The sequence below is a fragment of the Pristiophorus japonicus genome, chromosome 26 (genome assembly GCF_044704955.1).
Source record: "Pristiophorus japonicus isolate sPriJap1 chromosome 26, sPriJap1.hap1, whole genome shotgun sequence".
Lineage (NCBI taxonomy): Eukaryota > Metazoa > Chordata > Chondrichthyes > Pristiophoridae > Pristiophorus > Pristiophorus japonicus.
In genome coordinates this window covers 7,097-149,052 of record NC_092002.1, presented here as the reverse complement: position 1 = coordinate 149,052, position 141,956 = coordinate 7,097, and the positions used below count along the sequence as shown (strand labels likewise).

General features: G+C 53.0%; 1 long non-coding RNA gene across 2 annotated transcripts; it reads left to right on the top strand.

The window, feature by feature from the left end:
• Positions 1-53,218: 53,218 nt before the first annotated feature.
• Positions 53,219-140,277, top strand: LOC139239050 (uncharacterized). 2 transcript variants are annotated; one of them, XR_011588597.1, is made up of 6 exons: positions 53,219-53,390; positions 60,090-60,185; positions 60,434-60,529; positions 127,280-127,329; positions 134,759-134,850; positions 139,922-140,277. It is a non-coding gene; the product is annotated as an uncharacterized lncRNA (long non-coding RNA). The 2 variants fall into 2 exon arrangements; XR_011588596.1 differs by lacking the exons at positions 134,759-134,850; positions 139,922-140,277 and adding an exon at positions 127,563-127,718 and having other exon boundaries at positions 53,229-53,390.
• The last annotated feature ends 1,679 nt before the right edge of the window (positions 140,278-141,956 follow it).

Below are 141,956 nucleotides of genomic sequence, written 5' to 3'. Positions count from 1 at the left end.
AACAGGAGGCCATTCAGCCCCTCGAGCCTGTTACATTAGGAACAGGAGGAGGCCGTTCAGCCCCTGGAGCCTGTTACATTAGGAACAGGAGGAGGCCATTCAGCCCCTCGAGCCTGTTACATTAGGAACAGGAGGCCATTCAGCCCCTCGAGCCTGTTACATTAGGAACAGGAGGAGGCCGTTCAGCCCCTGGAGCCTGTTACATTGGGAACAGGAGGCCATTCAGCCCCTCGAGCCTGTTACATTAGGAACAGGAGGAGGCCGTTCAGCCCCTCGAGCCTGTTACATTAGGAACAGGAGGAGGACATTCAGCCCCTCGAGCCTGTTACATTAGGAACAGGAGGCCATTCAGCCCCTCGAGCCTGTTACATTAGGAACAGGAGGAGGCCGTTCAGCCCCTCGAGCCTGTTACATTAGGAACAGGAGGAGGCCATTCTGCCCCTTGAGCCTGTTGCATTAGGAACAGGAGGCCATTCAGCCCCTCGAGCCTGTTACATTAGGAACAGGAGGAGGCCGTTCAGCCCCTCGAGCCTGTTACATTAGGAACAGGAGGAGGCCATTCAGCCCCTTGAGCCTGTTACATTAGGAACAGGAGGCCATTCAGCCCCTCGAGCCTGTTACATTAGGAACAGGAGGAGGCCGTTCAGCCCCTGGAGCCTGTTACATTAGGAACAGGAGGAGGCCGTTCAGCCCCTCGAGCCTGTTACATTAGGAACAGGAGGAGGCCATTCTGCCCCTTGAGCCTGTTGCATTAGGAACAGGAGACCATTCAGCCCCTCGAGCCTGTTACATTAGGAACAGGAGGAGGCCGTTCAGCCCCTCGAGCCTGTTACACAGGAACAGGAGGAAGCCATTCAGCCCCTCGGGCCTGTTACATTAGGGACAGGAGGAGGCCATTCAGCCCCTCGAGCCTGTTACATTAGGAACAGGAGGCCATTAAGCCTCTCGAGCCTGTTACATTAGGGACTGGAGGAGGCCATTCAGCCCCTCGAGCCTGTTACATTAGGAACAGGAGGAGGCCATTCAGCCCCTCGAGCCTGTTACATTAGGGACAGGAGGAGGCCGTTCAGCCCCTCGAGCCTGTTGCATTAGGAACAGGAGGAGGCCATTCTGCCACTCGAGCCTGTTACATTAGGAACAGGAGGCCATTCAGCCCCTCGAGCCTGTTACATTAGGAACAGGAGGAGGCCGTTCAGCCCCTGGAGCCTGTTACATTAGGAACAGGAGGAGGCCGTTCAGCCCCTCGAGCCTGTTACATTAGGAACAGGAGGAGGCCGTTCAGCCCCTCGAGCCTGTTACATTAGTAACAGGAGGAGGCCATTCAGCCCCTCGAGCCTGTTACATTAGGAACAGGAGGCCATTCAGCCCCTCGAGCCTGTTACATTAGGAACAGGAGGAGGCCGTTCAGCCCCTGGAGCCTGTTACATTAGGAACAGGAGGAGGCCGTTCAGCCCCTCGAGCCTGTTACATTAGGAACAGGAGGAAGCCATTCTGCCCCTTGAGCCTGTTGCATTAGGAACAGGAGACCATTCAGCCCCTCGAGCCTGTTACATTAGGAACAGGAGGAGGCCGTTCAGCCCCTCGAGCCTGTTACACAGGAACAGGAGGAAGCCATTCAGCCCCTCGAGCCTGTTACATTAGGGACAGGAGGAGGCCATTCAGCCCCTCGAGCCTGTTACATTAGGAACAGGAGGCCATTAAGCCTCTCGAGCCTGTTACATTAGGGACTGGAGGAGGCCATTCAGCCCCTCGAGCCTGTTACATTAGGAACAGGAGGAGGCCATTCAGCCCCTGGAGCCTGTTACATTAGGAACAGGAGGAGGCCGTTCAGCCCCTCGAGCCTGTTACATTAGGAACAGGAGGAGGCCATTCTGCCCCTTGAGCCTGTTGCATTAGGAACAGGAGACCATTCAGCCCCTCGAGCCTGTTACATTAGGAACAGGAGGAGGCCGTTCAGCCCCTCGAGCCTGTTACACAGGAACAGGAGGAAGCCATTCAGCCCCTCGAGCCTGTTACATTAGGGACAGGAGGAGGCCATTCAGCCCCTCGAGCCTGTTACATTAGGAACAGGAGGCCATTAAGCCTCTCGAGCCTGTTACATTAGGGACTGGAGGAGGCCATTCAGCCCCTCGAGCCTGTTACATTAGGAACAGGAGGAGGCCATTCAGCCCCTCGAGCCTGTTACATTAGGAACAGGAGGAGGCCTTTCAGCCCCTCGAGCCTGTTACATTTGGAACAGGAGGAGGCCATTCAGCCTCTCGAGCCTGTTACATTAGGAACAGGAGACCATTCAACCCCTCGAGCCTGTTACATTAGGAACAGAAGGAGGCCGTTCAGCCCCTCGAGCCTGTTACACAGGAACAGGAGGAAGCCATTCAGCCCCTCGAGCCTGTTACATTTGGGACAGGAGGAGGCCTTTCAGCCCCTCGAGCCTGTTACACAGGAACAGGAGACCATTCAGTCCTTCGAGCCTGTTACATTAGGAACAGGAGGCGGCATTCAGCCCCTCGAGCCTGTTACACAGGAACAGGAGACCATTCAGCCCCTCGAGCCTGTTACATTAGGAACAGGAGGAGGCCGTTCAGCCCCTCGAGCCTGTTACATTAGGAACAGGAGGCCATTCAGCCCCTCGAGCCTGTTACATTAGGAACATGAGGAGGCCGTTCAGCCCCTCGAGCCTGTTACATTAGGAACAGGAGGAGGCCATTCAGCCCCTCGAGCCTGTTACATTAGGAACAGGAGGCCATTCAGCCCCTCGAGCCTGTTATATTAGGAACAGGAGGAGGCCGTTCAGCCCCTGGAGCCTGTTACATTAGGAACAGGAGGAGGCCGTTCAGCCCCTCGAGCCTGTTACATTAGGAACAGGAGGAGGCCATTCTGCCCCTTGAGCCTGTTGCATTCGGAACAGGAGACCATTCAGCCCCTCGAGCCTGTTACATTAGGAACAGGAGGAGGCCGTTCAGCCCCTCGAGCCTGTTACATTAGGAACAGGAGGAGGCCATTCAGCCCCTCGAGCCTGTTACATTAGGAACAGGAGGCCATTCAGCCCCTCGAGCCTGTTACATTAGGAACAGGAGGAGGCCGTTCAGCCCCTGGAGCCTGTTACATTAGGAACAGGAGGAGGCCGTTCAGCCCCTCGAGCCTGTTACATTAGGAACAGGAGGAGGCCATTCTGCCCCTTGAGCCTGTTGCATTAGGAACAGGAGACCATTCAGCCCCTGGAGCCTGTTACATTAGGAACAGGAGGAGGCCGTTCAGCCCCTCGAGCCTGTTACATTAGGAACAGGAGGAGGCCATTCTGCCCCTTGAGCCTGTTGCATTAGGAACAGGAGGCCATTCAGCCCCTCGAGCCTGTTACATTAGGAACAGGAGGAGGCCGTTCAGCCCCTCGAGCCTGTTACATTAGGAACAGGAAGAGGCCATTCAGCCCCTCGAGCCTGTTACATTAGGAACAGGAGGCCATTCAGCCCCTCGAGCCTGTTACATTAGGAACAGGAGGAGGCCGTTCAGCCCCTGGAGCCTGTTACATTAGGAACAGGAGGCCATTCAGCCCCTCGAGCCTGTTACATTAGGAACAGGAGGAGGCCGTTCAGCCCCTCGAGCCTGTTACATTAGGAACAGGAGGAGGCCATTCAGCCCCTCGAGCCTGTTACATTAGGAACAGGAGGCCATTCAGCCCCTCGAGCCTGTTACATTAGGAACAGGAGGAGGCCGTTCAGCCCCTCGAGCCTGTTACATTAGGAACAGGAGGAGGCCATTCTGCCCCTTGAGCCTGTTGCATTAGGAACAGGAGGCCATTCAGCCCCTCGAGCCTGTTACATTAGGAACAGGAGGAGGCCGTTCAGCCCCTCGAGCCTGTTACATTAGGAACAGGAAGAGGCCATTCAGCCCCTCGAGCCTGTTACATTAGGAACAGGAGGCGGCATTCAGCCCCTCGAGCCTGTTACACAGGAACAGGAGACCATTCAGCCCCTCGAGCCTGTTACATTAGGAACAGGAGGAGGCCGTTCAGCCCCTCGAGCCTGTTACATTAGGAACAGGAGGCCATTCAGCCCCTCGAGCCTGTTACATTAGGAACAGGAGGAGGCCGTTCAGCCCCTCGAGCCTGTTACATTAGGAACAGGAGGAGGCCATTCAGCCCCTCGAGCCTGTTACATTAGGAACAGGAGGCCATTCAGCCCCTCGAGCCTGTTATATTAGGAACAGGAGGAGGCCGTTCAGCCCCTGGAGCCTGTTACATTAGGAACAGGAGGAGGCCGTTCAGCCCCTCGAGCCTGTTACATTAGGAACAGGAGGAGGCCATTCTGCCCCTTGAGCCTGTTGCATTAGGAACAGGAGACCATTCAGCCCCTCGAGCCTGTTACATTAGGAACAGGAGGAGGCCGTTCAGCCCCTCGAGCCTGTTACACTAGGAACAGGAGGAGGCCATTCAGCCCCTCGAGCCTGTTACATTAGGAACAGGAGGCCATTCAGCCCCTCGAGCCTGTTACATTAGGAACAGGAGGAGGCCGTTCAGCCCCTGGAGCCTGTTACATTAGGAACAGGAGGAGGCCGTTCAGCCCCTCGAGCCTGTTACATTAGGAACAGGAGGAGGCCATTCTGCCCCTTGAGCCTGTTGCATTAGGAACAGGAGACCATTCAGCCCCTCGAGCCTGTTACATTAGGAACAGGAGGAGGCCGTTCAGCCCCTCGAGCCTGTTACACAGGAACAGGAGGAGGCCATTCAGCCCCTCGAGCCTGTTACATTAGGAACAGGAGGAGGCCTTTCAGCCCCTCGAGCCTGTTACATTTGGAACAGGAGGAGGCCATTCAGCCTCTCGAGCCTGTTACATTTGGGACAGGAGCAGGCCTTTCAGCCCCTCGAGCCTGTTACACAGGAACAGGAGGCCATTCAGCCCCTCGAGCCTGTTACTTTAGGAACAGGAGGAGGCCATTCAGCCCCTCGAGCCTGTTACATTAGGAACAGGAGGAGGCCATTCAGCCCCTCGAGCCTGTTACATTAGGAACAGGAGGCCATTCAGCCCCTCGAGCCTGTTACATTAGGAACAGGAGGAGGCCGTTCAGCCCCTCGAGCCTGTTACATTAGGAACAGGAGGAGGCCATTCAGCCCCTCGAGCCTGTTACGTTAGGAACAGGAGGCCATTCAGCCCCTCGAGCCTGTTATATTAGGAACAGGAGGAGGCCGTTCAGCCCCTGGAGCCTGTTACATTAGGAACAGGAGGAGGCCGTTCAGCCCCTCGAGCCTGTTACATTAGGAACAGGAGGAGGCCATTCTGCCCCTTGAGCCTGTTGCATTAGGAACAGGAGACCATTCAGCCCCTCGAGCCTGTTACATTAGGAACAGGAGGAGGCCGTTCAGCCCCTCGAGCCTGTTACATTAGGAACAGGAGGAGGCCATTCAGCCCCTCGAGCCTGTTACATTAGGAACAGGAGGCCATTCAGCCCCTCGAGCCTGTTACATTAGGAACAGGAGGAGGCCGTTCAGCCCCTGGAGCCTGTTACATTAGGAACAGGAGGAGGCCGTTCAGCCCCTCGAGCCTGTTACATTAGGAACAGGAGGAGGCCATTCTGCCCCTTGAGCCTGTTGCATTAGGAACAGGAGACCATTCAGCCCCTGGAGCCTGTTACATTAGGAACAGGAGGAGGCCGTTCAGCCCCTCGAGCCTGTTACATTAGGAACAGGAGGAGGCCATTCTGCCCCTTGAGCCTGTTGCATTAGGAACAGGAGGCCATTCAGCCCCTCGAGCCTGTTACATTAGGAACAGGAGGAGGCCGTTCAGCCCCTCGAGCCTGTTACATTAGGAACAGGAGGAGGCCATTCAGCCCCTCGAGCCTGTTACATTAGGAACAGGAGGCCATTCAGCCCCTCGAGCCTGTTACATTAGGAACAGGAGGAGGCCGTTCAGCCCCTGGAGCCTGTTACATTAGGAACAGGAGGCCATTCAGCCCCTCGAGCCTGTTACATTAGGAACAGGAGGAGGCCGTTCAGCCCCTCGAGCCTGTTACATTAGGAACAGGAGGAGGCCATTCAGCCCCTCGAGCCTGTTACATTAGGAACAGGAGGCCATTCAGCCCCTCGAGCCTGTTACATTAGGAACAGGAGGAGGCCGTTCAGCCCCTCGAGCCTGTTACATTAGGAACAGGAGGAGGCCATTCTGCCCCTTGAGCCTGTTGCATTAGGAACAGGAGGCCATTCAGCCCCTCGAGCCTGTTACATTAGGAACAGGAGGAGGCCGTTCAGCCCCTCGAGCCTGTTACATTAGGAACAGGAAGAGGCCATTCAGCCCCTCGAGCCTGTTACATTAGGAACAGGAGGCCATTCAGCCCCTCGAGCCTGTTACATTAGGAACAGGAGGAGGCCGTTCAGCCCCTGGAGCCTGTTGCATTAGGAACAGGAGGAGGCCGTTCAGCCCCTCGAGCCTGTTACATTAGGAACAGGAGGAGGCCGTTCAGCCCCTCGAGCCTGTTACACAGGAACAGGAGGAAGCCATTCAGCCCCTCGAGCCTGTTACATTAGGGACAGGAGGAGGCCATTCAGCCCCTCGAGCCTGTTACATTAGGAACAGGAGGCCATTAAGCCTCTCGAGCCTGTTACATTAGGGACTGGAGGAGGCCATTCAGCCCCTCGAGCCTGTTACATTAGGAACAGGAGGAGGCCATTCAGCCCCTCGAGCCTGTTACATTAGGAACAGGAGGAGGCCTTTCAGCCCCTCGAGCCTGTTACATTTGGAACAGGAGGAGGCCATTCAGCCTCTCGAGCCTGTTACATTAGGAACAGGAGACCATTCAACCCCTCGAGCCTGTTACATTAGGAACAGAAGGAGGCCGTTCAGACCCTCGAGCCTGTTACACAGGAACAGGAGACCATTCAGCCCCTCGAGCCTGTTACATTAGGAACAGGAGGAGGCCATTCAGCCCCTCGAGCCTGTTACATTAGGAACAGGAGGCGGCCGTTCAGCTCCTCGAGCCTGTTACATTAGGAACAGGAGGAGGCCGTTCAGCCCCTGGAGCCTGTTACATTAGGAACAGGAGGAGGCCGTTCAGCCCCTCGAGCCTGTTACATTAGGAACAGGAGGAGGCCATTCTGCCCCTTGAGCCTGTTGCATTAGGAACAGGAGACCATTCAGCCCCTCGAGCCTGTTACATTAGGAACAGGAGGAGGCCGTTCAGCCCCTCGAGCCTGTTACATTAGGAACAGGAGGAGGCCATTCAGCCCTTCGAGCCTGTTACATTAGGAACAGGAGGCCATTCAGCCCCTCGAGTCTGTTACATTAGGAACAGGAGGAGGCCGTTCAGCCCCTCGAGCCTGTTACATTAGGAACAGGAGGAGGCCGTTCAGCCCCTCGAGCCTGTTACATTAGGAACAGGAGGAGGCCATTCTGCCCCTTGAGCCTGTTGCATTAGGAACAGGAGACCATTCAGCCCCTGGAGCCTGTTACATTAGGAACAGGAGGAGGCCGTTCAGCCCCTCGAGCCTGTTACATTAGGAACAGGAGGAGGCCATTCTGCCCCTTGAGCCTGTTGCATTAGGAACAGGAGGCCATTCAGCCCCTCGAGCCTGTTACATTAGGAACAGGAGGAGGCCGTTCAGCCCCTGGAGCCTGTTACATTAGGAACAGGAGGAGGCCATTCAGCCCCTCGAGCCTGTTACATTAGGAACAGGAGGCCATTCAGCCCCTCGAGCCTGTTACATTAGGAACAGGAGGAGGCCGTTCAGCCCCTGGAGCCTGTTACATTGGGAACAGGAGGCCATTCAGCCCCTCGAGCCTGTTACATTAGGAACAGGAGGAGGCCGTTCAGCCCCTCGAGCCTGTTACATTAGGAACAGGAGGAGGACATTCAGCCCCTCGAGCCTGTTACATTAGGAACAGGAGGCCATTCAGCCCCTCGAGCCTGTTACATTAGGAACAGGAGGAGGCCGTTCAGCCCCTCGAGCCTGTTACATTAGGAACAGGAGGAGGCCATTCTGCCCCTTGAGCCTGTTGCATTAGGAACAGGAGGCCATTCAGCCCCTCGAGCCTGTTACATTAGGAACAGGAGGAGGCCGTTCAGCCCCTCGAGCCTGTTACATTAGGAACAGGAGGAGGCCATTCAGCCCCTTGAGCCTGTTACATTAGGAACAGGAGGCCATTCAGCCCCTCGAGCCTGTTACATTAGGAACAGGAGGAGGCCGTTCAGCCCCTGGAGCCTGTTACATTAGGAACAGGAGGAGGCCGTTCAGCCCCTCGAGCCTGTTACATTAGGAACAGGAGGAGGCCATTCTGCCCCTTGAGCCTGTTGCATTAGGAACAGGAGACCATTCAGCCCCTCGAGCCTGTTACATTAGGAACAGGAGGAGGCCGTTCAGCCCCTCGAGCCTGTTACACAGGAACAGGAGGAAGCCATTCAGCCCCTCGGGCCTGTTACATTAGGGACAGGAGGAGGCCATTCAGCCCCTCGAGCCTGTTACATTAGGAACAGGAGGCCATTAAGCCTCTCGAGCCTGTTACATTAGGGACTGGAGGAGGCCATTCAGCCCCTCGAGCCTGTTACATTAGGAACAGGAGGAGGCCATTCAGCCCCTCGAGCCTGTTACATTAGGGACAGGAGGAGGCCGTTCAGCCCCTCGAGCCTGTTGCATTAGGAACAGGAGGAGGCCATTCTGCCACTCGAGCCTGTTACATTAGGAACAGGAGGCCATTCAGCCCCTCGAGCCTGTTACATTAGGAACAGGAGGAGGCCGTTCAGCCCCTGGAGCCTGTTACATTAGGAACAGGAGGAGGCCGTTCAGCCCCTCGAGCCTGTTACATTAGGAACAGGAGGAGGCCGTTCAGCCCCTCGAGCCTGTTACATTAGTAACAGGAGGAGGCCATTCAGCCCCTCGAGCCTGTTACATTAGGAACAGGAGGCCATTCAGCCCCTCGAGCCTGTTACATTAGGAACAGGAGGAGGCCGTTCAGCCCCTGGAGCCTGTTACATTAGGAACAGGAGGAGGCCGTTCAGCCCCTCGAGCCTGTTACATTAGGAACAGGAGGAAGCCATTCTGCCCCTTGAGCCTGTTGCATTAGGAACAGGAGACCATTCAGCCCCTCGAGCCTGTTACATTAGGAACAGGAGGAGGCCGTTCAGCCCCTCGAGCCTGTTACACAGGAACAGGAGGAAGCCATTCAGCCCCTCGAGCCTGTTACATTAGGGACAGGAGGAGGCCATTCAGCCCCTCGAGCCTGTTACATTAGGAACAGGAGGCCATTAAGCCTCTCGAGCCTGTTACATTAGGGACTGGAGGAGGCCATTCAGCCCCTCGAGCCTGTTACATTAGGAACAGGAGGAGGCCATTCAGCCCCTGGAGCCTGTTACATTAGGAACAGGAGGAGGCCGTTCAGCCCCTCGAGCCTGTTACATTAGGAACAGGAGGAGGCCATTCTGCCCCTTGAGCCTGTTGCATTAGGAACAGGAGACCATTCAGCCCCTCGAGCCTGTTACATTAGGAACAGGAGGAGGCCGTTCAGCCCCTCGAGCCTGTTACACAGGAACAGGAGGAAGCCATTCAGCCCCTCGAGCCTGTTACATTAGGGACAGGAGGAGGCCATTCAGCCCCTCGAGCCTGTTACATTAGGAACAGGAGGCCATTAAGCCTCTCGAGCCTGTTACATTAGGGACTGGAGGAGGCCATTCAGCCCCTCGAGCCTGTTACATTAGGAACAGGAGGAGGCCATTCAGCCCCTCGAGCCTGTTACATTAGGAACAGGAGGAGGCCTTTCAGCCCCTCGAGCCTGTTACATTTGGAACAGGAGGAGGCCATTCAGCCTCTCGAGCCTGTTACATTAGGAACAGGAGACCATTCAACCCCTCGAGCCTGTTACATTAGGAACAGAAGGAGGCCGTTCAGCCCCTCGAGCCTGTTACACAGGAACAGGAGGAAGCCATTCAGCCCCTCGAGCCTGTTACATTTGGGACAGGAGGAGGCCTTTCAGCCCCTCGAGCCTGTTACACAGGAACAGGAGACCATTCAGTCCTTCGAGCCTGTTACATTAGGAACAGGAGGCGGCATTCAGCCCCTCGAGCCTGTTACACAGGAACAGGAGACCATTCAGCCCCTCGAGCCTGTTACATTAGGAACAGGAGGAGGCCGTTCAGCCCCTCGAGCCTGTTACATTAGGAACAGGAGGCCATTCAGCCCCTCGAGCCTGTTACATTAGGAACATGAGGAGGCCGTTCAGCCCCTCGAGCCTGTTACATTAGGAACAGGAGGAGGCCATTCAGCCCCTCGAGCCTGTTACATTAGGAACAGGAGGCCATTCAGCCCCTCGAGCCTGTTATATTAGGAACAGGAGGAGGCCGTTCAGCCCCTGGAGCCTGTTACATTAGGAACAGGAGGAGGCCGTTCAGCCCCTCGAGCCTGTTACATTAGGAACAGGAGGAGGCCATTCTGCCCCTTGAGCCTGTTGCATTCGGAACAGGAGACCATTCAGCCCCTCGAGCCTGTTACATTAGGAACAGGAGGAGGCCGTTCAGCCCCTCGAGCCTGTTACATTAGGAACAGGAGGAGGCCATTCAGCCCCTCGAGCCTGTTACATTAGGAACAGGAGGCCATTCAGCCCCTCGAGCCTGTTACATTAGGAACAGGAGGAGGCCGTTCAGCCCCTGGAGCCTGTTACATTAGGAACAGGAGGAGGCCGTTCAGCCCCTCGAGCCTGTTACATTAGGAACAGGAGGAGGCCATTCTGCCCCTTGAGCCTGTTGCATTAGGAACAGGAGACCATTCAGCCCCTGGAGCCTGTTACATTAGGAACAGGAGGAGGCCGTTCAGCCCCTCGAGCCTGTTACATTAGGAACAGGAGGAGGCCATTCTGCCCCTTGAGCCTGTTGCATTAGGAACAGGAGGCCATTCAGCCCCTCGAGCCTGTTACATTAGGAACAGGAGGAGGCCGTTCAGCCCCTCGAGCCTGTTACATTAGGAACAGGAAGAGGCCATTCAGCCCCTCGAGCCTGTTACATTAGGAACAGGAGGCCATTCAGCCCCTCGAGCCTGTTACATTAGGAACAGGAGGAGGCCGTTCAGCCCCTGGAGCCTGTTACATTAGGAACAGGAGGCCATTCAGCCCCTCGAGCCTGTTACATTAGGAACAGGAGGAGGCCGTTCAGCCCCTCGAGCCTGTTACATTAGGAACAGGAGGAGGCCATTCAGCCCCTCGAGCCTGTTACATTAGGAACAGGAGGCCATTCAGCCCCTCGAGCCTGTTACATTAGGAACAGGAGGAGGCCGTTCAGCCCCTCGAGCCTGTTACATTAGGAACAGGAGGAGGCCATTCTGCCCCTTGAGCCTGTTGCATTAGGAACAGGAGGCCATTCAGCCCCTCGAGCCTGTTACATTAGGAACAGGAGGAGGCCGTTCAGCCCCTCGAGCCTGTTACATTAGGAACAGGAAGAGGCCATTCAGCCCCTCGAGCCTGTTACATTAGGAACAGGAGGCGGCATTCAGCCCCTCGAGCCTGTTACACAGGAACAGGAGACCATTCAGCCCCTCGAGCCTGTTACATTAGGAACAGGAGGAGGCCGTTCAGCCCCTCGAGCCTGTTACATTAGGAACAGGAGGCCATTCAGCCCCTCGAGCCTGTTACATTAGGAACAGGAGGAGGCCGTTCAGCCCCTCGAGCCTGTTACATTAGGAACAGGAGGAGGCCATTCAGCCCCTCGAGCCTGTTACATTAGGAACAGGAGGCCATTCAGCCCCTCGAGCCTGTTATATTAGGAACAGGAGGAGGCCGTTCAGCCCCTGGAGCCTGTTACATTAGGAACAGGAGGAGGCCGTTCAGCCCCTCGAGCCTGTTACATTAGGAACAGGAGGAGGCCATTCTGCCCCTTGAGCCTGTTGCATTAGGAACAGGAGACCATTCAGCCCCTCGAGCCTGTTACATTAGGAACAGGAGGAGGCCGTTCAGCCCCTCGAGCCTGTTACACTAGGAACAGGAGGAGGCCATTCAGCCCCTCGAGCCTGTTACATTAGGAACAGGAGGCCATTCAGCCCCTCGAGCCTGTTACATTAGGAACAGGAGGAGGCCGTTCAGCCCCTGGAGCCTGTTACATTAGGAACAGGAGGAGGCCGTTCAGCCCCTCGAGCCTGTTACATTAGGAACAGGAGGAGGCCATTCTGCCCCTTGAGCCTGTTGCATTAGGAACAGGAGACCATTCAGCCCCTGGAGCCTGTTACATTAGGAACAGGAGGAGGCCGTTCAGCCCCTCGAGCCTGTTACATTAGGAACAGGAGGAGGCCATTCTGCCCCTTGAGCCTGTTGCATTAAGAACAGGAGGCCATTCAGCCCCTCGAGCCTGTTACATTAGGAACAGGAGGAGGCGGTTCAGCCCCTCGAGCCTGTTACATTAGGAACAGGAGGAGGCCATTCAGCCACTCGAGCCTGTTACATTAGGAACAGGAGGCCATTCAGCCCCTCGAGCCTGTTACATTAGGAACAGGAGGAGGCCGTTCAGCCCCTGGAGCCTGTTACATTAGGAACAGGAGGCCATTCAGCCCCTCGAGCCTGTTACATTCTGAACAGGAGGAGGCCGTTCAGCCCCTCGAGCCTGTTACATTAGGAACAGGAGGAGGCCATTCAGCCCCTCGAGCCTGTTACATTAGGAACAGGAGGCCATTCAGCCCCTCGAGCCTGTTACATTAGGAACAGGAGGAGGCCGTTCAGCCCCTCGAGCCTGTTACATTAGGAACAGGAGGAGGCCATTCTGCCCCTTGAGCCTGTTGCATTAGGAACAGGAGGCCATTCAGCCCCTCGAGCCTGTTACATTAGGAACAGGAGGAGGCCGTTCAGCCCCTCGAGCCTGTTACATTAGGAACAGGAAGAGGCCATTCAGCCCCTCGAGCCTGTTACATTAGGAACAGGAGGCCATTCAGCCCCTCGAGCCTGTTACATTAGGAACAGGAGGAGGCCGTTCAGCCACTGGAGCCTGTTACATTAGGAACAGGAGGAGGCCGTTCAGCCCCTCGAGCCTGTTACATTAGGAACAGGAGGAGGCCATTCTGCCCCTTGAGCCTGTTGCATTAGGAACAGGAGACCATTCAGCCCCTCGAGCCTGTTACATTAGGAACAGGAGGAGGCCGTTCAGCCCCTCGAGCCTGTTACACAGGAACAGGAGGAGGCCATTCAGCCCCTCGAGCCTGTTACATTAGGAACAGGAGGCCATTAAGCCTCTCGAGCCTGTTACATTAGGGACTGGAGGAGGCCATTCAGCCCCTCGAGCCTGTTACATTAGGAACAGGAGGAGGCCATTCAGCCCCTCGAGCCTGTTACATTAGGAACAGGAGGAGGCCTTTCAGCCCCTCGAGCCTGTTACATTTGGAACAGGAGGAGGCCATTCAGCCTCTCGAGCCTGTTACATTAGGAACAGGAGACCATTCAACCCCTCGAGCCTGTTACATTAGGAACAGAAGGAGGCCGTTCAGACCCTCGAGCCTGTTACACAGGAACAGGAGGAAGCCATTCAGCCCCTCGAGCCTGTTACATTTGGGACAGGAGGAGGCCTTTCCGCCCCTCGAGCCTGTTACACAGGAACAGGAGACCATTCAGCCCCTCGAGCATGTTACATTCGGAACAGGAGGAAGCCATTCAGCCCCTCGAGCCTGTTACATTAGGAACAGGAGGCGGCCGTTCAGCTCCTCGAGCCTGTTACACAGGAACAGGAGGAAGCCATTCAGCCCCTCGAGCCTGTTACATTTGGGACAGGAGGAGGCCTTTCAGCCCCTCGAGCCTGTTACACAGGAACAGGAGACCATTCAGCCCCTCGAGCCTGTTACATTAGGAACAGGAGGAGGCCGTTCAGCCCCTCGAGCCTGTTACATTAGGAACAGGAGGAGGCCATTCAGCCCCTCGAGCCTGTTACATTAGGAACAGGAGGCCATTCAGCCCCTCGAGCCTGTTACATTAGGAACAGGAGGAGGCCGTTCAGCCCCTGGAGCCTGTTACATTAGGAACAGGAGGAGGCCGTTCAGCCCCTCGAGCCTGTTACATTAGGAACAGGAGGAGGCCATTCTGCCCCTTGAGCCTGTTACATTAGGAACAGGAGGAGGCCGTTCAGCCCCTCGAGCCTGTTACATTAGGAACAGGAGGAGGCCGTTCAGCCCCTCGAGCCTGTTACATTAGGAACAGGAGGAGGCCATTCTGCCCCTTGAGCCTGTTGCATTAGGAACAGGAGACCATTCAGCCCCTGGAGCCTGTTACATTAGGAACAGGAGGAGGCCGTTCAGCCCCTCGAGCCTGTTACATTAGGAACAGGAGGAGGCCATTCTGCCCCTTGAGCCTGTTGCATTAGGAACAGGAGGCCATTCAGCCCCTCGAGCCTGTTACATTAGGAACAGGAGGAGGCCGTTCAGCCCCTCGAGCCTGTTACATTAGGAACAGGAGGAGGCCGTTCAGCCCCTCGAGCCTGTTACATTAGGAACAGGAGGAGGCCATTCTGCCCCTTGAGCCTGTTGCATTAGGAACAGGAGGCCATTCAGCCCCTCGAGCCTGTTACATTAGGAACAGGAGGAGGCCGTTCAGCCCCTCGAGCCTGTTACATTAGGAACAGGAGGAGGCCATTCAGCCCCTTGAGCCTGTTACATTAGGAACAGGAGGCCATTCAGCCCCTCGAGCCTGTTACATTAGGAACAGGAGGAGGCCGTTCAGCCCCTGGAGCCTGTTACATTAGGAACAGGAGGAGGCCGTTCAGCCCCTCGAGCCTGTTACATTAGGAACAGGAGGAGGCCATTCTGCCCCTTGAGCCTGTTGCATTAGGAACAGGAGACCATTCAGCCCCTCGAGCCTGTTACATTAGGAACAGGAGGAGGCCGTTCAGCCCCTCGAGCCTGTTACACAGGAACAGGAGGAAGCCATTCAGCCCCTCGGGCCTGTTACATTAGGGACAGGAGGAGGCCATTCAGCCCCTCGAGCCTGTTACATTAGGAACAGGAGGCCATTAAGCCTCTCGAGCCTGTTACATTAGGGACTGGAGGAGGCCATTCAGCCCCTCGAGCCTGTTACATTAGGAACAGGAGGAGGCCATTCAGCCCCTCGAGCCTGTTACATTAGGGACAGGAGGAGGCCGTTCAGCCCCTCGAGCCTGTTACATTAGGAACAGGAGGAGGCCATTCTGCCACTCGAGCCTGTTACATTAGGAACAGGAGGCCATTCAGCCCCTCGAGCCTGTTACATTAGGAACAGGAGGAGGCCGTTCAGCCCCTGGAGCCTGTTACATTAGGAACAGGAGGAGGCCGTTCAGCCCCTCGAGCCTGTTACTTTAGGAACAGGAGGAGGCCGTTCAGTCCCTCGAGCCTGTTACATTAGTAACAGGAGGAGGCCATTCAGCCCCTCGAGCCTGTTACATTAGGAACAGGAGGCCATTCAGCCCCTGGAGCCTGTTACATTAGGAACAGGAGGAGGCCGTTCAGCCCCTGGAGCCTGTTACATTAGGAACAGGAGGAGGCCGTTCAGCCCCTCGAGCCTGTTACATTAGGAACAGGAGGAGGCCATTCTGCCCCTTGAGCCTGTTGCATTAGGAACAGGAGACCATTCAGCCCCTCGAGCCTGTTACACTAGGAACAGGAGGAGGCCGTTCAGCCCCTCGAGCCTGTTACACAGGAACAGGAGGAAGCCATTCAGCCCCTCGAGCCTGTTACATTAGGGACAGGAGGAGGCCGTTCAGCCCCTCGAGCCTGTTACATTAGGAACAGGAGGCCATTAAGCCTCTCGAGCCTGTTACATTAGGGACTGGAGGAGGCCATTCAGCCCCTCGAGCCTGTTACATTAGGAACAGGAGGAGGCCATTCAGCCCCTGGAGCCTGTTACATTAGGAACAGGAGGAGGCCGTTCAGCCCCTCGAGCCTGTTACATTAGGAACAGGAGGAGGCCATTCTGCCCCTTGAGCCTGTTGCATTAGGAACAGGAGACTATTCAGCCCCTCGAGCCTGTTACATTAGGAACAGGAGGAGGCCGTTCAGCCCCTCGAGCCTGTTACACAGGAACAGGAGGAAGCCATTCAGCCCCTTGAGCCTGTTACATTAGGGACAGGAGGAGGCCATTCAGCCCCTCGAGCCTGTTACATTAGGAACAGGAGGCCATTAAGCCTCTCGAGCCTGTTACATTAGGGACTGGAGGAGGCCATTCAGCCCCTCGAGCCTGTTACATTAGGAACAGGAGGAGGCCATTCAGCCCCTCGAGCCTGTTACATTAGGAACAGGAGGAGGCCTTTCAGCCCCTCGAGCCTGTTACATTTGGAACAGGAGGAGGCCATTCAGCCTCTCGAGCCTGTTACATTAGGAACAGGAGACCATTCAACCCCTCGAGCCTGTTACATTAGGAACAGAAGGAGGCCGTTCAGCCCCTCGAGCCTGTTACACAGGAACAGGAGGAAGCCATTCAGCCTCTCGAGCCTGTTACATTTGGGACAGGAGGAGGCCTTTCAGCCCCTCGAGCCTGTTACACAGGAACAGGAGACCATTCAGTCCCTCGAGCCTGTTACATTAGGAACAGGAGGAGGCCTTTCAGCCCCTCGAGCCTGTTACATTAGGAACAGGAGGCCATTCAGCCCCTCGAGCCTGTTACATTAGGAACAGGAGGAGGCCGTTCAGCCCCTGGAGCCTGTTACATTCGGAACAGGAGGAGGCCGTTCAGCCCCTCGAGCCTGTTACATTCGGAACAGGAGGAGGCCGTTCAGCCCCTCGAGCCTGTTACATTAGGAACAGGAGGAGGCCATTCAGCCCCTCGAGCCTGTTACATTAGGAACAGGAGGCCATTCAGCCCCTCGAGCCTGTTACATTAGGAACAGGAGGAGGCCGTTCAGCCCCTCGAGCCTGTTACATTAGGAACAGGAGGAGGCCGTTCAGCCCCTCGAGCCTGTTACATTAGGAACAGGAGGAGGCCATTCTGCCCCTTGAGCCTGTTGCATTAGGAACAGGAGACCATTCAGCCCCTCGAGCCTGTTACATTAGGAACAGGAGGAGGCCGTTCAGCCCCTCGAGCCTGTTACACAGGAACAGGAGGAAGCCATTCAGCCCCTCGAGCCTGTTACATTAGGGACAGGAGGAGGCCATTCAGCCCCTCGAGCCTGTTACATTAGGAACAGGAGGCCATTAAGCCACTCGAGCCTGTTACATTAGGGACTGGAGGAGGCCATTCAGCCCCTCGAGCCTGTTACATTAGGAACAGGAGGAGGCCATTCAGCCCCTCGAGCCTGTTACATTAGGAACAGGAGGAGGCCTTTCAGCCCCTCGAGCCTGTTACATTTGGAACAGGAGGAGGCCATTCAGCCTCTCGAGCCTGTTACATTTGGGACAGGAGGAGGCCTTTCAGCCCCTCGAGCCTGTTACACAGGAACAGGAGACCATTCAGCCCCTCGAGCCTGTTACATTAGGAACAGGAGGAGGCCATTCAGCCCCTCGAGCCTGTTACATTAGGAACAGGAGGAGGCGTTCAGCCCCTCGAGCCTGTTACATTAGGAACAGGAGGAGGCCATTCTGCCCCTAGAGCCTGTTGCATTAGGAACAGGAGACCATTCAGCCCCTCGAGCCTGTTACATTAGGAACAGGAGGAGGCCGTTCAGCCCCTCGAGCCTGTTACATTAGGAACAGGAGGAGGCCATTCAGCCCCTCGAGCCTGTTACATTAGGAACAGGAGGCCATTCAGCCCCTCGAGCCTGTTACATTAGGAACAGGAGGAGGTCATTCAGCCCCTCGAGCATGTTACATTAGGAACAGGAGGAGGCCATTCTGCCCCTTGAGCCTGTTGCATTAGGAACAGGAGACCATTCAGCCCCTGGAGCCTGTTACATTAGGAACAGGAGGAGGCCGTTCAGCCCCTCGAGCCTGTTACATTAGGAACAGGAGGAGGCCATTCTGCCCCTTGAGCCTGTTGCATTAGGAACAGGAGGCCATTCAGCCCCTGGAGCCTGTTACATTAGGAACAGGAGGAGGCGTTCAGCCCCTCGAGCCTGTTACATTAGGAACAGGAGGAGGCCATTCTGCCCCTTGAGCCTGTTGCATTAGGAACAGGAGACCATTCAGCCCCTCGAGCCTGTTACATTAGGAACAGGAGGAGGCCGTTCAGCCCCTCGAGCCTGTTACATTAGGAACAGGAGGCCATTCAGCCCCTCGAGCCTGTTACATTAGGAACAGGAGGAGGCCGTTCAGCCCCTGGAGCCTGTTACATTAGGAACAGGAGGAGGCCGTTCAGCCCCTCGAGCATGTTACATTAGGAACAGGAGGAGGCCATTCTGCCCCTTGAGCCTGTTGCATTAGGAACAGGAGACCATTCAGCCCCTGGAGCCTGTTACATTAGGAACAGGAGGAGGCCGTTCAGCCCCTCGAGCCTGTTACATTAGGAACAGGAGGAGGCCATTCTGCCCCTTGAGCCTGTTGCATTAGGAACAGGAGGCCATTCAGCCCCTCGAGCCTGTTACATTAGGAACAGGAGGAGGCCGTTCAGCCCCTCGAGCCTGTTACATTAGGAACAGGAGGAGGCCATTCAGCCCCTCGAGCCTGTTACATTAGCAACAGGAGGCCATTCAGCCCCTCGAGCCTGTTACATTAGGAACAGGAGGAGGCCGTTCAGCCCCTGGAGCCTGTTACATTAGGAACAGGAGGCCATTCTGCCCCTCGAGCCTGTTACATTAGGAACAGGAGGAGGCCGTTCAGCCCCTCGAGCCTGTTACATTAGGAACAGGAGGAGGCCATTCAGCCCCTCGAGCCTGTTACATTAGGAACAGGAGGCCATTCAGCCCCTGGAGCCTGTTACATTAGGAACAGGAGGAGGCCGTTCAGCCCCTCGAGCCTGTTACATTAGGAACAGGAGGAGGCCATTCTGCCCCTTGAGCCTGTTGCATTAGGAACAGGAGGCCATTCAGCCCCTCGAGCCTGTTACATTAGGAACAGGAGGAGGCCGTTCAGCCCCTCGAGCCTGTTACATTAGGAACAGGAAGAGGCCATTCCGCCCCTGGAGCCTGTTACATTAGGAACAGGAGGCCATTCAACCCCTCGAGCCTGTTACATTAGGAACAGGAGGAGGCCGTTCAGCCCCTGGAGCCTGTTACATTAGGAACAGGAGGAGGCCGTTCAGCCCCTCGAGCCTGTTACATTAGGAACAGGAGGAGGCCATTCTGCCCCTTGAGCCTGTTGCATTAGGAACAGGAGACCATTCAGCCCCTCGAGCCTGTTACATTAGGAACAGGAGGAGGCCATTCTGCCCCTTGAGCCTGTTGCATTAGGAACAGGAGGAGGCCATTCAGCCCCTCGAGCCTGTTACATTAGGAACAGGAGGTGGCCGTTCAGCTCCTCGAGCCTGTTACACAGGAACAGGAGACCATTCAGCCCCTCGTGCCTGTTACTTTAGGAACAGGAGGCCATTCAGCCCCTCGGGCCTGTTACATTAGGAACAGGAGGAGGCCGTTCAGCCCCTCGAGCCTGTTACATTAGGAACAGGAGGAGGCCATTCAGCCCCTCGAGCCTGTTACATTAGGAACAGGAGGCCATTCAGCCCCTCGAGCCTGTTACATTAGGAACAGGAGGAGGCCATTCTGCCCCTTGAGCCTGTTGCATTAGGAACAGGAGGAGGCCATTCAGCCCCTCGAGCCTGTTACATTAGGAACAGGAGGTGGCCGTTCAGCTCCTCGAGCCTGTTACACAGGAACAGGAGACCATTCAGCCCCTCGTGCCTGTTACTTTAGGAACAGGAGGCCATTCAGCCCCTCGGGCCTGTTACATTAGGAACAGGAGGAGGCCGTTCAGCCCCTCGAGCCTGTTACATTAGGAACAGGAGGAGGCCATTCAGCCCCTCGAGCCTGTTACATTAGGAACAGGAGGCCATTCAGCCCCTCGAGCCTGTTACATTAGGAACAGGAGGCCATTCAGCCCCTCGAGCCTGTTACATTAGGAACAGGAGGAGGCCATTCAGCCCCTCGAGCCTGTTACATTAGGAACAGGAGGAGGCCATTCTGCCCCTTGAGCCTGTTGCATTAGGAACAGGAGGCCATTCAGCCCCTCGAGCCTGTTACATTAGGAACAGGAGGAGGCCGTTCAGCCCCTCGAGCCTGTTACATTAGGAACAGGAAGAGGCCATTCAGCCCCTCGAGCCTGTTACATTAGGAACAGGAGGCCATTCAGCCCCTCGAGCCTGTTACATTAGGAACAGGAGGAGGCCGTTCAGCCCCTGGAGCCTGTTACATTAGGAACAGGAGGAGGCCGTTCAGCCCCTGGAGCCTGTTACATTAGGAACAGGAGGAGGCCATTCTGCCCCTTGAGCCTGTTGCATTAGGAACAGGAGACCATTCAGCCCCTCGAGCCTGTTACATTAGGAACAGGAGGAGGCCGTTCAGCCCCTCGAGCCTGTTACACAGGAACAGGAGGAAGCCATTCAGCCCCTCGAGCCTGTTACATTCGGGACAGGAGGAGGCCATTCAGCCCCTCGAGCCTGTTACATTAGGAACAGGAGGCCATTAAGCCTCTCGAGCCTGTTACATTAGGGACTGGAGGAGGCCATTCAGCCCCTCGAGCCTGTTACATTAGGAACAGGAGGAGGCCATTCAGCCCCTCGAGCCTGTTACATTAGGAACAGGAGGAGGCCTTTCAGCCCCTCGAGCCTGTTACATTTGGAACAGTAGGAGGCCATTCAGCCTCTCGAGCCTGTTACATTAGGAACAGGAGACCATTCAACCCCTCGAGCCTGTTACATTAGGAACAGAAGGAGGCCGTTCAGCCCCTCGAGCCTGTTACACAGGAACAGGAGGAAGCCATTCAGCCCCTCGAGCCTGTTACATTTGGGACAGGAGGAGGCCTTTCAGCCCCTCGAGCATGTTATACAGGAACAGGAGACCATTCAGCCCCTCGAGCCTGTTACTTTAGGAACAGGAGGAGGCCATTCAGCCCCTCGAGCCTGTTACATTAGGAACAGGAGGCCATTAAGCCTCTCGAGCCTGTTACATTAGGGACAGGAGGAGGCCATTCAGCCTCTCGAGCCTGTTACATTAGGAACAGGAGGACGCCATTCAGCCCCTTGAGCCTGCTACATTAGGAACAGGAGACCATTCAGCCCCTTGAGCCTGTTACTTTAGGAACAGGAGGAGGCCGTTCAGCCCCTCGGGCCTGTTACACAGGAACAGAAGGAAGCCATTCAGCCCCTCGAGCCTGATACATTAGGGACAGGAGGAGGCCTTTCAGCCCCTCGAGCCTGTTACCTTAGGAACAGGAGGAGGCCATTAAGCCTCTCGAGCCTGTTACATTAGGGACAGGAGGAGGCCGTTCAGCCTCTCGATCCTGTTACCTTAGGAACAGGAGGAGGCCATTCAGCCTCTCGAGCCTGTTACATTAGGAACAGGAGGACGCCATTCAGCCCCTTGAGCCTGCTACATTAGGAACAGGAGATCATTCAGCCCCTTGAGCCTGTTACTTTAGGAACAGGAGGAGGCCGTTCAGCCCCTCGAGCCTGTTACACAGGAACAGAAGGAAGCCATTCAGCCCCTCGAGCCTGTTACATTAGGAACAGGAGGAGGCCATTCAGCCCCTCGAGTCTGTTACATTAGGAACAGGAGGAGGCCATTCAGCCACTCGAGGTTGTTACATTAGGAACAGGAGGCGGCCATTCAGCCCCTCGAGCCTGTTACACAGGAACAGGAGACCATTCAGCCCCTCGAGCCTGTTACATTAGGAACAGGAGGAGGCCGTTCAGCCCCTCGAGCCTGTTACATTAGGAACAGGAGGAGGCCATTCTGCCACTCGAGCCTGTTACATTAGGAACAGGAGGCCATTCAGCCCCTCGAGCCTGTTACATTAGGAACAGGAGGAGGCCATATAGCCCCTCGAGCCTGTTACATTAGGAACAGGAGGAGGCCTTTCAGCTCCTCGAGCCTGTTACATTTGGAACAGGAGGAGGCCATTCAGCCTCTCGAGCCTGTTACATTAGGAACAGGAGACCATTCAACCCCTCGAGCCTGTTACATTAGGAACAGAAGGAGGCCATTCAGCCCCTCGAGCCTGTTACACAGAAACAGGAGGAAGGCATTCAGCCCCTCGAGCCTGTTACATTTGGGACAGGAGGAGGCCTTTCAGCCCCTCGAGCCTGTTACACAGGAACAGGAGACCATTCAGCCCCTCGAGCCTGTTACATTAGGAACAGGAGGAGGCCGTTCAGCTCCTCGAGCCTGTTGCACAGGAACAGGAGACCATTCAGCCCCTCGTGCCTGTTACTTTAGGAACAGGAGGCCATTCAGCCCCTCGGGCCTGTTACATTAGGAACAGGAGGAGGCCGTTCAGCCCCTCGAGCCTGTTACATTAGGAACAGGAGGAGGCCATTCAGCCCCTCGAGCCTGTTACATTAGGAACAGGAGGCCATTCAGCCCCTCGAGCCTGTTACATTAGGAACAGGAGGAGGACGTTCAGCCCCTGGAGCCTGTTACATTAGGAACAGGAGGAGGCCGTTCAGCCCCTCGAGCCTGTTACATTAGGAACAGGAGGAGGCCATTCTGCCCCTTGAGCCTGTTGCATTAGGAACAGGAGACCATTCAGCCCCTCGAGCCTGTTACATTAGGAACAGGAGGAGGCCGTTCAGCCCCTCGAGCCTGTTACATTAGGAACAGGAGGAGGCCATTCAGCCCCTCGAGCCTGTTACATTAGGAACAGGAGGCCATTCAGCCCCTCGAGCCTGTTACATTAGGAACAGGAGGAGGCCGTTTAGCCCTTGGAGCCTGTTACATTAGGAACAGGAGGAGGCCGTTCAGCCCCTCGAGCCTGTTACATTAGGAACAGGAGGAGGCCATTCTGCCCCTTGAGCCTGTTGCATTAGGAACAGGAGACCATTCAGCCCCTGGAGCCTGTTACATTAGGAACAGGAGGAGGCCATTCAGCTCCTCGAGCCTGTTACATTAGGAACAGGAGGAGGCCGTTCAGCCCCTCGAGCCTGTTACATTAGGAACAGGAGGAGGCCATTCAGCCCCTCGAGCCTGTTACATTAGGAACAGGAGGCCATTCAGCCCCTCGAGCCTGTTACATTAGGAACAGGAGGAGGCCGTTCAGCCCCTGGAGCCTGTTACATTAGGAACAGGAGGCCATTCAGCCCCTCGAGCCTGTTACATTAGGAACAGGAGGAGGCCGTTCAGCCCCTCGAGCCTGTTACATTAGGAACAGGAGGAGGCCATTCAGCCCCTCGAGCCTGTTACATTAGGAACAGGAGGCCATTCAGCCCCTCGAGCCTGTTACATTAGGAACAGGAGGAGGCCGTTCAGCCCCTAGAGCCTGTTACATTAGGAACAGGAGGAGGCCATTCTGCCCCTTGAGCCTGTTGCATTAGGAACAGGAGGCCATTCAGCCCCTCGAGCCTGTTACATTAGGAACAGGAGGAGGCCGTTCAGCCCCTCGAGCCTGTTACATTAGGAACAGGAGGAGGCCATTCAGCCCCTCGAGCCTGTTACATTAGGAACAGGAGGCCATTCAGCCCCTCGAGCCTGTTACATTAGGAACAGGAGGAGGCCGTTCAGCCCCTGGAGCCTGTTACATTAGGAACAGGAGGCCATTAAGCCTCTCGAGCCTGTTACATTAGGGACTGGAGGAGGCCATTCAGCCCCTCGAGCCTGTTACATTAGGAACAGGAGGAGGCCATTCAGCCCCTCGAGCCTGTTACATTAGGAACAGGAGGAGGCCTTTCAGCCCCTCGAGCCTGTTACATTTGGAACAGGAGGAGGCCATTCAGCCCCTCGAGCCTGTTGCATTAGGAACAGGAGACCATTCAGCCCCTCGAGCCTGTTACATTAGGAACAGGAGGCCATTCAGCCCCTCGAGCCTGTTACATTAGGAACAGGAGGAGGCCGTTCAGCCCTTGGAGCCTGTTACATTAGGAACAGGAGGAGGCCATTCAGCCCCTCGAGCCTGTTACATTAGGAACAGGAGGAGGCCGTTCAGCCCCTGGAGCCTGTTACATTAGGAACAGGAGACCATTCAACCCCTCGAGCCTGTTACATTCGGAACAGGAGGAGGCCGTTCAGCCCCTCGAGCCTGTTACATTAGGAACAGGAGGAGGCCATTCAGCCCCTCGAGCCTGTTGCATTAGGAACAGGAGACCATTCAGCCCCTCGAGCCTGTTACATTAGGAACAGGAGGAGGCCGTTCAGCCCCTCGAGCCTGTTACATTAGGAACAGGAGGAGGCCATTCAGCCCCTCGAGCCTGTTACATTAGGAACAGGAGGCCATTCAGCCCCTCGAGCCTGTTACATTAGGAACAGGAGGAGGCCGTTCAGCCCTTGGAGCCTGTTACATTAGGAACAGGAGGAGGCCGTTCAGCCCCTCGAGCCTGTTACATTAGGAACAGGAGGAGGCCATTCTGCCCCTTGAGCCTGTTGCATTAGGAACAGGAGACCATTCAGCCCCTGGAGCCTGTTACATTAGGAACAGGAGGAGGCCGTTCAGCCCCTCGAGCCTGTTACATTAGGAACAGGAGGAGGCCATTCTGCCCCTTGAGCCTGTTGCATTAGGAACAGGAGGAGGCCATGCAGCCCCTCGAGCCTGTTACATTAGGAACAGGAGGCCATTCAGCCCCTCGAGCCTGTTACATTAGGAACAGGAGGAGGACGTTCAGCCCCTGGAGCCTGTTACATTAGGAACAGGAGGAGGCCGTTCAGCCCCTCGAGCCTGTTACATTAGGAACAGGAGGAGGCCATTCTGCCCCTTGAGCCTGTTGCATTAGGAACAGGAGACCATTCAGCCCCTCGAGCCTGTTACATTAGGAACAGGAGGAGGCCGTTCAGCCCCTCGAGCCTGTTACATTAGGAACAGGAGGAGGCCATTCAGCCCCTCGAGCCTGTTACATTAGGAACAGGAGGCCATTCAGCCCCTCGAGCCTGTTACATTAGGAACAGGAGGAGGCCGTTCAGCCCTTGGAGCCTGTTACATTAGGAACAGGAGGAGGCCGTTCAGCCCCTCGAGCCTGTTACATTAGGAACAGGAGGAGGCCATTCTGCCCCTTGAGCCTGTTGCATTAGGAACAGGAGACCATTCAGCCCCTGGAGCCTGTTACATTAGGAACAGGAGGAGGCCGTTCAGCCCCTCGAGCCTGTTACATTAGGAACAGGAGGAGGCCATTCTGCCCCTTGAGCCTGTTGCATTAGGAACAGGAGTCCATTCAGCCCCTCGAGCCTGTTACATTAGGAACAGGAGGAGGCCGTTCAGCCGCTCGAGCCTGTTACATTAGGAACAGGAGGAGGCCATTCAGCCCCTCGAGCCTGTTACATTAGGAACAGGAGGCCATTCAGCCCCTCGAGCCTGTTACATTAGGAACAGGAGGAGGCCGTTCAGCCCCTGGAGCCTGTTACATTAGGAACAGGAGGCCATTCAGCCCCTCGAGCCTGTTACATTAGGAACAGGAGGAGGCCGTTCAGCCCCTCGAGCCTGTTACATTAGGAACAGGAGGAGGCCTTTCAGCCCCTCGAGCCTGTTACATTAGGAACAGGAGGCCATTCAGCCCCTCGAGCCTGTTACATTAGGAACAGGAGGATGCCGTTCAGCCCCTGGAGCCTGTTACATTAGGAACAGGAGGCCATTAAGCCTCTCGAGCCTGTTACATTTGGGACTGGAGGAGGCCATTCAGCCCCTCGAGCCTGTTACATTAGGAACAGGAGGAGGCCATTCAGCCCCTCGAGCCTGTTACATTAGGAACAGGAGGAGGCCTTTCAGCCCCTCGAGCCTGTTACATTTGGAACAGGAGGAGGCCATTCAGCCTCTCGAGCCTGTTACATTAGGAACATGAGACCATTCAACCCCTCGAGCCTGTTACATTAGGAACAGGAGGAAGCCATTCAGCCCCTCGAGCCTGTTACATTTGGGACAGGAGGAGGCCTTTCAGCCCCTCGAGCCTGTTACACAGGAACAGGAGACCATTCAGCCCCTCGAGCCTGTTACATTAGGAACAGGAGGAGGCCATTCAGCCCCTCGAGCCTGTTACATTAGGAACAGGAGGCGGCCGTTCAGCTCCTCGAGCCTGTTACACAGGAACAGGAGGCCATTCAGCCCCTCGAGCCTGTTACATTAGGAACAGGAGGAGACCATTCAGCCCCTCGAGCCTGTTACATTAGGAACAGGAGGCCATTCAGCCCCTCGAGCCTGTTACATTAGGAACAGGAGGAGGCCTCTCAGCCCCTCGAGCCTGTTACACAGGAACAGGAGACCATTCAGCCCCTCGAGCCTGTTACATTAGGAACAGGAGGAGGCCATTCAGCCCCTCGAGCCTGTTACATCAGGAACAGGAGGAGGCCCATTCAGCCCCTCGAGCCTGTTACATTAGGAACAGGAGGCGGCCGTTCAGCTCCTCGAGCCTGTTACACAGGAACAGGAGACCATTCAGCCCCTCGAGCCTGTTACATTTGGAACAGGAGGAGGCCATTCAGCCTCTCGAGCCTGTTACATTAGGAACAGGAGACCATTCAACCCCTCGAGCCTGTTACATTAGGAACAGAAGGAGGCCGTTCAGCCCCTCGAGCCTGTTACACAGGAACAGGAGGAAGCCATTCAGCCCCTCGAGCCTGTTACATTTGGGACAGGAGGAGGCCTTTCAGCCCCTCAAGCCTGTTACACAGGAACAGGAGACCATTCAGCCCCTCGAGCCTGTTACATTAGGAACAGGAGGAGGCCATTCAGCCCCTCGAGCCTGTTACATTAGGAACAGGAGGCGGCCGTTCAGCTCCTCGAGCCTGTTACATTAGGAACAGGAGGCCATTCAGCCCCTCGAGCCTGTTACATTAGGAACAGGAGGAGGCCGTTCAGCCCCTCGAGCCTGTTACATTAGGAACAGGAGGAGGCCATTCAGCCCCTCGAGCCTGTTACATTAGGAACAGGAGGCCATTCAGCCCCTCGAGCCTGTTACATTAGGAACAGGAGGAGGCCGTTCAGCCCCTGGAGTCTGTTACATCAGGAACAGGAGGAGGCCGTTCAGCCCCTCGAGCCTGTTACATTAGGAACAGGAGGAGGCCATTCTGCCCCTTGAGCCTGTTGCATTAGGAACAGGAGGAGGCCATTCAGCCCCTTGAGCCTGTTGCATTAGGAACAGGAGGAGGCCATTCAGCCCCTGGAGCCTGTTACATTAGGAACAGGAGGAGGCCGTTCAGCCCCTCGAGCCTGTTACATTAGGAACAGGAGGAGGCCATTCTGCCCCTTGAGCCTGTTGCATTAGGAACAGGAGGCCATTCAGCCCCTCGAGCCTGTTACATTAGGAACAGGAGGAGGCCGTTCAGCCCCTCGAGCCTGTTACATTAGGAACAGGAGGAGGCCATTCAGCCCCTCGAGCCTGTTACATTAGGAACAGGAGGCCATTCAGCCCCTCGAGCCTGTTACATTAGGAACAGGAGGAGGCCGTTCAGCCCCTGGAGCCTGTTACATTAGGAACAGGAGGCCATTCAGCCCCTGGAGCCTGTTACATTAGGAACAGGAGGAGGCCGTTCAGCCCCTCGAGCCTGTTACATTAGGAACAGGAGGAGGCCATTCAGCCCCTCGAGCCTGTTACATTAGGAACAGGAGGCCATTCAGCCCCTGGAGCCTGTTACATTAGGAACAGGAGGAGGCCGTTCAGCCCCTCGAGCCTGTTACATTAGGAACAGGAGGAGGCCATTCTGCCCCTTGAGCCTGTTACTTTAGGAACAGGAGGCCATTCAGCCCCTCGAGCCTGTTACATTAGGAACAGGAGGAGGCCGTTCAGCCCCTCGAGCCTGTTACATTAGGAACAGGAGGAGGCCATTCTGCCCCTCGAGCCTGTTACATTAGGAACAGGAGGCCATTCAGCCCCTCGAGCCTGTTACATTAGGAACAGGAGGAGGCCGTTCAGCCCCTGGAGCCTGTTACATTAGGAACAGGAGGAGGCCGTTCAGCCCCTCGAGCCTGTTACATTAGGAACAGGAGGAGGCCATTCTGCCCCTTGAGCCTGTTACATTAGGAACAGGAGACCATTCAGCCCCTCGAGCCTGTTACATTAGGAACAGGAGGAGGCCGTTCAGCCCCTCGAGCCTGTTACACAGGAACAGGAGGAAGCCATTCAGCCCCTCGAGCCTGTTACATTAGGGACAGGAGGAGGCCATTCAGCCCCTCGAGCCTGTTACATTAGGAACAGGACGCCATTAAGCCTCTCGAGCCTGTTACATTAGGGACTGGAGGAGGCCATTCAGCCCCTCGAGCCTGTTACATTAGGAACAGGAGGATGCCATTCAGCCCCTCGAGCCTGTTACATTAGGAACAGGAGGAGGCCTTTCAGCCCCTCGAGCCTGTTACATTTGGAACAGGAGGAGGCCATTCAGCCTCTCGAGCCTGTTACATTAGGAACAGGAGACCATTCAACCCCTCGAGCCTGTTACATTAGGAACAGAAGGAGGCCGTTCAGCCCCTCGAGCCTGTTACACAGGAACAGGAGGAAGCCATTCAGCCCCTCGAGCCTGTTACATTTGGGACAGGAGGAGGCCTCTCAGCCCCTCGAGCCTGTTACACAGGAACAGGAGACCATTCAGCCCCTCGAGCCTGTTACATTAGGAACAGGAGGAGGCCATTCAGCCCCTCGAGCCTGTTACATCAGGAACAGGAGGAGGCCCATTCAGCCCCTCGAGCCTGTTACATTAGGAACAGGAGGCGGCCGTTCAGCTCCTCGAGCCTGTTACACAGGAACAGGAGACCATTCAGCCCCTCGAGCCTGTTACTTTAGGAACAGGAGGAGGCCATTCAGCCCCTCGAGCCTGTTACATTAGGAACAGGAGGAGGCCATTCAGCCCCTCGAGCCTGTTACATTAGGAACAGGAGGCCATTCAGCCCCTCGAGCCTGTTACATTAGGAACAGGAGGAGGCCGTTCAGCCCCTCGAGCCTGTTACATTAGGAACAGGAGGAGGCCATTCTGCCCCTTGAGCCTGTTACATTAGGAACAGGAGACCATTCAGCCCCTCGAGCCTGTTACATTAGGAACAGGAGGAGGCCGTTCAGCCCCTCGAGCCTGTTACACAGGAACAGGAGGAAGCCATTCAGCCCCTCGAGCCTGTTACATTTGGGACAGGAGGAAGCCTTTCAGCCCCTCGAGCCTGTTACATTTGGGACAGGAGGAGGCCTTTCAGCCCCTCGAGCCTGTTACACAGGAACAGGAGACCATTCAGCCCCTCGAGCCTGTTACATTAGGAACAGGAGGAGGCCATTCAGCCCCTCGAGCCTGTTACACAGGAACAGGAGGAAGCCATTCTGCCCCTCGAGCCTGTTACATTAGGAACAGGAGGCCATTAAGCCTCTCGAGCCTGTTACATTCGGGACAGGAGGAGGCCATTCAGCCCCTCGAACCTGTTACATTAGGAACAGGAGGAGGCCATTCAGCCCCTCGAGCCTGTTACATTAGGAACAGGAGGAGGCCTTTCAGCCCCTCGAGCCTGTTACATTTGGAACAGGAGGAGGCCATTCAGCCTCTCGAGCCTGTTACATTAGGAACAGGAGACCATTCAACCCCTCGAGCCTGTTACATTAGGAACAGAAGGAGGCCGTTCAGCCCCTCGAGCCTGTTACACAGGAACAGGAGGAAGCCATTCAGCCCCTCGAGCCTGTTACATTTGGGACAGGAGGAGGCCTTTCAGCCCCTCGAGCCTGTTACATTAGTAACAGGAGGAGGCCATTAAGCTTCTCGAGCCTGTTACATTAGGAACAGGAGGAGGCTGTTCAGCCCCTCGAGCCTGTTACATTAGGAACAGGAGGAGGCCATTAAGCCTCTCGAGGCTGTTACATTAGGAACAGGAGGAGGCCTTTCAGCCCCTCGAGCCTGTTACATTAGGAACAGGAGGAGGCCATTCAGCCCCTCGAGCCTGTTACATTAGGAACAGGAGGAGGCCTGTCAGCTTCTCGAGCCTGTTACATTTGGAACAGGAGGAGGCCATTCAGCCTCTCGAGCCTGTTACATTAGGAACAGGAGGAGGCCATTCAGCCCCTCGAGCCTGTTACATTAGGAACAGGAGGAGGCCGTTCAGCCCCTCGAGCCTGTTACATTAGGAACAGATGGGGCCGTTCAGCCCCTCGAGCCTGTTACATAAGGGACAGGAGGAGGCCTTTCAGCCCCTCGAGCCTGTTACATTAGGAACAGGAGGAGGCCATTCAGCCTCTCGAGCCTGTTACATTAGGAACAGGAGGAGGCCATTCAGCCCCTCGAGCCTGTTACATTAGGAACAGGAGGAGGCCTTTCAGCCCCTCGAGCCTGTTACATTTGGAACAGGAGGAGGCCATTCAGCCTCTCGAGCCTGTTACATTAGGAACAGGAGACCATTCAACCCCTCGAGCCTGTTACATTAGGAACAGAAGGAGGCCGTTCAGCCCCTCGAGCCTGTTACACAGGAACAGGAGGAAGCCATTCAGCCCCTCGAGCCTGTTACATTTGGGACAGGAGGAGGCCTCTCAGCCCCTCGAGCCTGTTACACAGGAACAGGAGACCATTCAGCCCCTCGAGCCTGTTACATTAGGAACAGGAGGAGGCCATTCAGCCCCTCGAGCCTGTTACATCAGGAACAGGAGGAGGCCCATTCAGCCCCTCGAGCCTGTTACATTAGGAACAGGAGGCGGCCGTTCAGCTCCTCGAGCCTGTTACACAGGAACAGGAGACCATTCAGCCCCTCGAGCCTGTTACTTTAGGAACAGGAGGAGGCCATTCAGCCCCTCGAGCCTGTTACATTAGGAACAGGAGGAGGCCATTCAGCCCCTCGAGCCTGTTACATTAGGAACAGGAGGCCATTCAGCCCCTCGAGCCTGTTACATTAGGAACAGGAGGAGGCCGTTCAGCCCCTCGAGCCTGTTACATTAGGAACAGGAGGAGGCCATTCTGCCCCTTGAGCCTGTTACATTAGGAACAGGAGACCATTCAGCCCCTCGAGCCTGTTACATTAGGAACAGGAGGAGGCCGTTCAGCCCCTCGAGCCTGTTACACAGGAACAGGAGGAAGCCATTCAGCCCCTCGAGCCTGTTACATTTGGGACAGGAGGAAGCCTTTCAGCCCCTCGAGCCTGTTACATTTGGGACAGGAGGAGGCCTTTCAGCCCCTCGAGCCTGTTACACAGGAACAGGAGACCATTCAGCCCCTCGAGCCTGTTACATTAGGAACAGGAGGAGGCCATTCAGCCCCTCGAGCCTGTTACACAGGAACAGGAGGAAGCCATTCTGCCCCTCGAGCCTGTTACATTAGGAACAGGAGGCCATTAAGCCTCTCGAGCCTGTTACATTCGGGACAGGAGGAGGCCATTCAGCCCCTCGAACCTGTTACATTAGGAACAGGAGGAGGCCATTCAGCCCCTCGAGCCTGTTACATTAGGAACAGGAGGAGGCCTTTCAGCCCCTCGAGCCTGTTACATTTGGAACAGGAGGAGGCCATTCAGCCTCTCGAGCCTGTTACATTAGGAACAGGAGACCATTCAACCCCTCGAGCCTGTTACATTAGGAACAGAAGGAGGCCGTTCAGCCCCTCGAGCCTGTTACACAGGAACAGGAGGAAGCCATTCAGCCCCTCGAGCCTGTTACATTTGGGACAGGAGGAGGCCTTTCAGCCCCTCGAGCCTGTTACATTAGTAACAGGAGGAGGCCATTAAGCTTCTCGAGCCTGTTACATTAGGAACAGGAGGAGGCTGTTCAGCCCCTCGAGCCTGTTACATTAGGAACAGGAGGAGGCCATTAAGCCTCTCGAGGCTGTTACATTAGGAACAGGAGGAGGCCTTTCAGCCCCTCGAGCCTGTTACATTAGGAACAGGAGGAGGCCATTCAGCCCCTCGAGCCTGTTACATTAGGAACAGGAGGAGGCCTGTCAGCTTCTCGAGCCTGTTACATTTGGAACAGGAGGAGGCCATTCAGCCTCTCGAGCCTGTTACATTAGGAACAGGAGGAGGCCATTCAGCCCCTCGAGCCTGTTACATTAGGAACAGGAGGAGGCCGTTCAGCCCCTCGAGCCTGTTACATTAGGAACAGATGGGGCCGTTCAGCCCCTCGAGCCTGTTACATAAGGGACAGGAGGAGGCCTTTCAGCCCCTCGAGCCTGTTACATTAGGAACAGGAGGAGGCCATTCAGCCTCTCGAGCCTGTTACATTAGGAACAGGAGGAGGCCATTCAGCCCCTCGAGCCTGTTACATTAGGAACAGGAGGAGGCCGTTCAGCCCCTCGAGACTGTTAGCTTAGGAACAGGAGGAGGCCATTAAGCCTCTCGAGCCTGTTACATTAGGAACAGGAGGAGGCTGTTCAGCCTCTCGAGCCTGTTACATTAGGAACAGGAGGAGGCCGTTCAGCCCCTCGAGCCTGTTACATTAGGAACAGATGGGGCCGTTCAGCCCCTCGAGCCTGTTACATGAGGGACAGGAGGAGGCCATTCAGCCCCCTCGAGCCTGTTACATTAGGAACAGGAGGAGGCTATTCAGCCCCTCGAGCCTGTTACATTTGGGACAGGAGGAGGCCTTTCAGCCCCTCGAGCCTGTTACACAGGAACAGGAGACCATTCAGCCCCTCGAGCCTGTTACATTAGGAACAGGAGGAGGCCATTCAGCCTCTCGAGCTTATTGCACAGGAACAGGAGGAGGCCGTTCAGCCCCTCGAGCCTGTTACATTAGGAACAGGAGGAGGCCATTCAGCCTCTCGAGCCTGTTACATTAGGGACAGGAGGAGGCCATTCAGCCCCTCGAGCCTGTTACCTTAGGGACAGGAGGAGGCCATTCAGCCCCTCGAGCCTGTTACATTAGGAACAGGAGGGGGCTGTTCAGCCCCTCGAGCCTGTTACATTAGGGACAGGAGGAGGCCATTCAGCCCCTCGAGCCTGTTACATTAGGAACAGGAGGGGGCCGTTCAGCCCCTCGAGCCTGTTACATTAGGGACAGGAGGAGGCCATTCAGCCCCTCGAGCCTGTTACATTAGGATAGGAGGAGGCCGTTCAGCCTCTCGAGCCTTTTCCGCCTTTCAATCCCACCATGGATGATCTGTGACCTCAGATTCCCTGCAGTCGAGGGACATTTTTGAGGCTGCACTTCAATGTGAGTTTGTTAAAGGAGAAGTGACGAGGATATTTCTCCCCCTGACAGCCCAAATTCACCCCCTCTTCCCCCCCGTCCCCCCCGCAAACCCCACCGCTCTTCCACCTTCCATCACGAAGTTGTCCAACAAATGTAGCTGAATTTAGCAGCTTTCTCCGAGGGACAGGGGAAGCTAATGTTGCCCCTCCCTGGGGTAAAGATTGGAGGGGGGGGACGTGGAGGTGGGGTTGGAGGAGGGAGAAATCAGTCAAGGTATTCCACTCCGAACCGCCTACTCGTGCCGCAATGTGCACATTAGGGTGGGGCAGGTGTCCGAGGGAGGGTCTCCGGTGATCAGTGAGGCCTCGCACAGTCAAATAGTGCAAAGCTTTCCCCCCTATGCCTTGAGCTTGCGGGCCGGGGGGGAGGTGGGGTCTATCGAGGGGCAGAGGGGGAGAATGTCTGGTGAAGGGTTAGTCCCCGCACCGTAGGGCCCCGGGCCGTTCCCTGGTGTCCTGTGCCAAGCGGTTTATCCGGGTTTGGGGGGTTGTGTGAGTGTGTCAGCAATGGCTCAGTGGGCAGCACCTCACAGTCGGAGGGGCGGTACTGAGGGAGCGCCTCACTGTCGGAGTGGCAGTACTGAGGGAGTGCCGCAGTGTCAGAGGGGCAGTACTGAGGGAGCGCCTCACTGTCGGAGGGGCAGCACCTCACAGGGAGCCCCTCACTGTCGGAGGGGCGGTACTGAGGGAGCGCCTCACTGTCGGAGGAGCAGTACTGAGGGAGCCCCTCACTGTCGGACGGTCAGTACTGAGGGAGCGCCTCACTGTCGGAGGGGCAGTACTGAGGGAGTGCCGCAGTGTCAGAGGGGCAGTACTGAGGGAGTGCCGCACTGTCGGAGGGGCAGTACTGAGGGAGCACCTCACTGTCGGAGGGGCAGTACTGAGGGAGCGCCTCACTATCGGAGGGGCAGTACTGAGGGAGTGCCGCACTGTCGGAGGGGCAGTACTGAGGGAGTGCCGCAGTGTCAGAGGGGCAGTACTGAGGGAGTGCCGCACTGTCGGAGGGGCAGTACTGAGGAAGCGCCTCACTGTTGGAGGGGCAGTACTGAGGGAGCGCCTCACTGTCGGAGGGGCAGTACTGAGGGAGCGCCTCACTGTCGGAGGGGCAATACTAAGGGAGCACCTCACTGTCGGAGGGGCAGTACTGAGGGAGCGCCTCACTGTCAGAGGGGCAGTACTGAGGGAGCGCCTCACTGTCGGAGGGGCAGTACTGAGGGAGCGCCTCACTGTCGGAGGGGCAGTACTGAGGGAGCGCCTCACTGTCGGAGGGGCAGTACTGAGGGAGAGCCGCACTGTCGGAGGGGTAGTACTGAGGGAGTGCCGCACTGTCGGAGGGGCAGTACTGAGGGAGAGCCTCACTGTCGGAGGGGCAGTACTGAGGGAGAGCCGCACTGTCGGAGGGGCCGTCTTTCAGATGAGGTGTTAAACCGAGGCCCCGTCCTGGATCAATCTGAAACTAATCCCACTGCCCCGCTCTCTCGCCATAGCTCTTCCAACAGTGCGGCGCTTCCTCAGTACTGCTCCTCTGACAGCACGGTGCAGCGCTGGGGAAGTCTAGAACCAGGGGTACAGTCTAAGGATAAGGGGTAACCCATTTAGGACCGAGATGAGGAGAAACCTCTTCACTCAGAGAGTTGTTATTCTGTGGAATTCCCTGCCGCAGAGAGTTGTTGATGCCAGTTCATTGGATATATTCAAGAGGGAGTTAGATGTGGCCCTTACGGCAAAGGGAATGGAGAGAAAGCAGGACTGAGGTGAATGATCAGCCATGATCTTATTGAATGGTGGTGCAGGCTCGAAGGGCAGAATGTACACTCCTGCACCTATTTTCTATGTTCCTATGCTCCCTCAGTACTGCCCCTCCGACAGTGAGGCACTCCCTCAGTACTGCCCCTCCAACAATGAGGCGCTCCCTCAGTACAGCCCCTCCAACAGTGCGGCGCTCCCTCAGTATTGCCCCTCCGACAGTGCGGCGCTCCCTCAGTATTGCCCCTCCAACAGTGCGGCGCTCTCTCCGTACTGCCCCTCCGACAGTGCGGCTCTCCCTCAGTACTGCCCCTCCGACAGTGCGGCTCTCCCTCAGTACCGTCCCTCCGACAGTGCGGCTCTCCCTCAGTACTGCCCCTCCGACAGTGCGGCGTTCCCTCAGTACCGCCCCTCCGACAGTGCGGCGCTCTCTCAGTACTGCCCCTCCGACAGTGCGGCACTCTCTCAGTATTGCCCCTCCAACAGTGCGTCGCGCCCTCAGTACTGCCCTCAAACAGTACGCTGCTCCTCTGACCGTGCGGCGCTCCCTCAGTACTGCCCCTCCGACAGTGCGGCACTCCCTCAGTACTGCCCCTCCGACAGTGCAGCGCTCCCTCAGTACTGCGCTCTCTCAGTACTGCCCCTGTGACAGTGCGGCGCTCCCTCAGTATTGTCCCTCTGACAGTGCGCCGCTCCCTCAGTACTGCCCCTCCGACAGTGCAGCACTCCCTTAGTACTGCCCCTCCGACACTCTCTCAGTACCGCCCCTCCGACAGTGCGGGGCTCCCTCAGTACTGCCCCTCCGACAGTGCGGCGCTTCCTCAGTACTGCCCCTCCGACACTGCAGCGCTCTCTCAGTACTGCCCCTCCGACAGTGCGGCGCTCTTTCAGTACTGCCCCTCTGACAGTGCGGTGCTCTCTCAGTACTGCCCCTCCGACAGTGCGGCTCTCCCTCAGTACTGCACAGGGAGTGTCAGCCGAGATTTTTGTGCTCGAGTCCCTGGAGTGGGATTTGAACCCACAACCTTCTGACTCAGAGGCGAGTGTGCTGCCCACTGAGCCACGGCTGACAGTTGTAGGTGGTAATTAGCAGGAGGTTTCCTTGCCCATGCTTGACCTGAAGCCATGAGACTTCGTGGGGTCTGGAGTCAATGTTGGGGACTCCCAGGACCACTCCCTCCCGACTGTGCCGACTGTATACCACTGTGCCCCACCCCTGGTGGGTCTGTCCTGCCGGTGGGACAGGACGTATCCAGGGATGGTGATGGAGGAGTCTGGGACATTGGTGGAAAGATCTGATTCTGTGAGTATGACTGTGTCAGGCTGTGGTTTGACTTGTCTGTGGGACAGCTCTCCCAATTTTGACACAAGTCCCCAGAACTCCCATTCTCTGGACCAATAGTGCAGTGACATGAGCACTGTGCTACCCTCCCTCAATGGTCTCAGTCCCTCTGTAACACCTGCTTGCTCAGTGTTACAGTGTGTGTGTGAAAAGGCCCAGCCCCCAATAAACTCCACAACCTCCTTTCTCCCCAGATTGCCGAAGCTGGCAATCCCCGTGCGTGAGCACCAGTGTACAAGGAAGTTACTTGAAGCGACTATGGACCCATTGTCTATTCTGTGTCGGGCTGATCTTTGCATCCCTGTGGCTAACGGATTTGAATGTTGCGTGCTGTGTTGCAGGTAGGACAATGCCTGGCTTCAAAAAGGTGGGAGCTTGTTGTTTGTCAGAGGATGCTGAGAGACTGAGAACAATGTACTGTTCAAGTCAGAAGCACGGATATGTTCTGCTAATGGCCACAGGAGCACATTTCACAACTAATGCAAAGTAGAGTGTAGAGAGAGAATTCTGAGAGTCATAGCAACACGGAAACAAGGGAACAGGAAGGGACAACTTAACCCTTCCAGCTTACTCCAGCATTCAATTCGACCATGGCCCATCTGTACCTTTTACCCATCGACCCGCCTCATTCCATAACCTTTGATTTCCTTACCCAACAAAAAGCTATCAATCCCACATTTGACTATTTTCCATTGAACCCCAGCCTCAGCAGCATGGCGAGGGATAGAGAGGTCCAGATTCCCACTTTGTGTGAAGAAGTGCTTCCTGACATCACCCCTGAACAGCCGGGCTCGAATTCTGAGCTCCTGCTCCCTTGTCCTGGTCTCCCTCACGAGAGGAAACAGTTTCTCTCTGCCTACCCCCAACTCATTTAATCATCTTACACACCTCAATTCGTTAATCCTTTAATCTTCTAGAGACTACAAGGTCAGTCTATGGAACCTACCAAAAGCAAAATATCTTTTGTAAATGTTGGTATTCAGAGGAACCTGGGGGTCCTTGCACACGAATCATAGAAACTTAACATGCAGGTACAGCAAGTAATTGGGAAGGCAAGTGGTATGTTGGGTTTTATTGCAAAGGGGTTGGAGTGTAATAGTAAGCAAATCCTGCTCCAATTATACAGGGCTTTCGTGAGACCACACTGGAGCACTGTTCGATCTCCTTACTAAGGAAGGATATACTTCCCTTGGAAGGAGTGCAATGAAGGTTTGCTAGATTGATCCCTGGGTTGAGAAATTGAGTAGATTGGGCCAATATTCTTTGGAGTTTAGAAGAATGAAATTTGATCTCGTTGAAACATATAAACTTCTTCGAGGACTTGACAGGGTTAATGCTGAGAGGTTGTTTCCTCTGGCTGAGGAGTCCAGAACTAGGTGTTGGACAATTAGGACTGAGATGAGGAGAAATTTCTTCACAGGGGGTGGTGAATCTTTGGAATGTTCTACCCCAGAGGGCTGTGGATCTTCAGTCGTTGAGTATATTCAAGGCTGATATTGATTGATCTTTGGGCACGAACGGACCCAACATATTAGGGGATGGTGCGGGAAGGTGGAGTTGAGGTAGAAGATCAGCCAAGATCTTACTGAAGGGCGGAGCAGGCTCAGGGGCCCTGTTTTTTAAAATTCGTTCCAGAATGTGGGTATCTCTGGCAAGGCCGGCATTTATTGCCCATCCCTAATTGCCCCTTGAGAAGGTGGTGGTGAGCCGCCTTCTTGAACCGCTGCAGTGTTTGTGTGGTGAAGGTGCTCCCACAGTGCTGTTAGGGAGGGAGTTCCAGGATTGTGACCCAGCGACGATGAAGGAACGGCCGATATATTTCCAAGTTGGGATGGTGTGTGACTGGGAGGGGAACGTGGAGGTGGTGGTGTTCCCACGCGCCTGCTGCCCTTGCCCTTCTAGGTGATGGAGGTCGCGGGTTTGGGAGGTGCTGCCGAAGAAGCCTTGGCGAGTTGCCGCAGTGCATCTTGTAGATGGTACACACTGCAGCCACGGTGCGCCGGTGGTGGAGGGAGTGAACGTTGAAGGTGGTGGATGGGATGCCGAGCAAGCGGGCTGCTTTGTCCTGGAAGGTGTCGAGCTTTTTCAGTGTTTTTGGAGCTACACTCATCGAGGCAAGTGGAGAGTGTTCCATCACACTCCTGACTTGTGCCTTGTAGATGGTGGAAAGGCTTTGGGGAGTCAGGAGGTGAGACACTGGCCCTCCAGTAATGGAGGGAGTCTACACAGGGAGACTGGATCTAGAGACAAGGTATTGGTGTTTATCAAGGACATGGAAGGAGGTGGAGCTCAGCTCTGTCTGTTAGGTCCCAGTGAGGGAGAGATAGAGCTCACCTCTGTCTGTAGCGTCCCAGTGAGGGAGAGAGATAGAGCTCACCTCTGTCTGTAGGGACCCAGTGAGGGAGAGATAGAGCTCACCTCTGTCTGTAGGGACCCAGTGAGGGAGAGATAGAGCTCACCTCTGTCTGTAGGGTCCCAGTGAGGGAGAGATAGAGCTCACCTCTGTCTGTAGGGACCCAGTGAGGGAGAGATAGAGCTCACCTCTGTCTGTAGGGTCCCAGTGAGGGAGAGATAGAGCTCACCTCTGTCTGTAGGGTCCCAGTGAGGGAGAGATAGAGCTCACCTTTGTCTGTAGGGTCCCAGTGAGGGAGAGATAGCGCTCACCTCTGTCTGTAGGGTCCCAGTGAGGGAGAGAGATAGAGCTCACCTCTGTCTGTAGGGTCCCAGTGAGGGAGGGAGGAAGAGCTCACCTCTGTCTGTAGGGTCCCAGTGAGGGAGAGATAGAGCTCACCTCTGTCTGTAGGGTCCCAGTGAGGGAGAGAGGGAGAGCTCACCTCTGTCTGTAGGGTCCCAGTGAGGGAGAGAGGGAGAGCTCACCTCTGTCTGTAGGGTCCCAGTGAGGGAGGGAGGGAGGGCTCACCTCTGCACTGGGAGTGTGAGCCTGGATTTATTTCTCGAGTCCCTGAAGTGGGGCTTGATCCCACCACCTACTGACTGAGAGGCGAGTGCTGGTCACCGAGACGTGGCGGGCAATGCCTTCGGGCAGTTTGAGGGCTGTGGTGGGGCGGAATATGGAGTTTATATCAAAAGTCTGTCGGTGTCCCAGTGAGGGAGAGAGGTGTAGTTCCCCGATTATAAATTGATTTACCCATCTGTCCAACTCCCTATTTAAAATTCCCTCTGATCTCCCAACTCTCTCTCATAATAATTCCTTGTGTTCACTTCCAGAATATCCCCCAGTACGATGAGGACTCTGCTGCAGATTCTGGGTTACCTGAGTAAGTCATTTTCATTATAAACAAACTGCACTGTGTTTATTTAATGTCTTTATGTAGAAAAACTTCCCAAGGCACTTCTGGTTTGTGACTTGCATCAGGGCAGTTTCAGGGCTGTGGCAGGGGCGGAAATCTGAGTGTGAAGGTTCAAACATGGAGTTTAAAGTGAAATTCTTACATTCTTATTATTTATACTTTTAATTACTGATCAGATTGAAAACCTTTGGATTTGTGAAAGGTATTCCATGATTTGGTCTCCATATTACACAAAAAGGATGTCGAGGCACTGGAGAGGGTGCGATGAAGGATTGGCAAGATGATACCAGAACTGAGATGTTATAACTCTCAGCAAAGACTGAACTGGTGGAGGCTCTTTTCTCTGGTAAGGAGAAGGCTGAAGGGGGGGAACCTGATTCAGGTCTTTAAAGTGATGGCGGTACACGTATAGGAGATGTTTCCACTTAGGGGCGAGACGAGATCTCGGGAGCCACCAATATAAGATCGTCACTGATAAATCCAGTGGGGAATTTGGGAGAAACTTCTTTACCCAGAGAGGGGTGAGAATGTGGAGCTCGCCACCACACAGAGAGGCTGAGGCGAGAGGCAGAGATTATTCATGGCTGAGCTCCATGAACACACAGAGGGAAAGGAATAGAAGGAGATGTTGATAGGGTTCGATGTGGGAGGAGGCTCGTGGGGAACATAAACAGCGTTAGGACCAGTTCGGTAAAATGTTCTCTTTCTGTGCTGTAAATTCATCGTAATTCCATGCTGTACATAATTACACAATATTATACATGTATTCTTAATTACTGAACAGATGTAAACATTCAGCATTTGTAATATAGCATTAATATTTGCATTATTGATATTACTTATTATGCATTTGTTACAGATATTTAATACTTGCATTATTGATTGTCAGACTGCTTGTCTGACATCGAGTACTGGATGAGCAGAAATTTTCTCCAATTATATATTGGGAGGACCAAAGCCATTGTCTTCTGTCCCCGCCACAAACTCCCTTGCCACTGACTTCACCCTTCTCCCGAGCATCTGTCTGAGGCTGAACCAGAATCTTCACAACTTTGGTCATTTTTGACCCTGAAATGAGCTTTCGACCACATACCCGCGGAATAACTAAAAGCCCCATTTCCACCTCCGTAACATCGCCCACCTCCGCCCCTGCCTCAGCTTATCTGCTGCTGAAACCCTCATCCATGCCTTTGTTAAATCTAGACCTGACTGCTCCAAAGCACTCCTGGCTGGCCTCCCACATTTTACCCCACGTAAACTAGAGGTGATCCAAAACTCGGCTGCCCCGCCGTGCAGCAAGCAAACCTGAGCACTGGGAGACATTCAGAATTCAGCAGAGGACTAAGGGTTTAATTAGGAAAGGGAAAATAGAGTATGAAAGAGTAAGCTTGCAGGGAACATAAAAACTGACTGCAAAAGCTTCTATAAATATGTGAAACATAGAAAACATAGAAAATAGGTGCAGGAGTAGGCCATTCGGCCCTTCTAGCCCGCACCGCCATTCAATGAGTTCATGGCTCATGGCATGAAGAGAAAAAGATCAGTGAAGACTAATGTAGGTCCTTTGCAGTCAGAATCAGGTGAATTTATAATGGAGAACAAAGAAATGGCAGACCAATTGAACAAATACTTTGGTTCTGCCTTCACTAAGGAAGACACAAATAACCTCCCGAAAATACTAGGGGACCGAGGGTCTAGCGAGAAGGGGGAACTGAGGGAAATCTTTATTAGTCAGGAAATGGTGTTAGGAAAATTGAAGGGACTGAAGGCCGATAAATCCCCAGGGCCTGATAGTCTGCATTCCAGAATACTTAAGGAAGTGGCCCTAGAAATAGTGGATGCATTGGTGGTAATTTTCCAATATTCCATGGACTCTGGATCAGTTCCTATGGACTGGAGGGTAGCTAATGTAACCCCACTTTTTAAAAAAGGAGGGAGAGAGAAAATGGGCAATTATAGACCGGTTAGCCTGACATCGGTAGTGGGGAAAATGTTGTTATCAATTATTAAAGATGAAATAGCAGCACATTTGGAAAGCAGTGACAGGATCAGTCCAAGTCAGCATGGATTTATGAAAGGGAAATCATGCTTGACAAATCTTCTAGAATTTTTTGAGGATGTAACTAGTAGAGTGGATAAAGGAGAACCAGTAGATGTGATGTATTTGGACTTTCAAAAGGCTATTGACAAGGTCCTACACAAGAGATTAGTGTGCAAAATCAAAGCACATGGTATTGGGGGTAATGTATTGACGTGGATAGAGAACTGGTTGGCAGACAGAAAGCAAAGAGTGGGAATAAACGGGTCCTTTTCAGAATGGCAGGCAGTGATGCAGGACTCAGTGCTGGGACCCCAGCTATTTACAATATACATTAATGATTTAGACGAAGGAATTGAATGTAATATCTCCAAGTTTGCAGATAACACTAAGCTGGGTGGCAGTGCGAGCTGAGAGGAGGATGCTAAGAGGCTGCAGGGGGACTTGGACAGGTTAGGTGAATGGGCAAATGCATGGCAGATGTGAGGTTATCCGCTTTGGTGGCAAAAACAGGAAGGCAGATTATTATCTGAATGGTGACTGATTAGTAAAAGGGGAGGTGCAACGAGACCTGGGTGTCATGGTACATCAGTCATTGAAGGTAGGCTTGCAGGTACAGCAGGCAGTAAAGAAAACAAATGGCATGCTGGCCTTCATAGCAAGAGGATTTGAGTACAGGAGCAGGGAGGTCTTGCTGCAGTTGTACAGGGCCTTGGTGAGATCACACCTGAAATATTGGCCCCAAGTTTCGGCCCGTGCCGGAAACGGCGCACCTCCGAGCTGGACGTCTGTTCTTCGCACCTAAAAGTGCGCTAGAAAAAAACTTCGATATTCTCTGGCTCCTCGGAGCTCGACCTCAGCTTGGCGCGTCGCGCAACTTCACAGCGGGGGGCGGAGCCAAACACTCGCCGATTCTGTAAGTAGTGGGGGGCGGGTCCAATTTAAATGAGCCAACGTGGTGCCGGCAACCCTGCGTTGTGCGCGTTGGAGCGTGCGCGCACGCGCAGTGTCAAACAAACATTGGCACTCGGCCATTTTTAAAAGGACTGGAGAAAAAGTGAAGATTTGTCTCTTGTACTCCTGCAAAGGCTTGTAATTTAATTTTTGTGATATTTCTGTGTGTGAGGGAGTGCTTTTAGCAGCACTGTTGAATAAATCACCTGCGAAATCAGTGAGTTCAGCTTTTCACTGCTAAACTTGCAGAACCGGTGCTGCATTGGTGCATGCAAATTAAGGACTGTGTGTTTTGAGAAATAAGTGTGCCAATTCAACTTTGCAATGGATCAACGTCCACCAAGAACAAAGAATTTCTTGCATGAGGAAGTAGAGATATTCGTCAACGTAATTGAGCAGAGATGGCAGGAGCTAGATACCAGCAACAGAGGTCGCATAAAAGTGCCACCAAAAGAAATGAAGAAACGCTGGAACCAAGTTGCAGAAGATTACTGCGCCGTGGTGCACACCAGGAGATCTGGAAGCCAGTGTAAAAAGAAATGGCATGACCTTGGTCAAGTAGTTAGTGTAAGTAATATTTCCCATTTTTAATTCAATCGTAATTGTAACCTGGCTATCTGTATGTCCCACCTTGCAGACTGACACACTCTGTAAAAAGTTATATTTTACTCTTTGCAGAAGAAATTGGCCCACAACAAAAGGGAGGCAACTCGGACAGGAGGAGGCGTGCCCAATCTGCATCCACTGACACCCTTGGAACAAAGGGTAGCTGCTCTGATGAGTCGTACATGGAGAAAAGCAATCAGTACAGCACAAGCTGGGCCCGCACGCGAGGAAGAGGGTAAGTCCTGAAAATGCATCGTGGCCCTTTAAATCAACCTGCTGCCTAACCTGCTATGTGTGAGAGTACTCACGCCACCCATCCGGCCCCCTCCCTTGCTGTTAAACATTTGACTGTTCTGATGCATTTTGCACCACCACCACCACCACCACCGCCTCCGCCGCGACGACGACGACGACTGAAACGTCTGCAGGGGAGAGCTTCCAATTTAATGTTTATGAGCCCCCATCAAGGGGCATCAGAGTTTCAACCCCTAGCATAGGTCTTGGTTCCACCTTCCATGGCTTTCGCTTCCGATGTTGCGGGTTCCAGTGGTGCTGCTGGTATAATGCAGCATTCTACAGTCAGTGCACTACCGTCCGAGCCTGCGCCTCCCTCTCGCATAGGTTCTGGTTCCACCTTCTATGGTTTTGATTCCGACGCTTCGGGTCCCAGTGCTGCTGCTGATATCATGGAGCAGTTTACACCCATTCGTCCAACATCCCAGCCCATGGCTCGCACTCGAGTGCTGTCGTCTGGAACACCGAGTGCCCCACCATCCCAGCCCGAGCCTTCCTCTCTAGTACTGCCGTCTGGAACACCGAGCGCCCCACCATCCCAGCCCGAGCCTCCCTCTCTAGTATTGCCGTCTGGAACACAGAGCATCCTACCATTCCAGCCCGAGCCTCTCCCTCTAGTTCTGCCGTCTGGAACACAGAGCATCCTACCATCCCAGCCCGAGCCTCCCTCTCTAGTATTGCCGTCTGCAACACAGAGCATCCTACCATTCCAGCCCGAGCCTCTCCCTCTAGTTCTGCCGTCTGGAACACAGAGCATCCCACCATTCCAGCCCAAGCCTTTCCCTCTAGTACTGCCGTCTGGAACACAGAGCGTCCCACCGTCTGTGCCCGCGCCTCCCTGTGTAGTGGTGCCACGAGGCAGATCCAGGCAGAGGAGAAGGAGATTGGAGACACGCTCTCCTGAGATGCAGCGTGCAACAGATGTTGACAGTGTCAAAGGCCTTTGTAAGATCGAAGGCCATGTATAAGGGCTGGCGCTGCTCCCTGCAATTTTCCTGCAACTGGCGCGCTGCAAAGATCATGTCTGTTGTGCCCCGTAGGGGACGAAATCCGCATTGTGATTCCGGGAGGAGCTCCTCGGCCACAGGGAGAAGACGATCGAGGAGAACTCTAGCGACAACTTTCCCAGTGGCTGATAGCAGGGAGAATCCCCTGTAGTTGCCGCAGTCGGACTTGTCCCCCTTTTTAAAGAGGGTCACAATCACTGCATCTCTGAGATCTCCCGGCATGCTCTCCTCCCTCCAGATGAGAGAGATGAGGTCATGTATCCGCGCCAACAGTGCCTCTCCGCCATACTTTAGCGCCTCAGCAGGGATTCCATCCGTACCAGTAGCCTTGTTATTCTTAAGCTGTTTTATGACTTTGCCTACCTCGTGCAACGTTGAAGTTTCACTGAGTTGGTGGCGGATGGCATGCTGCGGGATGGAGTCGAGAGCACTCAAGTCAAAGGCAGAGTCTCGATTGAGGAGATCTTCAAAGTGCTCCTTCCATTGGACACTGACAGCCTCGGTGTCCTTGATGAGTGTTTCCCCATTCTTGGCCAGGAGTGGGGTGAGGCCTTGGGAGTTTGGACCGTAGGCGGCCTTGACTGCAGCGAAGAATCCTCGCATATCGTGGCAGTCGACCAGTTGTTGTATCTCCTGTGCTTTCACCATCCACCACCTGTTCTTTAGGTCCCAAGTTTTTTGTTGGACCTGAGCCTTGAGCTGTCTGTAATGTTGTTTTGCAGCTCCCGAGTTGGGCTGTTGCTTGAGGCTCAGAAATGCTTTGCGCTTGCGATCTATTAGATGCACTGCAGCAACTCGCCAAGGCTTCTTCAGCAGCACCTCTCAAACCCGCAACCTCGACCACCTATAAGGACAAGGGCAGCAGGCGCATGGGAACACCACCACCTTCACGTTCCCCTCCAAGTCACACACCATCCTGACTTGGAACTATAATCGGTCGTTCCTTCATTGTTGCTGGGTCAAAATCCTGGAACTCCCACCTTAGCAGCACTGTGGGAGCACCTTCACCACACGGACCACGGACTGCAGCAGTTCAAGAAGGCGGCTCACCAGCACCTTCTCGAGCGCAATTAGGGATGGTCAATAAATGCCGGCCTTGGCAGTGACGCCCACATCCCAGGAACAAATAATAGAAAAGTTGGAATGCACTGCCCGATAGGATGATGGAAACAGATTCAATAGTAACCTTCAAAAGGGAATTGGATGAAAAGTGGAAGGAGAAAAAAGTGCAGTGATGTGGGGAAAGAGCGGGGAGTGAAACTAACGGGATTTCTGTTTAAAAGAGCAAGCACAGATTCGATGGGCCGAATGGCCTCCTGTGTGTACTATTCTATGATTCTATGATTCATATACTCAAAAATTCTATCAGTATATTTATCAGGCAATTTGTATAATATATTATGAAAATACTTTTGATAGTCAGCCACCAATTGATTTATATATTCAGTATTAATATTCACATATATACAAAAATATAATTTCACCCCAGGACTGAGCCACTGATCATTGAGTGTCCCCACCATCTACACTCAGTGTTCACCCGGGGACTGAGATACCCCATGGTATCTCCCACTGACCATCGAATGTCCCCACCCTCTACACTCAGTGTTCACCCAGGGACTGAGATACCCCATGGTATCTCCCACTGACCATCGAATGTCCCCACCCTTTACACTCAGTGTTCACCCGGGGACTGAGATACCCCATGGTATCCCCCACTGACCATCCAGTGTCCCCACCCTCTACACTCAGTGTTCACCTGGGGACTGAGATACCCCATGGTATCGCCCACTGACCATCCAGTGTCCCCACCCTCTACACTCAGTGTTCACCCAGGGACTGAGATACCCCATGGTATCCCCCACTGACCATCCAATGTCCCCACCCTCTACACTCAGTGTTCACCCAGGGACTGAGATACCCCATGGTATCGCCCACTGACCATCCAGTGTCCTCACCCTCTACACTCAGTGTTCACCCAGGGATTGAGATACCCCATGGTATCGCCCAATGACCATCCAGTGTCCTCACCCTCTACACTCAGTGTTCACCCAGGGACTGAGATACCCCATGGTATCGCCCACTGACCATCGAGTGTCCCTGACCATCTACACTCAGTGTTCACCCAGGGACTGAGATACCCCATGGTATCTCTCACTGATCATCCAGTGTCCCCACCCTCTACACTCAGTGTTCACCCGGGGACTGAGATATCCCATGGTATCTCCCACTGACCATCCAGTGTCTCTGACCATCTACACTCAGTGTTCACCCAGGGACTGAGATACCTCATGGTATCGCCCACTGACCATCGAGTGTCCCCACCCTCTACACTCAGTGTTCACCCAGGGACTGAGATACCCCATGGTATCGCCCACTGATCATCGAGTGTCCCCACCCTCTACACTCAGTGTTCACCCAGGGACTGAGATACCCCATGGTATCTCTCACTGACCATCCAGTGTCCCCACCCTCTACACTCAGTGTTCACCCATGGACTGAGATACCCCATGGTATCTCTCACTGCCCATCGAGTGTCCCCACCCTCTACACTCAGTGTTCACCCAGGGACTGAGATACCTCATGGTATCGCCCACTGACCATTGAGTGTCCCCACCCTCTACACTCAGTGTTCACCCAGGGACTGAGATACCCCATGGTATCTCTCACTGATCATCCAGTGTCCCCACCCACTACACTCAGTGTTCACCCAGGGACTGAGATACCCCATGGTATCGCCCACTGACCATCCAGTGTCCCCACCCTCTACACTCAGTGTTCACCTGGGGACTGAGATACCCCATGGTATCTCCCACTGACCATCCAGTGTCCTCACCCTCTACACTCAGTGTTCACCCAGGGACTGAGATACCCCATGGTATCTCTCACTGACCATCGAGTGTCCCCACCCTCTACACTCAGTGTTCACCCAGGGACTGAGATACCCCATGGTATCTCTCACTGACCATCCAATGTCCCCACCCTTTACACTCAGTGTTCACCCGGGGACTGAGATACCCCATGGTATCTCCCACTGACCATCCAGTGTCCCCACCCTCTACACTCAGTGTTCACCTGGGGACTGAGATACCCCATGGTATCTCTCACTGATCATCCAGTGTCCCCACCCTCTACACTCAGTGTTCACCCGGGGACTGAGATACCCCATGGTATCTCCCACTGACCATCGAATGTCCCCACCCTCTACACTCAGTGTTCACCCAGGGACTGAGATACCCCATGGTATCTCCCACTGACCATCGAATGTCCCCACCCTTTACACTCAGTGTTCACCCGGGGACTGAGATACCCCATGGTATCCCCCACTGACCATCCAGTGTCCCCACCCTCTACACTCAGTGTTCACCTGGGGACTGAGATACCCCATGGTATCGCCCACTGACCATCCAGTGTCCCCACCCTCTACACTCAGTGTTCACCCAGGGACTGAGATACCTCATTGTATCCCCCACTGACCATCCAATGTCCCCACCCTCTACACTCAGTGTTCACCCAGAGACTGAGATACCCCATGGTATCGCCCACTGACCATCCAGTGTCCTCACCCTCTACACTCAGTGTTCACCCAGGGATTGAGATACCCCATGGTATCGCCCACTGACCATCCAGTGTCCTCACCCTCTACACTCAGTGTTCACCCAGGGACTGAGATACCCCATGGTATCGCCCACTGACCATCGAGTGTCCCTGACCATCTACACTCAGTGTTCATCCAGGGAATGAGATACCCCATGGTATCTCTCACTGATCATCCAGTGTCCCCACCCTCTACACTCAGTGTTCACCCGGGGACTGAGATACCCCATGGTATCTCCCACTGACCATCCAGTGTCTCTGACCATCTACACTCAGTGTTCACCCAGGGACTGAGATACCTCATGGTATCGCCCACTGACCATCGAGTGTCCCCACCCTCTACACTCAGTGTTCACCCAGGGACTGAGATACCCCATGGTATCTCTCACTGCCCATCGAGTGTCCCCACCCTCTACACTCAGTGTTCACCCAGGGACTGAGATATCCATGGTATCTCCCACTGACCATTGAGTGTCCCCACCATCTACACTCAGTGTTCACCCAGGGACTGAGATACCTCATGGTATCGCCCACTGACCATTGAGTGTCCCCACCCTCTACACTCAGTGTTCACCCAGGGACTGAGATACCCCATGGTATCTCTCACTCATCATCCAGTGTCCCCACCCACTACACTCAGTGTTCACCCAGGGACTGAGATACCCCATGGAATCGCCCACTGACCATCCAGTGTCCCCCACCCTCTACACTCAGTGTTCACCTGGGGACTGAGATACCCCATGGTATCTCCCACTGACCATCCAGTGTCCTCACCCTCTACACTCAGTGTTCACCCAGTGACTGAGATACCCCATGGTATCTCTCACTGACCATCGAGTGTCCCCACCCTCTACACTCAGTGTTCACCCAGGGACTGAGATACCCCATGGTATCTCTCACTGACCATCCAATGTCCCCACCCTTTACACTCAGTGTTCACCCGGGGACTGAGATACCCCATGGTATCTCCCACTGACCATCCAGTGTCCCCACCCTCTACACTCAGTGTTCACCTGGGGACTGAGATACCCCATGGTATCTCTCACTGATCATCCAGTGTCCCCACCCTCTACACTCAGTGTTCACCCGGGGACTGAGATACCCCATGGTATCTCTCACTGACCATCGAATGTCCCCACCCTCTACACTCAGTGTTCACCCAGGGACTGAGATACCCCATGGTATCTCCCACTGACCATCGAATGTCCCCACCCTTTACACTCAGTGTTCACCCGGGGACTGAGATACCCCATGGTATCCCCCACTGACCATCCAGTGTCCCCACCCTCTACACTCAGTGTTCACCTGGGGACTGAGATACCCCATGGTATCGCCCACTGACCATCCAGTGTCCCCACCCTCTACACTCAGTGTTCACCCAGGGACTGAGATACCCCATGGTATCCCCCACTGACCATCCAATGTCCCCACCCTCTACACTCAGTGTTCACCCAGGGACTGAGATACCCCATGGTATCGCCCACTGACCATCCAGTGTCCTCACCCTCTACACTCAGTGTTCACCCAGGGATTGAGATACCCCATGGTATCGCCCACTGACCATCCAGTGTCCTCACCCTCTACACTCAGTGTTCACCCAGGGACTGAGATACCCCATGGTATCGCCCACTGACCATCGAGTGTCCCTGACCATCTACACTCAGTGTTCACCCAGGGACTGAGATACCCCATGGTATCTCTCACTGATCATCCAGTGTCCCCACCCTCTACACTCAGTGTTCACCCGGGGACTGATTTACCCCATGGTATCTCCCACTGACCATCCAGTGTCTCTGACCATCTACACTCAGTGTTCACCCAGGGACTGAGATACCTCATGGTATCGCCCACTGACCATCGAGTGTCCCCACCCTCTACACTCAGTGTTCACCCAGGGACTGAGATACCCCATGGTATCGCCCACTGACCATCGAGTGTCCCCACCCTCTACACTCAGTGTTCACCCAGGGACTGAGATACCCCATGGTATCTCTCACTGACCATCCAGTGTCCCCACCCTCTACACTCAGTGTTCACCCATGGACTGAGATACCCCATGGTATCTCTCACTGACCATCGAGTGTCCCCACCCTCTACACTCAGTGTTCACCCAGGGACTGAGATATCCATGGTATCTCCCACTGACCATCGAGTGTCCCCACCCTCTACACTCAGTGTTCACCCAGGGACTGAGATACCCCATGGTATCTCTCACTGACCATCCAATGTCCCCACCCTCTACACTCAGTGTTCACCCAGGGACTGAGATACCCCATGGTATCTCCCACTGACCATCCAGTGTCCCCACCCTCTACACTCAGTGTTCACCTGGGGACTGAGATACCCCATGGTATCTCTCACTGATCATCCAGTGTCCCCACCCTCTACACTCAGTGTTCACCCAGGGACTGAGATACCCCATGGTATCTCTCACTGACCATCCAGTGTCCCCACCCTCTACACTCAGTGTTCACCCAGGGACTGAGATATCCATGGTATCTCCCACTGACCATCGAGTGTCCCCACCCTCTACACTCAGTGTTCACCCGGGGACTGAGATACCCCATGGTATCTCCCACTGACCATCCAGTGTCCCCACCCTCTACACTCAGTGTTCACCCAGGGACTGAGATACCCATGGTATCTCCCACTGACCATCGAGTGTCCCCACCCTCTACACTCAGTGTTCACCTGGGGACTGAGATAACCCATGGTATCTCTCACTCACCATCGAATGTCCCCACCCTCTACACTCAGTGTTCACCCAGGGACTGAGATACCCCATGGTATCTCTCACTGACCATCCAGTGTCCCCACCATCTACACTCAGTGTTCACCCATGGACTGAGATACCCCATGGTATCTCTCACTGACCATCCAGTGTCCCCACCATCTACACTCAGTGTTCACCCAGGGACTGAGATACCCCATGGTATCTCTCACTGACCATCCAGTGTCCTCACCATCTACACTCAGTGTTCACCCGGGGACTGAGATACCCCATGGTATCTCCCACTGACCATTGAGTGTCCCTGACCATCTACACTCAGTGTTCACCCAAGGACTGAGATACCCCATGGTATCGCCCACTGACCATCCAATGTCCTCACCATCTACACTCAGTGTTCACCCAGGGACTGAGATACCCCATGGTATCGCCCACTGACCATCCAGTGTTCTCACCATCTACATGCAGTGTTCACCCAGGGACTGAGATACCACATGGTATCGCCCACTGACCATCGAGTGTCCCCACCCTCTACACTCAGTGTTCACCCAGGGACTGAGATACCCCATGGTATCTCCCACTGACCATTGAGTGTCCCTGACCATCTACACTCAGTGTTCACCCGGGGACTGAGATACCCCATGGTATCTCCCACTGACCATTGAGTGTCCCCACCATCTACACTCAGTGTTCACCCAGGGACTGAGATACCCCATGGTATCTCCCACTGACCATCGAGTGTCCCCACCCTCTACACTCAGTGTTCACCCAGGGACTGAGATACCCCATGGTATCTCTCACTGACCATCCAGTGTCCCCACCCTCTACACTCAGTGTTCACCCAGGGACTGAGATACCCCATGGTATCTCTCACTGACCATCCAGTGTCCCCACCATCTACACTCAGTGTTCACCCAGGGACTGAGATACCCATGGTATCTCCCACTGACCATCGAGTGTCCCCACCCTCTACACTCAGTGTTCATCCAGGGACTGAGATACCCATGGTATCTCCCACTGACCATTGAGTGTCCCCATCATCTACACTCAGTGTTCACCCAAGGACTGAGACACCCCATGGTATCTCTCACTGACCATCCAGTGTCCCCACCCTCTACACTCAGTGTTCACCCAGGGACTGAGATACCCCATGGTATCTCCCACTGACCATTGAGTGTCCCCACCATCTACACTCAGTGTTCACCCAAGGACTGAGACACCCCATGGTATCCCCCACTGACCATCCAGTGTCTCTGACCATCTACACTCAGTGTTCACCCGGGGACTGAGATACCCATGAGGTCTGTCTGTGAGCAGTGAGTTGGAGGGGAGGCTGAGCTGGGAGACAGATGGAAACCTGGTTTAGAGAAGGAGGAAAGGATCCAGGTTTGATTTGGGGGATTTACTACTAGGGCGGTGAGTGAGCCTGAGGTTATTGGTGCTTCAGGAGTACACGCCGCTGTGTAACATTAACTGTGCTTTATATTAACATTAAATATCTTTCTGTCACTCAGTCGCAGACTTCGCACTCACTGACCCGTGTGTAAATCACACAGTCCTGGACCAGTCCTGGAGGAGCACGGATTGTAATGGGACTGAGTGCATCGGAACCCTTCAGTGTGATGGGGATCTTGTCCAAGGATGGTATCGATTTAAAAGGTAACGTGAGGGGAAAATGACAGATAAACTAGTCAATAAGCCAGGAGTAAATGTAGAAAAGAGAGCAGAGTGTGGGATTAGGAAGCGGTTGTGTAGAGAGAGCGGGATCATCAGTCAGAGCAATGGGACAGGGTGTGAGTGGATACAGGGAAAGGGGAACGGTTTCTATCGGTTGATCATTGAATCAGTTCAGGGGCTGCCTCTGATTGTTGTTTCAGTTCTGGCGGATGGAAGATTCAAGAGACTGTGGTCTCAGACACTCATTGCTCCACATGGGCCCCCGGCTGGTTAAACGGTACTGTCAGACTTTATAATCTCAGATTTACATTCACTGACCAGCACTGTTCACCTCGGTTACATTCTTCAATATTTATAATCCTCATTTCTGGAGCTCATCCCACTGTGGGCCAGGGAGAAGCGACGAGGACAGTTTGTTTTAACTGGGCTGGAAATCGCTGCTTCAAGACCTGGGAGATAAAGATCAAAAACTGCACCAGTTACTACGTTTACCAGTTGAAGCCGACAAGCACCGGTTGCGATGCTTATTGCACAGGTACATTGCGGAATGTGAATGGCCCAGAAGAGTGACTCTGGGATGTCCCGTGTCACCCACCCACAGCAATAAGACAGTTACACGCAGCGGGCCTCCCCTGGTTGTAAGGGACACCATGGACAAAGGACCTGAAACACAAAGTGGTCTTTTCACCAAAGCTCCAGGGAGCTGAATCAGACACTGATCTCTGTGTGTGTCGGACACTGTTCCCTGTGGTGTCCACTGATGGCGATAGACCCCCAGTGCAGCCCAGGGTACCGCACCCTCCCTCTCCAGGCATTACAGGTCACGGGGAGTGGGATTGGGATATTTGGGGTTATCGAAAGACTGGTGTCTGGCAATCTCGGGGTTCTAGTACCAGTCTTATGACCTGATCTGGTGTTCTCCACTCTGCACGCTTCCAAGTCTCTCTTCCTTTATTACAGACCCAGGGACATCTCCAACTCAGGGGCTCGAGGAACACTCGACTTGTGAAAGCACTGACCATCCATCCACTATCCCAGCGGGGCTTACACCCTCAGGTATCTGCCTTGTGGGGTCCATTCTACACAAACTGCTCACCCGGTGTGACTGCTGAAATCCTCAGTCCCAGAGATTCATCCATCTGTAACTGAGGGGAGTGGCCTGCAGTGACTGAGGGGCGAGGGATTGTAATATGGGCAATGGCAGACATTTAGAGACCGCATGGATGAAATACAACAATTGTACATCCCTGTCTGGCGTAAAAATAAAAAAGGGAAGGTGGCTCAACCGTGGCTATCAAGGGAAATCAGGGATAGTATTAGAAACATAGAAACATAGAAAATAGGTGCAGGAGTAGGCCATTCGGCCCTTCTAGCCTGCACCGCCATTCAATGAGTTCATGGCTGAACATGCAACTTCAGTACCCCATTCCTGCTTTCTCACCATACCCCTTGATTCCCCTAGTAGTAAGGACTTCATCTAACTCCTTTTTGAATATATTTAGTGAATTGGCCTCAACAACTTTCTGTGGTAGAGAATTCCACAGGTTCACCACTCTCTGGGTGAAGAAATTCCTCCTCATCTCAGTCCAAAATGGCTTCCCCCTTATCCTTAGACTGTGTCCCCTGGTTCTGGACTTCCCCAACATTGGGAACATTCTTCCTGCATCTAACCTGTCTAACCCCGTCAGAATTTTAAACGTTTCTATGAGGTCCCCTCTCATTCTTCTGAACTCCAGTGAATACAAGCCCAGTTGATCCAGTCTTTTTTGATAGGTCAGTCCCGCCATCCCGGGAATCAGTCTGGTGAACCTTCGCTGCACTCCCTCAATAGCAAGAATGTCCTTCCTCAGGTTAGGAGACCAAAACTGTACACAATACTCCAGGTGTGGCCTCACCAAGGCCCTGTACAATTGTAGCAACACCTCCCTGCCCTTGTACTCAAATCCCCTCGCTATGAAGGCCAACATGCCATTTGCTTTCTTAACCGCCTGCTGTACCTGCATGCCAACCTTCAATGACTGATGTACCATGACACCCAGGTCTCGTTGCACCTCTCCTTTTCCTAATCTGTCACCATTCAGATAATAGTCTGTCTCTCTGTTTTTACCACCAAAGTGGATAACCTCACATTTATCCACATTATACTTCATCTGCCATGCATTTGCCCACTCACCTAACCTATCCAAGTCGCTCTGCAGCCTCATAGAATCCTCCTTGCAGCTCACACTGCCACCCAACTTAGTGTCATCCGCAAATTTGGAGATACTACATTTAATCCCCTCGTCTAAATCATTAATGTACAGTGTAAACAGCTGGGGCCCCAGCACAGAACCTTGCGGTACCCCACTAGTCACTGCCTGCCATTCTGAAAAGTCCCCATTTACTCCTACTCTTTGCTTCCTGTCTGACAACCAGTTCTCAATCCATGTCAGCACACTACCCCCAATCCCATGTGCTTTAACTTTGCACATTAATCTCTTGTGTGGGACCTTGTCGAAAGCCTTCTGAAAGTCCAAATATACCACATCGACTGGTTCTCCCTTGTCCACTCTACTGGAAACATCCTCAAAAAATTCCAGAAGATTTGTCAAGCATGATTTCCCTTTCACAAATCCATGCTGACTTGGACCTATCATATTACCTCTTTCCAAATGCACTGCGATGACATCCTTAATAATTGATTCCATCATTTTACCCACTACCGATGTCAGGCTGACCGGTCTGTAATTCCCTGTTTTCTCTCTCCCTCCTTTTTTAAAAAGTGGGGTTACATTGGCTCCCCTCCACTCCATAGGAACTGATCCAGAGTCAATGGAATGTTGGAAAATGACTGTCAATGCATCCACTATTTCCAAGGCCACCTCCTTAAGTACTCTGGGATGCAGTCCATCAGGCCCTGGGGATTTATCGGCCTTCAATCCCATCAATTTCCCCAACACAATTTCCCGACTAATAAGGATTTCCCTCAGTTCCTCCTCCTTACTAGACCCTCCGACCCCTTTTATATCCGGAAGGTTGTTTGTGTCCTCCTCAGTGAATACCGAACCAAAGTACTTGTTCAATTGGTCCGCCATTTCTTTGTTCCCCGTTATGACTTCCCCTGATTCTGACTGCAGGGGACCTACGTTTGTCTTTACTAACCTTTTTCTCTTTACATATCTATCGAAAGTTTTGCAATCCGTCTTAATGTTCCCTGCAAGCTTCTTCTCGTACTCCATTTTCCCTGCCCTAATCAAACCCTTTGTCCTCCTCTGCTGAGTTCTAAATTTCTCCCAGTCCCCGGGTTCTCTGCTATTTCTGGCCAATTTGTATGCCACTTCCTTGGCTTTAGTCGGGAGCAGCGTCGAGGAGGTGCGTGGAGCGGCCTATAAAAGGCACAGCAGGGAGTCCGGGGCCCAGCGTCGGCGGCAGTCGGGAGCAGCGTCGAGGAGGTGCGTGGAGAGGCCTATAAAAGGCGTGACTTGTGCAGCTACAGGGAGAAGGCAAAAAAGAAGTAGAAAGAAATCAAAAGGTGGCGTCACAGCCAAGAGGGTAAGTGATTGGCTGGTGATTGGTGAGTAGTTTTTCTTTTTTCTCTTCTATATCAGTGAGTAACTTTTAACACTGTTGTTGCCAATTTAAGTGTATATAAGGGTTAAGTCATGGCAGGAGAGCTCGGTCGGGTGCTATGCTCCTCCTGTACCATGTGGGAACTCAGGGACACTTCCGGTGTCCCTGACGATTACGTGTGCGGGAAGTGTATCCGCCTCCAGCTCCTGACAGACCGCGTTGCGGAGTTGGAGCTGAGGGTGGATTCACTCTGGAGCATCCACGATGCTGAGAATGACGTGAGTATCACGTGTAGCGAGTTGGTCGTACCACAGGGAAAGGGTCCACAGCCAGATAGGGAATGGAAGACCAACAGGAAGAGCAGTGCAAGGAAGGTAGTGCAGGAGTCCCCTGTGGTCATCCCCCTGCAAAACAGATACACTGCTTTGGGTACTGTTGAGGGGGATGACTCATCAGGGGAGGGCAGCAGCAGCCAAGTTCGTGGCTGGCTCTGCTGCACAGGAGGGCAGGAAAAAGAGTGGGAGAGCAATAGTGATTGGGGATTCAATGGTGAGGGGAATAGATAGGCGTTTCTGCGGCCGCAACCGAGACTCCAGGATGGTATGTTGCCTCCCTGGTGCAAGGGTCAAGGATGTCTCAGAGCGGGTGCAGGACATTCTAAAAAGGGAGGGAGAACAGCCAGTTGTCGTGGTGCACATTGGTACCAACGACATAGGTAAAAAGAGGGATGAGGTCCTACGAAACGAATTTAAGGAGCTAGGAGCTAAATTAAAAAGTAGGACCTCAAAAGTAGTAATCTCGGGATTGCTACCAGTGCCACGTGATAGTCAGAGTAGGAATCGCAGAATAGCGCAGATGAATACGTGGCTTGAGCAGTGGTGCAACAGGGAGGGATTCAAATTCCTGGGGCATTGGAACCGGTTCTGGGGGAGGTGGGAGCAGTACAAACCGGACAGTCTGCACCTGGGCAGGACCGGAACCAATGTCCTAGGGGGAGTGTTTGCTAGTGCTGTTGGGGAGGATTTAAACTGATATGGCAGGGGGATGGGAACCAATGCAGGGAGACAGAGGGAAACAAAAAGGAGGCAAAAGCAAAAGACAGAAAGGAGATGAGGAAAAGTGGAGGGCAGAGAAACCCAAGGCAAAGAACAAAAAGGGCCACTGTACAGCAAAATTCTAAAAGGACAAAGGGTGTTAAAAGAACAAGCCTGAAGGCTTTGTGTCTTAATGCAAGGAGTATCCGCAATAAAGTGGATGAATTAACTGTGCAAATAGATGTTAACAAATATGATGTGATTGGGATTACGGAGACGTGGCTCCAGGATGATCAGGGCTGGGAACTCAACATCCAGGGATATTCAACATTCAGGAAAGATAGAATAAAAGGAAAAGGAGGTGGGGTAGCATTGCTGGTTAAGGAGCAAATTAAGGCAATAGTTCGGAAGGACATTAGCTTGGATGATGTGGAATCTATATGGGTAGAGCTGCAGAATACCAAAGGACAAAAAACGTTAGTGGGAGTTGTGTACAGACCTCCAAACAGTAGTAGTGATGTTGGGGTGCGTGCAATAAAGGTGCAGCAGTTATAATGGGTGACTTTAATATGCACATAGATTGGGTTAACCAAACTGGAAGCAATACGGTAGAGGAGGATTTCCTGGAGTGCATAAGGGATGGTTTTTTAGACCAATATGTCGAGGAACCAACTAGGGGGGAGGCCATCTTAGACTGGATGTTGTGTAATGAGAGAGGATTAATTAGCAATCTCGTTGTGCGAGGCCCCTTGGGGAAGAGTGACCATAATATGGTGGAATTCTGCATTAGGATGGAGAATGAAACAGTTTATTCAGATACCATGGTGCAGAACTTAAAGAAGGGTAACTTTGAAGGTATGAGGCGTGAATTGGCTAGGATAGATTGGCGAATGATACTGAAGGGGTTGACTGTGGATGGGCAATGGCAGACATTTAGAGACCGCATGGATGAACTACAACAATTGTACATTCCTGTCTGTCGTAAAAATAAAAAAGGGAAGGTGGCTCAACCGTGGCTATCAAGGGAAATCAGGGATAGCATTAAAGCCAAGGAAGTGGCATACAAATTGGCCAGAAATAGCAGAGAACCCGGGGACTGGGAGAAATTTAGAACTCAGCAGAGGAGGACAAAGGGTTTGATTAGGGCAGGGAAAATAGAGTATGAGAGGAAGCTTGCAGGGAACATTAAAATGGACTGCAAAAGCTTCTATAGATATGTAAAAAGAAAAAGGTTAGTAAAGACAAATGTAGGTCCCCTGCAGTCAGAATCAGGGGAAGTCATAACGGGGAACAAAGAAATGGCAGACCAATTGAACAAGTACTTTGGTTCAGTATTCAGTAAGGAGGACACAAACAACCTTCCGGATATAAAAGGGTCGGAGGGTCTAGTAAGGAGGAGGAACTGAGGGAAATCCTTATTAGTCGGGAAATTGTGTTGGGGAAATTGATGGGATTGAAGGCTGATAAATCCCCAGGGCCTGATGGACTGCATCCCAGAGTACTTAAGGAGGTGGCCTTGGAAATAGCGGATGCATTGACAGTCATTTCCCAACATTCCATAGACTCTGGATCAGTTCCTATCGAGTGGAGGGTAGCCAATGTAACTCCACTTTTGAAAAAAGGAGGGAGAGAGAAAAGGGAGAGAGAAAACGGAATTATAGACCGGTCAGCCTGACATCGGTAGTGGGTAAAATGATGGAATCAATTATTAAGGATGTCATTGCAGCGCATTTGGAAAGAGGCGACATGATAGGTCCAAGTCAGCATGGATTTATGAAAGGGAAATCATGCTTGACAAATCTTCTGGAATTTTTTGAGGATGTTTCCAGTAGAGTGGACAAGGGAGAACCAGTTGATGTGGTATATTTGGACTTTCAGAAGGCTTTCGACAAGGTCCCACACAAGAGGTTAATGTGCAAAGTTAAAGCACATGGGATTGGGGGTAGTGTGCTGACGTGGATTGAGAACCGGTTGTCAGACAGGAAGCAAAGAGTAGGAGTAAATGGGTACTTTTCAGAATGGCAGGCAGTGACTAGTGGGGTACCGCAAGGTTCTGTGCTGGGGCCCCAGCTGTTTACCTTGTACATTAATGATTTAGATGAGGGGATTAAATGTAGTATCTCCAAATTTGCGGATGACACTAAGTTGGGTGGCAGTGTGAGCTGCGAGGAGGATGCTATGAGGCTGCAGAGTGAATTGGATAGGTTAGGTGAATGGGAAAATGCATGGCAGATGAAGTATAATGTGGATAAATGTGAGGTTATCCACTTTGGTGGCAAAAACAGAGAGACAGACTATTATCTGAATGGTGACAGATTAGGAAAAGGGGAGGTGCAACGAGACCTGGGTATCATGGTACATCAGTCATTGAAGGTTGGCATGCAGGTACAGCAGGCGGTTAAGAAAGTAAATGGCATGTTCGCCTTCATAGTGAGGGGATTTGAGTACAGGGGCAGGGAGGTCTTACTACAGTTGTACAGAGCCTTGGTGAGGCCACACCTGGAGTATTGTGTACTGTTTTGGTCTCCTAACTTGAGGAAGGACATTCTTGCAATTGAGGGAGTGCAGCGAAGGTTCACCAGACTGATTCCCGGGATGGCGGGACTGACATATCAAGAAAGACTAGATGAACTGGGCTTGTATTCACTGGAGTTCAGAAGAATGAGAGGGGATCTCATAGAAACGTTTAAAATTCTGACGGGTTTAGACAGGTTAGATGCAGGAAGAATGTTCCCAATGTTGGGGAATTCCAGAACCAGGGGTCACAGTCTAAGGATAAGGGGTAAGCCATTTAAGACCGAGATGAGGAGAAACTTCTTCACCCAGAGAGTGGTGAACCTGTGGAATTCTCTACCACAGAAAGTTGTTGAGGCCAATTCACTAAATATATTCAAAAAGGAGTTAGATGTAGTTCTTACAACTAGGGGGATCAAGGGGTATGAGAAAGCAGGAATGGGGTACTGAAGTTGCATGTTCAGCCATGAACTCATTGAATGGCGGTGCAGGCTAGAAGGGCCGAATGGCCTACACCTGCACCTATTTTCTATGTTTCTATGTTTCGATATTCTGGGTTATATAAAGACTGGTATCTGACATTCTCCAGATCTAGCATCAGCCTGATGGCCTGTTCTGTCATTCTCCACTCTCCCATGTCTCTCTTCCTTTATTACAGACCCAGAGACATCCCCAACTCAGGGGCCTGAGGATCAATTGACTCTCCAATCCACTGACCATCCATCCACTATCCCAGCGGGGTCTACAACCTCAGGTATCTGCCTTGTGGGGTCCATTCTACACAGACTGCTCACCCGGTGTAACTGCTGAAATCCTCAATCCCAGAGATTCATCCATCTGTTACTTAGGGGGAGTGGCTTGCAGTGACTGAGGGGCGAGGGATTATAATATTTGGGTTATATAAAGACTGGTATCTGACATTCTTCGCATCTAGCATCAGCCTGATGAACTGTTCGTGTTCTCCACTCTGCACTCGCCCATGTCTCTCTTCCTTTATTACAGATACAGAGACATCCCCAACTCAGGGACCCGAGGAACAATCGACTCGTGAAACCACTGACCATCCATCCACTACCCCACAGGGGTCAACAACCTCAGGTATCTGCCTTGTGGGGCCTATTCTAAATGTTCCTTTCTCCCAGAAATATTCAGTCCCTCAGATTAATTCTGGTCTCTTACTGAGGGGAGTGGGATGCAGTGACTGAGGGGAGTGGGATGAGGAGACTGAGGGGAGTGGGATGCAGTGACTGAATGGAGTGGGATGAGGAGAGTGAGGGGAGTGGGATGCAGTGACTGAGGGGAGTGGGATGCAGTGACTGAGGAGTGGGATGAGGAGAGTGAGGGGAGTGGGATACAGTGACCGAGGGGAGTGGGATGAGGAGAGTGAGGGGAGTGGGATGAGGAGACTGAGGGGAGTGGGATGAGGAGAGTGAGGGGAGTGGGATGGGATGATTAATGGTTATATAAAGATTAACGTCCTTCAGGGAAGGAAATCTGTCGTCCTTACCGGCCTGGCCTGTATATGGCTCCAGACCCACAGCAACGTGTTGGAGTCTTAACTGCCCCCTGAAATAGCCCAGCAAACCACTCAGTCATATGCAGGAAGGCGGCTCACCACGACCTTCTCCAGGGCGATTAAGGATGGGCAATAAATGCCGGCCTTGCCAGTGACGCCCACATCCCAGGACCCAATTTAAAAATGCAGTGACTGAGGGGAGTGGGTTTGGATGATTGTGAGTTATATGAAGACTGGTATCTGACATTTGGCTTCGGTATCTGCCTTCTGGGCTCCATTCTACACAGACTGTTCATCCGAATAACTGCTGAAATCATCAGTCTCCCTTTCTCTCATATATATATATATATATCTGTCTCTCTCTCTCTTTCTGTATCTGTCTCTCTCTCTCTTACTCCTGTGTTCCCTCTCTCTCTCTTTCTCTCTGTGTCCCTGTCTCCCATCTTTCAGGAGGGTGGGAACATTGCAGGTTCTCAACAATTCAGGGAAATTAAATCCCTCCCTCTGTCTTAGTCAGGCGCAAATATATCGGCCCGAGTGCCCCAAAGCAGGCATGTCATCAGTCTGTGCACGCAGAGCCATCACCGTCAGTCACTGGCTTTGCCTGGTCGGTGCTGTCACAACACAAGTTGCTGTCTCTTGTATTCGCTGTGTAAAATCATTGGGGCAAACACGGGACTATATAATATGCTGCTTCACTAATCTTCTCTCTGTGTCCCTCTGTCTGTCTCTCTCTTTCTCTGTGTCCCTGTCTCTATAACTATGTCTCTTTCTCTCTGTGTCCCTGCCTGTAGCTCTCTCTGTCCCTCTCTCTGTCTGTCTCTCTTTCTGTCTCTCTTTCTCTGTCACTATCTCTATAATCATGCTTTCTCTCTGCCTCTCGCGGACTCCCTGTAATTACCAACACACTCCCGGAACCTTTGAAAATACTGACATATTCCCAGGGACCCCTTGTAAATTATGACATATTCCTGGGACCCCCTGTAAATACGGACAGACTACTGGGGACCCCCTGTAAATACTGACACACTCCCAGGGACCCCCTGTAAATACTGACACACTCCCGGAGACCCCCTGTAAATAGTGACACACTCCTGGGGACTCCCTGTAAGTACTGACACACTCCTGGGGACTCCCTGTAAGTACTGACACACTCCCGGGGACCCCCTGTAAATACTGACACACTCCCGGGGACCCCCTGTAAGTACTGACACACTCCCGGGGACCCCCTGTAAATACTGACATACTCCCGGGGACCCCCTGTAAATACTGACACACTCCTGGGGACCCCCTGTAAATACTGACACACTCCCGGGGACCCCCTGTAAATACTGACACACTCCTGGGGACCCCTGTAAATACTGACACACTCCTGGGGACCCCCTGTAAATACTGACACACTCCCGGGGACCTCCTGTAATTACTGGCACATAACTATGGACCCTCTGTAAATATTGGCACAGTCCCGGGGACCTCCGTGTAAATACTGACAAAATCCAGGAATCCCTGTAAATACCAACACACTCCCCGGGAACACCCTGTAAATACTGACACACTCCCGGGAACTCCCTGTAAACACTGACACACTCCTGAGGACCCCCTATAAATACTGACACACTCCCGGTGACCCCCTGTAAATACTGACACACTCCCTGGGACCCTGCTGTAAATACTGACACATTCCCGGAGGCCCCCTGTAAACACTGACACACTCCCGAGGACCCCCTATAAATACTGACACACTCCCCGGGGACCCCCTGTAAATACTGACACACTCCCGGGACCTCCCTGTAAACACTGACACACTCCCGAGGACCCTCTGTAAATACTGACACACTCCCGAGGACCCCCTATAAATACTGACACACTCCCGGGGACCCCCTGTAAATAATGACACACTCCTGGGGACCCCCTGTAAATACTGACACACTCCCGGGGACCCCCTGTAAATACTGACACACTCCCGGGGACCCCCTGTAAATGCTGACACACTCCTGGGGACCCCCTGTAAATACTGACACACTCCCGGGGACCCCCTGTAAATACTGACACACTCCCGGGACCCCCTGTAAATACTGACACACTCCCGGGGACCCCCTGTAAATACTGACACACTCCCGGGGACCCCCTGTAAATACTGACACACTCCCGGGGACCCCCTGTAAATACTGACACACTCCCGGGGACCCCCTGTAAATACTGACACACTCCCGGGGACCCCCTGTAAATACTGACACACTCCCGGGGACCCCCTGTAAATGCTGACATACTCCCGGGGACCCCCTGTAAATACTGACACACTCCCGGGGACCCCCTGTAAATACTGACACACTCCCGGGGGCCCCCTGTAAATACTGACACCCTCTCCCAGGGACTCCCTGTAAATACTGACACACTCCTGAGGACCCCCTGTAAACACTGACACACTACTGGATGTTGTAAGGCTGTCTTGCTCTTTTCGCTTCGTTGCTTTAAATGTCCAATGACACACACACTCAGTTGTAGTAAAGGCAGGATTGGGTCTTTTATTTAGACATTCATACTAAACAAACCCAGTGTGGAAGTTACTGACATACTTCACAAAGGCAGCTCTCTAGCTTGCCCAGAGTTCTGTGGCTGCTTGTGACACACCTTCCAAGATTCCAGTGTGTGAACAGTCCGTGTGTGTGTGTGTGTGTGTGTGTGTGTGTGTGTGACAAAAGCCAGTTCCATACCTAAAAAGCCTTTGAACCCTTATTTGTTTGCACAGTACATTTACACAATTAACATGCAGACAATGTGGAATCAAAAATGGCATTGTCCTGAAATCACGGCGTACTGCTTTCTGAATCGTTTAACATACAGACAATGTAATCAAATGATTATTCGCATAGTAACAAGGTACATCATCATCGTAGGCAGTCCCTCGAATCAAGGATGACTTGCTTCCACGTCAAAAAGTTCACAGGTGTTTCAATAATGGACCTAAAATTCCAGGTCCGACTAAATCCTGAAGGATGGAAGATGCCTGTGTGTGGATTGTTTAACGTGGGGTGACCGTTGCACACCAGCCACCACACGGGTTTGACAGAGCGAGGTCTTGGCCTAGTGGCAAGGATCAACCAAGACGACTGGAGACCAGCTCTGCTGCACGGACCTAGTGCGCACATATCGCAGTGTGGGCTGGGCCCATGCTGCCTCTGGGCCCTCACCTCCCCTGGGCCCCGACCTCATGCCTCTCCTGGGCTCCGATCACGTCCTCTACAGTCTCTCACCGCTCCTTCGCCCCGACCTCGCCGCTCCTGCTGTACCTGACTACGCTCCAATCACCGACCTGGACCTTAGTGACGTCCCTTTTCACTGCCGTCGCTCTCCTGCTCCAGCACGTGCTGCTCCCTGGAGTGGTATGCTGCTAGGCTGCTCCCCCTGCTCCGATGGTGCTCACAGGCCGGGAGCGCACAGACTGCTGGGCCAGGCCGCCACACTGCTCCCCCTGCTCCCGGCCTGCTCTGATGGTGCTCGCAGGCCGGGGGCGCACAGACTGCTGGGCCAGGCCGCCACACTGCTCCTTGTGCTCCCCGGCCTGCTCCAGTGGTGTTCGCAGGCCGGGGGCACACAGACTCAACAAGGTACATTCAAATACAGACAATGTCATGAATTACTATACACAACTCACATGATCAGCGGAGGAGTTTCTTTGATTCTATGCATAGATTATTATTTGCATAGTAACAAGTTACACTCAAATACTCAACATTTCATTGGCTAAAAGGCATCATATCGTCTAGCAGCCTCTTTCGATCCAAGTATCTTGTTTTTAATCCAAACTTCAGTCTTCCACTTTTAACCCTTTTGATTTCTCCAGACTGCGCCGAAGCAAAGAGTTTCAGAAATGTCGGCTTGCCCTCCCTCACTGCCCCACTTCTTCTCTTTGCCTCTCTGCAGGTCCTATCTGGGTAACACTTTCCAAAGTTGTGTGAATGTTCTTACTTTCCGCAGTGTGATGGTTAATGTCCACAATTGCTTGATTCAAACTCTGTAGCTGTTGAAATCCTGTCTCCATTTCTGCATTTCCTTCTTCCGAATAGCAGCACGATTAGGGTCAAAGTAGGGTTGCTGCAGACTGGGATTCTCAGGATACCATTTTAAAGTCCGGTGGTCTGTGATCACCATATCCATTTTCACTTAAAAGTCAACTTTCAATTTTTGATGTTTCCGACTGAATTCCGTGCTGTTTCCATTCAGAAATGTAAACTCCCAATCGGTGTCTTCGACCAAGTCTGTTGCCCTCGGCAAGGTTTTTCACAATTTTCTCTGCTTTATGGGAGAAGTGCAACAACATAGAGTAAAGGATGACAGAAATGCTGAATAGTCAGTCGAGAGACCCAGTCCTTCTCTCAGTTCACCCTTCGGAACTGCTATCATTTCCTCTCTCAACATTTGCAACGCTCCAACTTCTATTTCACATCCTTTAAGATCATGTTTGTAACTCCCACATTTGAGCGTTTCACTGAACATCTCATCAGTTCTGAGACAGCCCATTCCTGCAGAAACTTTAAATGTTTCTGAACAAGCTTCTCCCACTGCTTCCATCTCTGACTGTTCAGTAACTGCTCCTCGTGTATCTGGGGTGTTGGGGAACTGTCTCTGAAGGGGGGAATCCCCTTCCTCCAGGAGCCCCTTCATTTGTCCAGCAGACCCTGTGTCCATTACCCACTGCCCGTCCACACAAGCCTCGATAAGGGTATGGCCACCCCTATCCTGAAGTAAGGGTCTGAAAGAAACGACGTGTGTGGTTGAGGTGCGGCATCCCGATCGCAATTCCCCCTCACCTGCAGAATCTACCCCCAACCTCAGCAACTGAACCCAGGTATCATTCCTGTCTGTGACTCCAGCTTCTCTTTCCTCATTCTTCAACTTTTCTTTTAACTTTTCTAATTCTTTAGTCAGTCTATTTCAGTCCTCTATCAACTGACGGGTCGGGATCCAGGCACCATCTGGTCCTGCTCCTTTTACGCGACTCCTCGCGGGATTCATCCACTCCGGCCCTTCTGCCTTCCATCGCTGTAACCCCGGTCTCACTTCCATGACTGAGATTCCTGCATCTCTCTGACACAAGCTTTCTACCCTCGCCAACCATTTATCGAAACCATCATCCCCGCCCCAGGCAACTACTTCCAGAACTACTGAAGGGGTTAGGAAAGTCAAAATAGTCTCGATGTGTATCATCTCTGTAATGACTGATATCAATCCAATTACTTCCCAAACTTTTACATAACTGGAATATATGTTCCCCCGCTTCCCTGGGTCCTTCCCCTGGTAATAATGCAAGCCGCTTTATTAACTGTGGCCCTGAGTGAGCACTAAAGATTGCAGCTATGATTTGACCAAGCAGAGCCCTGGAAGTTGTTTCAAAACCTACTACCTTTTCCCGGTGATTCCCTAAAGCTCGCAGAATCGTGTGATCCCTCTGTTTCTCTGATATGTTCCCTGACTGCCACCATCCCAGAATATTACACCACCATTGGGCAAACTTATTAAGATCCTGAACTGGTGCAGATCCCACATCACCAAGGATAGCTCTCATGTCCTGTAACTTTATCTCTCCTCACTCATACTAGGAATCCCCAAAACCACTTAAGAACATAAGAACATAAGAAATAGGAACAGGAGTAGGCCATACAGCCCCTCGAGCCTGCTCCGCTATTTAATACGATCGTGGCTGATCTGATCATGGACCCAGCTCCACTTCCCCACCCGCTCCCCATAACCCCTTATCGTTTAAGAAACTGTCCATTTCTGTCTTAAATATATTCAATGTCTCGGCCTCCACAGCTCTCTGAGGCAGAGAATTCCACAGATTTACAACCCTCTGAGAGAAGAAATTTCTTCTCATCTCAGTTTTAAATGGGCGGCCCCTTATTCTAAGACCATGCCCCCTAGTTCTAGTCTCCCCCATCAGTGGGAACATCCTCTCTGCATCCACCTCGTAATCGTATACGTTTCGATAAGATCACCTCTCATTCTTCTGAATTCTAATGCGTAGAGGCCCAACCTACTCAACATTTCCTCATAAATCAACCCCCTCATCCACGGAATCAACCGAGTGGCTGATGGGGGCCCGCACTGCAGGTCCATGGAGTCCACCAGCGACATCGCCACCCCCTGGTGGGCGCCAGCACTGCAGGTCCATGGATTCCTCCACAAACATCGCCACCGTCTGGTGGGACCTCGAATTGCAGGTACACAGGGAGTCCTCCACAAACACCGCCCCTGGCTGATGGGGGCCCCGCACTGCAGGTCCATGGAGTCCTCCACAAACACTGCCCCTGGCGGGTGGGGGCCCGCACTGCAGGTCCATGGAGGCCTCCACAAACACCGCCCCTGGCGGGTGGGGGCCCGCATTGCAGGTCCATGGAGTCCTCCACAAACATCGCCACCGTCTGGTGGGACCTCGAATTGCAGGTACACAGGGAGTCCTCCACAAACACCGCCACTGGCTGGTGGGCCCCGAATTGCAGGTCCACAGGGAGTCCTCCACAAACAGCGCCACCGGCTGCTGGGCCCCCGCATTGCAGGTCCACAGGGAGTCCTCCACAAACAGCGCCACTGGCTGGTGGGATCCTGCACTGCAGGTCCATGGAGTCCTCCATAAACACCGCCACCGGCTGGTGGGCCCCCGCACTGCAGGTGCATGGAGTCCTCCACAAACACCGCCACCAGCTGGTGGGCCCACGCAATGCGTGGCGCTGGACAACGCGGACCATTTCCCAGACCTCGGGAGCCTCTTATCAACAAGAGCAGACATTGACGGCAAAGTCCAGCACTGCCTCCAGTGCAGCCTTCGGTCGCCTTCGGAAACATAGAAAATAGGTGCAGGAGCCGGCTATTCAGCCCTTTGAGCCTGCACCACCATTCAATAAGATCATGGCTGATCATTCCCTCAGTACCTCCTTTCCTGCTTTCTCTCCATACCCCTTGATCCATTAAGCCGTAAGGGCCACATCTAATTCCCTTTTGAATATATCCAATGAACTGGCCTCAAGAACTCTCTGCGGTAGAGAATTCCACAGGTTCACAATTCTCTCAGTGAAGAAGTTTCTTCTCGTCTCGGTCCTAAATGGCTTACCCTTATCCTTAGACTGTGACCCCTGGTTCTGGACTTCCCCGTCATCGGGAACATTCTTCCTGCATCTAACCTGTCCAGTCCCGTCAGAATTTTATATGTTTCTATGGGAGCCTCTATGAAATGCCCTCCTTGCAGGCTGTAAACTTCGCTATGATTCTATGACTGCATTGTATAACATATTTAGAAATGATAAAGACGGGGGAAAGGGCAGGTGAAGTCGCTGTACTGATTAGGGACAACGTAATGGCAGTCGGAAAAAGTGACGCAGCTTTCAGCAAGACAGAAATGTTGTTGTTGTAATTCTATGTAGTTCCAGCAGAGGGGGCTGGTTGTCCACCAGTTCCAGTCGAGGATGTTGGCACACAAGAACACAAGAATTAGGAGCAGGAGTCGGTCATATGGCTCCTTGAGCCTGCTCCGCCATTCGATAAGATCATGGCTGATCTTCTACCTCAATTCCACTTCCCTGCCCGATCCCCATATCCCTCGATTTCCTCAGTGCTCAAATATCTATTGATCTCTGCCTTGAATTTACTCAAATCGCTGGATAAATACCACCAACGATGTCTCCACAAGATCCTGCAAATCCCCTGGGAGGACAGATGCACCAACGTTAGCGTCCTCGTTCAGGCCAACATCCCCAGCATCGAAGCACTAACCACACTCGACCAGCTCTGTTGGGCAGGGCCACATTGTCCGCATGCCAGACACAGAACTCCCAAAGCAAACGCTCTACTCGGAACTCCTTCAGGGCAAGCGAGACCCAGGTGGGCAGAGGAAACATTACAGGGACCACCCTCAAAGCCTCCGTGATAAAGTGCAACATCCCCACCGGCACTTGGGAGACACTGGCCAAAGACCACCCTAACATAGAAACATCGAAAATAGGGGCAGGAGTATGCCATTAGGTCCTTGGAGCCTGCACCAACATTCAATAAGATCACGGCTGATCATTCACCTCAGTGCCCCTTTCCTGCTTTTTCTCCATAACCCTTGATCCCTTTAACCGCAAGGGCCATATCTAACTCCCTCTTGAATATATCCAATGAACTGGCATCAACAATGCTCTGCGGTAGGGAATTCCACAGGTTAACAACTCTCTGAGTGAAGAAGTTTCTCCTCATCTCAGTACTAAATGGCCTACCCCTTATCCTAAGATTGTACCCCTGGTTCTGGACTTCCCCATCATCGGGAACATTCTTCCCGCATCTAACCTGTCCAGTCCCGTCAGAATCTTGTAAGTTTCTATGAGATCCCCTCTCATCCTTCTAAACTCCAGTGTATAAAGGCCCAGTTGATCTAGTCTCTCCTCTTATGTCAGTCCCGCTATCCCGGGAATCAGTCTGGTGAACCTTCGCTGCACTCCCTCAATAGCAAGAACGTTCCACACAAGAGATAAATGTGCAAAGTTAAAGCACATGGGATTGCGGGTAGTGTGCTGACGTGGATTGAGAACTGGTTGTCAGACAGGAAGCAAAGAGTAGGAGTAAATGGGTACTTTTCAGAATGGCAGGCAGTGACTAGTGGGGTACCGCAAGGTTCTGTGCTGAGGCCCCAGCTGTTTACATTGTACATTAATGATTTAGACGAGGGGATTAAATGTAGTATCTCCAAATTTGCGGATGACACGAAGTTGGGTGGCAGTGTGAGCTGCGAGGAGGATGCTATGAGGCTGCAGATTGACTTGGATAGCTTAGGTGAGTGGGAAAAAGCATGGCAGATGAAGTATAATGTAGATAAATGTGAGGTTATCCACTTTGCTGGTAAAAACAGAGAGACAGATTATTATCTGAATGGTGACAGATTAGGAAAAGGGGAGGTGCAACGAGGTGTCATGGTACATCAATCATTGAAGGTTTGCATGCAGTTACAGCAGGCGGTGAAGAAAGTAAATGGCATGTTGGCCTTCATAGCGAGGGGATTTGAGTACAGGGCCAGTGAGGTGTTACTACAGTTGTACAGAGCCTTGGTGAGGCCACACCTGGAGTATTGTGTACAGCTTTGGTCTCCTAACTTGAGGAAGGACATTCTTGCTATTGAGGGAGTGCAGCGAAGGTTCACCAGACTGATTCCTGGGATGGCAGGACTGACATATCAAGAAAGACTGGATCAACTGGGCTTGTATTCACTGGAGTTCAGAAGAACGAGAGGGGATCTCATAGAAACGTTTAAAATTCTGACGGGTTTAGACAGGTTAGGTGCAGGAAGAATGTTCCCAATGTTGGGGAATTCCAGAACCAGGGGTCACAGTCTAAGGACAAGGGGTAAGCCATTTAGGACTGAGATGAGGAGAAACTTCTTCACCCAGAGAGTGGTGAACCTGTGGAATTCTCTACCACAGAAAGTTGTTGAGGCCAATTCACTAAATATATTCAAAAAGGAGTTAGATGTAGTCCTTACTACTAGGGGGATCAAGGGGTATGGCGAGAAAGCAGGAATTGGGTACTGAAGTTGCATGTTCAGCCATGAACTCATTGAATGGTGGTGCAGGCTAGAAGGGCCGAATGGCCTACTCCTGCACCTATTTTCTATGTTTCTATGTCCTTCCTCAGATTAGGAGACCGAAACTGAGCACAATATTCCAGGTGAGGCCTCACTAAGGCCCTGTACAATTCCAGTAAGATCTCCCTGCTCCTGTACTCAAATCCTCTCGCTATGAAGGCCAACATACCATTTGCCTTCTTCACCGCCTGCTGTACCTCCATGCCAACTTTCAATGCCACTAAGTGGAGGAAGTGCATCCGGGAGGGCGCTGAGCACCTCGAGTCTCGTCGTCAGAGCATGCGGAAATCAAGCGCAGGCAGCGGAAGGAGCGTGCGGAAAACCAGTCCCACCCTTCCCTCAACGACTATCTGTCCCACCTGTGACAGGGACTCATAGGCAGTCCTTCGGAATCGAGGAGGACTTGCTTCCACTCCCAAAGTGAGTTCTTTGATGGCTGAACAGTCCGATACGAGAGGCACAGATCCTGTTACAGGTGGGACAGACATTGGTCAGGGGAAGGGGTGGGTGAGGCTGGTTTGACGCGCGCTCCTTCCGCTGCCTGCGCTTGGCCTCTTCATGCTCCTTGCGTCGAGACTCGAAGAGCTCAACACCCTCCCGGATGGACTTTCTCCACCTCGGTCGGTCTGCGGCCAGGGTCTCCCAGGTGTCAGTGGTGATGTCGCACTTTACCAGGGAGGCTTTGAGGGCGTCATTATAACATTTCCGCTGTCCTCCTTTGGCTCGTTTACCATGAAGGAGCTTCGCATAAAGCATTTGTTTCGGGAGTCTCGTATCTGGCATGTGAACTATGTGGCCTGCCCAGCGAAGCTGATCGAGTGTGGTCAGTGCTTCAATACTGGGGATGTTGGCCTGGTCGTGGACACTGATGTTGGTGCGCCTGTCCTCCCAGGAGATTTGCAGGATCTTGTGGAGACATCGTTGGTGGTATATCTCCAGCGACTTGAGGTGCCTTCTGTACATCGTCCATGCCTCAGACCCATACAGGAGGGCGGGTATTACTACAGCCCTGTAGACCATGAGTTTGGTGGTTGATTTGAAGTCCTGGTCTTCCTCAAGCGACCGAAGGCTGAGGCAGACACACACAGACATAGGCAGAGAGTCACATACACACAGAGACACACACACACAGGGGCAGAGGGAGGGCAGACAGAGACAGAAACATTCTCTCTCTCACACACACACAGTTACAGACACACACCGACACCGCCACCCGCTGGTGGGCGCAGGCACTGCAGGTCCACAGGGAGTCCTCCACACACACCGCCACCGGCTGGTGGGCTCCAACTTTGCAGGTCCATGGAGTCCTCCACAAACATCGCCACCTTCTGGTGGGCGCCGTCACTGCAGGTTCATGGAGTCCTCCAAAAACACCGCCACCGGCTGCTGGGCGCTGGCACTGCAGGTCCACAGGGAGTCCTCCACAACCATCGCCACCGGCTGGTGGGACCTCGAATTGCAAGTACGCAGGGAGTCCTCCACACACACTGCCCCTGGCTGGTGGGCACCAGCACTGCAGGTCCACAGGGAGTCCTCCACAAACATCGCCACCGTCTGGTGGGACCTCGAATTGCAGGTACACAGGGAGTCCTCCACAAATACCGCCACTGGCTGGTGGGCCCCGAATTGCAGGTCCACAGGGAGTCCTCCACAAACACCGCCACCGGCTGCTGGGCTCCCGCATTGCAGGTCCACAGGGAGTCCTCCACAAACATCCCCACCGGCACTTGGGAGTCACTGGCCAAAGACCACCCTAACATAGAAACATAGAAATATAGAAAATAGTGGCAGGAGTAGGCCATTAGGCCCTTGGAGCCTGCACCACCATTCAATAAGATCACGGCTGATCATTCACCTCAGTACCCCTTTCCTGCTTTCTCTCCATACCCCTTGATCCCTTTAACCGCAAGCACCATATCTAACTCCCTCTTGAATATATCCAATGAACTGGCATCAACAATGCTCTGCGGTAGGGAATTCCACAGGTTAACAACTCTCTGAGTGAAGAAGTTTCTCCTCATCTCAGTACTAAATGGCCTACCCCTTATCCTAAGACTGTATCCCTGGTTCTGGACTTCCCCATCATCGGGAACATTCTTCCCGCATCTAACCTGTCCAGTCCTGTCAGAATCTTGTAAGTTTCTATGAGATCCCCTCTCATCCTTCTAAACTCCAGTGTATAAAGGCCCAGTTGATCTAGTCTCTCCTCATATGTCAGTCCCGTTATCCCGGGAATCAGTCTGGTGAACCTTCGCTGCACTCCCTCAATAGCAAGAACGTCCCACACAAGAGATAAATGTGCAAAGTTAAAGCACATGGGATTGCGGGTAGTGTGCTGACATGGATTGAGAACTGGTGGTCAGACAGGAAGCAAAGAGTAGGAGTAAATGGGTACTTTTCAGAATGGCAGGCAGTGACTAGTGGGGTACTGCAAGGTTCTGTGCTGAGGCCCCAGCTGTTTACATTGTACATTAATGATTTAGACGAGGGGTTTAAAGTAGTATCTCCAAATTTGCGGATGACACGAAGTTGGGTGGCAGTGTGAGCTGTGAGGAGGATGCTATGAGGCTGCAGATTGACTTGGATAGGTTAGGTGAGTGGGAAAAAGCATGGCAGATGAAGTATAATGTGGATAAATGTCAGGTTATCCACTTTGCTGGTAAAAACAGAGAGACAGATTATTATCTGAATGGTGACAGATTAGGAAAAGGGGAGGTGCAACGAGGTGTCATGGTACATCAGTCATTGAAGGTTTGCATGCAGGTGCAGCAGGCGGTGAAGAAAGTAAATGGCATGTTGGCCTTCATAGCGAGGGGATTTGAGTACGGGGCAGGGAGGTGTTACTACAATTGTACAGGGCCTTGGTGAGGCCACACCTGGAGTATTGTGTACAGTTTTGGTCTCCTAACTTGAGGGAGGACATTCTTGCTATTGAGGGAGTGCAGCGAAGGTTCACCAGACTGATTCCTGGGACGGCAGGACTGACATATCAAGAAAGACTGGATCAACTGGGCTTGTATTCACTGGAGTTCAGAAGAACGAGAGGGGATCTCATAGAAACGTTTAAAATTCTGACGGGTTTAGACAGGTTAGGTGCAGGAAGAATGTTCCCAATGTTGGGGAATTCCAGAACCAGGGGTCACAGTCTAAGGATAAGGGGTAAGCCATTTAGGACTGAGATGAGGAGAAACTTCTTCACCCAGAGAGTGGTGAACCTGTGGAATTCTCTACCACATAAAGTTGTTGAGGCCAATTCACTAAATATATTCAAAAAGGAGTTAGATGTAGTCCTTACTACTAGGGGGATCAAGGGGTATGGCGAGAAAGCAGGAATGGGGTACTGAAGTTGCATGTTCAGCCATGAACTCATTGAATGGTGGTGCAGGCTCGAAGGGCCGAATGGCCTACTCCTGCACCTATTTTCTATGTTTCTATGTCCTTCCTCAGATTAGGAGACCGAAACTGAGCACAATATTCCAGGTGAGGCCTCACAATTCCAGTAAGATCTCCCTGCTCCTGTACTCAAATCCTCTCGCTATGAAGGCCAACATACCATTTGCCTTCTTCACCGCCTGCTGTACCTCCATGCCAACTTTCAATGCCACTAAGTGGAGGAAGTGCATCCGGGAGGGCGCTGAGGACCTCGAGTCTCGTCGTCAGAGCATGCGGAAATCAAGCGCAGGCAGCGGAAGGAGCTTGCGGCAAACCAGTCCCACCCTTCCCTCAACGACTATCTGTCCCACCTGTGACAGGGACTCATAGGCAGTCCTTCGGAATCGAGGAGGACTTGCTTCCACTCCCAAAGTGAGTTCTTTGATGGCTGAACAGTCCGATACGAGAGCCACAGACCCTGTTACAGGTGGGACAGACATTGGTCAGGGGAAGGGGTGGGTAGGTTTGACGCGCGCTCCTTCCGCTGCCTGTGCCTGGCTTCTTCATGCTCCTTGCGTCGAGACTCGAAGAGCTCAACACCCTCCCGGATGGACTTTCTCCACCTCAGGCGGTCTGCGGCCAGGGTCTCCCAGGTGTCAGTGGTGATGTCGCACTTTACCAGGGAGGCTTTGAGGGCGTCATTATAACATTTCCGCTGTCCTCCTTTGGTTCGTTTACCATGAAGGAGCTTCGTATAAAGCATTTGTTTCGGGAGTCTCGTATCTGGCATGTGTACTCTGTGGCCTGCCCAGCGAAGCTGATCGAGTGTGGTCAGTGCTTCAATATTGGGGATGTTGGCCTGGTCGTGGACACTGATGTTGGTGCACCTGTCCTCCCAGGGGATTTGCAGGATCTTGTGGAGACATCGTTGGTGGTATATCTCCAGCGACTTGAGGTGTCTTCTGTACATCGTCCATGCCTCAGACCCATACAGGAGGGCGGGTATTGCTACAGCCCTGTAGACCATGAGCTTGGTGCCAGATTTGAAGTCCTGGTCTTCCTCAAGCGACCGAAGGCTGAGGCAGACACACACAGACATAGGCAGAGAGTCACATACACACAGAGACACACACACACAGGGGCAGAGGGAGGGCAGACAGAGACAGAAACATTCTCTCTCTCACACACACACACAGTTACAGACACACACCGACACCGCCACCCGCTGGTGGGCGCAGGCACTGCATGTCCACAGGGAGTCCTCCACACACACCACCACCCGCTGGTGGGCTCCAAATTTGCAGGTCAATGGAGTCCTCCACAAACATCGCCACCTTCTGGTGGGCGCCGTCACTGCAGGTCCATGGAGTCCTCCAAAAACACCGCCACCGGCTGCTGGGCGCTGGCACTGCAGGTCCACAGGGAGTCCTTCACAAACATCGCCATCGGCTGGTGGGCCCCTGCATTGCAGGTACACAGGGAGTCCTCCAGAAACATCGCCACCGGCCGGTGGGACCTCGAATTGCAGGTACTCAGGGAGTCCTCCACATCCACCGCCCGTGGCGGGTGGGGGCCCGCACTGCAGGTCCATGGAGTCCTCCACAAACATCGCCATCGTCTGGTGGGACCTCGAATTGCAGGTACACAGGGAGTGCTCCACAAACACCGCCACTGGCTGGTGGGCTCCCGCATTGCAGGTCCATGGAGTCCTCCACAAACACCGCCACTGGCTGGTGGGCCCCGAATTGCAGGTCCACAGGGAGTGCTCCACAAACACCGCCACTGGCTGGTGTGCTCCCGCACTGCAGGTCCATGGAGTCCTCCAGCGACACCGCCACCGGCTGGTGGGCCCCCGCATTGCAGGTCCATGGAGTCCTCCACAAACACCGCCACCAGCTGGTGAGCCCACGCAATGCGCGGCCCTGGACAACGCGGACCATTTCCCAGACCTCGGGAGCCTCTTATCAACAAGAGCAGACATTGACGGCAAAGTCCAACACCGCCTCCAGTGCAGCCTTCGGTCGCCTTTGGAAACATAGAAACATTGAAAATAGGTGCAGGAGTCGGCCATTCAGCCCTTCGAGCCTGCACCACCATTCAATGAGTTCATGGCTGATCATACAACTTCAGTACCCCTTTCCTACTTTCTCTCCATACCCCTTGATCCATTTAGCCGTAAGGGCCACATCTAACTCCCTTTTGAATATATCCAATGAACTGGCCCCAACAACTCTCTGCGGTAGAGAATTCCACAGGATCACCACTCTCTCAGTGAAGAAGTTTCTTCTCGTCTCGATCCTAAATGGCGTATCCCTTATCCTTAGACTGTGACCCCTGGTTCTGGACTTCCCCGTCATTGGGAACATTCTTCCTGCATCTAAACTGTCTAATCCCGTCAGTTCTCCAAAGCAAGTATATCCCGTCAGTTCTCCAAAGCAAGTATATCCTTTCGTAAATATGGAAGTCAAAACTGCTCACAGTATTCCCGGTGTGGCCCCACCAATACACTGTATAACTGTAGCAATACTTCCCTGCTTTTAAACTCCATCCCCTTTGCAATAAAAGCCAAGATACCATTGGCCTTCCTGATCACTTGCTATACCTGCATACGAACCTTTTGTGTTTCATAGAAACATAGAAAATAGGTGCAGGAGTAGGCCAGTTGGCCCTTCGAGCCTGCACCACCATTCAATAAGATCATGGCTGATCATTCACCTCAGTACACCTTTCCAGCTTTCTCTCCATACTCCTTGATCCCTTTAGCAGTAAGAGCCATATCTAACTCCCTCTTGAATATATCCAATGAACTGGCATCAACAACTCTCTGCGGTAGGGAATTCCACAGGTTAACAACTCTCTGAATGAAGAAGTTTCTCCTCATCTCAGTCCTGCATGGCTTACCCCTTATCCTTAGACTATGTCCCCTGGTTCTGGACTTTCCCAACATTGGGAACTTTCTTCCTGCATCTAACCTGTCCAGTCCTGTCAGAATTTTATATGTTTCTATGAGATCCCCTCTCATCCTTCTAAACTCCAGTGAATACAGGCCCAGTCGATCCAATCTCTCCTCATATGTCAGTCCTGCATTCCCGGAAATCAGTCTGGTGAACCTTCGCTGCACTCCCTCAATAGCAAGAACGTCCTTCCTCAGATTAGGAGAACAAAACTGAACACAATATTCCAGGTGAGGCCTCACTAAGGCCCTGTACAACTGCAGTAACACCTCCCTGCTCCTGTACTCAAATCCCCTAGCTATGAAGGCCAAAATACCATTTGCCTTCTTCTCTGCCTGCTGTACCTGCATGCCAACTTTCAATGACTGATGTACCATGACATCCAGGTCGTTTTGCATCTCCCCTTTTCCTAATATGCCACCATTCAGATAATATTCTGCCTTCGTGTTTTTGCTACCAAAGTGGATAACCTCACATTTATCCACATTATACTGCATCTGCCATGCATTTGCCCACTCACCTAACCTGTCCAAGTCACCCTGCAGCCTCTTAGCAGCCTCCTCACAGCTCACATCGCCACCCAGTTTAGTGTCATCTGCAAACTTGGAGATATTACACTCAATTCCTTCATCTAAATCATTAATGTATAATGTAAATAACTGGGCTCCCAGCACTGAGTCCTGTGGCACCCCACTAGTTACTGCCTGCCATTCTGAAAAGGACCCGTTTATCCCAACTTTCTGCTTCCTGTCTGCCAACCAGTTCTCTATCCACGTCAGTACATTACCCCCAATACCTTGCGCTTTAATTTTGCACACCAATTTCTTGTGTGGGACCTTGTCAAAAGCCTTTTGAAAGTCCAAATACACCACATCCACTGATTCTCCCTTGTCCACTCTACCAGTTACATCCTCAAAAAATTCCAGAAGATTTGTCAAGCATGATTTCCCTTTCATAAATCCATGCTGACTTGGACCGATCCTGCCACTGCTTTCCAAATGCGCTGCTATTTCATCTTTAATAATTGATTCCAACATTTTCCCCACTACTGATGTCAGGCTAACCGGTCTATAATTACCCGTTTTCTCTCTCCCTCCTTTCTTAAAAAGTGGTGTTACATTAACTAGTCTCCAGTCCATAGATTCAGATCCAGATTCGATAGACTGTTGGAAAATGATCACCAATGCATCCACTATTTCTAGGGCTACTTCCTTAAGTACTCTGGAATGCAGATTATCAGGCCCCAGGGATTTATTGGCCTTCAATCCCATCAATTTCCCTAACACAATTTCCCATCTAATAAGGATTTCCTTCAGTTCCTCCTTCTCACTAGACCCTCGGTCCCCTAGTTTTCCGGAAGGTTATTTGTGTCTTCCTTCGTGAAGACAGAACCAAAGTATTTGTTTAACTGGTCCGCCATTTCTTTGTTCCCCATTATAAATTCACCTGAATCTGACTGCAAGGGACCTACGTTTGTCTTCACTCATCTTTTTCTCATGCACAAGTTCCCCCAGGTCCTGTTGTACTGCGGCACTTTGCAATCTTTCTCCATTTAAATAATAACTTGCTCTTGGATTTTTTTTCTGCCAAAGTGCATGACCTCACACTTTCCAACATTATACTCCATCTGCCAAATTTTTGCCCACTCACTTAGCCTGCCTATGTCCTATTGAAGATTTTGTGTGTCCTCCTCACACATTGCTTTTCCTCCCATCTTTGTATCGTCAGAAAACTTGGCTATGTTACACTCAGTCCCTTCTTCCAAGTCGTTAATATAGATTGTAAATAGTTGGAGTCCCAGCACTGATCCCTGCGGCACATCACTAGTTACTGATCGCCAACCAGAGAATGAACCATTTATCCCGACTCTCTGTTCTGTTAGTTAGCCAATCCTCTATCCATGCTAATATATTACCCCCAACCCCGTGAACTTTTATCTTGTGTAGTAACCTTTTATGTGGCACCTTGTTGGGCCTATACTCTTTGGAGTTTAGAAGAATGAGAGGTGATCTTATTGAAACGTATAAGATAATGAGGGGGCTCGGCAGGGTAGATGCTGAGAGGATGTTTCCCCTCGTTGGGGAATGTAGTACCAGGGGGCTTTGTTTCAGAATAAGGGCTCGCCCATTTAAGATGGAGATGAGGAGGAATTTATTCTCTCAGCGGGTTGTGAATCACTGGAACTCTCTGCCGCAGACTGATTATTGCACTATAGAGGAGTTAAGGGTTATGGGGATGGCGCGGAGAAAAGTGGACTTGAGGCCCAGATCCGATCAGTCACGATCTTATTGAATGGCAGAGCAGGCTCGAGGGGCCAAATGGGCTACTCCTGTTCCTATTTCTTATGTTCTTAAGGGGCATAACCTCAAAAATTAGAGCTAGGCCGATCAGGGAGTGATGTCAGTCCAAACTTCTTCACACAAAGGGTAGTTGAAATTTGGGACTCTCTCCCCACAGAAACCTGTTGGGGCTGGGGGTTAATTGCAAATTTCAATACTGAGAATTTTGTTGGGTGAGGGTATCAAGGGATATGGGACCTAGGCAGGTAGAAGGAGTTAAGGTACAGATCAGCCATGATCTCATTGAGTGGGGGAACACGCTCGAGAGGCTCAACCGCCTACTCCCGTCCCTATGTCTCAGTGTCAGCCATTTTGAGTGAGATGGATCAACCAAGGTGAGCACAATACAATGGGGAGGGGCACACTGAGTGCTGGGATGGACAGACCCCTCCCACCGGTTACACTGGGGGGGGCACTGGGTGCTGGGGATAGACCCCTCCCACCGGTTACACTGGCGGGGGGGGGGCACTGGGTGCTGGGGATGGACAGACCCCACCCACCGGTTACACTGGGGGGGCACGCTGAGTGCTGGGGATGGACAGACCCCACCCACCGGTTACACTGGGGGGGGGCACACTGGGTGCTGGGATGGACAGACCCCACCCACCGGTTACACTGGCGGGGGGGTGGACAGACCCCTCCCACCGGTTACACTGGGGGGGGGGGGCACTGGGTGCTGGGATGGACAGACCCCACCCACCGGTTACTGTGACATTCTATCTGACCCCAGCCTCCCTCCACCAATCACTGGACAGCGAGCGTTCCTTACCGGGGGAAAAACACTGACTTTTCCTGATCAGCTGATCCCGCCATTCCTCCCAGATCAATAAGCTTCTTGACACGTGCAGGTTAAGTGTTGGTTGATTTATTGAGCGGTACAGACCATGCAGTAACACTTAAACACACACTAAACAGATGGGGCTTACAGACACAGCCGATGGGCGGGGGCTGAAAGGGGCTTCCAGTTCTGGGCTCAGTATTCTGGCCCCACAAACCCTTACAGTACAATGCCCCACTCCCATCCCCCACTTTATTGCTCCTTTCTCAGCTCCAGGTTCCCCCTTGTCCAAATATCCATCAACGGGAGCTACACCTGTCCTGACCATGTCTGGCTCATGTCTGCAGCTTTCCACCGTCACACCACAGAACGGGGAACAACCACTGGGTCATTTCCACAACACGTCTGTTCACTGACGTGGGTCAAGATGCAAACCTTTGGCTTTCCACTTCCTCAGGAATAAATCTCCGTGTCAGGAGAATCTCACTGAATCCACCCGTTACCAGTAACTTCGGTTAATAAAGCTGGCTCCCTTACCTATTTTACACTGAGCTCATGAACTCGGTACAACTTAATTCTTCCCTCATCTTATCAAAACGTTTAGCTTTTGTCTCATATAATTGCTGTTCTACCAAAGAAAATCTTTATTATAAGTCTATAATTAATTCTGTAAGCACCACAACCAACTACTTGCCCCCACTCTAGAGAAACCCCAATGATAAACATAACAACATAAGAACATAGAACATAAGAATTAGGAACAGGAGTAGGCCATCTAGCCCCTCGAACCTGCTCCGCCATTCAACAAGATCATGGCTGATCTGGCCGTGGACTCAGCTCCACTTACCCGCCCACTCCCCGTAACCCTTAATTCCCTTATTGGTTAAAAATCTATCGATCTGTGACTTGAATACATTCAATGAGCTAGCCTCAACTGCTTCCTTGGGCAGAGAATTCCACAGATTCACAACCCTCTGGGAGAAGAAATTCCTTCTCAACTCGGTTTTAAATTGGCTCCCCTGTATTTTGAGGCTGTGCCCCCTAGTTCTAGTCTCCCCGACCAGTGGAAACAACCTCTCTGCCTCTATCTTGACTATCCCTTTCATTATTTTAAATGTTTCTAGAAGATCACCCCTCATCCTTCTGAACTCCAACGAGTAAAGACCCAGTCTACTCAATCTATCATCATAAGGTAGCCCCCTCATCTCCGGAATCAGCCTAGTGAATCGTTTCTGTACCCCCTCCAAAGCTAGTATATCCTTCCTTAAGTAAGGTGACCAAAACTGCACGCAGTACTCCAGGTGCGGCCTCACCAATACCCTGTACAGTTGCAGAAGACCTCCCTGCTTTTGTACTCCATCCCTCTCGCAATGAAGGCCAACATTCCATTCACCTTCCTGATTACCTGCTGCACCTGCAAACTAACTTTTTGGGATTCATGCACAAGGACCCCCAGGTCCCTCTGCACCACAGCATATTGTAATTTCTCCCCATTCAAATAATATTCCCTTTTACTGTTTTTTTCCCCAAAGTGGATGACCTCACACTTTCCCACATTGTATTCCATCTGCCAAACCTTAGCCCATTCGCTTAACCTATCTAAATCTCTGTGTCCTCTACACAACCCGCTTTCCCACTAATCTTTGTGTCATCTGCAAATTTTGTTACATTACACTCTGTCCCCTCTTCCAGGTCATCTATGTATATTGTAAACAGTTGTGGTCCCAGCACTGATCCCTGTGGCACACCACTAACCACGGATTTCCAACCCGAAAAGGACCCATTTATCCCGACTCTCTGCTTTCTGTTCGCCAGCCAATTCTCTATCCATGCTAATACATTTCCTCTGACTCCGCGTACCTTTATCTTTTGCAGTAACCTTTTGTGTGGCACCTTATCGAATGCCTTTTGGAAATCTAAATACACCACATCCATCGGTACACCTCTATCCACCATGCTCGTTATAGCCTCAAAGAATTCCAGTAAATTAGTTAAATATGATTTCCCCTTCATGAATCCATGTTGCGTCTGCTTGATTGCACTATTCCTATCTGGATGTCCCGCTATTTCTTCCTTAATGATAGTTTCAAGCATTTTCCCCACTACAGATGTTAAACTAACCGGCCGATAGTTACCTGCCTTTTGTCTGCCCCCTTTTTGTAAACAGAGGCGTTACATTAGCTGCTTTCCAATCCGCTGGTACCTCCCCAGAGTTCAGAGAATTTTGGTAGATTATAACGAATGCATCTGCTATAACTTCCGCCATCTCTTTTAATACCCTGGGATGCATTTCATCAGGACCAGGGGACTTGTCTACCTTGAGTCCCATTAGCCTGTCCAGCACCACCCCCCTAGTGATAGTGATAGTGAGGGAGAGAGGGAGAGCTCACCTCTGTCTGTAGGGTCCCAGTGAGGGAGAGAGGGAGTGCTCACCTCTGTCTGTAGGATCCCAGTGAGGGAGGGAGGGAGAGCTCACCTCTGTCTGTAGGGTCCCAGTGAGGGAGAGCTCCCCTCTGTCTGTAGGGTCCCATTGAGGGAGAAAGGGAGAGCTCACCTCTGTCTGTAGGGTCCCAGTGAGGGAGAGAGATAGAGCTCAGCTCTGTCTGTAGGGACCCAGTGAGGGAGAGAGATAGAGCTCAACTCTGTCTGTCGGGACCAGTGAGGGAGAAAGTGAGAGCTCACCTCTGTCTGTAGGGTCCCAGTGAGGGAGAGAGATAGAGCTCACCTCTGTCTGTAGGGTCCCAGTGAGAGACAGAGGCAGAGCTCATCGCTGTCTTTAGGGTCCCAGTGAGGGAGAGAGATAGAGCTCACCTCTGTCTGTCGGGTCCCAGTGAGGGAGAAAGGGAGAGCACACCTCTGTCTGTAGGGTCCCAGGGAGAGAGAGAGAGACAGAGCTCAGCACTGTGTGTAGGGTCCCAGTGAGGGAGAGAGGGAGAGCTCGCCTCTGTCTGTAGGGCCCCAGTGAGGGAGAGAAGGAGATCTCACCTCTGTCTGTAGGGTCCCAGTGAGGGAGAGAGAGAGAGCTCACCTCTGTCTGTAGGTACCCAGTGAGGGAGAGATAGAGCTCACCTCTGTCTGTACGGTCCCAGTGAGGTAGAGAGTGAGAGCTCACCTCTGTCTGTAGGAACCCAGTGAGGGAGAGCTCACCTCTGTCTGTAGGGACCCAGTGAGGGAGAGATAGAGATCACCTCTGTCTGTAGGGACCAAGTGAAAGGAGAGAGATCGAGCTCACCTCTGTCTGTAGGGACCCAGTGAGGGAGAGATAGAGATCACCTCTGTCTGTAGGGTACCAGCGAGGGAGAGAGGGAGAGCTCACCTTTGTCTGTAGGGACCCAGTGAGGGAGAGAGTGAGAGCTCACCTCTGTCTGTAGGGACCCAGTGAGGGAGAGAGGGAGAGCTCTCCTCTGTCTGTCGGGACCCAGTGAGGGAGAGAGATAGAGCTCACCTCTGTCTGTTGGGACCCAGTGAGGGAGAGAGATAGAGCTCATCTCTGTCTGTAGGGACCCAGTGAGGGAGAGAGATAGAGCTCACCTCTGTCTGTAGGGACCAGTGAGGGAGAGAGGGAGAGCTCACCTCTGTCTGTAGGGATCCAGTGAGGGAGAGAGTGAGAGCTCACATCTGTCTGTAGGGACCCAGTGAGGGAGAGAGGGAGAGCTCACTTCTGTCTGTAGGGTCCCAGTGAGGGAGTGAGATAGAGTTCGCCTCTGTCTGTAGGGTCACATGAGGGAGAAAAGTAGAGCTCACCTCTGTCTGTAGGGTCCCATTGAGGGAGAGAGATAGAGCTCCCCACTATCTGTAGGGTACCAGTGAGGGACAGAGGGAGAGCTCACCTCTGTCTGTAGAGACCCAGTGAGAGAGAGAGAGGGAGAGCACACCTCTGTCTGTAGGGTCCCAGTGAGGGAGAGCTCCCCTCTGTCTGGAGGGTCCCAGTGAGGGAGAAAGGGAGAGCTCACCTCTGTCTGTAGGGTCCCAGTGAGGGAGAAAGGGAGAGCTCACCTCTGTCTGTAGGGTTCCAGTGAGGGAGAGATAGAGCTCACCTCTGTCTGTAGGGTCCCAGTGAGGGAGAAAGGAGAGCACACCTCTGTCTGTTGGGTTCCAGGGAGAGAGAGAGACCGAGCTCACCTCTGTGTGTAGGGTCACAGTGAGGGAGAGAGGGAGAGCTGACCTCTGTCTGTAGGGTACCAGCGAGGGAGAGAGGGAGAGCTCACCTTTGTCTGTAGGGACCCAGTGAGGGAGAGAGTGAGAGCTCACCTCTGTCTGTAGGGACCCAGTGAGGGAGAGAGGGAGAGCTCTCCTCTGTCTGTCGGGACCCAGTGAGGGAGAGAGATAGAGCTCACCTCTGTCTGTTGGGACCCAGTGAGGGAGAGAGATAGAGCTCATCTCTGTCTGTAGGGACCCAGTGAGGGAGAGAGATAGAGCTCACCTCTCTCTGTAGGGACCAGTGAGGGAGAGAGGGAGAGCTCACCTCTGTCTGTAGGGATCCAGTGAGGGAGAGAGTGAGAGCTCACATCTGTCTGTAGGGACCCAGTGAGGGAGAGAGGGAGAGCTCACTTCTGTCTGTAGGGTCCCAGTGAGGGAGTGAGATAGAGTTCGCCTCTGTCTGTAGGGTCACATGAGGGAGAAAAGTAGAGCTCACCTCTGTCTGTAGGGTCCCATTGAGGGAGAGAGATAGAGCTCCCCACTATCTGTAGGGTACCAGTGAGGGACAGAGGGAGAGCTCACCTCTGTCTGTAGAGACCCAGTGAGAGAGAGAGGGAGAGCACACCTCTGTCTGTAGGGTCCCAGTGAGGGAGAGCTCCCCTCTGTCTGGAGGGTCCCAGTGAGGGAGAAAGGGAGAGCTCACCTCTGTCTGTAGGGTCCCAGTGAGGGAGAAAGGGAGAGCTCACCTCTGTCTGTAGGGTTCCAGTGAGGGAGAGATAGAGCTCACCTCTGTCTGTAGGGTCCCAGTGAGGGAGAAAGGAGAGCACACCTCTGTCTGTTGGGTTCCAGGGAGAGAGAGAGACCGAGCTCACCTCTGTGTGTAGGGTCACAGTGAGGGAGAGAGGGAGAGCTGACCTCTGTCTGTAGGGTCCCAGTGAGGGAGAGATAGAGCTCACCTCCGTGTGTCGGGTCCCAGTGAGGGAGAGATAGAGCTCACCTCTGCCTGTAGGGTCCCAGTGAGGGAGAGAGGGGAGCTCACCTCTGTCTGTAGGGTCCCAGTGAGGGAGAGAGGGAGAGCTCACCTCTGTGTGTAGGGTCCCAGTGTGGGAGAGAGGTAGAGCTCACCTCTGTCTGTAGGGACCCAGTGAGGGAGAAAGGGAGAGCTCACCTCTGTCTGTAGGGTCCCAGTGAGGGAGAGATAGAGCTCACCTCTGTCTGTAGGGTCCCAGTGACGGAGAGAGATAGAGCTCACCTCTGTCTGTAGGGTCCCAGTAAGGGACAGAGGGAGAGCTCACCTCTGTCTGTAGGGACCCAGTGAGGGAGAGTGGGAGAGCTCACCTCTGTCTGTCGGGTCCCATTGAGGGAGAGAGATAGAGCTCCCCTCTATCTGTAGGGTACCAGTGAGGGACAGAGGGAGAGCTCACCTCTGTCTGTAGGGACCCAGTGAGAGAGAGAGGGAGAGCTCACCTCTGTCTGTAGGGTCCCAGTGAGGGAGAGCTCCCCTCTGACTGTAGGGTCCCAGTGAGGGAGAAAGGGAGAGCTCACCTCTGTCTGTAGGGTCCCAGTGAGGGAGAGAGATAGAGCTCGCCTCTGTCTGTAGGGACCCAGTGAGGGAGAGAGGGAGAGCTCACCTCTGTTGGGTCCCAGTGAGGGAGAAAGGGAGAGCTCACCTCTGTCTGTAGGGTTCCAGTGAGGGAGAGATAGAGCTCATCTCTGCCTGTAGGGTCCCAGTGAGGGAGAGCTCACCTCTGTCTGCAGGGTCCCAGTGAGGGAGAGCTCACCTCTGTCTGTAGGGTCCCAGTGAGGGAGAGATAGAGCTCACCTCTCTGTCGGGTCCCAGTGAGGGAAGAGAGATAGAACTCACCTCTGTCTGTAGGGTCCCAGTGAGGGAGAGAGATAGAGCTCATCTCTCTGTCGGGTCCCAGTGAGGGAGAGAGATAGCGCTCACCTCTGTCTGTACAAACCCAGTGAGGGAGAGAGGGAGAGCTCATCTCTGTCTGTAGGATCCCAGTGAGGGAGAGAGGGAGAGCTCACCTTTGTCTGTAGGGTCCCAGTGAGGGATAGAGATAGCGATCACCTCTCTGTAGGGTCCCACTGAGGGAGAGAGATAGAGCTCACGTCTGTCTGTAGGGTCCCAGTGAGGGAGAGAGATAGAGCTCACCTCTGTCTGTAGGGTCCCAGTGAGGTAGAGGGAGAGCTCACCTCTGTCTGTAGGGACCCATGAGGGAGAGAGGGAGAGCTCACCTCTGTCTGTAGGGACCCAGTGAGGGAGAGATGGAGAGCTCACCTCTGTCTGTAGGGTCCCAGTGATGGAGAAGGAGAGCTCACCTCTGTCTGTAGGGTCCCTGTGAGGGAGAGAGATAGACCTCACCTCTGTCTGTAGGGTCCCAGTGAGGGAGAGGGAGAGCTCACCTCTGTCTGTCGGGTCCCAGTGAGGGAGAGAGGGAGAGCTCACCTTTGTCTGTAGGGTCCCAGTGAGGGAGAGAGATAGAGCTCACCTCTGTCTGTTGGGTCCCAGTGAGGGAGAGAGATAGAGCTCACCTCTGTCTGTAGGGTCCCAGTAAGGGACAGAGGGAGAGCTCACCACTGTCTGTAGGGTTCAATGAGGGATAGAGAGAGAGCTCACCTCTGTCTGTCAGGTCCCAGTGAGGGAGAGAGATAGAGCTCACCTCTGTCTGCAGGGTCTCAGTGAGGGAGAGAGATAGAGCTCACCTCTGTCTGTAGGGTCCCAGTGAGGGAGAGAGATAGAGCTCACCTCTGTCTGTCGGGTCCCAGTAAGGGACAGAGGGAGAGCTCACCTCTGTCTGTAGGGTCCCAGTGAGGGAGAGAGATAGAGCTCATCTCTCTGTCGGGTCCCAGTGAGGGAGAGAGATAGAGCTCACCTCTGTCTGTAGAAACCCAATGAGGGAGAGAGGGAGAGCTCATCTCTGTCTGTAGGGTCCCAGTGAGGGAGAGAGGGAGAGCTCACCTTTGTCTGTAGGGTCCCAGTGAGGGATAGAGATAGAGATCACCTCTCTGTAGGGTCCAGTGAGGGAGAGAGATAGATCTCACGTCTGTCTGTAGGGTCCCAGTGAGGGAGAGAGATAGAGCTCACCTCTGTCTGTAGGGTCCCAGTGAGGTAGAGGGAGAGCTCACCTCTGTCTGTAGTGACCCAGTGAGGGAGAGAGGGAGAGCTCACCTCTGTCTGTAGGGACCCAGTGAGGGAGAGATGGAGAGCTCACCTCTATCTGTAGGGTCCCAGTGAGGGAGAAGGAGAGCTCACCTCTGTCTGTAGGGTCCTTGTGAGGGAGAGAGATAGACCTCACCTCTGTCTGTAGGGTCCCAGTGAGGGAGAGGGAGAGCTCACCTCTGTCTGTAGGGTCCCAGTGAGGGAGAGAGATAGAGCTCACCTCTGTCTGTCGGGTCCCAGTGAGGGAGAGGGAGAGCTCACCTCTGTCTGTCGGGTCCCAGTGAGGGAGAGAGGGAGAGCTCACCTTTGTCTGTAGGGTCCCAGTGAGGGAGATAGATAGAGCTCACCACTGTCTGTAGGGTCCCAGTAAGGGACAGAGGGAGAGCTCACCTCTGTCTGTAGGGTCCCAGTGAGGGAAAGAGGGAGAGCTCACCTCTGTCTTTAGCTTCCCAGTGAGGGAGAGAGATAGAGCTCACCTCTGTCTTTAGGGTCCCAGTGAGGGAGTGAGATAGAGCTCACCTCTGTCTGTAGGGTCCCAGTGAGGGAGTGAGATAGAGCTCACCTGTGTCTGTAGGGACCGAGTGAGGGAGAGCTCACCTCTGTCTGTCGGATCCCCGTGAGGGAGTGAGATAGAGCTCACCTCTGTCTGTAGGGTCCCAGTGAGGGAGAGAGGGAGAGCTCACCTCTGTCTGTAGGGTCCCAGTGAGGGAGAGAAGGAGAGCTCACCTCTGCCTGTAGGGTCCCAGTGAGGGAGAGCTCACCTCTGTCTGTAGGGTCCCAGTGAGGGAGAGCTCACCTCTGTCTGTAGGGTCCAAGTGAGGGAGAGAGATAGAGGTCACCTCTCTGTCGGGTCCCAGTGAGGGAGAGAGATAGAACTCACCTCTGTCTGTCGGGTCCCAGTGAGGGAGAGAGATAGAGCTCATCTCTCTGTCGGGTCCCAGTGAGGGAGAGAGATAGAGCTCACCTCTGTCTGTAGAAACCCAGTGAGGGAGAGAGGGAGAGCTCATCTCTGTCTGTAGGGTCCCAGTGAGGGAGAGAGGGAGAGCTCACCTTTGTCTGTAGGGTCCCAGTGAGGGATAGAGATAGAGATCACCTCTCTGTAGGGTCCCAGTGAGGGAGAGAGATAGAGCTCACGTCTGTCTGTAGGGCCCCAGTGAGGGAGAGAGATAGAGCTCACCTCTGTCTGTAGGGTCCCAGTGAGGTAGAGGGAGAGCTCACCTCTGTCTGTAGGGACCCAGTGAGGGAGAGAGGGAGAGCTCACCTCTGTCTGTAGAAACCAGTGAGGGAGAGATGGAGAGCTCACCTCTGTCTGTAGGGTCCCAGTGAGGGAGAGGGAGAGCTCACCTCTGTCTGTCGGGTCCCAGTGAGGGAGAGAGGGAGAGCTCACCTCTGTCTGTAGGGTCCCAGTGAGGGAGAAGGAGAGCTCACCTCTGTCTGTAGGGTCCCTGTGAGGAAGAGAGATAGACCTCACCTCTGTCTGTAGGGTCCCAGTGAGGGAGAGGGAGAGCTCACCTCTGTCTGTCGGGTCCCAGTGAGGGAGAGAGGGAGAGCTCACCTTTGTCTGTAGGGTCCCAGTGAGGGAGAGAGATAGAGCTCACCTCTGTCTGTTGGGTCCCAGTGAGGGAGAGAGATAGAGCTCACCTCTGTCTGTAGGGTCCCAGTAAGGGACAGAGGGAGAGCTCACCACTGTCTGTAGGGTTCAATGAGGGATAGAGGGAGAGCTCACCTCTGTCTGTAGAAACCCAATGAGGGAGAGAGGGAGAGCTCATCTCTGTCTGTATGGTCCCAGTGAGGGAGAGAGGGAGAGCTCACCTTTGTCTGTAGGGTCCCAGTGAGGGATAGAGATAGAGATCACCTCTCTGTAGGGTCCCAGTGAGGGAGAGAGATAGAGCTCACGTCTGTCTGTAGGGTCCCAGTGAGGGAGAGAGATAGAGCTCACCTCTGTCTGTAGGGTCCCAGTGAGGTAGAGGGAGAGCTCACCTCTGTCTGTGGTGACCCAGTGAGGGAGAGAGGGAGAGCTCACCTCTGTCTGTAGGGACCCAGTGAGGGAGAGATGGAGAGCTCACCTCTGTCTGTAGGGTCCCAGTGAGGGAGAAGGAGAGCTCACCTCTGTCTGTAGGGTCCTTGTGAGGGAGAGAGATAGACCTCACCTCTGTCTGTAGGGTCCCAGTGAGGGAGAGGGAGAGCTCACCTCTGTCTGTAGGGTCCCAGTGAGGGAGAGAGAGATAGAGCTCACCTCTGTCTGTCGGGTCCCAGTGAGGGAGAGGGAGAGCTCACCTCTGTCTGTCGGGTCCCAGTGAGGGAGAGAGGGAGAGCTCACCTTTGTCTGTAGGGTCCCAGTGAGGGAGATAGATAGAGCTCACCACTGTCTGTAGGGTCCCAGTAAGGGACAGAGGGAGAGCTCACCTCTGTCTGTAGGGTCCCAGTGAGGGAAAGAGGGAGAGCTCACCTCTGTCTTTAGCTTCCCAGTGAGGGAGAGAGATAGAGCTCACCTCTGTCTGTCGGGTCCCAGTGAGGGAGAGAGGGAGAGGTCATCTGTCTGTAGGGTACCATTGAGGGAGAGATAGAGCTCACCTCTGTCTGTTGCGTCCCAGTGAGGGAGAGAGGAAGAGCTCAACTCTGTCTGTAGGGTCCCAGTGAGGGAGAGAGGGAGAGCTCACCTCTGTCTGTAGGGTCCCAGTGAGGGAGTGAGATAGAGCTCACCTCTGTCTGTAGGGTCCCAGTGAGGGAGTGAGATAGAGCTCACCTGTGTCTGTAGGGACCGAGTGAGGGAGAGCTCACCTCTGTCTGTCGGATCCCCGTGAGGGAGTGAGATAGAGCTCACCTCTGTCTGTAGGGTCCCAGTGAGGGAGAGAGAGAGAGCTCACCTCTGTCTGTAGGGTCCCAGTGAGGGAGAGAAGGAGAGCTCACCTCTGCCTGTAGGGTCCCAGTGAGGGAGAGCTCACCTCTGTCTGTAGGGTCCCAGTGAGGGAGAGCTCACCTCTGTCTGTAGGGTCCAAGTGAGGGAGAGAGATAGATGTCACCTCTCTGTCGGGTCCCAGTGAGGGAGAGAGATAGAACTCACCTCTGTCTGTCGGGTCCCAGTGAGGGAGAGAGATAGAGCTCATCTCTCTGTCGGGTCCCAGTGAGGGAGAGAGATAGAGCTCACCTCTGTCTGTAGAAACCCAGTGAGGGAGAGAGGGAGAGCTCATCTCTGTCTGTAGGGTCCCAGTGAGGGAGAGAGGGAGAGCTCACCTTTGTCTGTAGGGTCCCAGTGAGGGATAGAGATAGAGATCACCTCTCTGTAGGGTCCCAGTGAGGGAGAGAGATAGAGCTCACGTCTGTCTGTAGGGTCCCAGTGATGGAGAGAGATAGAGCTCACCTCTGTCTGTAGGGTCCCAGTGAGGTAGAGGGAGAGCTCACCTCTGTCTGTAGGGACCCAGTGAGGGAGAGAGGGAGAGCTCACCTCTGTCTGTAGAAACCAGTGAGGGAGAGATGGAGAGCTCACCTCTGTCTGTAGGGTCCCAGTGAGGGAGAAGGAGAGCTCACCTCTGTCTGTAGGGTCCCTGTGAGGGAGAGAGATAGACCTCACCTCTGTCTGTAGGGTCCCAGTGAGGGAGAGGGAGAGCTCACCTCTGTCTGTAGGGTCCCAGTAAGGGAGAGAGATAGAGCTCACCTCTGTCTGTCGGGTCCCAGTGAGGGAGAGGGAGAGCTCACCTCTGTCTGTCGGGTCCCAGTGAGGGAGAGAGGGAGAGCTCACCTTTGTCTGTAGGGTCCCAGTGAGGGAGAGAGATAGAGCTCACCTCTGTCTGTTGGGTCCCAGTGAGGGAGAGAGATAGAGCTCACCTCTGTCTGTAGGGTCCCAGTAAGGGACAGAGGGAGAGCTCACCTCTGTCTGTAGGGTTCAATGAGGGATAGAGGGAGAGCTCACCTCTGTCTGTCAGGTCCCAGTGAGGGAGAGAGATAGAGCTCACCTCTGTCTGTAGGGTCTCAGTGAGGGAGAGAGATAGAGCTCACCTCTGTCTGTCGGGTCCCAGTGAGGGAGAGAGATAGAGCTCACCTCTGTCTGTCGGGTCCCAGTAAGGGACAGAGGGAGAGCTCACCTCTGTCTGTAGGGTCCCAGTGAGGGAGAGAGATAGAGCTCACCTCTGTCTGTAGCGTCCCAGTAAGGGACAGAGGGAGAGCTCACCTCTGTCTGTAGGGACCCAGTGAGGGAGAGTGGGAGAGCTCACCGCTGTCTGTCGGGTCCCAGTGAGGGATAGACGGAGAGCTCACCTCTGTCTGTAGGGTCCCAGTGAGGGAGAGAGATAGAGCTAATTTCTGTCTGTAGGGTCCCAGTGAGTGAGAGAGATAGAGCTCATTTCTGTCTGTAGGGTCCCAGTGAGGGAAAGAGGGAGAGCTCACCTCTGTCTTTAGCTTCCCAGTGAGGGAGAGAGATAGAGCTCACCTCTGTCTGTCGGGTCCCAGTGAGGGAGAGAGAGAGAGCTCACCTCTCTCTGTAGGGTCCCAGTGAGGGAGAGATAGAGCTCACCTCTGTCTGTTGGGTCCAAGTGAGGGAGAGAGGGAGAGCTCATCTCTGTCTGTAGGGACCCAGTGAGGGAGAGCTCACCTCTGTCTGTAGGGTCCCAGTGAGGGAGAGAGATAGAGCTCACCTGTGTCTGTCGGGTCCCAGTAAGGGACAGAGTGAGAGCTCACCTCTCTCTGTAGGGACCCAGTGAGGGAGAGAGGGAGAGCTCACCTCTGTCTGTAGGGTCCCAGTGAGGGAGAGAGATAGCACTCACCTCTGTCTGTAGGGACCCAGTGAGGGAGAGAGGGAGAGCTCACCTCTGTCTGTAGGGTCCCAGTGAGGGAGAGAGATAGCGCTCACCTCTGTCTGTAGGGTCCCAGTGAGGGAGAGAGCGCGAGCTCACCTCTGTCTGTAGGATCCCAGTGAGGGAGGGAGGGAGAGCTCACCTCTGTCTGTAGGGTCCCATAAGAACATAAGAACATAAGAATTAGGAACAGGAGTAGGCCATTTAGCCCCTCGAGCCTGCTCCGCCATTCAGCAAGATCACGGCTGATCTGGCCGTGGACTCAGCTCCACTTACCTGCCCGCTCCCCATAACCCTTAATTCCCTCATTGGTTAAAAATCTCTCTATCTGTGATTTGAATACATTCAATGAGCTAGCCTCAGCTGCTTCCTTGGGCATAGAATTCCACAGATTCGCAACGCTCTGTGAGAAGCAAATCCTTATCAACTCGGTTTCAAATTGGCTCCCCCATATTTTGAGGCTGTGCCCGCTAGTTCTAGTTTCCCCGACTAGTGGAAACAACCTCTCTGTCCCTATCTTGTCTATCCCTTTCATTCTTTTAAATGTTTCTATAAGATCACCCCTCATCCTTCTGAACTCCAATGAGTAAAGACCCAGTGTACTCAATCTAGCATCATAAGGTAACCCTCTCATCTCCGGAATCAGCCCAGTGTATCGTATCTGTACCCCCTCCAAAGCTAGTATATCCTTCCTTAAGTGAGGGAGAGAGGGAGAGCTCACCTCTGTCTGTATGGTCCCAGTGAGGGAGAGAGATAGAGCTCACCTCTGTCTGTAGGGTCCCAGTGAGGGATAGAGGGAGAGCTCACCTCTGTCTGTTGGGTCCCAGTGAGGGAGAGAGATAGAGCTCACCTCTGTCTGTAGGGTCTCAGTGAGGGAGAGAGATAGAGCTCACCTCTGTCTGTAGGGTCCCAGTGAGGGAGAGAGGGAGAGCTCACCTGTCTGTAGGGTCTCAGTGAGGGAGAGAGATAGAGCTCACCTCTGTCTGTAGGGTCCCAGTGAGGGATAGAGGGAGAGCTCACCTCTGTCTGTAGGGTCCCAGTGAGGGAGAGAGATAGAGCTCATTTCTGTCTGTAGGGTCCCAGTGAGTGAGAGAGATAGAGCTCATTTCTGTCTGTAGGGACCCAGTGAGGGAAAGAGGGAGAGCTCACCTCTGTCTGTCGGGTCCCAGTGAGGGAGAGCGGGAGAGCTCACCTCTGTTCTGTAGGGTCCCAGTGAGGGAGAGATAGAGCTCACCTCTGTCTGTTGGGTCCCAGTGAGGGAGAGAGGGAGAGCTCACCTCTGTCTGTAGGGTCCCAGTAAGGGACAGAGTGAGAGCTCACCTCCGTCTGTAGGGACCCAGTGAGGGAGAGAGGTAGAGCTCACCTCTGTCTGTAGGGTCCCAGTGAGGGAGAGAGGTAGAGCTCACCTCTGTCTGTAGGGTCCCAGTGAGGGAGAGAGGGAGAGCTCACCTCTGTCTGTCGGGTCCCAGTGAGGGAGAGAGATAGAGCTCACCTCTGTCTGTAGGGTCCCAGTAAGGGACAGAGTGAGAGCTCACCTCTGTCGGTAGGGTCCCAGTGATGGAGAGAGATAGAGCTCACCTCTGTCTGTAGGGTCCCAGTGAGGGAGAGAGGGAGAGCTCACCTCTGTCGGTCGGGTCCCAGTGAGGGAGAGAGGTAGAGCTCATCTCTGTCTGTTGGGTCCCCTGTCGGGGAGGGAGGGAGAGCTCACCTATGTCTGTAGGGTCCCAATGAGGGAGAGAGGGAGAGCTCACCTCTGTCTGTAGAGTCCCAGTAAGGGACAGAGGGAGAGCTCACCTCTGTCTGTAGGGACCCAGTGAGGGAGAGAGGGAGAGCTCATCTCTGTCTATAGGGTCCCAGTGAGGGAGCAAGATAGCGCTCACCTCTGTCTGTAGGGACCCAGTGAGGGAGAGAGATAGAGCTCACCTCTGTCTGTCGGGTCCCAGTGAGGGAGAGAGGGAGAGCTGACCTCTGTCTGTAGGGACCCAGTGAGGGAGAGAGGGAGAGATCACCTCTGTCTGTAGGGTCCCAGTGAGGGAGAGAGATAGCGCTCACCTCTGTCTGTCGGGTCCCAGTGAGGGAGAGAGGGCGAGCTCACCTCTGTCTGTAGGATCCCAGTGAGGGAGGGAGGGAGAGCTCACCTCTGTCTGTAGGGTCCCAGTGAGGGAGAGAGATAGAGCTCACCTCTGTCTGTAGGGTCCCAGTAAGGGACAGAGTGAGAGCTCACCTCTGTCGGTAGGCTCCCAGTGAGGGAGAGAGATAGCGCTCACCTCTGTCTGTAGGGACCCAGTGAGGGAGAGAGGGAGAGCTCACCTCTGTCTGTTGGGTCCCAGTGAGGGAGAGAGATAGCGCTCACCTCTGTCTGTAGGGTCCCAGTGAGGGAGAGAGGGCGAGCTCACCTCTGTCTGTAGGATCCCAGTGAGGGAGGGAGGGAGAGCTCACCTCTGTCTGTAGGGTCCCATAAGAACATAAGAACATAAGAATTAGGAACAGGAGTAGGCCATCTAGCCCCTCGAGCCTGCTCCGCCATTCAGCAAGATCACGGCTGATCTGGCCGTGGACTCAGCTCCACTTACCTGCCCGCTCCCCATAACCCTTAATTCCCTCATTGGTTAAAAATCTCTCTATCTGTGATTTGAATACATTCAATGAGCTAGCCTCAGCTGCTTCCTTGGGCATAGAATTCCACAGATTCGCAACGCTCTGTGAGAAGCAAATCCTTATCAACTCGGTTTTAAATTGGCTCCCCCATATTTTGAGGCTGTGCCCGCTAGTTCTAGTTTCCCCGACGAGTGGAAACAACCTCTCTGTCCCTATCTTGTCTATCCCTTTCATTCTTTTAAATGTTTCTATAAGATCACCCCTCATCCTTCTGAACTCCAATGAGTAAAGACCCAGTGTACTCAATCTAGCATCATAAGGTAACCCTCTCATCTCCGAAATCAGCCCAGTGTATCGTATCTGTACCCCCTCCAAAGCTAGTATATCCTTCCTTAAGTGAGGGAGAGAGGGAGAGCTCACCTCTGTCTATATGGTCCCAGTGAGGGAGAGAGATAGAGCTCACCTCTGTCTGTAGGGTCCCAGTGAGGGATAGAGGGAGAGCTCACCTCTGTCTGTTGGGTCCCAGTGAGGGAGAGAGATAGAGCTCACCTCTGTCTGTAGGGTCTCAGTGAGGGAGAGAGATAGAGCTCACCTCTGTCTGTAGGGTCCCAGTGAGGGAGAGAGGGAGAGCTCACCTGTCTGTAGGGTCTCAGTGAGGGAGAGAGATAGAGCTCACCTCTGTCTGTAGGGTCCCAGTGAGGGATAGAGGGAGAGCTCACCTCTGTCTGTAGGGTCCCAGTGAGGGAGAGAGATAGAGCTCATTTCTGTCTGTAGGGTCCCAGTGAGTGAGAGAGATAGAGCTCATTTCTGTCTGTAGGGACCCAGTGAGGGAAAGAGGGAGAGCTCACCTCTGTTCTGTAGGGTCCCAGTGAGGGAGAGATAGAGCTCACCTCTGTCTGTTGGGTCCCAGTGAGGGAGAGAGGGAGAGCTCACCTCTGTCTGTAGGGTCCCAATGAGGGAGAGAGGGAGAGCTCACCTCTGTCTGTAGAGTCCCAGTAAGGGACAGAGGGAGAGCTCACCTCTGTCTGTAGGGACCCAGTGAGGGAGAGAGGGAGAGCTCATCTCTGTCTATAGGGTCCCAGTGAGGGAGCAAGATAGCGCTCACCTCTGTCTGTAGGGACTCAGTGAGGGAGAGAGATAGAGCTCACCTCTGTCTGTCGGGTCCCAGTGAGGGAGAGAGGGAGAGCTGACCTCTGTCTGTAGGGACCCAGTGAGGGAGAGAGGGAGAGCTCACCTCTGTCTGTAGGGTCCCAGTGAGGGAGAGAGATAGCGCTCACCTCTGTCTGTAGGGTCCCAGTGAGGGAGAGAGGGCGAGCTCACCTCTGTCTGTAGGATCCCAGTGAGGGAGGGAGGGAGAGCTCACCTCTGTCTGTAGGGTCCCATAAGAACATAAGAACATAAGAATTAGGAACAGGAGTAGGCCATCTAGCCCCTCGAGCCTGCTCCGCCATTCAGCAAGATCACGGCTGATCTGGCCGTGGACTCAGCTCCACTAACCTGCCCGCTCCCCATAACCCTTAATTCCCTCATTGGTTAAAAATCTCTCTATCTGTGATTTGAATACATTCAATGAGCTAGCCTCAGCTGCTTCCTTGGGCAGAGAATTCCACAGATTCGCAACGCTCTGTGAGAAGCAAATCCTTATCAACTCGGTTTTAAATTGGCTCCCCCATATTTTGAGGCTGTGCCCCCTAGTTCTAGTTTCCCCGACTAGTGGAAACAACCTCTCTGTTCCTATCTTGTCTATCCCTTTCATTCTTTTAAATGTTTCTATAAGATCACCCCTCATCCTTCTGAACTCCAATGAGTAAAGACCCAGTGTAGTCAATCTAGCATCATAAGGTAACCCTCTCATCTCCGGAATCAGCCCAGTGTATCGTATCTGTACCCCCTCCAAAGCTAGTATATCCTTCCTTAAGTGAGGGAGAGAGGGAGAGCTCACCTCTGTCTGTAGGGTCCCAGTGAGGGAAAGAGATAGAGCTCACCTCTGTCTGGAGGGTCCCAGTGAGGGATAGAGGGAGAGCTCACCTCTGTCTGTTGGGTCCCAGTGAGGGAGAGAGATAGAGCTCACCTCTGTCTGTAGGGTCTCAGTGAGGGAGAGAGATAGAGCTCACCTCTGTCTGTAGGGTCCCAGTGAGGGATAGAGGGAGAGCTCACCTCTGTCTGTAGGGTCCCAGTGAGGGAGAGAGATAGAGCTCATTTCTGTTTGTAGGGTCCCAGTGAGTGAGAGAGATAGGGCTCATTTCTGTCTGTAGTGTCCCAGTGAGGGAAAGAGGGAGAGCTCACCTCTGTCTTAAGCTTCCCAGTGAGGGAGAGAGATAGAGCTCACCTCTGTCTGTCGGGTCCCAGTGAGGGAGAGAGGGAGAGCTCACCTCTGTCTGTAGGGTCCCAGTGAGGGAGAGATAGAGCTCACCTCTGTCTGTTGGGTCCCAGTGAGGGAGAGAGGGAGAGCTCACCTCTGTCTGTAGGGTCCCAGTAAGGGACAGAGTGAGAGCTCACCTCTGTCTGTAGGGACCCAGTGAGGGAGAGAGGTAGAGCTCACCTCTGTCTGTAGGGTCCCAGTGAGGGAGAGAGGTAGAGCTCACCTCTGTCTGTAGGGTCCCAGTGAGGGAGAGAGGGAGAGCTCACCTCTGTCTGTAGGGTCCCAGTGAGGGAGAGAGATAGAGCTCACCTCTGTCTGTAGGGACCCAGTGAGGGAGAGAGGGAGAGCTCACCTCTGTCTGTTGGGTCCCAGTGAGGGAGAGAGGGAGAGCTCACCTCTGTCTGTCGGGTCCCAGTGAGGGAGAGAGGGAGAGCTCACCTCTGTCTGTAGGGTCCCAGTCTGGGAGGGAGGGAGAGCTCACCTATGTCTGTAGGGTCCCAATGAGGGAGAGAGGGAGAGCTCACCTCTGTCTGTAGAGTCCCAGTAAGGGACAGAGGGAGAGCTCACCTCTGTCTGTAGGGACCCAGTGAGGGAGAGAGGGAGAGAGGGAGAGCTCATCTCTGTCTATAGGGTCCCAGTGAGGGAGCAAGATAGCGCTCACCTCTGTCTATAGGGACCCAGTGAGGGAGAGAGATAGAGCTCACCTCTGTCTGTCGGGTCCCAGTGAGGGAGAGAGGGAGAGCTCACCTCTGTCTGTAGGGTCCCAGTGAGGGAGAGAGATAGCGCTCACCTCTGTCTGTAGGGTCACAGTGAGGGAGAGAGGGAGAGCTCACCTCTGTCTGTATGTCCCAGGGAGGGAGAGAGATAGAGCTCACCTCTGTCTGTAGGGTCACAGTGAGGGAGAGAGGGAGAGCTCACCTCTGTTTGTAGGGTCCCAGTGAGGGAGAGAGGGAGAGCTCACCGCTGTCTGTAGGGACCCATAAGAACATAAGAACATAAGAATTCGGAACAGGAGTAGGCCATCTAGCCCCTCGAGCCTGCTCCGCCATTCAGCAAGATCACGGCTGATCTGGCCGTGGACTCAGATCCACTTACCTGCCCGCTCCCCATAACCCTTAATTCCCTTATTGGTTAAAAATCTCTCTATCTGTGATTTGAATACATTCAATTAGCTAGCCTCAACTGCTTCCTTGGGCAGAGAATTCCACAGATTCACAACGCTCTGTGAGAAGCAAATCCTTATCAACTCGGTTTTAAATTGGCTCCCCCATATTTTGAGGCTGTGCCCCCTAGTTCTAGTTTCCCCGACTAGTGGAAACAACCTCTCTGTCTCTATCTTGTGTATCCCTTTCATTATTTTCAATGGTTCAAAAAGATCACCCCTCATCCTTCTGAACTCCAACGAGTAAAGACCCATTCTACTCAATCTAGCATCATAAGGTAACCCTCTCATCTCCGGAATCAGCCCAGTGAATCGTATCTGTACCCCCTCCAAAGCTAGTATATCCTTCCTGAAGTGAGGGAGAGAGATAGAGCCCACCACCGTCTGCAGGGTCCCAGTGAGGGAGAGAGGGAGAGCTCACCTCTGTCTGTAGGGTCCCAATGAGGGAGAGAGGGAGAGCTCACCTCTGTCTGCAGTGACCCAGTGAGGGAGAGAGGGAGAGCTCACATCTGTAGGATCCCAGTGAGGGAGAGAGATAGAGATCACCTCTGTCTGTAGGTCCCAGTGAGGGAGAGATAGAGCTCACCTCTGTCTGTAGGGTCCCAGTGAGGGAGCGAGATAGAGCTCACCTCTGTCTGTAGGGTCCCAGTGAGGGAGAGAGATAGAGCTCACCTCTGTCTGTAGGGTCCCAGTGAGGGAGAGAGGGAGAGCTCACCTCTGTCTGTCGGGTCCCAGTGAGGGAGAGAAGGAGAGCTCACCTCTGCCTGTAGGGTCCCAGTGAGGGAGAGCTCACCTCTGTCTGTAGGGACCCAGTGAGGGAGAGAGATAGAGCTCACCTCTGTCTGTAGTGTCCCAGTGAGGGAGAGAGGGAGAGCTCACCTCTGTCTGTCGGGTCCCAGTGAGGGAGAGCTCAGCTCTGTCTGTAGAGACCCAGTGAGGGAGAGAGGGAGAGCACACCTCTGTCTGTAGGGACCCAGTGAGGGAGAGAGATAGAGCTCACCTCTGTCTGTAGAGACCCAGTGAGGGAGAGAGGGAGAGCACACCTCTGTCTGTCGGGTCCCAGTGAGGGAGAGCGGGAGAGCTCACCTCTGTCTGTCGTGTCCCAGTGAGGGAGAGCTCACCTCTGTCTGTAGAAACCAGTGAGGGAGAGACGGAGAGCTCACCTCTGTGTGTAGGGTCCCAGTGAGGGAGAGAGATAGAGCTCACCTCTGTCTGTAGGGTCCCAGTGAGGGAGAGAGGTAGAGCTTACCTCTGTCTGTAGGGTGCCAGTGAGGGAGAGAGGGAGAGCTCACCTCTGTCTGTAGGGTCCCAGTGAGGGAGAGAGATAGAGCTCACCTCTGTCTGTAGGGTCCCAGTGAGGGACAGAGTGAGAGCTCACCTCTGTCGGTAGGCTCCCAGTGAGGGAGAGAGGTAGAGCTCACCTCTGTCTGTAGGGTTCCAGTCGGGGAGGGAGGGAGAGCTCACCTATGTCTGTAGGGTCCCAGTGAGGGAGAGAGGTAGAGCTCACCTCTGTCTATAGGGTTCCAGTCGGGGAGGGAGGGAGAGCTCACCTATGTCTGTAGGGTCCCAATGAGGGAGAGAGGGAGAGCTCACCTCTGTCTGTCGAGTCCCTGTGAGGGACAGAGGGAGAGCTCACCTCTGTCTGTAGGGACCCAGTGAGGGAGAGAGGGAGAGCTCATCTCTGTCTATAGGGTCCCAGTGAGGGAGCAAGATAGCGCTCACCTCTGTCTGTAGGGTCCCAGTGAGGGAGAGAGATAGAGCTCACCTCTGTCTGCAGGGTCCCGGTAAGGGACAGAGTGAGAGCTCACCTCTGTCTGTAGGGACCCAGTGAGGGAGAGAGATAGAGCTCACCTCTGTCTGTCGGGTCCCAGTGAGGGAGAGAGGGAGAGCTCACCTCTGTCTGTAGGGTCCCAGTGAGGGAGAGAGATAGCGCTCACCTCTGCCTGTAGGGACCCAGTGAGGGAGAGCTCACCTCTGTCTGTAGGGTCCCAGTGAGGGAGAGCTCACCTCTGTCTGTAGGGACCCAGTGAGGGAGAGAGATAGAGCTCACCTCTGTCTGTAGGGTCCCAGTGAGGGAGACAGGGAGAGCTCACCTCTGTCTGTCGGGTCCCAGTGAGGGAGAGCTTAGCTCTGTCTGTAGAGACCCAGTGAGGGAGAGAGGGAGAGCACACCTCTGTCTGTAGGGACCCAGTGAGGGAGAGAGATAGAGCTCACCTCTGTCTGTAGAGACCCAGTGAGGGAGAGAGGGAGAGCACACCTCTGTCTGTCGGGTCCCAGTGAGGGAGAGAGGGAGAGCTCACCTCTGTCTGTAGGGTCCCAGTGAGGGAGAGCTCACCTCTGTCTGTAGAAACCAGTGAGGGAGAGACGGAGAGCTCACCTCTGTGTGTAGGGTCCCAGTGAGGGAGAGAGATAGAGCTCACCTCTGTCTGTAGGGTCCCAGTGAGGGAGAGAGGGAGAGCTCACCTCTGTCTGTAGGGTCCCAGTGAGGGAGGGAGGGAGAGCTCACCTCTGTCTGAAGGGTCCCAGTGAGGGAGAGAGATAGAGCTCACGTCTGTCTGTAGGGTCCCAGTGAGGGAGAGGGAGAGCTCACCTCTGTCTGTCGGGTCCCAGTGAGGGAGAGAGGGAGAGCTCACCTTTGTCTGTAGGGTCCCAGTGAGGGAGAGAGATAGAGCTCACCTCTGTCTGTTGGGTCCCAGTGAGGGAGAGAGATAGAGCTCACCTCTGTCTGTAGGGTCCCAGTAAGGGACAGAGGGAGAGCTCACCTCTGTCTGTAGGGTTCAATGAGGGATAGAGGGAGAGCTCACCTCTGTCTGTCAGGTCCCAGTGAGGGAGAGAGATAGAGCTCACCTCTGTCTGTAGGGTCTCAGTGAGGGAGAGAGATAGAGCTCACCTCTGTCTGTAGGGTCCCAGTGAGGGAGAGAGATAGAGCTCACCTCTGTCTGTCGGGTCCCAGTAAGGGACAGAGGGAGAGCTCACCTCTGTCTGTAGGGTCCCAGTGAGGGAGAGAGATAGAGCTCACCTCTGTCTGTAGGGTCCCAGTAAGGGACAGAGGGAGAGCTCACCTCTGTCTGTAGGGACCCAGTGAGGGAGAGTGGGAGAGCTCACCGCTGTCTGTCGGGTCCCAGTGAGGGATAGACGGAGAGCTCACCTCTGTCTGTAGGGTCCCAGTGAGGGAGAGAGATAGAGCTCATTTCTGTCTGTAGGGTCCCAGTGAGTGAGAGAGATAGAGCTCATTTCTGTCTGTAGGGTCCCAGTGAGGGAAAGAAGGAGAGCTCACCTCTGTCTTTAGCTTCCCAGTGAGGGAGAGAGATAGAGCTCACCTCTGTCTGTCGGGTCCCAGTGAGGGAGAGAGGGAGAGCTCACCTCTCTCTGTAGGGTCCCAGTGAGGGAGAGATAGAGCTCACCTCTGTCTGTTGGGTCCAAGTGAGGGAGAGAGGGAGAGCTCATCTCTGTCTGTAGGGACCCAGTGAGGGAGAGCTCACCTCTGTCTGTAGGGTCCCAGTGAGGGAGAGAGATAGAGCTCACCTGTGTCTGTAGGGTCCCAGTAAGGGACAGAGTGAGAGCTCACCTCTCTCTGTAGGGACCCAGTGAGGGAGAGAGGGAGAGCTCACCTCTGTCTGTAGGGTCCCAGTGAGGGAGAGAGATAGCACTCACCTCTGTCTGTAGGGACCCAGTGAGGGAGAGAGTGCGAGCTCACCTCTGTCTGTAGGATCCCAGTGAGGGAGGGAGGGAGAGCTCACCTCTGTGTGTAGGGTCCTATAAGAACATAAGAACATAAGAATTAGGAACAGGAGTAGGCCATCTAGCCCCTCGAGCCTGCTCCGCCATTCAGCAAGATCACGGCTGATCTGGCCGTGGACTCAGCTCCACTTACCTGCCCGCTCCCCATAACCCTTAATTCCCTCATTGGTTAAAAATCTCTCTATCTGTGATTTGAATACATTCAATGAGCTAGCCTCAGCTGCTTCCTTGGGCATAGAATTCCACAGATTCGCAACGCTCTGTGAGAAGCAAATCCTTATCAACTCGGTTTTAAATTGGCTCCCCCATATTTTGAGGCTGTGCCCGCTAGTTCTAGTTTCCCCGACTAGTGGAAACAACCTCTCTGTCCCTATCTTGTCTATCCCTTTCATTCTTTTAAATGTTTCTATAAGATCACCCCTCATCCTTCTGAACTCCAATGAGTAAAGACCCAGTGTACTCAATCTAGCATCATAAGGTAACCCTCTCATCTCCGGAATCAGCCCAGTGTATCGTATCTGTACCCCCTCCAAAGCTAGTATATCCTTCCTTAAGTGAGGGAGAGAGGGAGAGCTCACCTCTGTCTGTATGGTCCCAGTGAGGGAGAGAGATAGAGCTCACCTCTGTCTGTAGGGTCCCAGTGAGGGATAGAGGGAGAGCTCACCTCTGTCTGTTGGGTCCCAGTGAGGGAGAGAGATAGAGCTCACCTCTGTCTGTAGGGTCCCAGTGAGGGAGAGAGGGAGAGCTCACCTGTCTGTAGGGTCTCAGTGAGGGAGAGAGATAGAGCTCACCTCTGTCTGTAGGGTCCCAGTGAGGGATAGAGGGAGAGCTCACCTCTGTCTGTAGGGTCCCAGTGAGGGAGAGAGATAGAGCTCATTTCTGTCTGTAGGGTCCCAGTGAGTGAGAGAGATAGAGCTCATTTCTGTCTGTAGGGACCCAGTGAGGGAAAGAGGGAGAGCTCACCTCTGTCTGTCGGGTCCCAGTGAGGGAGAGAGGGAGAGCTCACCTCTGTTCTGTAGGGTCCCAGTGAGGGAGAGATAGAGCTCACCTCTGTCTGTTGGGTCCCAGTGAGGGAGAGAGGGAGAGCTCACCTCTGTCTGTAGGGTCCCAGTAAGGGACAGAGTGAGAGCTCACCTCTGTCTGTAGGGACCCAGTGAGGGAGAGAGGTAGAGCTCACCTCTGTCTGTAGGGTCCCAGTGAGGGAGAGAGGTAGAGCTCACCTCTGTCTGTAGGGTCCCAGTGAGGGAGAGAGGGAGAGCTCACCTCTGTCTGTCGGGTCCCAGTGAGGGAGAGAGATAGAGCTCACCTCTGTCTGTAGGGTCCCGTAAGGGACAGAGTGAGAGCTCACCTCTGTCGGTAGGGTCCCAGTGAGGGAGAGAGATAGAGCTCACCTCTGTCTGTAGGGTCCCAGTGAGGGAGAGAGGGAGAGCTCACCTCTGTCTGTCGGGTCCCAGTGAGGGAGAGAGGTAGAGCTCATCTCTGTCTGTAGGGTCCCCTGTCGGGGAGGGAGGGAGAGCTCACCTATGTCTGTAGGGTCCCAATGAGGGAGAGAGGGAGAGCTCACCTCTGTCTATAGGGTCCCAGTGAGGGAGCAAGATAGCGCTCACCTCTGTCTGTAGGGACCCAGTGAGGGAGAGAGATAGAGCTCACCTCTGTCTGTCGGGTCCCAGTGAGGGAGAGAGGGAGAGCTGACCTCTGTCTGTAGGGACCCAGTGAGGGAGAGAGGGAGAGCTCACCTCTGTCTGTAGGGTCCCAGTGAGGGAGAGAGATAGCGCTCACCTCTGTCTGTAGGGTCCCAGTTAGGGAGAGAGGGCGAGCTCACCTCTGTCTGTAGGATCGCAGTGAGGGAGGGAGGGAGATCTCACCTCTGTCTGCAGGGTCCCATAAGAACATAAGAACATAAGAATTAGGAACAGGAGTAGGCCATCTAGCCCCTCGAGCCTGCTCCGCCATTCAGCAAGATCACGGCTGATCTGGCCGTGGACTCAGCTCCACTTACCTGCCCGCTCCCCATAACCCTTAATTCCCTCATTGGTTAAAAATCTCTCTATCTGTGATTTGAATACATTCAATGAGCTAGCCTCAGCTGCTTCCTTGGGCATAGAATTCCACAGATTCGCAACGCTCTGTGAGAAGCAAATCCTTATCAACTCGGTTTTAAATTGGCTCCCCCACATTTTGAGGCTGTGCCCGCTAGTTCTAGTTTCCCCGACTAGTGGAAACAACCTCTCTGTCCCTATCTTGTCTATCCCTTTCATTCTTTTAAATGTTTCTATAAGATCACCCCTCATCCTTCTGAACTCCAATGAGTAAAGACCCAGTGTACTCAATCTAGCATCATAAGGTAACCCTCTCATCTCCGGAATCAGCCCAGTGTATCGTATCTGTACCCCCTCCAAAGCTAGTATATCCTTCCTTAAGTGAGGGAGAGAGGGAGAGCTCACCTCTGTCTGTATGGTCCCAGTGAGGGAGAGAGATAGAGCTCACCTCTGTCTGTAGGGTCCCAGTGAGGGATAGAGGGAGAGCTCACCTCTGTCTGTTGGGTCCCAGTGAGGGAGAGAGATAGAGCTCACCTCTGTCTGTAGGGTCTCAGTGAGGGAGAGAGATAGAGCTCACCTCTGTCTGTAGGGTCCCAGTGAGGGAGAGAGGGAGAGCTCACCTGTCTGTAGGGTCTCAGTGAGGGAGAGAGATAGAGCTCACCTCTGTCTGTAGGGTCCCAGTGAGGGATAGAGGGAGAGCTCACCTCTGTCTGTAGGGTCCCAGTGAGGGAGAGAGATAGAGCTCATTTCTGTCTGTAGGGTCCCAGTGAGTGAGAGAGATAGAGCTCATTTCTGTCTGCAGGGACCCAGTGAGGGAAAGAGGGAGAGCTCACCTCTGTCTGTCGGGTCCCAGTGAAGGAGAGAGGGAGAGCTCACCTCTGTTCTGTAGGGTCCCAGTGAGGGAGAGATAGAGCTCACCTCTGTCTGTTGGGTCCCAGTGAGGGAGAGAGGGAGAGCTCACCTCTGTCTGTAGGGTCCCAGTAAGGGACAGAGTGAGAGCTCACCTCTGTCTGTAGGGACCCAGTGAGGGAGAGAGGTAGAGCTCACCTCTGTCTGTAGGGTCCCAGTGAGGGAGAGAGGTAGAGCTCACCTCTGTCTGTAGGGTCCCAGTGAGGGAGAGAGGGAGAGCTCACCTCTGTCTGTCGAGTCCCAGTGAGGGAGAGAGATAGAGCTCACCTCTGTCTGTAGGGTCCCAGTAAGGGACAGAGTGAGAGCTCACCTCTGTCGGTAGGGTCCCAGTGAGGGAGAGAGATAGAGCTCACCTCTGTCTGTAGGGTCCCAGTGAGGGAGAGAGGGAGAGCTCACCTCTGTCTGCCGGGTCCCAGTGAGGGAGAGAGGTAGAGCTCATCTCTGTCTGTAGGGTCCCCTGTCGGGGAGGGAGGGAGAGCTCACCTATGTCTGTAGGGTCCCAATGAGGGAGAGAGGGAGAGCTCACCTCTGTCTGTAGAGTCCCAGTAAGGGACAGAGGGAGAGCTCACCTCTGTCTGTACGGACCCAGTGAGGGAGAGAGGGAGAGCTCATCTCTGTCTATAGGGTCCCAGTGAGGGAGCAAGATAGCGCTCACCTCTGTCTGTAGGGACCCAGTGAGGGAGAGAGATAGAGCTCACCTCTGTCTGTCGGGTCCCAGTGAGGGAGAGAGGGAGAGCTGACGTCTGTCTGTAGGGACCCAGTGAGGGAGAGAGGGAGAGCTCACCTCTGTCTGTAGGGTCCCAGTGAGGGAGAGAGATAGCGCTCACCTCTGTCTGTAGGGTCCCAGTGAGGGAGAGAGGGCGAGCTCACCTCTGTCTGTCGGATCCCAGTGAGGGAGGGAGAGAGAGCTCACCTCTGTCTGTAGGGTCCCAGTGAGGGAGAGAGATAGAGCTCACCTCTGTCTGTAGGGTCCCAGTAAGGGACAGAGTGAGAGCTCACCTCTGTCGGTAGGCTCCCAGTGAGGGAGAGAGATAGCGCTCACCTCTGTCTGTAGGGACCCAGTGAGGGAGAGAGGGAGAGCTCACCTCTGTCTGTTGGGTCCCAGTGAGGGAGAGAGGGAGAGCTCACCTCTGTCTGTCGGGTCCCAGTGAGGGAGAGAGGTAGAGCTCATCTCTGTCTGCAGGGTCCCCTGTCGGGGAGGGAGGGAGAGCTCACCTATGTCTGTAGGGTCCCAATGAGGGAGAGAGGGAGAGCTCACCTCTGTCTGTAGAGTCCCAGTAAGGGACAGAGGGAGAGCTCACCTCTGTCTGTAGGGACCCAGTGAGGGAGAGAGGGAGAGCTCATCTCTGTCTATAGGGTCCCAGTGAGGGAGTAAGATAGCGCTCACCTCTGTCTGTAGGGACCCAGTGAGGGAGAGAGATAGAGCTCACCTCTGTCTGTCGGGTCCCAGTGAGGGAGAGAGGGAGAGCTGACCTCTGTCTGTAGGGACCCTGTGAGGGAGAGAGGGACAGCTCACCTCTGTCTGTCGGGTCCCAGTGAGGGAGAGAGATAGCGCTCACCTCTGTCTGTAGGGTCCCAGTTAGGGAGAGAGGGCGAGCTCACCTCTGTCTGTAGGATCGCAGTGAGGGAGGGAGGGAGATCTCACCTCTGTCTGCAGGGTCCCATAAGAACATAAGAACATAAGAATTAGGAACAGGAGTAGGCCATCTAGCCCCTCGAGCCTGCTCCGCCATTCAGCAAGATCACGGCTGATCTGGCCGTGGACTCAGCTCCACTTACCTGCCCGCTCCCCATAACCCTTAATTCCCTCATTGGTTAAAAATCTCTCTATCTGTGATTTGAATACATTCAATGAGCTAGCCTCAGCTGCTTCCTTGGGCATAGAATTCCACAGATTCGCAACGCTCTGTGAGAAGCAAATCCTTATCAACTCGGTTTTAAATTGGCTCCCCCACATTTTGAGGCTGTGCCCGCTAGTTCTAGTTTCCCCGACTAGTGGAAACAACCTCTCTGTCCCTATCTTGTCTATCCCTTTCATTCTTTTAAATGTTTCTATAAGATCACCCCTCATCCTTCTGAACTCCAATGAGTAAAGACCCAGTGTACTCAATCTAGCATCATAAGGTAACCCTCTCATCTCCGGAATCAGCCCAGTGTATCGTATCTGTACCCCCTCCAAAGCTAGTATATCCTTCCTTAAGTGAGGGAGAGAGGGAGAGCTCACCTCTGTCTGTATGGTCCCAGTGAGGGAGAGAGATAGAGCTCACCTCTGTCTGTAGGGTCCCAGTGAGGGATAGAGGGAGAGCTCACCTCTGTCTGTTGGGTCCCAGTGAGGGAGAGAGATAGAGCTCACCTCTGTCTGTAGGGTCTCAGTGAGGGAGAGAGATAGAGCTCACCTCTGTCTGTAGGGTCCCAGTGAGGGAGAGAGGGAGAGCTCACCTGTCTGTAGGGTCTCAGTGAGGGAGAGAGATAGAGCTCACCTCTGTCTGTAGGGTCCCAGTGAGGGATAGAGGGAGAGCTCACCTCTGTCTGTAGGGTCCCAGTGAGGGAGAGAGATAGAGCTCATTTCTGTCTGTAGGGTCCCAGTGAGTGAGAGAGATAGAGCTCATTTCTGTCTGCAGGGACCCAGTGAGGGAAAGAGGGAGAGCTCACCTCTGTCTGTCGGGTCCCAGTGAAGGAGAGAGGGAGAGCTCACCTCTGTTCTGTAGGGTCCCAGTGAGGGAGAGATAGAGCTCACCTCTGTCTGTTGGGTCCCAGTGAGGGAGAGAGGGAGAGCTCACCTCTGTCTGTAGGGTCCCAGTAAGGGACAGAGTGAGAGCTCACCTCTGTCTGTAGGGACCCAGTGAGGGAGAGAGGTAGAGCTCACCTCTGTCTGTAGGGTCCCAGTGAGGGAGAGAGGTAGAGCTCACCTCTGTCTGTAGGGTCCCAGTGAGGGAGAGAGGGAGAGCTCACCTCTGTCTGTCGAGTCCCAGTGAGGGAGAGAGATAGAGCTCACCTCTGTCTGTAGGGTCCCAGTAAGGGACAGAGTGAGAGCTCACCTCTGTCGGTAGGGTCCCAGTGAGGGAGAGAGATAGAGCTCACCTCTGTCTGTAGGGTCCCAGTGAGGGAGAGAGGAAGAGCTCACCTCTGTCTGCCGGGTCCCAGTGAGGGAGAGAGGTAGAGCTCATCTCTGTCTGTAGGGTCCCCTGTCGGGGAGGGAGGGAGAGCTCACCTATGTCTGTAGGGTCCCAATGAGGGAGAGAGGGAGAGCTCACCTCTGTCTGTAGAGTCCCAGTAAGGGACAGAGGGAGAGCTCACCTCTGTCTGTACGGACCCAGTGAGGGAGAGAGGGAGAGCTCATCTCTGTCTATAGGGTCCCAGTGAGGGAGCAAGATAGCGCTCACCTCTGTCTGTAGGGACCCAGTGAGGGAGAGAGATAGAGCTCACCTCTGTCTGTCGGGTCCCAGTGAGGGAGAGAGGGAGAGCTGACGTCTGTCTGTAGGGACCCAGTGAGGGAGAGAGGGAGAGCTCACCTCTGTCTGTAGGGTCCCAGTGAGGGAGAGAGATAGCGCTCACCTCTGTCTGTAGGGTCCCAGTGAGAGAGAGAGGGCGAGCTCACCTCTGTCTGTCGGATCCCAGTGAGGGAGGGAGAGAGAGCTCACCTCTGTCTGTAGGGTCCCAGTGAGGGAGAGAGATAGAGCTCACCTCTGTCTGTAGGGTCCCAGTAAGGGACAGAGTGAGAGCTCACCTCTGTCGGTAGGCTCCCAGTGAGGGAGAGAGATAGCGCTCACCTCTGTCTGTAGGGACCCAGTGAGGGAGAGAGGGAGAGCTCACCTCTGTCTGTTGGGTCCCAGTGAGGGAGAGAGGGAGAGCTCACCTCTGTCTGTCGGGTCCCAGTGAGGGAGAGAGGTAGAGCTCATCTCTGTCTGCAGGGTCCCCTGTCGGGGAGGGAGGGAGAGCTCACCTATGTCTGTAGGGTCCCAATGAGGGAGAGAGGGAGAGCTCACCTCTGTCTGTAGAGTCCCAGTAAGGGACAGAGGGAGAGCTCACCTCTGTCTGTAGGGACCCAGTGAGGGAGAGAGGGAGAGCTCATCTCTGTCTATAGGGTCCCAGTGAGGGAGTAAGATAGCGCTCACCTCTGTCTGTAGGGACCCAGTGAGGGAGAGAGATAGAGCTCACCTCTGTCTGTCGGGTCCCAGTGAGGGAGAGAGGGAGAGCTGACCTCTGTCTGTAGGGACCCTGTGAGGGAGAGAGGGACAGCTCACCTCTGTCTGTCGGGTCCCAGTGAGGGAGAGAGATAGCGCTCACCTCTGTCTGTAGGGTCCCAGTGAGGGAGAGAGGGCGAGCTCACCTCTGTCTGTAGGATCCCAGTGAGGGAGGGAGGGAGAGCTCACCTCTGTCTGTAGGGTCCCATAAGAACATAAGAACATAAGAATTAGGAACAGGAGTAGGCCATCTAGCCCCTCGAGCCTGCTCCGCCATTCAGCAAGATCACGGCTGATCTGGCCGTGGACTCAGCTCCACTAACCTGCCCGCTCCCCATAACCCTTAATTCCCTCATTGGTTAAAAATCTTTCTATCTGTGATTTGAATACATTCAATGAGCTAGCCTCAGCTGCTTCCTTGGGCAGAGAATTCCACAGATTCGCAACGCTCTGTGAGAAGCAAATCCTTATCAACTCGGTTTTAAATTGGCTCCCCCATATTTTGAGGCTGTGCCCCCTAGTTCTAGTTTCCCCGACTAGTGGAAACAACCTCTCTGTTCCTATCTTGTCTATCCCTTTCATTCTTTTAAATGTTTCTATAAGATCACCCCTTATCCTTCTGAACTCCAATGAGTAAAGACCCAGTGTACTCAATCTAGCATCATAAGGTAACCCTCTCATCTCCGGAATCAGCCCAGTGTATCGTATCTGTACCCCCTCCAAAGCTAGTATATCCTTCCTTAAGTGAGGGAGAGAGGGAGAGCTCACCTCTGTCTGTAGGGTCCCAGTGAGGGAGAGAGATAGAGCTCACCTCTGTCTGTAGGGTCCCAGTGAGGGATAGAGGGAGAGCTCACCTCTGTCTGTTGGGTCCCAGTGAGGGAGAGAGATAGAGCTCACCTCTGTCTGTAGGGTCTCAGTGAGGGAGAGAGATAGAGCTCACCTCTGTCTGTAGGGTCCCAGTGAGGGAGAGAGGGAGAGCTCACCTGTCTGTAGGGTCTCAGTGAGGGAGAGAGATAGAGCTCACCTCTGTCTGTAGGGTCCCAGTGAGGGAGAGAGGGAGAGCTCACCTGTCTGTAGGGTCTCAGTGAGGGAGAGAGATAGAGCTCACCTCTGTCTGTAGGGTCCCAGTGAGGGATAGAGGGAGAGCTCACCTCTGTCTGTAGGGTCCCAGTGAGGGAGAGAGATAGAGCTCATTTCTGTCTGTAGGGTCCCAGTGAGTGAGAGAGATAGAGCTCATTTCTGTCTGTAGGGTCCCAGTGAGGGAAAGAGGGAGAGCTCACCTCTGTCTTAAGCTTCCCAGTGAGGGAGAGAGATAGAGCTCACCTCTGTCTGTCGGGTCCCAGTGAGGGAGAGAGGGAGAGCTCACCTCTGTCTGTTGGGTCCCAGTGAGGGAGAGAGGGAGAGCTCACCTCTGTCTGTAGGGTCCCAGTAAGGGACAGAGTGAGAGCTCACCTCTGTCTGTAGGGACCCAGTGAGGGAGAGAGGTAGAGCTCACCTCTGTCTGTAGGGTCCCAGTGAGGGAGAGAGGTAGAGCTCACCTCTGTCTGTAGGGTCCCAGTGAGGGAGAGAGGGAGAGCTCACCTCTGTCTGTAGGGTCCCAGTGAGGGAGAGAGATAGCGCTCACCTCTGTCTGCAGGAACCCAGTGAGGGAGAGAGGGAGAGCTCACCTCTGTCTGTTGGGTCCCAGTGAGGGAGAGAGGGAGAGCTCACCTCTGTCTGTCGGGTCCCAGTGAGGGAGAGAGGGAGAGCTCACCTCTGTCTGTAGGGTCCCAGTCGGGGAGGGAGGGAGAGCTCACCTATGTCTGTAGGGTCCCAATGAGGGAGAGAGGGAGAGCTCACCTCTGTCTGTAGAGTCCCAGTAAGGGACAGAGGGAGAGCTCACCTCTGTCTGTAGGGACCCAGTGAGGGAGAGAGGGAGAGAGGGAGAGCTCATCTCTGTCTATAGGGTCCCAGTGAGGGAGCAAGATAGCGCTCACCTCTGTCTGTAGGGTCCCAGTGAGGGAGAGAGATAGAGCTCACCTCTGTCTGTAGGGTCCCAGTGAGGGATAGAGGGAGAGCTCACCTCTGTCTGTTGGGTCCCAGTGAGGGAGAGAGATAGAGCTCACCTCTGTCTGTAGGGTCTCAGTGAGGGAGAGAGATAGAGCTCACCTCTGTCTGTAGGGTCCCAGTGAGGGAGAGAGGGAGAGCTCACCTGTCTGTAGGGTCTCAGTGAGGGAGAGAGATAGAGCTCACCTCTGTCTGTAGGGTCCCAGTAAGGGACAGAGTGAGAGCTCACCTCTGTCTGTAGGGTCCCAGTGAGGGAGAGAGATAGAGCTCATTTCTGTTTGTAGGGTCCCAGTGAGTGAGAGAGATAGAGCTCATTTCTGTCTGTAGGGTCCCAGTGAGGAAGAGAGGGAGAGCTCACCTCTGTCTGTAGGGTCCCAGTGAGGGAGAGAGATAGAGCTCACCTCTGTCTGTAGGAACCCAGTGAGGGAGAGAGGGAGAGCTCACCTCTGTCTGTTGGGTCCCAGAGAGGGAGAGCTCACCTCTGTCTGTCGGGTCCCAGTGAGGGAGAGAGGGAGAGCTCACCTCTGTCTGTAGGGTCCCAGTCGGGGAGGGAGGGAGAGCTCACCTATGTCTGGAGGATCCCAATGAGGGAGAGAGGGAGAGCTCACCTCTGTCTGTAGAGTCCCAGTAAGGGACAGAGGGAGAGCTCACCTCTGTCTGTAGGGACCCAGTGAGGGAGAGAGGGAGAGAGGGAGAGCTCATCTCTGTCTATAGGGTCCCAGTGAGGGAGCAAGATAGCGCTCACCTCTGTCTATAGGGACCCAGTGAGGGAGAGAGGGAGAGCTCACCTCTGTCTGTAGGGTCCCAGTGAGGGAGAGAGATAGCGCTCACCTCTGTCTGTAGGGTCACAGTGAGGGAGAGAGGGAGAACTCACCTCTGTCTGTATGTCCCAGGGAGGGAGAGAGATAGAGCTCACCTCTGTCGGTAGGGTCACAGTGAGGGAGAGAGGGAGAGCTCACCTCTGTTTGTAGGGTCCCAGAGAGGGAGAGAGGGAGAACTCACCTCTGTCTGTAGGGACCCAGTGAGGGAGAGAGGGAGAGCTCACCGCTGTCTGTAGGGACCCATAAGAACATAAGAACATAAGAATTCGGAACAGGAGTAGGCCATCTCGCCCCTCGAGCCTGCTCCGCCATTCAGCAAGATCACGGCTGATCTGGCCGTGGACTCAGATCCACTTACCTGCCCGCTCCCCATAACCCTTAATTCCCTTATTGGTTAAAAATCTCTCTATCTGTGATTTGAATACATTCAATTAGCTAGCCTCAACTGCTTCCTTGGGCAGAGAATTCCACAGATTCACAACGCTCTGTGAGAAGCAAATCCTTATCAACTCGGTTTTAAATTGGCTCCCCCATATTTTGAGGCTGTGCCCCCTAGTTCTAGTTTCCCCGACTAGTGGAAACAACCTCTCTGTCTCTATCTTGTGTATCCCTTTCATTATTTTCAATGGTTCAAAAAGATCACCCCTCATCCTTCTGAACTCCAACGAGTAAAGACCCATTCTACTCAATCTAGCATCATAAGGTAACCCTCTCATCTCCGGAATCAGCCCAGTGAATCGTATCTGTACCCCCTCCAAAGCTAGTATATCCTTCCTGAAGTGAGGGAGAGAGATAGAGCCCACCACCGTCTGCAGGGTCCCAGTGAGGGAGAGAGGGAGAGCTCACCTCTGTCTGTAGGGTCCCAATGAGGGAGAGAGGGAGAGCTCACCTCTGTCTGCAGTGACCCAGTGAGGGAGAGAGGGAGAGCTCACATCTGTAGGATCCCAGTGAGGGAGAGAGATAGAGATCACCTCTGTCTGTAGGTCCCAGTGAGGGAGAGATAGAGCTCACCTCTGTCTGTAGGGTCCCAGTGAGGGAGAGAGGGAGAACTCACCTCTGTCTGTAGGGACCCAGTGAGGGAGAGAGATAGAGCTCACCTCTGTCTGTAGGGTCCCAGTGAGGGAGTGAGTTAGAGATCACCTGTGTCTGTAGGGACCGAGTGAGGGAGAGCTCTCCTCTGTCTGTAGGATCCCAGTGAGGGAGTGAGATAGAGCTCACCTCTGTCTGTCGGGTCCCAGTGAGGGAGAGAAGGAGAGCTCACCTCTGCCTGTAGGGTCCCAGTGAGGGAGAGCTCACCTCTGTCTGTAGGGACCCAGTGAGGGAGAGAGATAGAGCTCACCTCTGTCTGTAGGGTCCCAGTGAGGGAGAGAGGGAGAGCTCACCTCTGTCTGTCGGGTCCCAGTGAGGGAGAGCTCAGCTCTGTCTGTAGAGACCCAGTGAGGGAGAGAGGGAGAGCACACCTCTGCCTGTAGGGACCCAGTGAGGGAGAGAGATAGAGCTCACCTCTGTCTGTAGAGACCCAGTGAGGGAGAGAGGGAGAGCACACCTCTGTCTGTCGGGTCCCAGTGAGGGAGAGCGGGAGAGCTCACCTCTGTCTGTCGTGTCCCAGTGAGGGAGAGCTCACCTCTGTCTGTAGAAACCAGTGAGGGAGAGACGGAGAGCTCACCTCTGTGTGTAGGGTCCCAGTGAGGGAGAGAGATAGAGCTCACCTCTGTCTGTAGGGTCCCAGTGAGGGAGAGAGGTAGAGCTCACCTCTGTCTGTAGGGTCCCAGTGAGGGAGAGAGGGAGAGCTCACCTCTGTCTGTAGGGTCCCAGTGAGGGAGAGAGATAGAGCTCACCTCTGTCTGTAGGGTCCCAGTGAGGGACAGAGTGAGAGCTCACCTCTGTCGGTAGGCTCCCAGTGAGGGAGAGAGGTAGAGCTCACCTCTGTCTGTAGGGTTCCAGTCGGGGAGGGAGGGAGAGCTCACCTATGTCTGTAGGGTCCCAGTGAGGGAGAGAGGTAGAGCTCACCTCTGTCTGTAGGGTTCCAGTCGGGGAGGGAGGGAGAGCGCACCTATGTCTGTAGGGTCCCAATGAGGGAGAGAGGGAGAGCTCACCTCTGTCTGTCGAGTCCCTGTAAGGGACAGAGGGAGAGCTCACCTCTGTCTGTAGGGACCCAGTGAGGGAGAGAGGGAGAGCTCATCTCTGTCTATAGGGTCCCAGTGAGGGAGCAAGATAGCGCTCACCTCTGTCTGTAGGGTCCCAGTGAGGGAGAGAGATAGAGCTCACCTCTGTCTGCAGGGTCCCGGTAAGGGACAGAGTGAGAGCTCACCTCTGTCTGTAGGGACCCAGTGAGGGAGAGAGATAGAGCTCACCTCTGTCTGTCGGGTCCCAGTGAGGGAGAGAGGGAGAGCTCACCTCTGTCTGTAGGGTCCCAGTGAGGGAGAGAGATAGCGCTCACCTCTGCCTGTAGGGACCCAGTGAGGGAGAGCTCACCTCTGTCTGTAGGGTCCCAGTGAGGGAGAGCTCACCTCTGTCTGTAGGGACCCAGTGAGGGAGAGAGATAGAGCTCACCTCTGTCTGTAGGGTCCCAGTGAGGGAGACAGGGAGAGCTCACCTCTGTCTGTCGGGTCCCAGTGAGGGAGAGCTTAGCTCTGTCTGTAGAGACCCAGTGAGGGAGAGAGGGAGAGCACACCTCTGTCTGTAGGGACCCAGTGAGGGAGAGAGATAGAGCTCACCTCTGTCTGTAGAGACCCAGTGAGGGAGAGAGGGAGAGCACACCTCTGTCTGTCGGGTCCCAGTGAGGGAGAGAGGGAGAGCTCACCTCTGTCTGTCGTGTCCCAGTGAGGGAGAGCTCACCTCTGTTTGTAGAAACCAGTGAGGGAGTGACGGAGAGCTCACCTCTGTGTGTAGGGTCCCAGTGAGGGAGAGAGATAGAGCTCACCTCTGTCTGTAGGGTCCCAGTGAGGGAGAGAGGGAGAGCTCACCTCTGTCTGTAGGGTCCCAGTGAGGGAGGGAGGGAGAGCTCACCTCTGTCTGAAGGGTCCCAGTGAGGGAGAGAGATAGAGCTCACGTCTGTCTGTAGGGTCCCAGTGAGGGAGAGGGAGAGCTCACCTCTGTCTGTCGGGTCCCAGTGAGGGAGAGAGGGAGAGCTCACCTTTGTCTGTAGGGTCCCAGTGAGGGAGAGAGATAGAGCTCACCTCTGTCTGTTGGGTCCCAGTGAGTGAGAGAGATAGAGCTCACCTCTGTCTGTAGGGTCCCAGTAAGGGACAGAGGGAGAGCTCACCTCTGTCTGTAGGGTTCAATGAGGGATAGAGGGAGAGCTCACCTCTGTCTGTCAGGTCCCAGTGAGGGAGAGAGATAGAGCTCACCTCTGTCTGTAGGGTCTCAGTGAGGGAGAGAGATAGAGCTCACCTCTGTCTGTCGGGTCCCAGTGAGGGAGAGAGATAGAGCTCACCTCTGTCTGTCGGGTCCCAGTAAGGGACAGAGGGAGAGCTCACCTCTGTCTGTAGGGTCCCAGTGAGGGAGAGAGATAGAGCTCACCTCTGTCTGTAGGGTCCCAGTAAGGGACAGAGGGAGAGCTCACCTCTGTCTGTAGGGACCCAGTGAGGGAGAGTGGGAGAGCTCACCGCTGTCTGTCGGGTCCCAGTGAGGGATAGACGGAGAGCTCACCTCTGTCTGTAGGGTCCCAGTGAGGGAGAGAGATAGAGCTCATTTCTGTCTGTAGGGTCCCAGTGAGTGAGAGAGATAGAGCTCATTTCTGTCTGTAGGGTCCCAGTGAGGGAAAGAGGGAGAGCTCACCTCTGTCTTTAGCTTCCCAGTGAGGGAGAGAGATAGAGCTCACCTCTGTCTGTCGGGTCCCAGTGAGGGAGAGAGGGAGAGCTCACCTCTCTCTGTAGGGTCCCAGTGAGGGAGAGATAGAGCTCACCTCTGTCTGTTGGGTCCAAGTGAGGGAGAGAGGGAGAGCTCATCTCTGTCTGTAGGGACCCAGTGAGGGAGAGCTCACCTCTGTCTGTAGGGTCCCAGTGAGGGAGAGAGATAGAGCTCACCTGTGTCTGTAGGGTCCCAGTAAGGGACAGAGTGAGAGCTCACCTCTCTCTGTAGGGACCCAGTGAGGGAGAGAGGGAGAGCTCACCTCTGTCTGTAGGGTCCCAGTGAGGGAGAGAGATAGCACTCCCCTCTGTCTGTAGGGACCCAGTGAGGGAGAGAGGGAGAGCTCACCTCTGTCTGTAGGGTCCCAGTGAGGGAGAGAGATAGCGCTCACCTCTGTCTGTAGGGTCCCAGTGAGGGAGAGAGGGCGAGCTCACCTCTGTCTGTAGGATCCCAGTGAGGGAGGGAGGGAGAGCTCACCTCTGTGTGTAGGGTCCCATAAGAACATAAGAACATAAGAATTAGGAACAGGAGTAGGCCATCTAGCCCCTCGAGCCTGCTCCGCCATTCAGCAAGATCACGGCTGATCTGGCCGTGGACTCAGCTCCACTTACCTGCCCGCTCCCCATAACCCTTAATTCCCTCATTGGTTAAAAATCTCTCTATCTGTGATTTGAATACATTCAATTAGCTAGCCTCAGCTGCTTCCTTGGGCATAGAATTCCACAGATTCGCAACGCTCTGTGAGAAGCAAATCCTTATCAACTCGGTTTTAAATTGGCTCCCCCATATTTTGAGGCTGTGCCCCCTAGTTCTAGTTTCCCCGACTAGTGGAAACAACCTCTCTGTTCCTATCTTGTCTATCCCTTTCATTCTTTTAAATGTTTCTATAAGATCACCCCTCATCCTTCTGAACTCCAATGAGTAAAGACCCAGTGTACTCAATCTAGCATCATAAGGTAACCCTCTCATCTCCGGAATCAGCCCAGTGTATCGTATCTGTACCCCCTCCAAAGCTAGTATATCCTTCCTTAAGTGAGGGAGAGAGGGAGAGCTCACCTCTGGCTGTAGGGTCCCAGTGAGGGAGAGAGATAGAGCTCACCTCTGTCTGTAGGGTCCCAGTGAGGGATAGAGGGAGAGCTCACCTCTGTCTGTTGGGTCCCAGTGAGGGAGAGAGATAGAGCTCACCTCTGTCTGTAGGGTCTCAGTGAGGGAGAGAGATAGAGCTCACCTCTGTCTGTAGGGTCCCAGTGAGGGAGAGAGGGAGAGCTCACCTGTCTGTAGGGTCTCAGTGAGGGAGAGAGATAGAGCTCACCTCTGTCTGTAGGGTCCCAGTGAGGGATAGAGGGAGAGCTCACCTCTGTCTGTAGGGTCCCAGTGAGGGAGAGAGATAGAGCTCATTTCTGTCTGTAGGGTCCCAGTGAGTGAGAGAGATAGAGCTCATTTCTGTCTGTAGGGTCCCAGTGAGGGAAAGAGGGAGAGCTCACCTCTGTCTTAAGCTTCCCAGTGAGGGAGAGAGATAGAGCTCACCTCTGTCTGTCGGGTCCCAGTGAGGGAGAGAGGGAGAGCTCACCTCTGTCTGTAGGGTCCCAGTGAGGGAGAGATAGAGCTCACCTCTGTCTGTTGGGTCCCAGTGAGGGAGAGAGGGAGAGCTCACCTCTGTCTGTAGGGTCCCAGTAAGGGACAGAGTGAGAGCTCACCTCTGTCTGTAGGGACCCAGTGAGGGAGAGAGGTAGAGCTCACCTCTGTCTGTAGGGTCCCAGTGAGGGAGAGAGATAGAGCTCACCTCTGTCTGTAGGAACCCAGTGAGGGAGAGAGGGAGAGCTCACCTCTGTCTGTTGGGTCCCAGTGAGGGAGAGAGGGAGAGCTCACCTCTGTCTGTCGGGTCCCAGTGAGGGAGAGAGGGAGAGCTCACCTCTGTCTGTAGGGTCCCAGTCGGGGAGGGAGGGAGAGCTCACCTATGTCTGTAGGGTCCCAATGAGGGAGAGAGGGAGAGCTCACCTCTGTCTGTAGAGTCCCAGTAAGGGACAGAGGAAGAGCTCACCTCTGTCTGTAGGGACCCAGTGAGGGAGAGAGGGAGAGAGGGAGAGCTCATCTCTGTCTATAGGGTCCCAGTGAGGGAGCAAGATAGCGCTCACCTCTGTCTGTAGGGTCCCAGTGAGGGAGAGAGATAGAGCTCACCTCTGTCTGTAGGGTCCCAGTGAGGGAAAGAGGGAGAGCTCACCTCTGTCTTAAGCTTCCCAGTGAGGGAGAGAGATAGAGCTCACCTCTGTCTGTCGGGTCCCAGTGAGGGAGAGAGGGAGAGCTCACCTCTGTCTGTAGGGTCCCAGTGAGGGAGAGATAGAGCTCACCTCTGTCTGTTGGGTCCCAGTGAGGGAGAGAGGGAGAGCTCACCTCTGTCTGTAGGGTCCCAGTAAGGGACAGAGTGAGAGCTCACCTCTGTCTGTAGGGACCCAGTGAGGGAGAGAGGTAGAGCTCACCTCTGTCTGTAGGGTCCCAGTGAGGGAGAGAGGTAGAGCTCACCTCTGTCTGTAGGGTCCCAGTGAGGGAGAGAGGGAGAGCTCACCTCTGTCTGTAGGGTCCCAGTGAGGGAGAGAGATAGCGCTCACCTCTGTCTGTAGGGACCCAGTGAGGGTGAGAGGGAGAGCTCACCTCTGTCTGTTGGGTCCCAGTGAGGGAGAGAGGGAGAGCTCACCTCTGTCTGTCGGGTCCCAGTGAGGGAGAGAGGTAGAGCTCATCTCTGTCTGTAGGGTCCCCTGTCGGGGAGGGAGGGAGAGCTCACCTATGTCTGTAGGGTCCCAATGAGGGAGAGAGGGAGAGCTCACCTCTGTCTGTAGAGTCCCAGTAAGGGACAGAGGGAGAGCTCACCTCTGTCTGTAGGGACCCAGTGAGGGAGAGAGGGAGAGCTCATCTCTGTCTATAGTGTCCCAGTGAGGGAGCAAGATAGCGCTCACCTCTGTCTGTAGGGACCCAGTGAGGGAGAGAGATAGAGCTCACCTCTGTCTGTCGGGTCCCAGTGAGGGAGAGAGGGAGAGCTGACCTCTGTCTGTAGGGACCCAGTGAGGGAGAGAGGGACAGCTCACCTCTCTCTGTAGGGTCCCAGTGAGGGAGAGAGATAGCGCTCACCTCTGTCTGTAGGGTCCCAGTGAGGGAGAGAGGGCGAGCTCACCTCTGTCTGTAGGATCCCAGTGAGGGAGGGAGGGAGAGCTCACCTCTGTCTGTAGGGTCCCATAAGAACATAAGAACATAAGAATTAGGAACAGGAGTAGGCCATCTAGCCCCTCGAGCCTGCTCCGCCATTCAGCAAGATCACGGCTGATCTGGCCGTGGACTCAGCTCCACTAACCTCCCCGCTCCCCATAACCCTTAATTCCCTCATTGGTTAAAAATCCTCTATCTGTGATTTGAATACATTCAATGAGCTAGCCTCAGCTGCTTCCTTGGGCAGAGAATTACACAGATTCGCAACGCTCTGTGAGAAGCAAATCCTTATCAACTCGGTTTTAAATTGGCTCCCCCATATTTTGAGGCTGTGCCCCCTAGTTCTAGTTTCCCCGACTAGTGGAAACAACCTCTCTGTTCCTATCTTGTCTATCCCTTTCATTCTTTTAAATGTTTCTATAAGATCACCCCTCATCCTTCTGAACTCCAATGAGTAAAGACCCAGTGTACTCAATCTAGCATCATAAGGTAACCCTCTCATCTCCGGAATCAGCCCAGTGTATCGTATCTGTACCCCCTCCAAAGCTAGTATATCCTTCCTGAAGTGAGGGAGAGAGGGAGAGCTCACCTCTGTCTGTAGGGTCCCAGTGAGGGAGAGAGATAGAGCTCACCTCTGTCTGTAGGGTCCCAGTGAGGGATAGAGGGAGAGCTCACCTCTGTCTGTTGGGTCCCAGTGAGGGAGAGAGATAGAGCTCACCTCTGTCTGTAGGGTCTCAGTGAGGGAGAGAGATAGAGCTCACCTCTGTCTGTAGGGTCCCAGTGAGGGAGAGAGGGAGAGCTCACCTGTCTGTAGGGTCTCAGTGAGGGAGAGAGATAGAGCTCACCTCTGTCTGTAGGGTCCCAGTGAGGGATAGAGGGAGAGCTCACCTCTGTCTGTAGGGTCCCAGTGAGGGAGAGAGATAGAGCTCATTTCTGTCTGTAGGGTCCCAGTGAGTGAAAGAGATAGAGCTAATTTCTGTCTGTAGGGTCCCAGTGAGGGAAAGAGGGAGAGCTCACCTCTGTCTTAAGCTTCCCAGTGAGGGAGAGAGATAGAGCTCACCTCTGTCTGTCGGGTCCCAGTGAGGGAGAGAGGGAGAGCTCACCTCTGTCTTTAGGGTCCCAGTGAGGGAGAGATAGAGCTCACCTCTGTCTGTTGGGTCCCAGTGAGGGAGAGAGGGAGAGCTCACCTCTGTCTGTAGGGTCCCAGTAAGGGACAGAGTGAGAGCTCACCTCTGTCTGTAGGGACCCAGTGAGGGAGAGAGGTAGAGCTCACCTCTGTCTGTAGGGTCCCAGTGAGGGAGAGAGGTAGAGCTCACCTCTGTCTGTAGGGTCCCAGTGAGGAAGAGAGGGAGAGCTCACCTCTGTCTGTAGGGTCCCAGTGAGGGAGAGAGATAGAGCTCACCTCTGTCTGTAGGAACCCAGTGAGGGAGAGAGGGAGAGCTCACCTCTGTCTGTTGGGTCCCAGTGAGGGAGAGAGGGAGAGCTCACCTCTGTCTGTCGGGTCCCAGTGAGGGAGAGAGGGAGAGCTCACCTCTGTCTGTAGGGTCCCAGTCGGGGAGGGAGGGAGAGCTCACCTATGTCTGTAGGGTCCCAATGAGGGAGAGAGGGAGAGCTCACCTCTGTCTGTAGAGTCCCAGTAAGGGACAGAGGGAGAGCTCACCTCTGTCTGTAGGGACCCAGTGAGGGAGAGAGAGAGAGAGGGAGAGCTCATCTCTGTCTATCGGGTCCCAGTGAGGGAGCAAGATAGCGCTCACCTCTGTCTGTAGGGTCCCAGTGAGGGAGAGAGATAGAGCTCACCTCTGTCTGTAGGGTCCCAGTGAGGGAGAGAGATAGAGCTCATTTCTGTTTGTAGGGTCCCAGTGAGTGAGAGAGATAGAGCTCATTTCTGTCTGTAGGATCCCAGTGAGGGAAAGAGGGAGAGCTCACCTCTGTCTTAAGCTTCCCAGTGAGGGAGAGAGATAGAGCTCACCTCTGTCTGTCGGGTCCCAGTGAGGGAGAGAGGGAGAGCTCACCTCTGTCTGTAGGGTCCCAGTGAGGGAGAGATAGAGCTCACCTCTGTCTGTTGGGTCCCAGTGAGGGAGAGAGGGAGAGCTCACCTCTGTCTGTAGGGTCCCAGTAAGGGACAGAGTGAGACCTCACCTCTGTCTGTAGGGACCCAGTGAGGGAGAGAGGTAGAGCTCACCTCTGTCTGTAGGGTCCCAGTGAGGGAGAGAGGGAGAGCTCACCTCTGTCTGTAGGGTCCCAGTGAGGGAGAGAGATAGTGCTCACCTCTGTCTGTAGGAACCCAGTGAGGGAGAGAGGGAGAGCTCACCTCTGTCTGTTGGGTCCCAGTGAGGGAGAGAGGGAGAGCTCACCTCTGTCTGTCGGGTCCCAGTGAGGGAGAGAGGGAGAGCTCACCTCTGTCTGTAGGGTCCCAGTCGGGGAGGGAGGGAGAGCTCACCTATGTCTGTAGGGTCCCAATGAGGGAGAGAGGGAGAGCTCACCTCTGTCTGTAGAGTCCCAGTAAGGGACAGAGGGAGAGCTCACCTCTGTCTGTAGGGACCCAGTGAGGGAGAGAGGGAGAGCTCATCTCTGTCTATAGGGTCCCAGTGAGGGAGCAAGATAGCGCTCACCTCTGTCTATAGGGACCCAGTGAGGGAGAGAGATAGAGCTCACCTCTGTCTGTCGGGTCCCAGTGAGGGAGAGAGGGAGAGCTCACCTCTGTCTGTAGGGTCCCAGTGAGGGAGAGAGATAGCGCTCACCTCTGTCTGTAGGGTCACAGTGAGGGAGAGAGGGAGAGCTCACCTCTGTCTGTATGTCCCAGGGAGGGAGAGAGATAGAGCTCACCTCTGTCTGTAGGGTCACAGTGAGGGAGAGAGGGAGAGCTCACCTCTGTTTGTAGGGTCCCAGTGAGGGAGAGAGGGAGAGCTCACCGCTGTCTGTAGGGACCCATAAGAACATAAGAACATAAGAATTCGTAACAGGAGTAGGCCATCTAGCCCTCGAGCCTGCTCCGCCATTCAGCAAGATCACGGCTGATCTGGCCGTGGACTCAGATCCACTTACCTGCCCGCTCCCCATAACCCTTAATTCCCTCATTGGTTAAAAATCTCTCTATCTGTGATTTGAATACATTCAATTAGCTAGCCTCAACTGCTTCCTTGGGCAGAGAATTCCACAGATTCACAACGCTCTGTGAGAAGCAAATCCTTATCAACTCGGTTTTAAATTGGCTCCCCCATATTTTGAGGCTGTGTCCCCTAGTTCTAGTTTCCCCGACTAGTGGAAACAACCTCTCTGTCTCTATCTTGTCTATCCCTTTCATTATTTTCAATGGTTCAAAAAGATCACCCCTCATCCTTCTGAACTCCAACGAGTAAAGACCCATTCTACTCAATCTAGCATCATAAGGTAACCCTCTCATCTCCGGAATCAGCCCAGTGAATCGTATCTGTACCCCCTCCAAAGCTAGTATATCCTTCCTGAAGTGAGGGAGAGAGATAGAGCCCACCACCGTCTGCAGGGTCCCAGTGAGGGAGAGAGGGAGAGCTCACCTCTGTCTGTAGGGTCCCAATGAGGGAGAGAGGGAGAGCTCACCTCTGTCTGCAGTGACCCAGTGAGGGAGAGAGGGAGAGCTCACATCTGTAGGATCCCAGTGAGGGAGAGAGATAGAGATCACCTCTGTCTGTCGGTCCCAGTGAGGGAGAGATAGAGCTCACCTCTGTCTGTAGGGTCCCAGTGAGGGAGAGAGATAGAGCTCACCTCTGTCTGTAGGGTCCCAGTGAGGGAGAGATGGAGAACTCACCTCTGTCTGTAGGGACCCAGTGAGGGAGAGAGATAGAGCTCACCTCTGTCTGTAGGGTCCCAGTGAGGGAGTGAGTTAGAGCTCACCTGTGTCTGTAGGGACCGAGTGAGGGAGAGCTCTCCTCTGTCTGTAGGATCCCAGTGAGGGAGTGAGATAGAGCTCACCTCTGTCTGTCGGGTCCCAGTGAGGGAGAGAAGGAGAGCTCACCTCTGCCTGTAGGGTCCCAGTGAGGGAGAGCTCACCTCTGTCTGTAGGGACCCAGTGAGGGAGAGAGATAGAGCTCACCTCTGTCTGTAGGGTCCCAGTGAGGGAGAGAGGGAGAGCTCACCTCTGTCTGTCGGGTCCCAGTGAGGGAGAGCTCAGCTCTGTCTGTAGAGACCCAGTGAGGGAGAGAGGGAGAGCACACCTCTGTCTGTAGGGACCCAGTGAGGGAGAGAGATAGAGCTCACCTCTGTCTGTAGAGACCCAGTGAGGGAGAGAGGGAGAGCACACCTCTGTCTGTCGGGTCCCAGTGAGGGAGAGCGGGAGAGCTCACCTCTGTCTGTCGTGTCCCAGTGAGGGAGAGCTCACCTCTGTCTGTAGAAACCAGTGAGGGAGAGACGGAGAGCTCACCTCTGTGTGTAGGGTCCCAGTGAGGGAGAGAGATAGAGCTCACCTCTGTCTGTAGGGTCCCAGTGAGGGAGAGAGGTAGAGCTCACCTCTGTCTGTAGGGTCCCAGTGAGGGAGAGAGGGAGAGCTCACCTCTGTCTGTAGGGTCCCAGTGAGGGAGAGAGATAGAGCTCACCTCTGTCTGTAGGGTCCCAGTGAGGGACAGAGTGAGAGCTCAGCTCTGTCGTTAGGCTCCCAGTGAGGGAGAGAGGTAGAGCTCACCTCTGTCTGTAGGGTTCCAGTCGGGGAGGGAGGGAGAGCTCACCTATGTCTGTAGGGTCCCAGTGAGGGAGAGAGGTAGAGCTCACCTCTGTCTGTAGGGTTCCAGTCGGGGAGGGAGGGAGAGCTCACCTATGTCTGTAGGGTCCCAATGAGGGAGAGAGGGAGAGCTCACCTCTGTCTGTCGAGTCCCAGTAAGGGACAGAGGGAGAGCTCACCTCTGTCTGTAGGGACCCAGTGAGGGAGAGAGGGAGAGCTCATCTCTGTCTATAGGGTCCCAGTGAGGGAGCAAGATAGCGCTCACCTCTGTCTGTAGGGTCCCAGTGAGGGAGAGAGATAGAGCTCACCTCTGTCTGCAGGGTCCCGGTAAGGGACAGAGTGAGAGCTCACCTCTGTCTGTAGGGACCCAGTGAGGGAGAGAGATAGAGCTCACCTCTGTCTGTCGGGTCCCAGTGAGGGAGAGAGGGAGAGCTCACCTCTGTCTGTAGGGTCCCAGTGAGGGAGAGAGATAGCGCTCACCTCTGCCTGTAGGGACCCAGTGAGGGAGAGCTCACCTCTGTCTGTAGGGTCCCAGTGAGGTAGAGCTCACCTCTGTCTGTAGGGACCCAGTGAGGGAGAGAGATAGAGCTCACCTCTGTCTGTAGGGTCCCAGTGAGGGAGACAGGGAGAGCTCACCTCTGTCTGTCGGGTCCCAGTGAGGGAGAGCTTAGCTCTGTCTGTAGAGACCCAGTGAGGGAGAGAGGGAGAGCACACCTCTGTCTGTAGGGACCCAGTGAGGGAGAGAGATAGAGCTCACCTCTGTCTGTAGAGACCCAGTGAGGGAGAGAGGGAGAGCACACCTCTGTCTGTCGGGTCCCAGTGAGGGAGAGAGGGAGAGCTCACCTCTGTCTGTCGTGTCCCAGTGAGGGAGAGCTCACCTCTGTCTGTAGAAACCAGTGAGGGAGAGACGGAGAGCTCACCTCTGTGTGTAGGGTCCCAGTGAGGGAGAGAGATAGAGCTCACCTCTGTCTGTAGGGTCCCAGTGAGGGAGTGAGGGAGAGCTCACCTCTGTCTGTAGGGTCCAAGTGAGGGAGGGAGGGAGAGCTCACCTCTGTCTGAAGGGTCCCAGTGAGGGAGAGAGATAGAGCTCACGTCTGTCTGTAGGGTCCCAGTGAGGGAGGGAGGGGGAGCTCACCTCTGTCTGAAGGGTCCCAGTGAGGGAGAGAGATAGAGCTCACCTCTGTCTGTAGGGTCCCAGTGAGGGAGAGAGGTAGAGCTCACCTCTGTCTGTAGAGTCCCAGTAAGGAACAGAGGGAGAGCTCACCTCTGTCTGTAGGGACCCAGTGAGGGAGAGAGGGAGAGCTCATCTCTGTCTATAGGGTCCCAGTGAGGGAGCAAGATAGCGCTCACCTCTGTCTGTAGGGACCCAGTGAGGGAGAGAGATAGAGCTCACCTCTGTCTGTCGGGTCCCAGTGAGGGAGAGAGGGAGAGCTCACCTCTGTCTGTAGGGTCCCAGTGAGGGAGAGAGATAGCGCTCACCTCTGTCTGTAGGGTCCCAGTGAGGGAGAGAGATAGCGCTCACCTCTGTCTGTAGGGTCACAGTGAGGGAGAGAGGGAGAGCTCACCTCTGTCTGTATGTCCCAGGGAGGGAGAGAGATAGAGCTCACCTCTGTCTGTAGGGTCACAGTGAGGGAGAGAGGGAGAGCTCACCTCTGTTTGTAGGGTCCCAGTGAGGGAGAGAGGGAGAGCTCACCCCTGTCTGTAGGGACCCATAAGAACATAAGAACATAAGAATTCGGAACAGGAGTAGGCCATCTAGCCCCTCGAGCCTGCTCCGCCATTCAGCAAGATCACGGCTGATCTGGCCGTGGACTCAGATCCACTTACCTGCCCGCTCCCCATAACCCTTAATTCCCTCATTGGTTAAAAATCTCTCTATCTGTTATTTGAATACATTCAATTAGCTAGCCTCAACTGCTTCTTGGGCAGAGAATTCCACAGATTCACAACGCTCTGTGAGAAGCAAATCCTTATCAACTCGGTTTTAAATTGGCTCCCCCATATTTTGAGGCTGTGCCCTCTAGTTCTAGTTTCCCCGACTAGTGGAAACAACCTCTCTGTCTCTATCTTGTCTATCCCTTTCATTATTTTCAATGGTTCAAAAAGATCACCCCTCATCCTTCTGAACTCCAACGAGTAAAGACCCATTCTACTCAATCTAGCATCATAAGGTAACCCTCTCATCTCCGGAATCAGCCCAGTGAATCGTATCTGTACCCCCTCCAAAGCTAGTATATCCTTCCTGAAGTGAGGGAGAGAGATAGAGCCCACCACCGTCTGCAGGGTCCCAGTGAGGGAGAGAGATAGAGCTCACCTCTGTCTGTAGGGTCCCAGTGAGGGAGAGAGGGAGAGCTCACCTCTGTCTGTCGGGACCCAGTGAGGGAGAGAGATAGAGCTCACCTCTGTCTGTAGGGTCCCAGTGAGGGAGTGAGTTAGAGCTCACCTGTGTCTGTAGGGACCGAGTGAGGGAGAGCTCACCTCTGTCTGTAGGATCCCAGTGAGGGAGTGAGATAGAGCTCACCTCTGTCTGTAGGGTCCCAGTGAGGGAGAGAGGGAGAGCTCACCTCTGTCTGTAGGGACCCAGTGAGGGAGAGAAGGAGAGCTCACCTCTGCCTGTATGGTCCCAGTGAGGGAGAGCTCACCTCTGTCTGTAGGGTCCCAGTGAGGGAGAGCTCACCTCTGTCTGTAGGGACCCAGTGAGGGAGAGAGATAGAGCTCTCCTCTGTCTGTAGGATCCCAGTGAGGGAGAGAGGGAGAGCTCACCTCTGTCTGTCGGGTCCCAGTGAGGGAGAGCTTAGCTCTGTCTGTAGAAACCAGTGAGGGAGAGACGGAGAGCTCACCTCTGTGTGTAGGGTCCCAGTGAGGGAGAGAGATAGAGCTCACCTCTGTCTGTAGGGTCCCAGTGAGGGAGAGAGGGAGAGCTCACCTCTGTCTGTAGGGTCCCAGTGATGGAGGGAGGGAGAGCTCACCTCTGTCTGAAGGGTCCCAGTGAGGGAGAGAGATAGAGCTCACTTCTGTCTGTAGGGTCCCAGTGAGGGAGGGAGGTGGAGCTCACCTCTGTCTGAAGGGTCCCAGTGCGGGAGAGAGATAGAGCTCACCTCTGTCTGTAGGGTCCCAGTGAGGGAGCGAAGGAGGTCTCACCTCTGTCTGTAAGGACCCAGTGAGGGAGAGAGGGAGAGCTCACCGCTGTCTGTAGGGTCCCAGTGAGGGAGGGAGGGAGAGCTCATCTCTGTCTGTAGGGTCCCAGTGAGGGAGAGAGCGAGAGCTCACCTCTGCACTGGGAGTGTGAGCCTGGATTTATTTCTCGAGTCCCTGGAGTTGGGCTTGAACCCAGCACCTACTGACTGAGAGGCGAGTGCTGGTCGCCGAGACGTGGCGGGCAATGCATTCGGGCAGTTTGAGGGCTGTGGTGGGGCGGAATATGGAGTTTATGTCGAAAGTCTGTCGGTGTCCCTGTGAGGGAGAGAGGTGTAGTTCCCCGATTATAAATTGATATCCCCACCTGTCCAACTCCCTATTTAAAGTTCCCTCTGATCTCCCAATTCTCTCTAATAATAATTCCTTGTGTTCACTTCCAGAATATCCCCCAGTACGATGAGGACTCTGCTGCAGATTCTAGGTTACCTGAGTAAGTCATTTTCATTATAAACAAACTGCACTATGCTTATTTAATGTCTTTATGTAGAAAAACTTCCCAAGGCACTTCTGGTTTGTGACTTGCATCAGGGCAGTTTCAGGGCTGTGGCAGGGGCGGAAATTTGAGTGGGAAGGTTCAAACATGGAGTTTAAAGTGAAATTCTTACACTTATTATTTATGCTTTTAATTACTGATCAGATTGAAAACCTTTGGATTTGTGATAGGTATTCCATGATTTGGTCTCCATATTACACAAAAAGGATGTCGAGGCACTGGAGAGGGTGCGATGAAGGATTGCCAAGATGATACCAGAACTGAGATGTTATAACTCTCAGCAAAGACTGAACTGGTGGGGGCTCTTTTCTCTGGTAAGGAAAAGGCTGAAGGGGGGGAACATGATACAGGTCTTTAAAGTGATGGCGGTAAACGTATAGGAGATGTTTCCACTTAGGGGCGAGATGAGATCTCGGGAGCCACCAATATAAGATGATCACTGATAAATCCAGTGGGGAATTTGGGAGAAACTTCTTTACCCAGAGAGGGGTGAGAATGTGGAGCTCGCCACCACACAGAGAGGCTGAGGCGAGAGGCAGAGATTATTCATGGCTGAGCTCCATGAACACACATAGGGAAAGGAATAGAAGGAGATGTTGATAGGGTTCGATGTAGACGGATGGGAGGAGGCTCGTGGGGAACATAAACAGCGTTAGGACCAGTTCGGTAAAATGTTCTCTTTCTGTGCTGCAAATTCATCGTAATTCCATGCTGTACATAATTACACAATATTATACATGTATTCTTAATTACTGAACAGATGTAAACATTCAGCATTTGTAATATAGCATTAATATTTGCATTATTGATATTATTTATTATGCCTTTGTTTTAGATATTTAATATTTGCATTATTGATTGTCAGACTGCTTGTCTGATATCCAGTACTGGATGAGCAGAAATTTTCTCCAATTATATATTGGGAGGACCAAAGCCATTGTCTTCTGTCCCCGCCACAAACTCCCTTGCCACTGACTTCACCCTTCTCCCGAGCATCTGTCTGAGGCTGAACCAGACTCTTCGCAACTTTGGTCATTTTTGACCCTGAAATGAGCTTTCGACCACATACCCGCGGAATAACTAAAAGCCCCATTTCCACCTCCGTAACATCGCCCACCTCCGCCCCTGCCTCAGCTTATCTGCTGCTGAAACCCTCATCCATGCCTTTGTTAAATCTAGACCTGACTGCTCCAAAGCACTCCTGGCTGGCTTCCCACATTTTACCCCACGTAAACTAGAGGTGATCCAAAACTCGGCTGCCCTGCCGTGCAGCAAGCAAACCTGAGCACTGGGAGACATTCAGAATTCAGCAGAGGAGGACTAAGGGTTTAATTAGGAAGGGGAAAATAGAGTATGAGAGTAAGCTTGCAGGGAGCATAAAAACTGACTGCAAAAGCTTCTATAGATATGTGAAGAGAAAAAGATCAGTGAAGACTAATGTAGGTACATTGCAGTCAGAATCAGGTGAATTTATAATGGAGAATAAAGAAATGGCAGACTAATTGAACAAATACTTTGCTTCTGCCTTCACTAAGGAAGACACAAATAACCTCCCGATAATACTAGGGGACCGAGGGTCTAACAAAAAGGGGGAACTGAGTGAAATCTTTATTAGTCAGGAAATGGTGTTAGGAAAATTGAAGGGACTGAAGGCTGATAAATCCCCAGGGCCTGATAATCTGCATCCCAGAGTACTAAAGGAAGTGGTCCTCGAAATAATGAATGCATTGGTGATCATTTTCCAACATTCCATGGACTCTGGATCACTTCCTATGGACTGGAGGGTAGCTAAAGTAACCCCACTTTTTAAAAAAGGAGGGAGAGAGAAAACGGGTAATTATAGACCAGTTAGCCTGACATCGGTGGTGGGGAAAATGTTGGAGTCAATTCTTAAAGATGCAATAGCAGCGCATTTGGAAAGCAGTGATGGGATCGGTCCAAGTCAGCATGGATTTATAAAAGGGAAATCATGCTTGACAAATCTTCGAGAATTTTTTGAGGATGTAACTCGTAGAGTGGACAAGGGAGAACCAGTGGATGTGGTGTATTTGGACTTTCAAAAGGCTATTGACAAGGTCCTACACAGGAGATTAGTGTGCAAAATCAAAGCACATGGTATTGGGGGTAATGTATTGACGTGGATAGAGAACTGGTTGACAGACAGGAAGCAAAGAGTGGGAATAAACAGGTCCTTTTCAGAATGGCAGGCAGTGACGCAGGGTTCAGTGCTGGGACCCCAGCTATTTACAATATACATTAATGTTTTAGACGAAGGAATTGAATGTAATATCTCCAAGTTTGCACATGACACTAAGCTGGGTGGCAGTGTGAGCTGTGAGGAGGATGCTAAGAGGCTGCAGGGGGACTTGGACAGGTTAGGTGAGTGGGCAAATGCATGGTAGATGTGAGGTTATCCACTTTGGTGGCAAAAACATGAAGGCAGATTATTATCTGTATGGTGACAGATTAGTAAAAGGGGAGATGCAACGAGACCTGGGTGTCATGGTACATCAATCATTGAAGGATACCATGCAGGTACAGCAGGCGGTGAAGAAGGCAAATGGCATGTTGGCCTTCATAGCGAGGGAATTTGAGTATAGGAGCAGGGAGGTGTTACTACAGTTGTACAGGGCCTTGGTGAGGCCTCATCTGGAATATTGTGCACAGTTTTGGTCTCCTAATCTGAGGAAGGACGTTCTTGCTATTGAGGGAGTGCAGCGAAGGTTCACCAGACTGATTCCAGGGATGGCTGGACTGACATATGAGGAAAGACTGGATCGGCTAGGCTGAAATTCACTGGAATTTAGAAGAATACGAGGGGATCTCATAGAAACATATACAATTTTGACGGGACTGGACAGGTTAGATACAGGAAGAATGTTCCCGATGTTGGGGAAGTCCAGAACCAGGGGACACAGTCTAAGGATAAGGTGTAAGCCATTTAGGACCGAGATGAGGAGAAACTTCTTCACTCAGAGAATTGTGAACCTGTGGAATTCTCTGCCACAGAAAGTTGTTGGGTCCAGTTCATTTGACATATTCAAAAGGGAGTTAGATGTGGCCCTTACGGCTAAAGGGATCAGGGGGTATGGAGAGAAGGCTGGGGTGGGGCACTGAGGGAATGATCAGCCATGATCTTATTGAATGGCGGTGCAGGTTTGAAGGGACGAATGGCCCGCTCCTGCACCTATTTTCTATATTTCTATGTTTCTAACTGGCACCAAGGAGCGAGAGAGGAGGGGGAGTGATAGAGGACGGGAGAGCGAGGTAGGAGGGGGGAGCGAGAGAGATGATGGGGAGAGCGAGAGAGAAGGGGGGAGTGAGAGAGAGAGAGAGGAGGGAGATGGGGAGCAAGAGATGGAGGAGCGATGGTGAGATGAGGGGTAGCGAGAGAGAGATGGGGGAGCAAGAGAGACAGGAGGCGGGGAGCGAGAGTGAGGAGGAGGGGGCGAGCGAGACAGCCAGAGAGAGATGAGTGGAGAGAGCCAGAGAGAGAGCGGGAGGGGGAGAGAGTGAGAGACTCATGCGGGGGGAGAGAGAGAGGGAGGAGCGGGTAGAGACAGAGACAGAGAGAGAGGGAGAGAGCGAGCGGGTGGGAGAGAGAGACTGCAGGAGTGAGCGAGGGAGAGAGAGAGAGAGAAAGAGCGAGCACGGGAGAGAGAGAGAGAGAGAGAGAGAGACAGCAGGGGAGAGAGAAAGCGAGAGAGAGAGCGGGAGAGAGAGAGAGTAGGGGGGAGCGAGGGCGGAGGGGGGTTGCGAGAGAGGAGTTGCGGGGCGAGAGAGGAGGGGGTAGTGAGAGAGGAGCGGGGTAGTGAGAGAGGAGGGGAGATAGGAGGGGGGAGCGAGAGAGAAGGTTGGAAGAGAGAGGAGGGGGGAGCGAGAGAGGAGGGGGGAGTGAGGGAGAGATCAGGGGGAGTGAGAGAGAGAGGAGGGGGTTAGCGAGAGAAAGATGAGGGAGGAGCGAGAGAGAGAGAGGAGGGAGATGCGGAGTGAGAGATGAGGGGGGGTGAGAGAGTAGAGGGAGCGAGAGAGGAGAGGGGAGCAAGAGGAGGGGGAGCGAAGGGGGGGAGCGAGAGAGGAGGGGGGAGTGAACGGGAGTGGAGGGGGGAGCGAGAGAGAGAGATAAGGGGGGAGTGAGAAAGAGAGAGGAGGGGGGAGCAAGAGAGAGAGAGGAGGGGGTTGGGGAGCGAGAGATGGAGGGGAGGGCGAGAGAGGAGGGGGGCGCGAGAGAGAGATAGGGGGAGCGATGGAGAGGAGGGGGAGCAAGGGAGAGAGGAGGGGGAGCGAGAGAGAGGGGTGAGCGAGAGAGAGAGAGGAGGGGGGAGCGAGAGAGAGAGGAGAGGGGTGGAGCGAGAGAGAGAGAGAGGAGGGGGGAGCGACAGAGCAAGAGAGGAGGGGGGAGAGTGAGAGAGCGAGAGAGGAGTGGGGCGAGCGAGAGAGCGAGAGAGGGAGGAGCGGAGTGAGCCAGAGAGCAGGAGGGGGAGAGAGAGAGAGAGAGAGTGGAGCGGGGAGAGAGAGAGAGAGAGAGAGAGAGAGACATGCGGGTGGAGAGAGAGAGAGAGAGGAATGTGTAGGGAAAGAGAGAGCGCGAGAGAGGTAGCGAGAGAGAGAGTGCGCGGGAGGGAGAGAGGGAGGGGGAGAGAAAGTGCACGGCAGAGAGCGAGAGAGAGCACACGAAAGGAGGGGGGAGAGCGAGAGAGCGAGTGAAGGAGGAGCAGAATGAGCCAGAGAGCAGGAGAGGGAGAGAGAGAGAGAGAGAGCACGGCAGAGAGAGAGAGAGAGAGAGGGCGGGGGGGCGGAGAGAGAGAGAGAGAAAGAATGGGGGGAGAGAGCGCGAGCGGGGAGAGAGAGAGAACGGGGGGAGAGAGAGAGAGAGCCATAGGGGGAGAGGGAGAGAAATAGAGAGAGAGTGGGAGGGAGAGAGAGAGAGAGAGAGGAGTGAGCGGAGAGGGAGAGAGAGAGCGGAGAGAGAGAGAGTGGGGTGTATTGTATGGGGTTAATCACATAGGGTTAATTATGATACTTAGTCATTCATAGGGTGTCTCTGCTCCCATGCCCTGTAGAATGTTGTTGCTATTTCGAGAGAGAGAGAGGGAGCGACCTTGAGACGCACACCAGCTTGTTATGAGATGGTTCGTGGCTCGGGGTCTCATGCTTTGTGGACAAGCACCTGGGGCCTTACAGATTAGGAGTTTGCCATAAGCCACATGCACCCATGTTTTGTTCAATAGTATGTTTATTTGATAGTATAAAGGTACAGCACTGTCCCGTAGCTCTTCGAACTTCACCTTGGACCGTGATTCGCGAGCGGTGCCGGGACCCCCAATGCTCCAGACCAGCCGTTGCTTGTGGAGTTCCCGACGGGCGGAAGGCCGTGAGCGTTGTTGCATCTTATCATACTTCTCTTTTCTTTGTAAACTGTATTATTAATGTTTCTTTTCTCTCAGTAAACTGTGTTTTATTCTTTACTTCATTTGTCTTGTCTCTTATTTAACATTCATCCAGATCCTGAACCTGGGTCTATTATTATTGATCCAAAACATGGGGGGAGAGAGAGAGAGCAGGAGGGAGAGAACGAGAGAGAGAGAGGGGGAGAGAGCGGGGGCGAGAGAGAGAGAGGAGCGGGCGGAGAGAGAGAGAGAGAGCGGGGGGAGAGTGGGGGGAGAGAGAGTGGGGGGAGAGAGAGGGCAGGGAGAGAGAGAGCAGGAGGGAGAGAGAGAGAGCATGAGGGAGAGAGAGAGAGCGGGAGGGAGAGAGAGAGAGAGAGCGGGAGGGAGAGAGAGAGAGAGAGGAGCAGGTGGGAGAGAGAGAGAGGGAGAGAGCGGGAGGGAGCGAGAGAGAGGAGCGAGCAGAGAGAGAGAGAGAGTGGGAGGGAGAGAGAGAGAGTGTGAGAGAGAGAGAACGGGAGGGACTGTCTTTTGAATTTGTTCGCAGAAAGGGAAAGTTTATTTTCGCGTACCTTGAAAATTAAAGTTATTGAGGTTAATTAACCAATGAAAATCCAACTTTCATTGTGGCCACGGTGAAATTCTGATTATTTCAAAGTGTGAATGTCTCTGGTTCTGGAAATGAGACTTTCACATTGAGGAGAAAATAGACACCTTATGATTTTTTTGCTAGAACAAATAAAAGATGGCGTTTGGTTGTTTGGAGAAAGTTTTTCTTAATTTTACGTAAAATGACTCACTGACATGAGACAATGTTTTGTTCCACCTTCATATAAATTCAAAGAAGTTCACCCTTTCTGCAAGGAACCACTTTTGAATTGCCACATGTGAGACTGAGCAAGCTGTGATATAGGGAGACTCAGCAGGGGGAGGCAGTGAGGTGTAACAGCTGTGATATAGGTAGACCCCAGTAGGGGGAGGCAGTGAGGTGTAACAGTTGTGATATAGGGAGACCCCAGCAGAGGGAGGCAGTGAGATGTAACAGGTGTGATATAGGGAGACACCAGCAGGGGGAGGCAGTGAGAAGTAACAGGTGTGATATAGGGAGACACCAGCAGGGGGACACAGAGACAGTGAGCTGTGATATAGAGACCAGCAGAGGGAGGCAGTCAGTAAAGTCAGTCAGTCTGGTTGTCTTAAACAGGAATCACTGAAAAGCCTCATTTAATAGCATGTTGTACAGTGAGCTAAAGTTGCCCAGTTAGAGTAGACAATGAGTCCTCATGAACCCCAGAGGCACTGTTAGGAGGCACACACTGTATAATCCTCAGGGGCAGTGACATGACTCTCACTCACCGCACACGGCACAGGATCAGCTGGGGAAAGGGGAGGAAGCTCGGGGTTAAACAGGGAGCCAGCAAAAAGGGTGCAAGCAGGGGGGAACCCATCAAACCAGATTCCTTCAGCAAGAGACTTAGTGAGGGAGCAGGATAATGTACGTGAGTGAGGCTCCCCAAGGTCCATCAGCCCAGCCTCTGCCTGTCTGCACTCAGGGGCCTGGGGGAGGGAGAGCAGACACAGGAAGGAACCATTTGGGATACAGCAGGTTATGCCTCCTCTCCACCCCCCTCCCCCCGTTACAGAAAAAAATCTCCTTGGACCCTCCCACAGCTGGGGGGAGGCTTAAGGCGGAGGAATCAACACACTGGGAGGTTGAGTCATTTTGACAGCTGGGCTATTTAAGGGCTTCCAGAGCTAGCTTTCAGTCTTGGTGCTGCAGACAGGTCTCTCCAAGTAATGTAACTGTATCTCTGTTTCTGTCTTTAAAGTTTGGCGGTCTCTGTCCAGGAAATGTAGTTGTATTGTCGAATGATTAGACAGTGCTGTGCTGAATGTATGTATGTGAACTCTGTTTGTGAGAGAGAGTCCGTGTGTGAAACTCTGAGCTTTTACTGCAGTCCCCCCTCTGCCTGTTCCAGGTTCTGTGCCCCGGTGTGGGAGAAAGTTTTCCGAGCTGTGGGTCAAGGGTCTGCGAGAAGGTGGCGATGATGAGTGCTGACCATGTGTGGTGGTGAGTATCACTAATTTTTCTCATTCTCTCTCATTTCTCACTCTTGCTGTTTTTCTCGCACCGATCTCGCCTTTTCTCCTTTCTCAGTTTCTCCCTTTTCATCCTTTCTTGTGCTGTTCCTTTCATCCTTTTCCAGTTCACTCTTGTATTTCTCTATTCTCCCTATTTTCTCTTTGCCTCTCTGGATTCTATTTCTCTATCGCATTTCTTTCTCCCTTTAGAAACATAGGAACATAGAACATAGAAACATACAGTGCAGAAGGAGACCTTTTTGGCCCATTGTGTCCACGCCGGCCGACAAAGAGCCGCATGGCCCTTGGTCAGCAGCCCTAAAGGTTACATATAAACCAATGAACAATGACAGAAAGGCAAAGAGCACCCAGCCCAACCAGTCCGCCCCACACTACTGCGACACCCCTTATACTGAAAACATCTACACTCCACCCCAACCGGAGCCATGTGATCTCCTGGGAGAGGCAAAAACCAGATAAAAACCCAGGCCAATTTAGGGAGAGAAAAATCTGGGAAAATTCCTCTCCAACCCATCCAGGCAATCAAAACTAGTCCAGGAGTTCACCCTGGTCGTATTCTATTCCCTGCAGTACTTACCATATCTGTGCAATCCAACAAAAGGTAATACAGTCTAATCCCAATTAGCAGCTCTAGGTCTGTAACCCTGCAGGTTACGGCACTTCAAGTGCCCATCCAACCATCTCAAAAGTGGTGAGGGTTTCAGCATCCACCACCCTTCCAGGCAGCGAGTTCCAGATCCCCACAACCCTCAACGTAAAGAAGCCCCCCCTCAAATCCTCTCTAAAGCTTCCACCAACCACCTTAAAACTATGCCCACTCGTAATAGACCCCTCCATCAATGGAAATGAACCCTTACTATGCACTATGGCCAGGCCCCTCAATATTTTGTACACCTCAATGAGGTCTCCTCTCAACCTCCTCTGTTGTAATGATAACAAACCCAGCCTATCCAATCTGTCTTCATAACTAAGATTCTCCATTCCAGGCAGCATCCTAGTAAATCTCCTCTGCACCCTCTCTAGTGCAATCACGTCCTTTCTATAATACGGCGACCAGAACTGCACGCAGTATTCCAGCTGTGGCCGAACTAAAGTATTGTACAATTTAAGCATAACCTCCCTGCTCTTATATTCTATGCTTCAGCCAATAAAGGCAAGCATTCAGTATATCTTCTTAACCATGTTATCCACCTGGCCTGCTACTTTCAGGGATCTGTGGACAAGCACGCCAAGGTCCCATTGTTCATCTATACTAAGTGGCCGACCGCTTAATGTGTATACCCTTTCCTTATTAGCCCTCCCAAAGTGCATCACCTCACACTTCTCTGAATTAAATTCCATTTGCCACTGCTCTGCCCACCTGACCAGTAGATTGATATCCTCCTGCAGCCCATGACTTTCCTCTTCATTATCAACCACACAGCCAATTTTAGTGTCGTCTGCAAACGTCTTAATCATACTCCCTATATTCAAATCTAAATCGTTGATATATGTCACAACAAGCAAGGGACCCAATACTGAGCCCTGCAGAACCCCATTGGAAACATCTTTCCAGTCACAAACATCCATCAATCATTACCCTTTGCTTCCTACCTCTGAGCCAATTTTGGATCAAACTTGCCACTTTGCCCTGGAACCCATGGGCTTTAACCTTGACCAGTCTACCATGCGGGACCTTATCAAAAGCCTTGCTAAAGTCCATATATACTACATCATATGCACTACCCTCATTGACCCTTTTGGTTACCACCACAAAAAATTCAATCAGGTTAGTCAAACATGATCTTCCCAGAACAAATCCATGCTGACTGTTCCTAATTAATCCTTGCCTATCCAAATGCAGATTTATCCTGTCTTTCAGAGTTTTTTCCAATAATTTTCCCACCACTGAGGTTCGGCTGACAGGCCTGTAATTACTCGGTCTATCCCTTTTCCCCTTCTTAAACAAAGGTACTACATTAGCAGTCCTCCAATCCTCCGGCACCGTGCCCATATCCAAAGAGGACTGGAAAATGATGGTCAAGACTTCTGCTATTTCCTCTTACTTTGCTCAACAGCCTGGGATGCATTTCATCCGGGCCTGGGGACATATCAAAGCTGCTAAATCCCTTAATACTCCCCCCCTCCACTATTTATTTCATCAAGAATATCATACTCCTCCTCTATAGCAGTATCTGCAATACCTCTTTCCTTTGTGAAAACAGATGCAAAGTATTCATTAAGAACCCTACCAACATCTTCCACTTCCACACAAAGATTACTCTCATGGCCTCTAATAGGCCCGACCCTTTCTTTAGTTCCCTTCTTACTCTTAATATATTTATAGAACATCTTGGGGTTTTCCTTTAATTTTACTGGTGAAGAATTTCTCGTGCTCTCTCTTAGCATTTCTAATATCCTTGTTAATTTTGCCTCAACTTTCTATATGCTGCAGATTCTAAAGTATTTAGCTGTAATGACATAAGTGTCCTTTTTCTTAATCCTCTTTCTCCCTTTCTCTCTCCATTCTTCCTGTTTCATTCTTTTTCTCTTACACTTTCCCTCCGACCTTTCTCTCTTTTCTATCTCCTCTCTCCATTCTATTATATTTTTGTTTCTCTCTTTGCCCTCCAATTTCTCCTTTCACTCTTTCACTTTTCCCCTCTCTCTCCATTGTCCTTCCTTCTCTCCTTCTCTCTTTTTCCTGTTATACACCCGTCCCCTATACAAGAAAGGGAGAGATGCCCTCTGGGAATGCGCAGTTTTCTGCTTTTAAGATGGCAGAACCGACAAATTGACTAAATCCTAATAACGCGGTATACCTTGCAAGCCAAGAGCCTTTTTGTTCAACTTTAATAAATACAGACAAGTGAAGTGAATTCCAATGAGTAGAGGCTCGACCTTTCCTCATGTCAGCCCCCTCATCTCTGGAATCAACCTGGTGAATCTTCTCTGAACTGCCTCCAAAGCAAGTTTATCCTTAAATATGGAAACTAACTATATGCAGTATTCCATGTATGGCCTCATCAATACCCTGTATAACTGTAGTAAGACTTCCCTGCTTTAATACTCCATCCCCTTTGCAATAAAGGCCAAGATACCATTGGCCTTCCTGATTACTTGCTGTACCTGCATATTAACCTTTGGTGTTTCATGCACCAGGACCCCAGGTCTTGCTGTACTGCAGTACTTTACAATTTTTCTCCATTTAAATAATAACTTGCTCTTCGATGTGTTCTGCCAAAGTGCATAACCTTACATTTTCCAACATTATACTCCATCTGCCAAATTTTTGCCCAATCACTTAGCCTGTATGTCCTTTTTCAGGTTTTGTTACCTCACACATTGCTTTTCCTCCCATCCTTATCGTCAGCAAACTTGGCCCATTCATTCAAGTCATTAAAATAGATTGTAAATAGTTGGGTTGAATTCAATTAGAAAAGTAGAAACGAACAAAGTACTGTTTTTCAATGTGGTTGCAGAAAGGAAATGTTTCTGTATTTGCACGGTGTCCTTTGAAAATTAGTGTCTCCACGGGTGAAAAAACCAATAAACGTTATTCAAAGTTAACCTTTTTTATGTACTAAGTGTAGTGCATAGGGTTAATTTTATAATGGGCGGTCAGGTCACCTGACCATATGGGAGGAGCTTATTGAGCTTAAATATCGAGCTCTGGGACTTTGATGCTCAGATGACTTCCGGAGGCAGAAGGGGAGCAGCGGTAAAACAGTGAGTTGGGTCGGAGTGCTGCATTTTTTTGCTGTTGGGACTTTTTCCATTCTTACTAAAACCTAATCGTTCCTAAACCTAAACCTCATCCTCCCAGAAACCCTTTTTTGGTCTCTGATGAGCCCTAGAAGGGGCGAAACACACCGGGCCTATTCCTTTCCTAAATCAATCCCGAACCCTAAATGCAGTGGGTTACTTCAGATAGTGCTATTTTTAGCATTTAAAAAACAAATCAAAAGTTTGTGAGAAGGTAGGCAGACAGAGGACGGTTTGGTCAACATGCGACAGGGACGGGCCTGGGGCACTTGGTTCCTTCTTTCAGATGCCACTGTTCATGGACCTTGCGTGGCCTTGGCTTGCAGCCCTTTCGACGTTGGTCTGGTCTGTTCTGTGCTTGCCTGTGGCGAGGGGTGTGAGTTAAGGCTCAGATAAAAGGTTGGCTAAGGCAATTGAAAGTCTGAGTAGTAAACTTTGGGCATCGTGAGCCGATCAAAAGTGGCAGTTATGGATTCTGGAAAATCCCAGGGGTGGTTGGTGGTGGGGGGGTTACCCCGCTGTCCATCGCATTGCAACAGATGTCTGCGTCCAAATGGTCTAGATAAGGGTTTGCTGTGTAGGTTATTTGTTTTGTAGTCTTCTGGTCTGGTGTCACGGAATTCCAGAATAATGTTTGGTTGTGATTGACCTGGATGGTTTCTCCATCCAGGGTGATGGCTGTAATCTGCAATCTTTATCCTGTCTAATGACATGGAATTCCGGTATGATATCATGTTGCTACAAGTATCCGGATCCAAATGGCCCGGAGAACGGTTTGTCTGGGCGAGGGATAAAGAACAGAGTTTATCACGTCTGTGGGGTCGTGGACCTGGTGCGCAGTGATCAACAAATCCATAACTCTCTCTCTTCCCCCCCAAGTGTGTGAGGCACCCTCCCCTGGTGACAATTGTTGCAACCTTGGCCCATTTTGAGTTTATCCCGGTTGGTGATACGTGAATTCTAAAGATGCTAACTGGGTCTAAGTCTGGACTATCGCTCCCAAAAGGAACAACCCGAGAATGTTACGATCCTTCCGATCACTTTTTAAATAAAGTTTAACCTGATTGCAATTATCTTTGATATTGTAAGGGACCGGGCTCTCGTAATGTACCTTCACCAAAAGTGTGCTTGAGATGTGGTTTGTTATTGGTACACTGACTTCAAAAAGAGAGTTATTTAAAGAACTGATACAATCTACAGTTGGTGAGTCAGTCAATTGCAACATTAACAGTTCTAAACAATGAAATACAATCTTATTTGTTGTGAATTTTACTTTTAAATCTCAACTTTTACAGTATTAGTCCTTCACATTGTTTAAGCAAGATATTCATCAGTTATCAACGTAGCAGTTACCTTCAATCCCCGTGAAGTAGGCGACCACAAAAGCACGATGCCTTTTGCCTTGCTCTGTAATCGCCAAACTCTGCACCAGGGAGATGCGCCCCTCATCGGCCTGTGCGACCCCTCTGTGGGATTATTTTAACTGGAGAGCAGGGCACCTCCAGAACTGTGAAGCCTAAAAGGGAAGACTGAGGTTCCACCGTGAAAAGGATTTCAACCTACTTGCAAGGAGTTGCTTTGATATGTAGCCACGCAGATGAGGCATCTCCAGGAAAGGTTCATACCGTGCATGGGTGGAATCGTAAGGAAACCCAGGCATGGAGACTGCGCCAAGCACAAATATTCACCTTAAAGGATGTTTTTTAAACTTTTTTGTGTGGCAATTGTCAATGTTTGTTTGGGGAGTTCAAGAATCTTGTCTAAAAGCCTGTATTTAAAATAAATGTCTTTGCTTCAGTTGTGGCCACCTTTTCGGATGTTTTTTAAACCCTTTCTTGTACTGGAAGTAGGCAGTTTCCTGATTGTGTAGCTATTGAATGACATTGCGTTAGAAACTTGGGTGCATTGTTTTGATTGATTTTATGGAGTAACAAATTGCACAAGATCTATTGTGCAGAAGGGACGCTTTACCCTTGAAGTTAGATGCTATGAACTTAATTAGAAAAATCGAACAATAATAATTTGGTTGTTGAAAGGAAAGTCTGTCTGTGGTATCCCTTTAAAATTAAAATGGAGTTATTCATGCATATGAAAACGCAACTTTCATTGTGGACACTGAAATACTAGTTCTGTGATTGTCTGTGGTTCCAGACATGAGACTTTCACATTGAGGAGAAAAGGAAAACTCCCTGTTTTTTCTAGGAAAATTGCCGTTTGATTGTTTGGAAACATTTTTTAATGTGTGACTACTTAATAATGTTTTGCTCTGCCTTTTAAATCTAAAGAATTAATCCTTTCCACTGGCAAGTATTCTTTCTGCAATTAATGTTTTAATTCTCTTGAATCGTAGAATTACATATAAAAGATATTGGGCACTGTTAAATTCCTTTAAAATTAAGTGAATATTTGGACCATGTTGCAGAAGGAATGTTATGCTTTGACAAAATAATCCCTTGGGCTCTGAAAACAGAATCGATTGCCACTCTGCTTAAGTTGGTCGAAAAGCTGTGCAAAACCTAAATAGACTCTAGGAGTAAAACGTTATTCTAAATTTAAAGCTAAATAGAGAACCCGGCCCTAAAACCAAATCTTAACTTAAAGCAAATGCAGGCTGTGACACTAAAAAACAAACCAAACTTAAACCGAAATCGACAGAGACGAAAACAAATGCTGGCCCTAGCGTAAAGCTAAATGGACATACCCAAAACAAACTGTTGCCCAAAATCCTAACCCCAACTTAAACATATGTAGGAAGATCATAGAACAGAACCTAAACCTAACTTTAACTTAAATGCATGTAGGCAGGCCCGAGAACAAAAACCGAACCCGAAAATGACCCGAGAATGGAACCTGGCCCTAGATCGTTATAAGTGTAGGGTTATAAGTGTAGGGTTATAAGTGTAGGGTTATAAGTGTAGGGTTATAAGTGTAGGGTTATAAGTGTAGGGTTATAAGTGTAGGGTTATAAGTGTAGGGTTATAAGTGTAGGGTTATAAGTGTAGGGTTATAAGTGTAGGGTTATAAGTGTAGGGTTATAAGTGTAGGGTTATAAGTGTAGGGTTATAAGTGTAGGGTTATAAGTGTAGGGTTATAAGTGTAGGGTTATAAGTGTAGGGTTATAAGTGTAGGGTTATAAGTGTAGGGTTATAAGTGTAGGGTTATAAGTGTAGGGTTATAAGTGTAGGGTTATAAGTGTAGGGTTATAAGTGTAGGGTTATAAGTGTAGGGTTATAAGTGTAGGGTTATAAGTGTAGGGTTATAAGTGTAGGGTTATAAGTGTAGGGTTATAAGTGTAGGGTTATAAGTGTAGGGTTATAAGTGTAGGGTTAT